Here is a 144,179-nt window from a genome sequence, read left to right on the forward strand (position 1 = left end):
CACATGTCATCATAATACTTTACCTCATCTAGTAATTTTTTTTTTTTTTTAGTAATAGGTTTTTCCTAACCCCTGTACCTGTGAATGTGACCTTATCTGGGGGAAATAAGGCATTCCTTTGCAGAAGTTAGCTTTGTTAATGAAGTCATACTGGGCTAGGGTGGGTTCTGGTCCTAATCCCTTCTTATAAAAAAGAAGGCCAGGCATGGAAGGAGAGCCACACACAGAGGGAAAAAAGTATTGAAGATCTGTCTACAAGCCAGTGAAGGTCAAGGATTGTCAGCAGCCAGTAGAAACTAAGGGAGAGAACTTTCTAAGAGCCCTCAGAAGGAATCAATATGGCTAAGAGGCAGAATTCTCCCCTCCAGAATGGTGAAAAAAATAAATTTCTGTTCTTTCAAGCCACTCACATTTTAATGGCAGCCCTGGAAAACTAAGATAATAGTTATAATGTGCATATATGGTTATAAGCCTGTTGGAGTAGAGACTAGAAAATTCATGTGGACTGGATGAAAAGCATGTTCTAGAGCTTGAATCATACATGTCTTTAACACAAAACTGACCTATGGTAAGTGTATAGCTAAATTCTCAGATAATTTTCAGGAAAGTAAGCAAATCTCCATGGAGCCCTGGTGGCGAAGTGGTTAAGCATTTGGCTGCTAACCAAAAAGTTGACAGTTTGAATCCACCAGGTGGTCCTTGGAAACCCTCTGGGGCAGTTCTACTCTGTCCTATAGGGTCGCTGAGTCGGAATTGACAATGGCAATGGGTTTTGGGTTCGGCAAATCTACTTAGGGGTGGAAACTAAAAAGCTACACTTTTGCATCACTTAGAATCCTAAGATTGTTTTTGCTTGCTGAGTATGGATTACACGCTCAGAAAGACAGAGAGAAATGAAGTATCTTAGGTTACTTTGCAGACATCACAATGATTCCATCTTAGATCGTGGAATTTTATATAAACTAAAAGTCATGAGAACCTGGACCCTATTGTGGATCTAGAGACTAGTGTGTCTTCTGTGATGGACCTGCTTTTGGAAATGGTTGGGTATATGGTTTATGAAAGATGAGCTCTGGGGCAGAAAAGCACTCTAAAGTCATACTAGGATGGTTTTTGTAAAGTGAAAATTCTGCTACCATTCATAAATTTGGGTGCTTATTGTAAACTTAATCTAAAGAAGAGTGCCCATACTTGTTAGATGACCTGAGATCCTGACATGAGGCAAAGTTTGCTGGTTGTTGGGTTTCTGTAAGACAGAATGTCCCACTTGAGAGATCCTATGTCCCTTGTCTCAGAGGCCATGCAGGGTAGATTGATTGACTCCTTGTCACCAAGGAAATCAAGCTTGGGTTGAGTAGCTGAAAGGAGTGGGCCTTTATGGTCTCCTTTAAATTTAAGAGATTATGATTCTTTTAAATGATCAGTGGAAAAAAAGTAAAAATTTTATTCAAAAATATGTTTATATTGTGAATGAGTAACACAGCAGTGAAATCAATGACTCAACAAAGCCAAAGCTTTAGGAACATGGTTTCCACATTTTCTTACTAATGAGCTAACTGGGCTACACAAAGCAAAACATTTGTCTACAGCTCAAGGGATTATTTCTCTCGTTCCTAAACAACAAGGCAATTACTAACCTCCAGATAACCTACATGGCTGTCAGCTGCTTCTCTAGGCTGTGATGGTGTCGCATACTGAGCTTTCTCTCCTCCCACACTTCATGCCCATTTGGGATCAACATTACTCATTTATGGAATAGCTAACTGGGTTGTACAGTGTAGCTTTTGACCACAGAACTGAGTTTTTCTTCTTGCACAAAATTAGTTGGCCATAAGGGTTCCAGGTCTCTATCTTTGTCTCATTAGCAACAAGTTTTAACTAAACAGCCCAAATGACCCGTGTTTGCAGCCACACTCTTCATCAAATGGGAAGAGGAAATCTGTCAGCAACATTCACCATTCACTAACATTTACATCATGGTGGCTAAAACTCAGGAGGCCATTTGTCTGAGGGGAACCTGCAGGAAAAGTTCTCAGGGCCCTTCTTATTTGGTGTCCCACATTTTTATGATATGCCTAAGACTACTGAATAAGAAACTGTATGGCACATCAAAGATACCCCACTGAAAGTCATTTAACTGACACAATGCTATAAAAGGTGAGGTACGATTCCAAAAATATTAACTGAAGGGAAAATAATAAAGATTGACCTTACGTGTAGGCTATTCAGACACAGGACAATTCATTTTTAGAAAATGTCCTGGGTAACCAAGAAAGCATTGAGCTGTGTGAGGCCTACTTGAGTGGGAGCAAAATTTGCTTCAATGTCATCGAAGGGAAGTAGCAATGGGATGAAATTCTCCTTCACTCGTTCATTCATTTGCTCACTCATTCACTGTTTCCTGAGAACATATGACCTACCGTAGACTGAGTTAAGTATGGGAAAGATGATGAGGAACAGGCTGAGTCACTGGTAAAGAGGCTGACCTGGTGGGCGGAGAATAAATACTTATGAGCTGAGTTTGCATTGTTTTTGTCTGCTTCATATTTTGTCTGTTACCTCAGGAATAGATGTGTGTGTGGAGGTTGTCAGTTCCTAGAAAAGCAGAGTTATACAGAAATGGGTAGACAAAACAATGTCTCCAGTATAATCCGACCGATTTAACATTTACAGTGGGACCTCCATCAAGCTTTCCCCTTCTTTAAAAATCTGTTTCACTATGAATGCACAGAGTCACTATACCAGAAAGAATTGGTCAGCTTTCAACCATTTTAAGAGGTAGTGTATGATCAGGAACCAATGGCACTGAAAGAAGAACTCCAAGCTACACTGAAGGCATTGGTGAAAATCAAGGCTCCAGGAATTGACGAAATACCAACTGAGATGTTTGAGATGCAAGAAATTTGTAAGACATCTACCTGGCCAACCTATTGAAAGAGATCCATATTTATGCCTATTCCCAAGAAAGATGATCCAACCGAATGTGGAAATTATCGAACAATATCATTAATACCACATGCAAAATTTTGCTGAAGATCATTCAAAAATGGCTATAGCAGTGTATTGACAGGGAACTGCTGGAAATTCAGGCTGGATTTAGAAGAGGTGGTGGAACCAGGGATATCATTGCTGATGGCAGGTGGATCCTGGCTGAAAACAGAATACCAGAAACATGTTTACCTGTTTTAATGACAATGCAAAGGCATTCAACTGTGTGGATCATAACAAATTATGGGTAATATTTCGAAGAATGGGAATTTCAGAGCACTTAATTGTGGTCATGAAGATCCTGTACATAGATCAAGAGGCAGTCCTTCAAAGAGAACAAGGGGATACTGTGTGGTTTAAAGTCAGGAAAGGTTTGCATCAGGGTTGTGTCATTTCACCATAACTATTCAATCTGTATGTTGAGCAAATAATCTGAGAAGCTGGGCTATATGAAGAATGGGGCATCAGGATTGGAGGAAGATTCATTAATAACCTGCGTTATGCAGATGTCACAACCTTGCTTGCTGAAAGTGAAGAGAACTTAAATCACTTACTGATAAAGATCGAAGGCCACAGCCTTCAGCTTGGATTACACCTCAACATAAAGAAAATAAAAATCCTCACAACTGGACCAATAAACAACATCATGATAAATGGAGAAAAGATTAAAGTTGTCAAGGATTTCATTTTAATTGGATCCACAGTCAACACTCATGGAAGCAGCAGTCAAGAACTCAACAGACTCATTGCATTGGAGAAATCTGCTGCAAAAGATCTCTTTAAAATGTTGAAAAGCAGAGTTGTCACCTTGAAAATTAAGGTGCACCTCACTCAAGCCATGATGTTTTCAATCACCTCATATGCATGTGAAAGCTGGACCATGTATAAGGAAGACCGAAGAAGAATTGACTCATTTGAATTGTGGTGTTGAAGAAGAACTTTGAATATGCCATGGTCTGCCAAAAGAATGAAGAAATCTGTCTTGGAAGGAGTAGGACCAGAATGCTCTTAGAAGCAAGGATGGAGAGACTATGTCTCACATACTTTGGACATGGTATCAGGAGCCATCAGTCCCTGGAGAAGAATGTCATGCTTGGTAAAGTAGAGAGTGAGTGAAAAAGAGGAAGACCTTGCATGAGATGGACACAGTGGCTGCAACAATGGGCTTAAGTATAACAATGATTGTGAGGGTGGCACAAGACTGGGCAGTGTTTCAGTCTGTTGCACATAGGGTAGCTTTGAGTCAGAATCATGTCTACCAGTTGCTGTTGAGTAGATGCTGATTTACGGCAACCGCATGTGTGTCAGAGTAGAACTGTGCTCCACAGGGTTTTTAATGGATGATTTTTTTAGAAAGAAGTTAGCAGAACTTTCTTCCCAGGCACCTCTGGGTGGACTCGAATTTCCAACCTTTCAGTTAGCAGCCAAATATGTTAACCATTTGTCATGGATTGAATTGTGTACCCGAAAAATGTGTCAACTTGGTTAGGCTATGATTTCCAGTGTTGTGTGGTTGTCCAGCATTTTGTGATTGATGTAATTTTCTTATGTGTTGTAAATCCTAATCTCTGCCTGTGGTTAATGAGACAAGATTGGGTTACGTTAAAGAGGATTAGGGTGGAATGTAATACCCTTATTCAGGTCTTATCCCAGATCCTATGTAAAGGGATTTTCCCTGGGGTGAGGCCTACATCACCTTTTGTCTTACAAGAGATAAAAGGAAAGAGAAGTGAGCTGAGAGTGAGGACCTCATACCACCAAGAAAGCAATGCCGGGATCAGAGTGTGTCCTTTGGATCTGAGATTCTTGTGCAGAGTTGCTCTTAGGCCACGGGAAGATTGATGACAAGTACCTTCCTCCAGAGTCCACAAAGACAGAAAGACTTCACCTGGAGCTGGCACCCTGAATTTGATTTGAACTTCCAGCCTACTAGACTGTGAGAGAATAAATTTCTGTTTGTTGAAGCCATCCACTTGTGGTGCTTCTGTTACAGCAGAACTAGATAACTAAGACACCATTTATACCACCTAGAGACTCCTTCACTTTGTATACTAGGAGGATAATTCTATTCATAAGTTACATAAGTTACTTAGCATGTTGTTGTTGTTAGGTGCCGTTGGGTCATTTCAGTCATAGCTACCGTATCTATGTACAACAGAACAAAGCACTGCCTGGTCCTGCACCAGCCGCACGATCATTGCTATGCTTGAGTATATCACTGCGGCCACTGTGTCAATCCATCTTACTGAGAAGTCTTCATTGACACTCTATCAAGCATGATGTCCTTCTCCAGGGATTGATCCCTCCAGATAAGATGTTCAAAGTAAGTGAGACTAAGTTTCGCCATCCTTGCTTCTAAAACAGATTTGTTCATTCATCTGGCAGTCAATGGTATATTCAATATTCTTTGCCAACACCACAATTCAAATGCATCAATTCTTCTTTTATCTTCCTTATTCATCGTTCACCTCTTGCATGCGTATAAAGTGATTGAAAATACCATGGCTTGGGTCAGGTGCATCTTAGTATTTAGCGTACAGTAAGCCAAAATTAGGAAAACCTGTAGAGTAGTGGTTAAGTGCTACGACTGCTAACCAAAAGGCTGGCAGTTTGAATCCACCAGGTGCTCCTTGGAAACTCTATGGGGCAGTTCCACTCTGTTCTATAGGTTCCCCGTGAGTTGGAATCGACTAGACAGTACTGTTTTTCTTTTTTTAAAGCCAGAATTAATGCTAATTACAGAAAAGTGGGCCTAAATATGCTGAAAGCATTTTAATGACCATGAACTTCCTCAAAATAGAAACACAAGGAAAGTATACCTCTCCATTACCCCCATTATTACTGGAGAAATGGATAACTGGTTTCATTAGAAACTTGAAATAATTAACAACATTATTGATAAAGCAGAATTACTTTGCTGATAAGAATTAAGTGGCTTAATTTAATGAATAATTTTCCTATACAGGAATGGCACCTCTAGTTCACTCTACAATTATGTTCATATGAATACACATATATTTATAACTTCTGATGTTCCAAAGGATATGAAAAAAATGTTTAAATAAATGGATCATTTCATTGGCATGTTTAAATATATTTCCATATAGTTGATTATTCAAATTATAAAATAAGGTATAAATGTTGTGGATAGGTGCCATTCAGCCAGCTCCCACTCATAGCAACCCTGTGTACAACAGATGAAAACACTTCCCAGTCCTGCACCATCCTCAAAACCGTTGCTATGTTTGAGCCCACCTTTGCAGCCATTGTGTCAGTTCATTTCCTTGAGGCTCTTTCTCTTTTTTGATGACACTCTATCTTATCAAGCAAGGTGTCTTTCTCCAGGAACTGGTCCCTCCTAATCACATAACCAAAGTTTGTGATACAAGTCTCACTGTCCTCACTTCCAAAGAGCACTCTGGCTATATTCTTCAAAGACAGACTCATTAGTTCTTCTGGCAGTCTGCGGTATATTCAATATTCTTTACCAACACAGTCATTCAAATGCATCATTTCTTCCCTCTTCTTTATTCATTGTCCAGCTTCACATGCATATGAAGTGATTGAAAATGTCATGGCTTGAGTCAGGCATACCTAAGTCATCAAAGTGACATCTTTGCTTTTCAACAACTAAAAGAGGTTTTTTGGAGGGGATTTGCCCAATGTAATGCATCATTTGATTTCTTGACTGCGGCTTTCTTGGGCATTGATTGTGGATCCAAGTAAAATGAAATCCTTGACAACTTCAATATTTTCTCCATTTATCACGATGCTGCTTATTGATCCAGTTGATAGGATTTTTGTTTTCTTTTTTTTGAGGTGTAATCCATACTGAAGGCTGTAGTCTTTGATCTTCACCAGTAAGTGCTTCAAATTCCTCTTGATTTCAATGAGCAAGGTTGTGTCATCTGCATATTGCGGGTGGTTAATGAGTCTTCTTCCAATCCTGATGTTGTATTCTTTTTCATAAAGTCTGGCTTCTGGGATTATTTGCTCAGCATACAGATGACGTAATTATGGTGAAAGGATACAACCCTGACTGATTTTAAACCATACAGTGTCCTCTTGTTCTGTTCACATGACTGTCTCTTGGTCTTTGTACAGGTTCCACATGACCACAATCAAGTGTTCTGGAATTCCCATTTTTTGCAATTTTGTCCATAATTTGTTATTATCTCACCACACAGTTAATGTCTTTGTGTAGTCAATAAAACACAGGTAAACATCTTTCTGGTATTCTCTGCTTTGCTTTCAGCCAAGATCCATCTAACGTCAGCAAAGATATCGCTAGTTCCACATCCTCTTCTGAACTCAGCATGAATTTCTGGCAGTTCCCTTTTCATGTATTTCTGAAACAGCTTTTGAATTATCTTAATCAAAATTTTACTTCAGCATGATTTTAATGATAGTGTTTGATAATTTCTACATTCTGTTGGATCACCTTTCTTTGGAATGGACACAAATATGGATCTCTTTCAATCTTTTGGCCAAGTAGCTATCTTACAAATTTCTTGGTATAGAAGAGTTAGCACCTCCGTTTATTGTAACATCTCAATTGATATTTTGTCAGTTCCCAGAGCCTTGTTTTTTGCCAATTCCTTCAGTGCAGCTTAGACTTGTTCCTTCAATATCATGGGTTCTTGATCATATGCTACCTCCTGAAACTGTTGAACACTGTCAACCAATTCTTTTTGGTACATTGACTCTATGTATTTCTCTTCTATCTTCCTTTGATGTCTTTCAATATTTTGCTCATAGAACTCTTCAGAATTGCTACTTGTGGCTTGAATTTTTTTTCCTTCAGTTCTTTCAGCTTGAGAAATGCCTAGTTTATTCTTCCCTTCTGGTTTTCTAATTCCTGTTCTTTGCATATTTCATTATAATACTTTACTTTGTCATCTCGAGCTTCCCTTTGAAATCTTCTGCTCGGCTCTTTTACTTCATTGTTTCTTCCATTTGCTGTAGCTTCTATAAGTTCAACAGTATGTTCCAGAGTCTTTTCTAACATTCATTTTGGGCTTTTTTTCCTTTCCGGTCTTTTTAATGTCTTTTGCTTTCTTCGTGTATGAAGAAAGACAGAAAATCTATAAATAGATTCCTTTAACTTTTATAATGAGAAAATTGATTGTACTTGTATCATGGCACACAAAAAAAAAAAGCTCATAAACTCAAGAACAAACTCCATTTAAGTAAATCTAACAGCAATTGTTCTGTACTGTACACAAGAATACATCAATAGTGCAGGCTCCCATTTTTACTGCTTCCCCAGGAAATGGCACCACCTGTCCCCAGGGACAAGCTGGACACCTGAGAGTCCTCCTTCAGAGGTCCTCATTCTCCCTCACCACTCAAGTCCATTAAATCCATGCCCCCTCTCCACCTTATTGTCACCACCACAGCTCAAGACAGCATCTCATTTAAGCAAGGGAACAGACTCTTAAATGTACTTCCTATTTCCATGATAATCCCAACCTCAGTGATCGCCAGGCTAGCAACATGCATCTGACCATTCCACCCTTGTAGTGTATATGACTCTTTGCTGCTTTCTCGTATTGTTTTTTGGATAAAATCCAGTTCCCTGCGGTGACCTGTCCTCCTCTGCAGTCTCATCTGTGATGTCCTTGTCCACTCCAGCCCACCCATAGCATTCTCCTCTTGCATTCTGAACACATTTTATCTCAAGTCTCTGTCTTGGCCTTCACTTTTCCTTCTGCTTGCACCACTCTTCCTCTTTCCTTGACAGCCTGAATCCTTCTCACCTTCGGCATGCAGCTTCAACGTAACTCCGTGGAGGAAATTTCCTTGAGCACTGGATCATTGTCATCATTGCATGCTGTTTATCTCATCCTCCACAGTCATCATGAGGAGCATTTATATCTTGGTTGGTTAGTTCATATGCGTGTTCTCTGTCTCTCTCACTAGAATCTAAGTTTCTTAAGGGCAGAGACTTCCTGTTTTACCTACTAGCAAATACTCAATTATTTGCACAATGACTGGAACTTGGTGGGCAATTAACAACTCTGCTAAAAGAATGATTAAGAAATGCAAAACAAGCACATAACTGCAATTTTTACATATGCAACGAAGAAAGAGTACATGATCTTATAAGAAGATGAAGCAAGTACCTTGTGCCCAAAAGCTTGAAGTCTGGTTGCTTATTTACATATGCTAAAAAAAAAAGCCCACTTTTCAACGTCAATACCGATAAAATTAAGTAACCACTAAGTGTTTAGCATTGTTGGGAATCCACAGGACAAAATAAGAATTGAATTCATATAAGGCACACTAGGTCACAGGCACCCACTCTGGTGTGGTTTCTCCAGATGTATAAATCTTTCTCATACATATATAAACCCATTCCTGGAAACTGTCCTTTTAGTTTTCTTGCATATTTTGACAATTTCTTGCTGTAGGGATGATCCAGCCTAGACAAACAGAAAATCTAATGATGTTCTAGACATATAAAGAAATAGCACTGGAACTAAGACGGCAATAATATTATTTTGCTAGACTATAATGCAATCATAGAGGTTCTTCATTGCCACATCGTTCAATTTTATTACCCCAAATCTAGAATCCCAGGTAATACTACCCCAGATGTTAGCCAGTCATGCTGTCTGAATTAAGTTGGCTCATAATATTCTGTTGTATGTAGAATAATGAGAACTGTAAAGATTAAGTGGAACGATTACAGAAGTGTAATAAATAAGCTAACATTAAGACAAAAATCAACTATTTTAATACAATTTGTACATTAGGAATAGAGAACAAAGAAGTATGTACTTGAGTCTTTTACTTTTCCTCTGTTAATCAAGTGTCATTTCGGGGATAATATCCACCCCTTGTACAGAAGACACCAGAAACATAAGAAAATATTTAAAAAACATTATTCTGAGTGAGCAAACTATGAAGCCTTAGATTTGTGGAGAGTAAAATATGTTTTATCCTTGAAAATTCAGCCTGTTTGAGGCTGGATGAGCCCCTGAAAGTATTGCCCTGAGATAATCTTTAAACTTTAAACCAAAACTATCACCTGAAGTCTTCTTTGAACCAAAAAGTAGTTTATCTTAATTAGTAAAGTATGTCTGCCTTGAGCATTGTGCTCTTTTAAAGAATTATCTATGTGAGATCAAATTGACAATGGCAGCTTGAAAGACTGAACGTAAAACTTAGGGGGCAGTGAGTTTAGGATGATTGTGGTGGAATAATTTGGAAAAGGATAGTGAGAATGGTAGCACAACTTGAAGAATATAATCAATATCACTAAATTATAGTGCAGAAAGTATTGAAATGGTGTCCCTTTGGCTGAGTATACTGTCATCAAAATAAAACAAAAATTAAAAAGCAGGAAATCAATTATATTTCACCATTACTAATGTGATTGAGAAATTCTTTACTCTTAAGCAAATGAAAGTATTTCAATAGAATAAAATTTTATTCATGCAACAAAAGTTTATTGATTACCTACAATGTGCTAGACATTTACCTAGATGCTGGGGATATAGCAGTGAATGTAAGCAACAGACACCTCTGCCTTTCTGGAGCTAATGTTGCAGTGGAAGAATTGAAAGAGCACACACTAATAGATGGTTCCGTTGCATTAAGAACTATACATTAATTAATTTATCCAATGCTCACAAGCACCCTTTTATTATCTCCAGCTTTTAGATGACAGAATGGGGCACATAGAGGTCAATCGCTCACATAAGATCATGGAGTGATTAAGGGGTAAAATACAGGTTCAACACTCTTCCTCCAAAGCTGATGCTCATTCATATAGTTAACCAATATTTACTGAGCTCCAACTATGTGCCAGACGGTGTATTAGACAATGAAGGTATGTCAGTGAATAAAAAAGACGATGATTCTGGACCTAATGGACCTTATGCCGTCATAGCCACAAAACTGCATTGTTTTCATCACGGTGAGATCAGCTGACTCAACTTAGGCATGTTCTTTGATTTACCCACAGAGATGGTGGGTACCTGTTATAGGGGTTAAGTGCAGTTTTTAAAATCAAAGTGCAATTAGCATATTGATATTATATAATGATCTCACTTTCAAGTTGTCCTTTACCTTAGTGACAAAATCCCTCTGATAATGTAGAATATTATACAAGAAAATCATAATGACCTCAAAGAATTCAGCCTTCTTAATGGCAAACTGGAATATTTATGATTTTAATAGCTCTGATTCCTTGGGGGATAGAGGTTGGTAAAATTAGGAAGCAGGGGTCAGCTTATTGAGTGTGGTAGGCAGAATAGTGTTCCCCTCACCCTCACCAAAGATGTCCATACATATAAATACGTCATGGTGCATGACAAAGAGGGTTAAAGTTGTAGATGGAATTAAAAGTCACTAATCATCTCATTTTGAGATGGTGAGAAGATGCTGGATTATCTGGGTAGGCCTGCTGTAATCACAAGGGTCCATATAAGTGAAAAAGGGAACAGAAGAGTCATAGAAGGAGATATGATGAAGGAAGCACAGATAGGTGTGAGGAGATTGCTGGATTTGAAGACGAAAGAGGCCACAAGTCACAGAGTGTAGGTGGCCTCTAGAGTCTGGAAAAGGCAAAGAAATGGGTTCCCCCATAGAGCTTCAAGAAAGAAACACAGTTGTCAATACAGGTAGTCCCTGACTTATGACATACTTGAGTTATGGCAAACTGCACTTATGACTGTTCTTTTTTTTTTTGTGATTTGTATATATGTATCTCTATATATTTTTTATCTATATATATTTATGCATGCATTAAAATATATCTGTATGTTTACATGTAATGTTTCCAACCCCCAAAGACAAATAAAGATTTGATTTATAGAGATTAAAAAAAAAGATACTGATGATAAAAGGCAATAATAGTGAAAAGGTAATAACAATGAAATAATAATGAATAATAATAATGTTGACTTATGTCAAAACTGACCTACGCCAGAGTCTTAGAACAGAACACCGTTGTAAATCGAGGACTACTTGTACCTTTATTTTAACCAAGTAAGACCCATTTCCATCTTCTGCGCTAACCATAATAGAGCTTTTTTTTGATCCACTAAGTTTGTAGTAATTTATTAGAACAGCAATAAGAAACTAATACAGTAGAGTAGATAGTTTCCACTCAAGATCATTGCACTAAGATGTCCTAGAAACCACTGATGGTTGCACCCTTCCTTGCATATTATTTCTGTATTTATTTGGTCATATTTTTTCCTCTTTAAGGGTTTAAGGCAATTGGCTTTGTTCTAACCTATCATGCTCCCTTTACCACTGTCTTAGGCTGGGTTCTCTAGAGAAGCAAGACCAGTGAAACATCTACATATGTAAGTAGACAGACAGAAAGAAAGAGAGATTTATATCAAGGAAATGGCTCGTGCAGTTGTAGAGGTTGGAAAATCCCAGGTCCGTGAGTTAGGCTGGAGGCATCTCCTGATTTACACAGCTTCAGGGGCTGGTGAACCCAAGATCAGCAGGTCAGAAAACAGGCCTCTGGCTCACAGGCTGCAGAGGCTGACATTCCCACAATTGGCAGGAAAGCTGCTAGCTCAAGTCCCAAGAACCAGAGGTCAGATGAACAGGAGCCAGCTGCAGGATACAGAGTGAGCAAAAGCCCAGGGCCTTGCCAGAAAGTCCACCCATATTGGATGCAGGAAACACCCCCAAGGAAACTCCCTTTCAACTGATTGAATACTCACAGTAGATCCCATCATGGAGGTGATCCCATTATACCAGATCTCATCATGGAGGTGATTACATCATTATGTGACTGCCAAACCACTGAGAATCTTGGCCCAGCCATCTGACACACAACCTTAACGATCACAGTTACTAAAAATAACTTGCTTTGATTTAGACTTTGCTATGGATCACCCTTGCTCTATAATTAGGTTCTGTCAAGCAATTGTTAGCATAAACAATTTAAAGAATCACTGGACATTTTCTTTGGAGCCAACAGTTAGATCACTCCGTGTGTTCGACTTTCCAATGCCTTCAGTAAATAATATGTCCTTAAACAGAATCCCAAGAGATAAAACCATTCCTGGGTGTAGAAACAATGGCTGGGGAGGCTCTTGGGGATAATAGTCCCACCCAGAGAAGCTGGACAACATTAGGTGACCATTGAAAATTTATCTATCTCTTTGGCTCACACTACGTAACTAGGGATAATAGTACAGTGTTGAGTTTCCTTCTGGTCAGGCAGTAGAGAATCTAAGTTGATGATATTACTTCATGCTGTACCTGGATTACCATTATAACCTTTCCTCCTTATAATACACTTTTTTTTTTTAATATCATATGAATGTTTCTGTACAGCTACTGCTCTATCAAATAATTCAAAAAAATGATTCAAAGACAGAACAGGATAAAATCAAGTTGTTGACACTTAAACTAAAAACAAGACTTCTGAAAACAGAATATCATCCTCAAGAAAAATTAATGCCAGTGATGAAGACCTGAACAATTCCTGATGGTCTCTTCTGCAGTTTAGCCTGAGAAATATCCAAAAAAGAGAGGCAAGAATACAAAAAAAAAAAAAGTTCTGGAGGTGGGGCCAAGATGGTGGAGTAGTCAGATGCTTCTGGCGAACCTTCTTACAAAAAGACCCATAACAAACAAGAGAAATGATTATACTTATGACAAACTAGGAGCCCTGAACATCAAAGGCAAGGTTAGGAAATGGATTCAGCAACAGGGGGAAGGAGAGACAGTTCAGAAGGGGAGGGGAGTTGCCAGACCTGAATCACCAGGAACCCACAGGCACCATTCCCGGGAGCAGCTGCAGCGGGCTGCTGGTAGTGTTTGCTCACAGTTTCCTCAGGGAGAAATAGCGAGCCACACAGCCTACTCACATGTCCAGAACCAGAGAAGAATGGGGGTATGGGCAAAAACTAAGTACTTGCATATATTTTACTGTGCTCCCAGCCCCCAAGCTGGCTTCAGTGGCTGCCCATTTTCCTGGGTCTGAGATAGGTATTGCTACTCACCCTGAGCCATTCTCCTGGCCTTGGAGAAGGAATTAATTCACAACTGGGGGACAAGATAATCTGCCAGCTCCACTAACCTGGGGAGCTCAGGACAGAAGTGGTTCCTGCCCAGGCATAAACTGTCCATGGACTTTGAATACCTTTCCCCCCTGCATGGACCTGGGTGGGCCTATTTCAAGAGAATAGGTCCTTGTTGCCAGACTGTAAATGTTTCAGCTGTGCAGTGGAGAGGTGAGTGTTTGATGTTTGACACTGCTTTGCCTGTTAAACAGGGTCCTCGTCTACCCACATCAGGGGCCTAAGGACTGGTGGCTCCTCTCAGGTCACCCAGGCACCTGCAACAGGGGTCCAAGGATAACTGGTACCTCCCAGTCTTTACAACAAAAAGTATTGGGTATCCATGATCCATCTGCAGAACCCACCAATCTGTGCACTCTAGGGAACAGGGATGTGTTTTCCTCACAGACACTCAGTGGATGGTTGTCAGCCCCCTGCCTTTTTCAGAGAATGACACCTGCTACTACCAGATACCAGTACCTACACCAATCACCCCTGCCCCTATAAGACTGTAGGACAGAGCCTGTAACACATACTTGATGACCAACTACCTGGACACCTGAGCTGGCTCCATACAACAAAAGTGAATGGACTCATAGGCTGATACACCTGATAACAGTTCTACCCATCCAGTGCCAGGATATTAGAGCTTCAAAGGCAAAAATAATCAATCTAGCTCACTCAGTCAACACATTTGGGCATATCAAAACAAAACAAAGCATGAAGCAATGATACAGTAAGCAAACATAAAATAAACTAAAACAATAAATTATAGATGGCTTAGAGACAACAGTCAATATCAAATCACATAAAGAAGCAGACCATGATCACTTCAACAAGCTCTCAAAATAAAGAATCAAGGGATCTTCTGGATGAGGGTGCCTTCCTGGAATTGCCACATGCAGAATACACAAGATTAATATACAGAACCCTTCAAGACATTGGGAACAAGATCAGGAAGGAGGTCAGGCAATACACAGAACAAGCCAAGGAACACACAGATAAATCAGTTGAAGAAATTTAAAAGGGTGCTTAAGAACATAATGAAAAATTTAATAAGCTGCAAGACTTCATATACAGCAATCAGAAATTCAGAAGATTAACAATAAAATTACAGAATTAGACAACTCAACAGAAAGTCAGAGGACCAGAATTGAGCAAGTGGAAGGCAGAATAGGTGAGGCTGAAGATGAAGCACTTGCCACCAAAATATTTGGCGAAAAAATCAGGTAAAGGAATTAAAAAAAAAAAAAAATGAAGGAACCCTAAGAATCATGTGGTACTCTATCAAGAGAAATAACCCACAAGTGATTGGAGTACCAGAACTGGGAGGGATTACAGAAAATAGAGAGAATTGTTGAAGATTTGTTGGCAGAAAACTTCCCTGATATCGTGAAGGATGAGAAGATATCTATCCAGGATGCTCATTGAACTCCACAAAAGGTAGATCTTAAAAGAAAGCTATAAACACATATCATAATCAAACTTGCCAAAACCAAAGATAAAGAGAGAATTTTAAGAGCAGTTAGGGGTAAATGAAAAGTCACCTATGAAGGAAAGTCAATAAGAATAACCTTGGACTACTCAGCAGAAACCGTACAGGAAAGAAGGCAATGGAATGACTTATACAAAGCCCTGAAGGAAAAAAATTACCAGCCAAGAACCGTATATCCAGCAAAACTGTATCTCAAATATGATGGCAAAACTAGGACGTTTCCAGATAAACAGAAGTTTAGGGAATTCATAGAAACCAAACCACAACTACAAGAAATACTAAAGGGAGTTCCCCAGTTAGAAAATTAATAACATTAGATATCAACCCAAGACTAGAAATCTGGACAGAGCAATCAGATGTCAACCCAGATAGGGAAATCATAAAAATAAATCAAGATTAAAAATGCTCAAAACAGGGAAACAGTGATGTCATTATGTAAAAGAAGACAACATTAAAACAATAAAGAGGAACTAAGAAACGTAGTCATAGATCTTTCATATGGCGAGAAAGGAAAGGTGATATAAAGAAATAAAAGTTAGGTTTAAACATAGAAAAATAGGGGTAAATATTAAGATAACCACAAAGGAGACTAACAATCCTACTCACCAAAATAAAATACAAGAAAAAGAGACTCAGCAAAAACAAAATCAACAACAATGAATAAGAGGAAGAGACAATATAGAAAGATAAATTACTCAGCACAAAAAATTAAGTGGGAAAAAGAAACCATCAACAATACACAGAAAAAGACATTGAAACGACAGCACTAAATTCATACCTATCCATAATGATGCTGAATGTAAATGGACTAAATGCACCAATAAAGAGATAGAGAGTGACAGAATGGATAAAAAAACATGATCTGTCTCTATGTTGCCTACAAAAGGCACACCTTAGACTTAGACACACAAACTAAAAGTCAAAGAATGGAAAAAAAAAATCAAGAAAACAACGATAAAAAAAGCAGGAATGGCAATATTAATTTTTGACAAAATAGACTTTAAAGTTAAATCCACCACAAAGGATAAAGAAGAACACTATGTAATGATTAAAGGGACAATATACCAGGAGGATATAACCATATTAAATATTTGTGCACCCAACAATGGGGCTGCAAGGTACATAAAACAAAATTTAACAGCATTGAAAAGTGGGAATAGATAGTGCCACAAATATAGTAAAAGACTTCAACACACCACTTTTGGTGAAGGACAGGACATCCAGAAAGAAGCTCATAAAGACATGGAAGATCCAAATGCCACAATCAACCAACTTGACCTCATAGACATATATAGAACACTCCACACAACAACAGCCAAGTATACGTTCTTTTCCAGTACACATGAAACATTCTCTAGAATAGGCACATATTAGGTCATAGAGCAAGCCTTAGCAGAATTCAAAACATCAAAATATTACAAAGAATCTTCTCTGACCATAAGGCCAAAAAAGTAGAAATCAATAGCAGAAAAAGCATGGAAAAGAAATCAAACACTTGGAAACTGAACAATACCCTGCTCAAAAATGACTGCACTATAGAAGACATCAAGGATGGAATAAAGAAATTCATAGAATCCAATGAGAATGAAAACACTTCCTATCAGAACCTTTGGGATACAGCAAAAGAAGTGCTCAGAGGTCAATTTATATCAGTAAATGCACACATACAAAAAGAAGGAGCCAAAATCAAAGAATTATCCCTACAACTTGAACAAATAGAGACCAACAAAAGAAACTCTCAGGCACCAGAAGAAAACAAAAAATAAAAATTAGAGCAGAATTAAAAGAAATAGAGAACAGAAAAACAATTGAAATAGTTAACAAGACCAAAAACTGTTTCTTTGAAAATACTAAGAAAGTTGATAAACCATTGGCCAAACTGACAAAAGAAAAACAGGAGGGCAAGCAAATAACCCAAATAAGAAATGAGATGGGCGGTATTACAACAGACCCAACTGAAATTAAAAGAATCATATCAGATTACTATGAAAAATTGTACTCTTAACAAATTTGAAAACCTAGAAGAAATGGATTAGTTTTTGGAAACACACTACCTACCAGAACTAACACAAACAGAGGTATAACAACTAAACGGACCCATAACAGAGATTGAAAAGGTAATCAAAAAACTCCTAATAAAAAAAATCCCTGGCCCAGACTATTTCACTGCAGAGTTCTACCAAACTTTCAAAGGAGATTTAACACCGCTACTACTAAATGTATTTCAGAGCATAGAAAAGGAAGGAATACTCCCAAACTCATTCTATGAAACCAAAACCAGGTAAAAAGAACACACAGACACACACACACACACACACACACACACAAAATTACAGACCTATACCCCTCATGAATTTAGATGTAAAAATCCTCAACAAAATTCTACCCAGTAGAATTCAACAACATATCAAAAAAATAATTCACCATGACCAAGTGGGATTCATACCAGGTACACAGGGATGGTTCAACGTTAGAAAAATACTTAATGTAATCCATCGTATAAATAAAAGACAAGAACCATATGATTTTATCAATTGATGCAGAAAAGGCATTTGACAAAGTTCAATGCCCATTCATGACAAAAACTCTAGCAAAATAGGAATAGAAGGAAAATTCCTCAACATAATAAAGGACATTTATACAAAGCCAACGGCCAACATCTTCCTAAATGGAGAGAGCCTGAACGATTCCCCTTGAAATCGGGAACCTGACAGCGATGCCCTTAATCACCACTCTTATTTAACATTGTGCTGGAGGTCCTAGCCAGAGCAGTTAGGCTAGATAAAGAAAAAAAGGGCATCCAGATTGTAAGGAAGAAGTAAAAGTATCTCTATTTGCAGATGACATGATCTTCTACACTGAAAACCCTAAAGAATGCTCCAGAAAACTACTGAAACTAATAGAAGAGTTCAGCAGAGCATCAGGATACAAGATAAACATACAAAAACCAGTTGGATTTTTCTACACAAACAAAAAGAATATCAAAGAGGAAACCACCAAATCAATACTATTTACCACAGCCCCCATGAAGATAAAATACTTAGGAATAAATCTTACCAAGAGACGTAAAAGACCTATACAGAGAAAACTACAAGACAGTACTGCAAGAAATCAAAAGAGACGTACATAAGTGGAAAAACATACCTTGCTCATGGATAGGAACACTTAACATTGTAAAAATGTCTATTCTACCAAAAGCGATCTATAGATTTAATGCAATTCAGATCCAAATTCCAATGACTTTTTTTAATCAGGTGGAGAAAGAAATCACCAACTTTATATGGAAGGGATAGAGGCCCTCGATAAGTAAAACATTGCTGAAAAAGAAGAAACAAAGTGAGAGGCCTCGCTCTACCTGATTTGGGAACCTATTATACCTCCACAGTAGTCGAAACAGCCTGGTTTTGGTATGACAACAGATACATAGACCAATGGAACAGAATTGAGAATCCAGACATAAATCCATCCACATATAAAAAGCAGCTGATATTTGACAAAGGCCCAAATTCAGTTAAATGAGGAAAGAACAATCTCTTTAACAAATGGTGCTGGCATAACTGGATATCCATCTGCCAAAAAATGAAACAAGACCCTTACCTCACACCATGCACAAAAATGAGCTCAAAACAGACCAAAGACCTAAATACAAAACCTAAAACAATAAAGATCATGGCAGAAAAAATAGAGGCAACATTAGGAGCTCTAAAACATGCCATAAACAGTATATAAAACATTACTAACAATGCCGAAGAGAAACTAGGTAACTGGGAGCTCCTAAAAATCAAACACCTATGCTCATTCAAAGACCGCATCAAAAGAGTAAGAAAGATTACCCACAGGTTGGGAAAGAGCTTTTAGCTGTGACATTTCCAATCAGCCCCCGATCTCTAAAATCTACATGATACTGCAAAATCTCAACTACAAAAAGGCAAATAACTCAATTAAAAATGGGTAAAAGATTTGAACAGTCACTTCACTAAAGAAGACATGCAGGTAGCTAACAGGTGCATGAGGAAATGCTCACGATCAGTAGCCATTAGAGAAATGTAAATCAAAACTACAATGAGATTTCATCTCACTCCAACAAGGCTAGCATTAATCCAAAAAGCCAAAAATAGTAAATGTTGGAGAGGTTGTGGAGAGACTGGAACACTTATACACTGCTGGTAGCAATGTAAAATGGTACAACCACTTTGGAAATCGAATTGGTGCTTCCTTAAAAAGCTAGAAATTGAACTACCGTACAATCCAACAATCCCACTCCTTGGAATATATCCTAGAGAAATAAGAGCCTTTACATGAACAGATATATGCACACCCATGTTCATTGCAGCACTGTTTACCATAGCAAAAAGATGGAAGCAACCAAGGTGCCCATCAACGGATGAATGGATAAACAAATTATGGTATATTCACACTATGGAATACTATGGATTAATGAAGAAAAATGATGAATCCGTGAAACATTTCATAACATGGAGGAATCTGGAAGGCATTATTCTGAGTGAAATTAGTTGGTTTCAAAAGGACAAATATTGTGTGAGATTACTATTACGAGAACTCAAAACTAGTTTGAACAGAGAGGAAAATATTCTTTGATGGTTACGAGAGTGGGGAGGGAGGGAGAGGGGTTTTCACTAATTACATAGTAGATAAGAACTTTTTTAGGTGAAGGAAAAGACAACACACAATATGGGAGTGGTCAGAGCAAATGGACTAACCCAAAAGCAAAGAAGCTTCCTGAATAAACCGAAAGGTTCAAAGGTCTGTGCAGCAGGGGCTGGGAAAGTCAATTGGCATAATAAAATCTATTAAGAAAACATTCTGCATCCCACTTTGGAGAGTGACATCTGGGGTCTTAAACACTAGCAATTGTCCATCTAAGATGTATCAATTGGTCTCAACCCACCTGGAACAAAGTAGAATGAAGAACACCAAACACATAAGGTAATTATGAGCCCAAGAGACAGAAAGGGCCACATAAACCAGAGACTACATCAGCCTGAAACCAAGAGAAATAGATGGTGCCTGGCTACAACCAATGACTGCCCTGACAGGGAACACAACAGAGAACCCCAGAGGGAGCAGGAGAGCCGTGGAACGCAGACCTCAAATTCTGATAAAAAGACCAGACTTAATGGTCTGATTGAGACTAAAGGACCCTGGAGGTAATGGTCCCTAGACCTTCTGTTAGCCCGAGGCAGGAACCATTCCCAAAGCCAACTCTTCAGACAAGAATTGGATTGGACTATGGAACAGAAAATGATACTGGTGAAGAGTGAGCTTCTTAGATTAAGTAGACACACGAGACTATGTGGGCAGCTCCTGTCTGAAGAGGAGATGAGAGGGCAGAGGTTCAGAAGCTGGCTGAATGGATGTGAAAATAGAGAGTGGAGGGAAGGAGTGTGCTGTCTCATTAGAGGGAGAGCAACTAGGAGTACATGGCAAGGTGTATAATATTTTTTGTTTGAGAGACTGACTTGATTTTGTAAACTTTCATTGGAAGCACATTAAAAATAAAAAAATAATAATTTTCTAAAAAAAGTTGTCAACACTATAAAATTCTTTAACTGTGTATTTTATAGACTTTAATTTTGAATTCTTGAAAAACGCATATAATTTTTTTTATATTTCCCAACTCGGCTTTGGAGATATTTAAGTTGTTTATTTATCCATTAAAAATTAAGAATTGAATTTATATCTCTCTTTTCAGTGAATGGGCGTGACCTGGGTTAGTCCCTTGAGGACACAGGGACTTAGGATGGAAGAGATTTGAACATGGGTTTAGTTTCCATCTCTCCATAGTGTAAACTTACTGAGCTGATTGTCATAAAAGATGTAGGAAGACATTTTTATAAATTAGGGCTTATTTTGTGTTATGTAAATAGTGGAACCACTGTCCATCTGTCATTGTGTTGAGCTGTGGTGGTTTGCATATTGCTGTGATGCTCAAAGTTTTGTTACTGGTATTTCAAATACAGCAGGGTCACACGTAGTGGACAGGTTTTAGACTAGCTTCCAGCTAAGACAAATTAGGAAGAAGGGCCTGGCAATTCACTTCTGAAAATCAGCCAATGAGAGCTATGGATCACAACAGAATATAGTGCTGGTAACAGTGCTGGGAGCTAAGTCCCTTTGGTTGGAAGGCACCCAAAATACACAAAGGCGGTAACAATGGACTTTAACATACTAACAATCCTGAAGATGGTACAGGACTGGGCAACATTTCATTCTGTTCTACATGGCATCACCATGAGTCTAAGCTGACTGGACTGAAACTACTAACAAGAACCTAATGGAAGAGAGATATTCAAGATGGCAGCCTAGTCAGATGCACCAGGCTGTCCCTCTACAGCAAAGACCCAAGAAACAAAGTGAAACAGATACATATGACAACCCTGGAACCCTGAGCATCAAATGAAAGGATATAGAATTAGATCAAACACCGACTGGAAAAAGAAACTGAATGACAGCAGCGAATGGGGAGAGATGCAAGGCAGAGGTGCCCTGCCAGACAGCCCAGCACAGCAGGGCTGTTTTGAGACAAAGCCAGCAGCGACCGCGGGTGAAGAGCACAGGAAGACATCTCAGAACTTCTGATAGGAGACAGAGAAACTGTGTGGACATACCCGCAGTAAAGCAATGTGAGCAGGACATGAACTGGAGCTAAAGGGGAGGGTATAGGAAGGAGGATGAGAGTTTCCTTCATGGATCCTAGTGTACACAGAGTAGGGAGGGAGCTAGAACCCAGAGATGGGGAGACTTTCCAGGGGCAGTACTTGACTGATAGAGCAGGTGGCCAACACGGAGGAGCAAAAGTTGAATCCCTTCTCTCCCTTTTTTTTTTTTTTTTGTTCTCTTTATTATTTTTTTCTTCTCTCTGATCCCCCTCTGTCCAGCCCCTCTGCCACCAGAGACACTGCCTGTGCAACCCCGGCTACCCAGCCCCACCCCAACCCCGCCCTACTCCCGCCCCCCTCCTTCTGGAACGTGCCTGCTCAACCCTGACCACCTGCCCTGCACCTCCCCCACTGTAGAGAGTAGTCGTGCTCACCCCCTAGGTGGTCCTCCCCTACGAGAGAGTGTCTGTGCACCCCTTGGTTGCCCACCTACCCCTCCTCCACCAGGGAGAGCGCCTGTGTGCCCCTCAGCTGACCACGGTGCCCACTTCATTGGAGGGAGCACCTCAGCCCCACAGATCCTCAGCTTGCTTTTTGCCAGTCGCAGTTAACTTGGTCAGCAAATGTGAGCATTCCCGTACCACCAACAGCAATCACTCAGTATCTCTCACCCCTCTCACGAGTACAGAGAATAGCAAGGAGAACTCGCCCTGCCCGAGGTTGGCATGTCTAGCTGGGGGCAGGAAGTGAACATGCCTGTGTCATCAATCAAGTGATCACCAAATCATGCCTGACGTGCCTACACTGATAAATCAAAATGAAACAAATTGTAAATAAATAAAACAAAACTTTAATGCCTCAGAGACAGCAGACAATATCAAATCATTTAAATAAACAGGACAAGATGGCTCAACCAGATGACCAAAGTAAAAGGGCAGGAAACCTTCCTGATGAAGAGGTTGCCATGGAACTGCCTGAAAAGGAATTCACAAGGCTTACATATAGGATCCTCGTTGGTCCCATCCCATCCCAAGGAAAGGAGAATGAAGAAAACCAAAGACACAAGGAAAATGTTAGTCCAAAGGACTAATGGACTGCATGAAAAACGGCCTTCACTAGCCTGAGTCCAGAAGAACTAGACGGTGTCCAGCTACCACCACCTGCTTCTCTGACAGCAATCACAACAGAGGGTCCTCGACAGAACGGGAAAAAAAATGTAGAACAAAATTCAAATTTGCAAAAAAAATACAGAGACTGGAGGAACCTCCAAGACTATGGCCTTGGACACCCTCCTAACTCAGAAGTGAAGCTACTTCTTTTAGCCAAAGATTAGATACCCGTTGACGTAGTGTCGATTCTGACTCATAGCGACCCTATAGGACAGAGTAGAACTGCCCCATAGAGTTTCCAAGGAGCACGTGGCAGATTTAAACTACAGACCTTTTGGTTAGCAGCGGTAGCGCTTAACCATCATGCCACCAGGGTTTCCCCCCTCCCCCAAAAAAGGTTAGATAGGCCTATAAAAAAAACAGTAACACACGTGAGGAACGTGCTTCTTAGCTCAATCAAGTACCCAACACCAAATGGGCAATACCTGCCCCAAAGCAAAGACGAGGAGGCAGGGAGGGACAGAAAAACTGGATGAATGGAAACGGGGAACCGGGGTGAAAACGGGGGAGTGTTGACATGTTGCGGGGATTGAAAACAATATCTTGAAAAAACTTGTGCATAAATTTTTGAATGAGAAGCTAATTTGCTCTGTAAACTTTCAGATAAAGCACACACACACACAAATAGAAGAACTTCATGGAAACATTAGAAAATTTCTGATTGTGTCCTTTTTATTTTCTGCTCATGCCCTATCTATCTACTGAGTTTCAATGTTACTTTGCTTCCGTACATCTAACAACAGTGACTGGTATAAAACAAAAACATTGGAGATGTGGAGATACTATTAAGAAATAAAAGATGAAATACTGTGTTAAAAATATGAGCAATGATTAAGCATTTGCAACTGCATGTAATTTTAAAAGACAAAGTATGATTTTTAACTGGAATGGATGTTTTACTTCCTTAAAATAGTACAACTCATTGAGTGATTTACTCAAGCTATTAAGAATTAGTTGTTTTTTTTTTTAGTGAAGAAAAAGGATTATAGAAATCCTATGATCTTCCAAATTGATCTGATTCTCCCAATAAATAGATTTTCCTCCATTATTCACTTCTGCTTATCTTTAGCATCATCTATACATTCTTCTGTGTAGCAAAAATGATTTCGTGAGTCCCAAATTATACAGTATTTCTATCCATGTGGAAAGCAAATAGCACAAAATAAGCAAACATAACTAAAAGTGGTAAACATTGTACAGCTTAAAGAAGGCAGCAACTCCTTCTTAAGGCAACCAACACCCCACAAACCAAATATGAAACAAAATAGTGAATGGTAATATTTTATGTCTTGTAGTTAATGAAAAGCATCATTAGCATCAAATTAAGTTTCTCTCAGGGAGGGCAGAAGTCCTGCCTTGAAGAGAAGATATTGAGTAGGGACCTGGGTGAGCAGAAGCATTTAGAGAAGAGTCAGGCCTTTAATTGGCCTCCACTGAGCACCAACCATATGCAAACCCATCCACTTGAGATCTTCATTTTCTCACCAGGGGATAGGGCATGCTGTTGGGAAGCCAGGGAGCAGGAGGTCGCTGGTTGAGGCTTTAAGGCAAATGGGCTCTGCCACCTCTGATTCTCTGAGCAGATGTCCCAGCTCCAGGGAACAGGGTGGGAGCTCTAATATGCATACAGGTGAGGCAGGAGGGAGGAGCTAAGACAAGTGTCAGGCTGAGCTGTGACTCCTTCCAGGGGAATAGCATTGGTGCGTCCTCGGTAAACAGCCGACCACTCCCTGTCTTACCTGAGAGAAGGGACTTGGTCAGGTGATATAGACTCTGTATTTGTGGACCAGCAGGTAAACAAACATGTGAGTTAATGGTTTTCAGCAGATAGGACATCATTGAGTGGACCAGTCCCTGGACCCCATGGAATTTCCCTGGCTGGGCTCATGTAGCCTGGTATTCCAGCTCTGTGCCACCAGGTCAACCAGATAATCCTGGCAGTATCTCCTTGCTCTCTACCCCCACCCTTGCTGTGCTCGTGATCTGACTTTAGGCGAGTCCCATTCTTAGAGAAAAACCATCCCTGTGCCCAGGGGAAGATGCTGTTATCAAAAAAACGTAGACGGTGTTCATTATTTGCATAACGTCTGGTAACCATGTTGTTGTTGTTACTTGTCATTGAATCAGCTCCTCCTCATGGTGACTATATGTACAGTGGAATGAAGTGTTGTCTGCTCCTGTGCCATCTTCATCATCGATGGTGTATTTGAGTCCACTGCTGGGGCTATCGTGTCAATCCGTGTCTTTGAGGGTTTCCCTGGTTTTCATTGTCCCTCTACTTTATCAAACATGATGTCCTTTTAGGCTATTAACCATAGCTCTTAAGAAATAGGAATTTTGTTTATTACCTGGAATATAAGAGATTTATCTTAAGTATGTAAAATATTACTGATAATTAATTGTTTGTTGTTAGTTGCCACCCAGTCATCTCTGACTCATGGTGACCTTATGTATCACAGAACAAAACATTGTCTGGCACTGTGCAAATGGTGCTAATTGCGTTATCACAAATGAGTATATTCAAAGACTTTAATATTGCCAACTCCCAATGTTAATGGTAAAAGGATCTAGGCTATAAATTTTGAAGATAACAAATACATACATATATATATATATATATTTGCAGAGCCGTAATGGTAGCTAAGCATCTATTTTTGTGCACACACTCAAGAAAGAAGAAACAAAAAGTAAAAAATGAAGAAAAGTGGGTATGAAGACAACAGAATGAGAAATTTGGTGCAAGAAAGAATAAGAATGGTGTCTCCTCAATGGGGGAAATGCCAGACTGAGAAATTTCCCCTTGAATCAAGCAATTAAAAGTATCCAGTTCTTGTTAGTTGCCATCTAGGCAGCTCCGACTCATGGCGACCCCAAGTACAACAGAAAAGAACATTGCCTGGTCCTGCACCATCTTGGTGTGCTTCAGTCTACTGTTGGAGCCATTCTGTATTTTGAATGCCCTCCAACCTAGGGGTTCATCTTCCAGAGCTATATTGAACAATGTTCTGCTGTGATCCATAAGGTCTTCAATGGGTAATTTTTGAAAGTAGATTGCCAGGCCTTTTTTCCAGTCTGTCTTAGTCTGTAAGCTTCCCTGAAGCTTGTCCGCCATGGGTGACTCTGCTGCTTTTTGAAATACCAGTGGCATAGCTTCCAGCATTGTAGCAATATGCAAGCCACCCCAGTACCACACACTGACAGATGGGTAGTGGAAAGTAGCCAGTGTACAGATTTATTTCAAAATGTTTATATCATTGTAATATAGCCTGCATTATACTAAATCTGCAAATACTTCTTCAGCTGAGAAGAGACCAAAGTAGGACTCTGCAAGTAATAGATGGAAAGTAGAAAACATTCCAGGCATGGACGTGGCCCTAGACTGCAACAGGTCACCCTGGCTGGGAGTCTCACCCTGGCCTCTTTTCCACAAGCAGCTATGTAATTTTGGCTCTGTAATCAGCTGGAAAACCCTCCCCTGAGCAGCCCTGACTAGTTACATCATATTGTGAAAACATGGGTGGTGCATTCTGAACTATTTTATATGCAATAAAATACTCCAAAATAAGAGTGGTATTTCCATCTCTGCATTGATTTTTCCAGGCATGTTTAAAAATTGTGTTCCCTGTTAACTTGTTTGCACAAATAGGCAAAGAAAATCCCCCAGATCACTCCATGTGGTTGAGGATTTATGAAACGTGCAGCCAGATAAATATTTCCTGCTTTAAAAAAAAAAAAAAAGGCAACTTATAAATTGCCATTACAATGCAATACGGTAGTTTAACTCAATTTAGCAACTAAGTCAATGTTGTGCCAAGCCATCAAGCGAGGCCTTATTAAAATCCCAGTGGCTCTGGAGTGTCTGAGGTGGGGAAGAAAGGTTAAACTGCATATCAAGTACTGAAGGGAGCCGAAAGGATGCAGAGCCCAATTAAATCTTCAGCATCGCGCGCCCTCATAAACACTTGCTACTCTATTCCCCCCGGGATGCGCTGGAGGCAGCTCAAGTGAGAACCCTGCAAGGCCCTTTCAGGCAGGCGCCTCGAGTGCACTGGGGTCTGGCCGAGCCCTCCTGGGTGAGGGGCGCCTCACTCCCTGTCTATTAATCATCATCTCGCTCCCAACACCTGGGACTGACTCCAACTCCCTCGGTTGCTATATCGACAATATTCCCTGTTGATTTCCTCATTTTCTCAGCCAGGACGAAACTGACCTCTTTAAAATTCTTTATAAACGTCAGTAATTGCCGCATCCAACTTCAATTCATTACTTTCCCGGGCCTCATGTATTTTGATGATATGAAAGTTGACCGCATTTACATGCAAATTGAAGTTTTATATTAATAAGGGCCAGTGAAAGGAGATCGCACTGTAATTCTCCATTATGACTTTTAAATACATTTGCCGATGTCTTGACTGGCATTAGCATGGTCAGACCATGAGGAAATCATGTTGGTCTGATTGCAATTTTGTTTTCCAATTGAAAGTACAATTTCATCAGGTTTCCCTGTCATTTCTAATAATGACTTAAGTTTGCTTGCTAAATTGGAGAATTTCTTCAGCCTTCGGACAGGCTGGGAAACAGGTGAGGCAGCAGCTGCTTCTTTGAGGAGTGCTTCATTACGGGCATGGGAGACCGTCAACCCCATCAGGCCCCTCGGTTGATGGGAGCGAAATTACCCAAGGCTGCGTGCAGAGGAGATTCATCATCTTAAGCACATTAACTTTTATCACGCAACTTTGAAACCCAACAGTGCATTCACTAACACACTTTTAAATACAATGATCAATGGATGCTTAGCCTTCTCAATTGCCAGTTTGGTGGTTTCCATCATATTCCACATATTTTATTCTATGGTGTTGCTACAAGTTAGAATCTGCTCCAGAGCACCTAACAACAACAATGACAACATTGAGAGGAGCTAATGTTTTTCTTCCTCTAAAGTGAATTATCTGTATAAATGGAACAATGTTATACTTCAATGTCATAAATAAAGCTGTAAGATCCAGGGCCCTGTCAAAAATAGATTTTCAATAGACATTTTTCTGACCTGAAAAAAAAAAAAAGAACCAAGCCCATTGCTATCAAGTTGATTCCAACTCACAGCCACCCTGTAAGAAAGAGTATAACTGACCCATAAGGTTTCCAAGGCATGAATCTTTACAGAAGCGGGCTGACACATCTTTCTTCAGCAGAGTGGCTGATGGGTTCAAAACGCCAACCTTTTTGATTAGCAGCAGAGCGTTTAACCAGGGCCCCTTGATAGAGTAGCAAACCAAAAAACCAAAAAAAAACCATTGGAATTAAGTCGATTCCGATTCATACTGACCCTATAGAACAGAGTAGAACTGCCCCACAGGATTTCCAAGGAGCAGCTGGTGGATTCGAACTGCTAACCTTTTAGTTAGCAGCTGTAGCTCTTAACCACTTAGCCACCGGGGCTCCTGATAGAGTAGTGGGAGAAGTTAAATAATGAGGATGTCTACTTAAATGAATGAATATGTAATAATCCCCTGTAACTTTGGATTAATTGTTTAACTTATCCATGACTCAGTTTAGGGTTTCTTAAATTGTGAGAGTGGGTTTTGGTCATCTCTAAACTTCCTTTCAGCTCCACTGACTTATGAACCTATGACGACACCAACATTTGTTTCTTGCAATGTGATGATTTTGGCACCCGATGATATTCTGGGTAAGAATTCACTTTTGTCCAACACAATGCCACTTGGCATCACAGATACGTCCTTCTCTATTAAACAGGCTTAGTACAAGTCGCTTGTTTTAGATAATACACTAACTTTATAGTCAACACATTCTTAATGCTTTCAGCTTTTATCTGAATTGTCTTATCTCTGAGTAGATAAGGCACTGAGAGCAGGTTAACTATGAGAAAGGCCAGTGAGTCTCTAACAGGCCTCTATTGTCTCTGCCCAGTGCATCTAACAAAGATTTGCCCAGAGAACCGTCAAAATTAACACCTTCCATTCCCAATTGCTCCCTTTTGTAGTCTACAGATAAGTGCTATGCATTTTATAAATAAGCCCAGTGTTCAAAGCGATCCAGTTACAAGCACAAACAATGGCTATCTACGTAGAGATAGATGTCTTGGCAGTTGGCTGGTTTCTGGTTTCAAACTTAGGTTAAGGCCAATATGTATGCTGCTGTTTATTTATTTTTTTAAATCTTAATGATTGCTGAAAGTTCCAAAGAAAATGGTAGGTTGTACCATGGCAAGGCACTTGATCTGGGAGAAGATGGCGCCTTGGAGGAAGGGAAAGTGGGCTTTGGACTTTCTTTGATGATTGATGTTCGATTGATGATAAATGTTGAATGGTTGAATGCAAAGAGTGGGTGGGTGATGCCCACTTTGCTGCTGTGACGGCAGGCATCTGTTGGTGCCACTGCTCAAACAGCTAACCCCTTTGAAAGTTTGATGAAAGCTTTGGATTCTCCTCTCAGAAGAACCTTCACACTCACATACCTGTTATATTTTGGATGCAATTCCAAGAGTATGATAAACAGAGTAATGGCCCAAGGGAAATGCCCACATCCTAATCCTTGCACCTGTGAATCTATTATGTTACATGGCTGAGGAGAATTAAGGTTTCAAATGGAATTAAGGTTGCTAATAGCTGACCTTAAGATACAAACAATATACTAGATTATCCAGGTTAGTCCAATGTAGTCACAAAAACCAAAAAACCCATTGCCATCCAGTTGATTTTTTATTCAGAGTGCCCATATAGGACAGAGTAGAGCTGCCCTATAGGGTTTCCAAGGAGCGCCTGGTGGATTCGAACTGCCAGTGTTTTGGTTAGCACCCATAGCTCTTAAGCGCTATCCCACTGCGGTTTCCAATGTAGTCACGAGGGTCCTTAAAAGTGAAAGAAGGAGGCAGAAGAGAGAGAAAGATGTGAAGATGGAAGCAACTTAACATGATGCAGTATGGAAGGACTAGAGCTGCCACTGATGGCTTTGAAGATGGAGGAGGGGGCCAGATGCCAAGGGTTGCAAGCAGCCTCTAGAAGCTGGAAAAGACAAGGAACAGATTCTCCCCTGGATCCTCCAGAAAAGAATACATCCCTGCCAACGCCTTAACTTTAGCCAAAGGAGGCCTGAGTTGAATTTCTAACCCATAGAACTATAAGATAATAATTTTGTCTTGTTTGAAACCACTAAGTTTATAGTAATTTGCTATAGCAGTAATAGCTAACCAATACAAGCTGCTTCAGAAGACTCTGCGAATCTCATTCAATAAACACTGTGTTAAGTCCTGAACAAAGTGTGGATGTGCTGACTCTTTATAAGCATAAGAGAGAGTGGGGTAAGCACGGTCAGTCATTGCCAAAAGCCACAAGAATCTTCGACAGAAGCCAGCACAGTGTGGCTATTGCAGATAGAATATAATTACTATTTTGGTGACATCGGTTATATTAATTACATCGTACAACTATCATTACTATCTGCCGAAAAGTTTTTCTTCACCATAAACAGATACCCAATGCTTCCTAAACAATGATACCCTTTTCCCCCTTCCTCTCACTCCTGGTAATCACTGATAAACTTTGATATCTATGACTTTGCCTAATCTAGATATTTCCTATAAATAGGATCATACAATATTTTGTCCTTTTGCAACTGAATTACTTCACCTAGCATAATGTGTTCAAGGTTCATTCATGTTGTAGCTTGGATCAGGACTTCATTTCTTTTTATGGCCTGGTGGTTAAGAGCTCAGCTGTTAAACGAAAGGTTGTATCTACCAGCTTCTCCTTGGAAACCCTATGGAGCAGTTATACTCTGTCCTATAGGGTTGCTATGAGTCGGAACTGACTGGACAGCAGTAGATATATACCACATTTTGTTTATCCATTCATCTGTTGATGAACACTTGTGTTGTTTCGCCTCTTTGGCTACCGTAAATAGTGCTGTTATGAATGCTGGTATACATGGGGCAGACAGGTTATTTTCACACCTAAACTGAAGCTGAGCTGGGTGCCAAAAGTAGGGCTACCTGTGTGGGGAAGCAAGCACCTGGGAAACAAACATGAATGACTCTTTAACTCACCTCAACCAGTAAATTGGAAGAAATGATCCCCTTGAATAGTGCAATTGAGTGGGGGACAAACACATCCCTGGGAACCTGTAATAAGAAGAGCTAACATGTAGTGGTGCCAGGCCCAGTTCTGAGAGATTTGAGTGTACCCTTCATTTCTCATAACCTTTGGAAGTATGCACAATCAAGTGAAAACAAAAACAAAATATCCCAGTGCCTTCCAGTCGATTCCGACTCATGGTAACTCCAGGTGTTACAAGAGTAGAACTGAGTTCCATAGGTTTTCCTTGGCAGTCATCTTTATGGAAGGAGATTACAAGGCCTCTCTTCCATGGTGCCACTGGGTGGGTTCCAACCTCCAACCTTTTGTTTAGTAGTTGGGTGCAAACCATTTAGCCACCCAGGGACCTTTCAGTCAAGTAAAGGCATTAAAATTTTATGTGCTTTATGCATCATACAGGGAACTGCAAGCAGGACTCTGAACTGGAGCATCCATATGGTTTAGAAATATTTTCACCGTGTTTTCTGTGTGCCTGTTGCCACTTATTCCACCCACCACATACACACACACACACACACACACACACACACATTTTAAATGTATTTCATGGGTGAAAGCACTGTACCCCTTGCTGTCCAGTTGATTCCGACTCATAGCGACCCTATAGAACAGAGTAGAACAGCCCCATAGTATTTCCAAGGCTGTAATCTTTGTGGAAGCAGACTCCCACATCTTTTCTCCCCTCTAAGTGGCTGGTAGGTTCGAACCCCTGATCTTTTGGTTAGCAGCCCAGCGCTTAACCACTGTGGCAGCAGGGCTCCTTATGTATTTATAGTAACTGGAGTCATTTTCAAACATTTTTATCTGATAGGTTCATTTCCTTCCTGGTTTGTATTTGTTTGTTTTGCTAATGAAACAAACAAACAAACAAACAACCCTACCATGTGTAGACAGATTTTAATGTATTCTAAGCTGATTTAAGTCTGAAATGTGCTGAACTGTCCTGGACTTTTTCTTTCCCAAGACTGGGGCCATAGGGGCACACGCCCAGCCTGTCGGCCGGAGCCCCCTGCACATCCCAGATGGAGATTACTGTTACTGTGTCTGCTTTCTCGGAAGCCGGGCCTAACCTCGCACAGCCAACAATGGCTTCAGTATCCGCATCGCCCCTCGAGAGTCAGCTGCTACATCAAAGGTCTGCAGTGCTCTGCCTTCCCTATAATATTTCAATTTAAACACCGCCTCGCTGCTGCAGGGCCACATCTCATTTACACCATGGCCTTTGTGGGAGGCAGACGGAGCCACGTGGAGAAGAAACATGTTACCACCGGGTCATAGCCGGCCAAGTAAAGGAAGGGAAGGAGACACACTGAGATATCCTCCAGGGGCAGGGCAGGGCTGCACCGGGAGGGGGACAGGGCCGGAGGTGGAGAGGAACCTCTGAATTGTCACACTGAGTCAGATGACATTATCACTGACACCTCTGTCTACACGACTTTGCTTCCAGCTGCAGTTTGTCCACTTTTCTCTGGGTGTTGCAGTCAAGGCAATTCCCCTGTGCTTCCAGAGCTGAGACTACCCTCTTTTATATAGATTTCCACATTTTCCTTTCTTATTTCTCCTCTTTTATACACCCCTAGAATGGGCCTTAGCCATGACTCAGACGGCTGTTCTCTGGCCCTGCCTTTAAATTGCATTCATTGGTTCGGACAGACCATCCGGCGAGGGAACAGGAATAACCTTTTGTTTGTTTTACTTGCTCTTCAGCCTCTGCAATTTACAGTTTAATAATTTTGTTTAAGAAGGAACAACTGTCATGAAGGTTTTTGCTGTTTACTATTAAAATGGGAAAAAGGAAACTTATTAAATCTTCAGCTAGAACAAGCCACTTCCTTTTCCTCTTTCTTTCTTTTTTTTTCTCCTGCCTTTCTTTTATTCCCTCTTCACTTTTCTTGCGTTCCCTCCCGCCTTCTGTTCCTCTAAATAATGTATGCAGAGTACCATCAAGATCTTGCACTATCGCTTTAGGAAAGATCTAGAAATCTGGCCCAAAGGGATCAAGTGTTGGCTTCCCTTCAGATAACGATCACGATGTCTCAAAATAGGTTTAAACATGGATAGCTGAAAATGAGTTTATAGATGTGTGGCTGTTGTTGTCGCGTGCCCTCAAGTTGGCTCCAACCCATGGTGACCTGATGCATGGCAGAAAGAAATGTTACCTAGGCCTTTGCCATCCTCACAATGGTTGGCATTTTCAAGCCCATTGTTGCAACAATTACGTAGTCCATCTCACGGTGGGTTTTTCTCATTTTCCCTGACTCTCTACCAAACAGGATTTTCTAGTGATTGGTCTTTGCTGATGATGTGTCCAAAGTAAGCAAGATAAAGCCTCACCATTCTCACTTCTAAGGAGCATTCTGGTCATGCTTTCTCCAAAACTGGTTTGTTAATTTTTCTGGCAGTCCATGGTCTACTCAATGTTCCTAACCAATACCACAATTGACATGAGTCAACTCTTCTTTGGTCTTCGTTTTTCATTGTCCAGCTTTCACTTTCATACAAGGTGATTGAAAAGATCATGGCTTGGGTCAGGCACATCTTAGTCATCAAAGCGACATCTCTTTTTTTTTTTTTTTTTTAACATTTTAAAGAGGTCTTTTGCAGCAGATTTTCCCTATGCATTATGCCATTTGATTTCATGACTGATGCTTCCATGATCATTGAGTATTGATCCAAGTAGAATGAAATGCTTAATTATCTCAGGATATATAGTCTAATTCTGAAAATCATGAATGGGGGGGAGAGACAGTCACTTGCAGCTCATCCTTCCAGCAAATAGGTACACATTTTACATATCTAGAAACCAACTTGGCATCATGTTCGCTGACCACTTTTTCACCCACAGGTGTATTACAGACTGGCTGTGGCTGCCCGTGTGCCCTTTCTGCAGGACACAGCATGTCCTGTGACCTCTACACTGCCTCGTGGGGCTGGAATGCAACTCTTCCCCTCACCAGAAGGGGATATGTGACCTGGAAGGGTCCGCTGATTCTCTGCACCTCAGGTTTTTCCTGCCAAACAGGAGTTCCTCTCGCCCAGGCTTGTGGTGAGGATAAAATGCGACAGTAGCGTGTGCGCTGCCTAGTCCCTGACCAGCCCACACCAACCAGTAACCAGTTTCTGCAGGGTCGGCTCTGGCTTTTGGCCCCCCCGTGTGCGTCAGAGCAGGACTGTGTTCCATGGAGTTTTCAATGGCTGGATTTTGGGAAGTAGTCGCTAGGCCTTTCTTCCAAGCACCTCTGGGTGGATTTGAACCACCAAACTTTTGGTTAGCAGCCCAGTGTGTTAACCATTTGCTCCACTCAGGGACTTCCAACCCATAATAACTACGGAATAAATCTATACATTGCTGTTTTGAATGCCTTGTGCTGACTCATTTCCATAAAATGGTCTATAGAAAGCTTTTTTGTGGTTAGTCCATAGCTTTGATTTATGGGATTGCTGGAGAAAATCTGGATACCATGTGTCTTCAGGCTGTGGCATTCACCTGCTGAACGGCTTGAGCTGGGCTCCCCACCACACAACACCCTGTTGGACTCCAGCATTCCTCTCTTCCCCATTCCGTTGACCCTGCAGTCCTCACACTGACGGTGGCTGACCCCTCCATGTTCCCGAGAAGATACAGGTATCAAGAACAGAGAGATCTGCTGCTGTAACCCCTTCTCTTCCCAGACTTGTTCTAACTCCATCTCCGGGTCTTCCATTCTTCCTTCTCTGGGATATTGGGAGAAAACTTTGAGAAACTCAACGGAGGTCATTGGGTTCATAAGCTTCATTCTTTCCTTCACATTAGGAATACATGATTCCGTGGTGTCTTTTCTCCAACCACTTTCGTCTACTTCTCCTATCTGAATTACTCTTTGCACCACCCCCTCCCATCCAACCTCCTTCCAGCAAGTGAGGGGACATCAACAGTGTCCTGCTGGAAGATGGTGATTTGGATTCCTCTTGGAATTTTCAAGAGGCTGGTGTGTTTGATGTTGAAAGCACACATCAAGGATAGCTTAGTTTTAGGAGCCTAAGCATTCTTGTGGAGTCCTTGGATGGTACAGTTATTCACTTGGCTGATAACAAAACGGTTGGAAGTTCAAGTCCACCTGGAAGTGCTTTGGAAGAAAGGCCTGCCAACTACTTCCAAAGAATTATCCATTGAACATCCTATGGAGCATAATTCTACTCTGATGCACAAGAGGTCACCATGAGTTGGAATCGACTCAAAGGCAACTATAGTTGTTTTTGTATTAAAAGTTCTTTCTCTTGGACCTGATGCATGCTTGAACTGTGTTACAGGTGCTGAGTCCAGAGAAGCCACCAAACAGCCCCCCACTTGAACCCTGTAGACAATTTTGGGTTATATTTATTCATACGCTCCGAGGGAAACACTTGGTTAAATAGAATCACCAGTTGACCCTGTCAATCCTGTTTGTTCTTATAAACACAACTTCAGGCCACGTGAACCTCAGCACACAGAGAAAGGGGACAGGGCAGTTCTTTAGATAATCCCTGCCAAAACAGAGACCCTGGTCATTCCTTGAGAGTCTTATTTTTTTCATGACCTGCATTATGTTTTTAGGAGCCCTGGTCGTACAGTGGTTAAGTGCTTGGCTGCTAATCTTCCTGAAGAAAGATGTTTCAGTTTGCTTCTGTAAAGACTAAAAAAAAAAGTTTCTATCAGTAAAAAGTGGGCTAGGCTCTATTATGAAAGTTGCCAAAGTGGAGGCTCCAGGGCTCTGGGCAGGTTTTGCTCTGAAGGACTCTCAGAGTACATCGGCTCTGAGTGACGTCACCGTGGAAATCTGGGTTTAGACCCGTCCACGGACAGTGCGCCACACAGCACTGCACCACGGCTCGCTTCTGACTGTTTCCTGTGATTGTTAGTTGTGTCCTGGCAGAGAGGTCGAGGTGATGATTTTTAAAAATGGATTTATCACACAGTAGAGAAAACATGAGTCTTTAATAGATAAAAGGATACAACCAAGGACATATAAAACTCTAGATTGTTAGAATGTGTTTTAGGTCCAATGCAGGCTCTATGAATGTACCAATTAGAATATTGTAAAGTTTTCTTTATGTTTCTTTTCGTTCAAACTCACCTTGGTCCCTCCTTCTCAAGACTGCTGACCCATGCATCACTTTTTTTAAAAAGGGGTGTTCTTGAATTTCTCAAGTGCAGCTTACATTTCCAACAAGCTGTGCCAGTGTGGTCCAGACACCTTAGTTCTTGTTTATGTTCTAAGGTCTTGGGTAATTGTCTTTATTATAAGGCTCATACAGAAATCCCTGAACATGAAATGTTTCATCTTTCATTTTTAATTATTCATGAAATGTGCAGAAGCATGCTCCAATGCACATTTGAGCAAAATTTGCTAATGCTCCTGAACAAATCATAAACACCTCACCAGGGTGTCTGGGATGCCATCCTCTAATAGGGGCTTTATTATACTGCGCTATTGCTCAACAAACAGCCAGCTCATGGACATGCTCCTGGCCCCCAGCCTCAGGGCAGCCTGGGCTGTGACATCTCTTCTGTCTCAACCAGAGGGGCAGCCTCGCAGACTCAGCGTTAATCTGATTCTTCTGTGATAAAGAAAGTACAGCACCTTTCCACTGTCAGTGCATGAATACAACTCTGCCTCTGCTACAACCCCAGATATCACCTGACTCGATCCTGAATCCATCTGAGCAGGGAGCAGAGGTAACCTGCTAGAGAGACCCCAAACCTTCCTCCATGGAAAGAAACGATCATCCTAAAGGTGGTGGTCTGGGGCACTTCTCTGGAATGGCGCTCCAGACTCTGTGAGATGTTCAGAGATTGAAAAGAAAGATATCAAGACACCAAGAGGGACATAAATGTGAACAAGTCACCTACACAAGGGGAGACGATATTACCAAGTATGTATATAGAAAGATGTTCCAACTTATTAACTAATAAAGAGGCATGCATTATAACACACTCATTCATTTATACTTGGCAGATATTTATTGGGCAGTAATTACTGTCATGTTCTGGTCTAGGTTCAGACGGTGCAGTGACAAATCAAAAGAGACAAGTCTCTGCCCTCATGTGGTGTGTACTCTAGTGGAGGTAGGTAGACAGACAGATACATGCTATGTTAGGTAAAGATAAGCCAGAAGGAGCAAGCAGCAAGAGGTACACAAAAAGCTTGGGGAGACTTTCTTTTTTTTGTATATATAATTTGTTTTGTTGTTGTTGCCGTTGTTCAACATATACACACTAGAACGTACACCGGTTCAACAATGACTACATGTACAATTCAGTGACATTGATTAGATTTTTTAAGTTGTGCTGATCAAAATATTCAGTAAAGGTCGCTGGGCACCATCCAGTTCTTCTGGTCTCATGGCAAAAAGAGCAGCTGTCTATAAAGGCAATTAGCCACACGCTCTGTTTCTTAGTCCTGTTCCTGACTCTCCTTTTTCCTCTGTTGCCCCAGGCGCAAGGAGTTCAATTGTTATACTATGAATGGCCACTTTCAAGCTTTTAAGACTCCAGGCACTATGCAATGAACTAGGAGGCAGAACAGAAATATTAAACACAATATTAGGCCAATTAACTGGTATGTCCCATGAAACCATGGACCTAAACCTCCAAACGAAAGGAGGATATCTATTTCATATAAGGAGGCCAGGCAAGGTTTCTGTGATAAGGAGGCATTTGGGCAGAGAGACCTGAAGTAGTGAGGGAGTGATTCACGTTAAATTCAGGCAGAAGGGAGAGCAAGTGCTCTAGAGCAGAGTCTGGATGGCAAGTTCAAGTTCAAGCACAAAAAGGAAGCAGTGTTGTGGGAGCAGAGTGGGGAGGGGGGCCCACAGACGATGGCCAGAGACAGAAAGCAGGATGACCTGGTCTGTATGGGAAATGATGAGAAACCTGTGACAGGATCATGCAGTGTGTGTTATTTGGGGCCTGGTTCCTTACATCCACAGTGATCTCTGTATGATCCATCCATGTTGTTGAAAGCAGTTGTGGTTCGTTCATTGTCATGGCTCTATTGTATTCCTTTGTGTGAGAATACTGAAATTTATTTATTCCTGGATTTTCAATATATATAATGAACTTTTGTTTGTTTGCAGTTTTGGCCTATTATGAATAATGCTGCTAGGATCATTCTTCTACCTGTGCTTTTTTTGCGGGTGTATTTTTCATTTTTGATCGATATAGGTCTAGGAGTGGAATGGCTTTATCATGGCGCATGCATACTCAGCCCTAGTAGATACTGACCATTAGTATGTGCGTGTTCTTTCTAGCTGTTCTGCACGCTCAACAACTTTTGATATTGTCAGTCCTTTTAAATCTGGTCATTCTGATGGCTGTAGTTATAACTTATTATGGTTTTATAAGCTGAAGTGCTTTTCCAAGAAATGGGTTGGTCAATTTGATATCCTCTTTCGTGAAGTGTCCTCTAAAGTCGCTTCATTAATTAGCTATTGGATTGCCTCTACTTTTGTAATATGCAGAGGTTCCTTATATATTCTGGGTACTAATCCTTTGGCAATTATTATTGTAGCAAATATTCTCATTCTCTCTATCTTTGCCTTTCTTCTCTGTCTCTTTCTTTTATTAGCTTTTTATTTCTAAACAGCTTGTTTTTATGAACAATTTTTTTTAGTATTAAGATAGTACATTTGCAGTTTATCAATCGTTTTCTTTATAGACAATGTATATGTGGGTGTGTGTGTGTGTGAGTACAAACAAATCTTTTTCTACACAAGTTTATGAATTTATTTTTCTGTATTATTTCCTAGAGATTTTTTATTTTTATTGTGCCTTAAGTAAAAGTTTACAAATCAAGTCAGTCTCTTATACAAAAATTTATATACACCATGCTATGTACTCCTAGTTGCTCTCCCCCTAACGAGACAGCACACTCCTTCTCTCCGCCCTGTATTCCCCATATCCATTCAGCCAGCTTCTGCCCCCCTCTGCCTTCTCATACCTGCTCCAGACAGGAGTTGCCCACATAGTCTCATGTGTCTACTTGAGCCCAGAAGCTCACTCCTCACCAGTATCATTTTCTATGTTATAGTCCAGCCCAATCCCTGTCTGAAGAATTGGTTTTGGGAATGGTCCCAGTCTTGGGCTAACAGAAGGTCTGGGGACCATGACCTCAGGGGCCCTTCTAGTCTCAGTCAGACCATTAAGTCTGGTCTTTTCATGAGAATTTGAGGTCTGCATCCCACTGTTCTTCTGCTCCATTAGGGATTCTCTGTTGTGTTCCCTGTCAGGGAAGTCATCTGTTGTAGCCGGGCATCATCTATTCTTCTGGTCTCAGGCCAAGGTAGTCTCTAATTTATGAGGCTCTTTCTGTCTCTTGGGGTCATAATTACCTTGTGTTTTTGGTGTTCTTCATTCTCCTTTGCTTCAGATGGGTTGAGACTAATTGATGCATCTTGGATGGTTGCTTACTAGGCTTTAGGTCCCCAGACGCCACAAACCAAAGTGGGATGCGGAATGTTTTCTTAATAGATTTTATTATTCCAATTGACCTAGATGTCTCCTGAAACTATGGTCCCCAAACCCCTGCGCCTGCTACTCTGGCCTTTCAAGCATTCAGTTTATTCAGGAAACTTCTTTGTTTTTGGTCTAGTCCAGTTTTGCTGACCTCTCCTGTATTTTGTGTTGTCTTTTCCTTCACCTAAAATAGTTCTTATCTACTATCTAATTAGTGAAAACCCCTCTCCCTTCCTCCCTCCCTCCCCACTCTCATGACCGTCAAAGAATATTTTCTTCTCTCTTTAAACTATTTTTTGAGTTCTTATAATAGTGGGCTCATACAATATTTGTCTGTTTGCAACTGACTAATTTCATTCAGCATAATGCCTTCCAGGTTCCTCCATGTTATGAAATGTTTCACAGACTCATCGTTGCTCTTTATCGATGCGTAGTATTCCATTGTATGAATATACCACAATTTGTTTACCCATTCATCCATCGGTGGGCACCTTGGTTGCTTCCATCTTTTTGCTATTGTAAACAGTGCTGCAATGAACATGGGCGTGCATGTATCTGTTCATGTAAAGGCTCTAATTTCTCTAGGATATAGTCCAAGGATTGGGATTACTAGATCATATAGTAGTTCTATTTCTAGCTTTTTAAGGAACCACCAAATTGATTTCAAAAGCGGTAGTACCATTTTACATTCCCACTAGCTGTGTGTAAGTATTCCAGTCTCTCCACAACCTCTCCAACATTCATTATTTTGTGTTGTTTGGATTAATGTCATCCTTGTTGGAGTGCGATGGAATCTCATTGTAGTCTTGATTTGCGTTTCTCTAAAGGCTAATGATTTGAGCATGGTTTTTTTCATGTATCTGTTAGCTGCCTGAATGTCTTCTTTGGTGAAGTGCCTATTCCTATCTTTGCCAGTTTTTTTAAATGGGGTTATTTGTCTTTTTGTTGTTGAGTTTTTACAGTATCATGTAGATTTTAGGGAAATGTCATAGCTAGAGACTTTTTCCCAGTCTGTAGGTAATCTTTTTACTCTTTTGGTGAAGTCTTTGTATGAGCATAAGTGTTTGATTTTTAGGAGCTCCCAGTTTTCTGGTTTCTCTTTTGGTGTTTGTGCATTGTTGGTAATGGTTTATATACTGTTTATGCCACATTTTAGGGCTCCTAACATTGTCCCTATTTTTTTCTTCCATGATCTTTATCGTTTTAGATTTTATATTTAGGTGTTTGATCCATTTTGAGTTAGTTTTTGTGCATGGTGTAAGGTATGTGTCTTGTTTCATTTTTTTGCAGATGGATATCCAATTATGCCAGCATCATCGTTAAAGAGGCTGCCTTTTCCCCATTTAACTGACTTTGGGCCTTTGTCAAATATCAACTGCTCATATGTGGATGGATTTATGTCTGGATTCTCAATTCTACTCCATTGGCCTATGTATCTGTTGTTGTACCAGTACCAGGTTGTTTTGACCACTGTGGCAGTATAATAGGTTGTAAAATCAGGTATCGTGCGGCTTCCCACTTTGTTCTTCTCTTTCAGTAATGTTTGCATATCTGGGGCCTCTTTCCCTTCCATATGAACTTGGCGATTTGTTTCTCCGTCTTGTTAAAAAACATTGTTGAAAGTTGGGCCATAATAGCATTGTATCTATAGATCACTTTGGGTAGAAGAGATATTTTTACAATATTCAGTCTTCCTATCCATGAACAAGGTATGTTTTTCCACTTATCTCGGTTTCTTTTGATTTACTGCAGTTGTATCTTGTAGTTTTCTTTGCATAGGTCTTTTACCTCTCTGTTTAGATTTATTTGTAAGTATTTTATCTTTTGGGGTTACTGTAAATGGTATTGATTTGGTGATTTCCTCTTCAATGTTCTCTTTGTTGGTATAGAGGAATCCAACTGATTTTTGTATGTTTATCTTATATCTGGATACTCTGCTGAACTCTTCTGTTAGTTTCAGTAGTTTTCTTGAGGATTCTTTATGGTTTTCTATGTATATGATCATGTCATCTGCAAATAGAGATACTTTTACTTCTTCCTTACCAATCCGGATGCCCTTTATTTCTTTATCTAGCCTGATTGCTCTGGCTTGGATCTCCAGCACAATGTTGAATAAGAGTGGTGATAAAGGACATCCTTGTCTGGTTCCCGTTCTCAAGGGGAATGCTTTTAGAGTCTCTCCATTTAGGCTAATGTTGGCTGTTGGCTTTGTATAAATGCCCTTTACTATGTTGAGGAATTTTCCTTCTATTCCTATTGTGCTGAGAGGTTTTTTCATTAATGGGTGCTGGACTTTGTCAAATACCTTTTCTGTATCAATTGGTGAGATCATTTGGTTCTTGCCTTTTGTTTTATTTATATGATGGATTATATTGATTAGTTTTCTAATTTTGAACCATCCCTACATACCCGATATGAATCCCATTTGGTCATGGTGAATTATTTTTTTTAATATGTTGTTGAATTCTATCAGCTAGAACTTTGTTGAGGATTTTTGCATCTAAGTTCATGAGGGATATAGGTCTGTAATTTTATTTTTTTGTGGTGTCTTATCCTGGTTTTGATATCATGGATATGCTGGCTTCATAGAATGAGTTTGGGAGTATTCCATCCTTTTCTGTGCCCTGAAATACCTTTAGTAGTAGTGGTGTTAACTCTTCTTTGAAAGTTTGGTAGGACTGTCCAGATAAGCCATCAGGGCCAGGGCTTTTTTGCGGGGGGGGGGAGGGGAAGTTTTTCAATTACCTTTTCAATCTCTTCTTTTGATATGGGTTTATTTAGTTGTTCTACCTCTGTTTGTGTTAGTTTAGGTAGGTAGCATGTTTCTAGAAATTCATCCATTTTTTTCTAGGTTTTTAAATTTGTTAGAGTATAATTTTTCATAGTAATCTGATACGATTCTTTTAATTTCTGTTGGGTCTGTTGTGTTTTCACCCGTTACGTTTCTTATTTGGGTTATCTGCTTCCTCTCCTGTTTTTCTTTTGTCAGTTTGGCCAGTGGTTTATTAATTTTGTGAATTTTTTCAAAGGACAAACTTTTGGTCTTATTAATTCTTTCAATCGTTTTTCTGTTCTCTATTTCATTTAATTCTGCTCTAATTTTTATTATTTATTTTCTTCTGGTGCCTGAGGGTTTCTTTTGTTGCTCTCTTTCTATTTGTTCAAGTTGTAGGGATAATTCTTTGATTTTGACCCTTTCTTCTTTTTGGATGTGTGCATTTATTGATGTAAATTGACCTCTAAGCACTGCTTTCACTGTGTCCCAAAGGTTCTGATAGGGAGTGTTTTCATTCTCATTGGATTCTATGAATTCCTTTATTCCATCCTTAATGTTTTCTATAACCCAGTCTTTTTTGAGTAGGGTATTGTTCAGTTCTCAAGCATTTGATTTCTTTTCCCTGCTTTTTCTTTTATTGATTTCTACTTTTTTGGCTTTATCGTCAGAGAAGATGCTTTGTAATATTTTGATGTTTTGGATTCTGCTAAGACTTGCTTTATGACCTAATATGTGGTCTATTCTAGAGAATGTTCCCTGTGCATTGGGAAAGAAAGTATATTTGGATGCTCTTGGGTGGAGTTTTCTGTAAATGTGTTTGAGGTCAAGTTGGTTGATTGTGACATTTAGATCTTCCGTGTCTTTACTGAGCTTCTTTCTGAATGCCTATCCTTCACTGAAAGTGGTATGTTGAAGTCTCCTAGTATAATTGTGGAGCTGTCTATCTCACTTTTCAACACTGTTAGAGTTTGTTTTATGCATCTTGCAGCCCTGTTGTTGGGTGCATAAATATTTAATATGGTTATACCCTCCAGGTAGATTGTCCCTTTAATCTTTATATAGTGTTCTTCCTTATCCTTTGTGATGGACTTGACTTTAAAGTCTATTTTGTCAGAGATTAATATTGCCACTTCTGTTTTTTTTTTGCTTGATATATTTTTTCCATCTAGTGAGTTTTAGCTTGTTTTTGACTTCAAGTCTAAGTAGTGCCTCTTGTAGGCAGTATACAGACAGATCATGTTTTTTATACATTTGGCCTTACTCCTGCCTCTTTATTGGTACATTTAGCCCATTTACATTCATTGTAATTGTGGATATAAAAAAAAAAAAATTTTTTTTTTTTTAATGTGTTTAGTGCTGTCATTTTGGTGTTTTTTTGTGTGTGTGTTGTTGATGGCTTCTTTATTCCACTTAATTTTTTGTGCTGAGTAGTTTATCTTTATACTTTGTCTTTTCCCCTTATTCGTTGTTGATTTTGTTTTTGCTGAATCTTTATGTTTTTCTTGTATTTTATTTTGATGTGTAGGATTATTAGTCTCCTTTTGTGGTGTATCTTAATATTTACCTCTATTTTTCTAAGTTTAAACCTAACTTTCATTTCTTTATATTGTCTTCACTTCCTCTCCATGTGAAAGATCTAGGACTACATTTTTAGTCCCTCCTTAGTGTTTTAATGTTGTCTTCTTTTGCATAATGACATCAGTGCTTCCCTATTTTGAGCATTTTTTTATCGTGATTTGTTTTTGTGCTTTACCTGTCTGGTTTGGTATCTGGTTGCTCTGACCTGTGTTCTAGACTTAGGTTGATAATCTGATATTATGGATTTTCTAACCGGAGAACTCCCTTTAGTATATCTTGTAGTTTTGGTTTGGTTTTTACAAATTCCCTAAACTCCTGTTTATCTCGAAATGTCCTAATTTCACCTTCATATTTGAGAGAAAGCTTTGCTGGATATATGATTCTTGGCTGGCAACTTTTTTTTCCTTGAATGCTTTGTATAAGTCATTCCATTGCCTTCTTGCCTGTGTGGTTTCTTCCGAGTAGTCCAAGCTTATTCTTGTTGACTCTCCTTCATAGGTGACTTTTTGTGTTTATCCCTAAAAAAAAGCCGCTCTTAAAATTCTCTCTTTATCTTTTGTTTTGGCAAGTTTGGTTATAATATGTCCTGGTGACTTGCTTTTGAGGCCTACCTTTTGTGAGGTTTGATGAGCATCTTGGATAGATAACTTCTTATCTTTCATGATATCAGGGAAGTTTTCTGCCAACAAATCTTCAACAATTCTGTGTTTTCTGTTATCTCTCTCTGTTCTGGTAGTCCAGTCAGTTGTAGGTTATTTCTCTTGATAGAATCCCACATGATTCTTAGGATTTCTTCATTTTTTGAAAATTCTTTTACCTGATTTTTCTTCAAATATATTGGTGCCAAGTGTTTTATCTTCAATCTCACTAATTCTGCCTTCCATTTCCTCAATTCTGCTTTCCTGACTTTCTGTTGAGTTGTGTAATTCTGTAATTTTATTGTTAATCTTAGGAATTTCTGATTGCTGTCCTACAGTCTTAGAGGAGCAGGGGTCATTGGTGTAGAAACAGGTATCTAGTTTCAGCAGGGGGTCACACTCTGAACAAGGCAGGGGACTGACAACCGTCCCCTGGGTGTCTGTGAGGAAAATGCATCCCTGTTCTCTAGAGTGCACAGGTGGATGAGTTCTGCAGCCGGACCATGGTCGCCCAATGCTTTTGATTGTAAAGACTGGGAGGCAGCACTTACACTTGGATCCCTGTCACGTGTGGCAGGTGGCTAGGTGACATGGGTGGAGTCACCAGTCCTCAGGCCTGTGATGTGGGTTTAATAGGCAAAGAGGTGTCAAACATCAAAATCCCACCTTTCACCGTACAGCTGAGACTGTTGAAGTCAGATCTCCAGCACATACACTGTTGCAGTCTGCCAGCAAGGGCCTAATCTCCTGAAATGGGCCCACACAGGTCCATGCAGGGGTGAACGGTATTCAAAGTCTGTGGACCGTTTGTGCCTGGACAGGAGCCACTTCTGCCCTGATCTCCCCAGTTTAGTGGTGCTGGCAGATTATCTTTTCTCCCAGTTGTTAATTTACTCCTTTTCCAAGGCCAGGAGAATGGCTCAGGGTGAGCAACAGAGCCTATCTCAGGCCCAGGGAAACTGGCAGCCACAGAAGCCAACTTGGGGGTTGGAGGCACAGTAAAATAACCACAAGTACTTTGCTTTTGCCAAGAGCACTGTTCTTCTCTGGTTCCAGAGGTGTGAGTAGACTGTGTGGCTTGCTGTCTCTTCTTGAGGAAACTGCATCCCAAATGCTACCGCCAGCCCCACAGCAGTCACTGTAGGGAATCCTGCCTCAGGGGTGTCAGTTCCCACAGAGTCAGGTCCAGGAACTCCTCGCCATTTCTGAACCATCTGTCCCTCCCCCTGCCACTCAGTCCAATTTCTTAACTTCGCCTTTGATGTTCAGGGCTCCTAGCTTGTCATATATATAATCATTTCAGTTGTTTTTTTTTTTTTTTTGTCTTTGTTGTAAGAGGGATCACTGGGAGTGTCTGAATACTCTGCTATCTTGGCTCCCTCTCCTCAACAGTTGCAATTTTAATTTGATTAAAAAAAATACACATGCATTAGATACATAGCTCACATCCAGTTGTCTCTGGACCTTATGTACATGGTCCTGTGTCATTCTCTTGATCACCAGCATGTTTGTTCAAGTCCATCATCGTGGCTATTGTGTCAGTCCATCTCACCAAGGGTCTGGCTCCCCTTCTCTATCCACCTACTTTACCACACATGATTTCCTCTCCCAGCAACTGATCCCTGCTGTTGATGCATCCGGAGCAAGGAAGCCAGAATTGTTCTGTTGTGAGTCATAAGGCTCTCATTGGCTAATTTTTGGAGATGGATCACCAGGTTTTTCTTCTTAGCCTGTCTTAGTCTGGAAGCTCTGCTGAAACCTGTCTACCATGGGTGACCCTGTTGATATTTGACGTATCGATGGCATAGCGTCCAGCAACATGCAAACTGCATCATGCAAACTGACAGAAGGGTAGTGGATATATGCATTACAAAGACTAAAAACAGATGTTTCAAATGTTAGTTATGCCTACTTCTGAGAGAATTTTCCACTTTTACAAGGTAATTAATATAATAATTTTATAGTTAAATAAATATTACAATGTTGTAAATTAAATTTAGAAATATATGTATTGTGACCCTTTAAAATTCTTACCTGTAAAAGATGCCCCTTCCACACACATATGTATATCAAAAACAAACCAAAACCAAACCCATTGTTGTCCAGTTGATTCCAACTCATAGCAACCCTACAGGGTTTCCAAGGAGCAGCTGGTGAATTTGAAGTGCCAATCTTTTGGTTACCAGCCAAACTCCTAACCACTGCGCCATGAGGCCTCTATATATATGAAGGAGATGGAGAATAGAATGTAAGTTAAAGGCGACAGAAGAAGACATATCAGTAGGTGAAACTGAACAACCATAGTCCTGGGAAAACCTTGCTGTAGACACACGAGCTACCCCACCCCCCTCACCTAAGGGCTGCTGTCCCAGGAAGACAGATGTCCAGCATCCTCCTTGAATGACCAGCTATCTGCTCTTTGACCTCCACTGTAAACTCCAGAAAGGGAGACTCAGATTGACTCAAGGGTGGGATCTTTTCTCTTGCAGGTATTTAAAAAGAAGGTACGTCAATTGCAGCTCCAAGGCCGAGTGTGAGGTTTGAGTTGTACTGCAGTCACTGACCTTGTTTGCTCCATCCGGGAGCCCCGTATCTATTGGTATTGATCCATCTCTATTAATAAAGCTGCAGGATCAACAGGATGTTGTGTGGCTCTGAGACCATGGCCATAGGTGTTAGGAAACAGCAAACACCCTGATTAAGGCCTGCCTCATTATGACGGAGCCCATGGCATGCTTGGAAACTCGGGGCACAGGCCGTGGCTCACTTCAACTGGGTAATTATTGAACTGACCCTTGCAATTTTCAAAGGAATATCACTTCCTTTCTAAGATCTGCCCTTTGCCTGCACCTCCTTGGGGCAATTTTCCAACCCCAAGGGAACACCCGTTGTAGAATTGGAGCGTAGGAACAACGCACACACTAGAGGCATGAAAGACGAGGCTGATTAGAGATTCAGAGTAGGCTTTAGTGCTTTTGGGAGAAGGGCAACAGGATCTGCAGTCCACCAGGGTCCTGGGCACTCCTGAGAGGTTCAATGAGACAGTAGAACAACAACAACAAAAAAAAACATACAACTGCAACATCAAATTATGGGTCAGCTAACCTAAAAAAATGATACCATATTCTGCAAGGCAGCTAAAAGTGACTGTGGCGAATCTGTTTGTGTATTTGAAGCAACACTACGCAAATGAAGAAATAAAAATGGCAGAAGAGCTGTACACTGTGAATATAGTAAACAAATTGCTTTGCAGAGATGCTAAGAGAGAGAGGTGGGGTTGACTGGCAAGGAGTGTTAGGTCTCAGCATATGTGAGAGGGATGGATGTGTCCCTGTTTATGTCTCAAATGGCAAAGCACTGAAAATGTTAACTTGCCCTTTTATCCCTAAGTTGTTTTGTTCTTTTACTTTGTGCTCAATAATACTGTTTCTCGAGCTACGGCCAAGTGAGACAATTCAGAAGGCTGAGATCTGAGCAGTTTATCTGGGGGAACCTGATAAAATGCAGATTCTGTGATTCTGCCCAGACCTAGGAATCAAAATCTCTGCTTAAGGGACCTGAGGCTTGAGATTTTTATCTTGTTTCCTGGGCAAGAATCACTGGTAAAAACAGCTCATATCACATGAAGGGAGACCCAACTGTGGAAAGTGATAGTAATTCTAATATTTGCAAAAGTTATTTAGCCAATTTAAAGAACTATTTAATTATCCAGTGGGTAATTAAATAGATACTGAAATCATCCTATTTCTCTGTCTGGATATATACACAGAAGTGGTGAAGCTAAACTGCAGATGCCCACTAGTATGTGTCTGATAATGAAATACACATAGCCTTATTTCATAAACACTCTAGCAGCTGCCCACATCTCGTCCGTACAATCTTTCCACACAGTTTTATTGGGAGGAAATCAATAAGGTTGTGTGTGTATAAGAAGTACCTAGTTTTGTGTTTGGCACCAGTAAAGGCTCAATAAATGTTTCAATAAGTTAGCTCTGGGGGAAATCTATGATGTGACCCCAAGAATATACACATTGCAATTAGACTTGTATCTACAAAATTCCATGAGACAGAGTGTGTGTATGTGTGTGTGTGTGCACAATCTTTGCACAGGATTGTTGTTGTTGTTGTTAGGTGCTGTCGAGTCAATTCCAACTCATAGCAACCCCATGTACAACAAAACAAAGAACTGCCCAGTCCTGTGCCACGCTCACAGTTGTTGTTATGCTTGAGCCCATTGTTACAGCCACTGTGTCAATCCATCTCATTGAAGGTCTTTTTCTTCTTCCGTGACCCTATACTTTACCAAGCATGACGTCCTTCTCCAGGACCTGATCCCTCCTGACAACATGTCCGAAGTATGTGAGATGAAGTTTCACTATCCTTCCTTATAAGGAGCATTCTGGTTGTACTTATTCCAAGACAGATTTGTTCGTTTTTTGTTTTGTTTTGTTTTGTTTGCATAGGATAGACGATCAGCATTAAAATGTCATTGTCATCATGGTCATCATTATGATTATAATTCTTTTCCATTTCCTTCCAATTTAAAATCTCCTTGTCTCTCTTTAGTCTGCTGCCGGGACCTTGTCTCTCATTAGTGTGTTGTCGGGACCTTCTCACTTGCTCCACCCAGACTCCCTTCTCTCTCTAGGCTAGTGAGTTCTGCATATGCTACACCAGCAGGTTCATGCACAATGCTAAGCTAAACCTAAATGCGTCTCTATGGCAACTGTCATAGTATTCACTTGCTCTTTCCATCTTGGTGTACAAGATGAAGATCAATCATTGCACTATAATTTCTGCCCTTACCTACCTTTTAACATATCCACGCACCCAGATCTTTGGCTTCAGATACCTATACCCTGACAGTATAGGAAACTAGTTGCCACTGTGAATGGCACAACCTCCACCATCAAAAGGAACACCCCCTCTTCTCTCTAAGCCCTCCCCAGTCTTCAAAGTCTTCCACAGCTTGATCTTCTCTCGAGGACAACCCAGTATCGAACCATCCTTGTTTCCTCCCTTCATTGGGCAATGATCCACACCACCAACTACCTATATTGCTCTCTCTATTCCTTTCCATGTCTGTCCCTTGCCTATGATGACAGGGCCTATCTTGGTCTTTTATATTTTCCATATCATCCGGCCAGAGCGTGACACAGGGTCAGTACTTCACATGCAAAAATGGTGAATGTTTATAAGGATTTATTCTGATTTTGGCGCCCAAACCCACACCAAACTTATAAGTTGGGTACTATTGTCATTCCCATTTTACAGATGAGGGAACCGAGGTACAGAGAAGTTAAGCAGTTTGCCTGAGGTCTCACAGTAATCGAGCAGTAAGACTCAGATCCCAACCCAGAGGTCTGACCCCAAAGCCTGGTACTTTAACCTACTTGTGTTCACAGACTCATTAATAAGCTTGAGTTTATTGACAGAACTCTAATCTGTGTGTATGTCAGGTGTGTATCTAAGCCTCTTCTTGTTTTGAGAAGAGTTCACAATGGGTCCAGCCTCAGGAGAGCATGAACTTGCAGGTTTCCCTGTAATAATGATCCACCGTGTCCTTGTAACCCACTGCACATCTCCACATGTCGGGCCCTGAAATCAAATGAAGCATCAGGATCAAATGTGGGGCCTGGATCTTATTAGCACGAGCATGCTTCTATGAGAAATGGTACCTGCCCTTTCACTGTTACCTGAAAATGAACTGGAAGTCCCAGAAACAGGTGTGAATAGCCATCCAAGGCTGTGGGTCATATGGACACAGTCTGACCCACCAATATGAACCAGCACCACCATCTTGTCCTGATGGGATCTGAGCCTGGATTGCAGGATCCCTGGCTATATCCTTGGCAACCAAACCAAACTGCTACTAATCCATGCATTTGAGACACTTGTGCTGTGTCCCCAGGCTCCTTCTTGTGAGAACTGGGAGTTTGAACCCCTCCTCACCCTTGCCCCCCAAATTTAAGGAACTAGCTTTGGAATGACCACACATTATATTTGATCATCTTCTGGGGACAGGTGGGGGATACCTGAGCTACCTTGGCCTGAGACTGCAGACCCAGAGGTTATTTAGAAGTTGGCGTGTGTGTGCTGGATTGTGTCAAATGGCAGATTATGTTTCAATTGTATAATGTCTTAGGCTGAGTTCTCTAAAGAAGCAAAACCAGGAATGCATATACATATATATACAGAGAGATTTACATCAAGGAAATGGCTCACACGATTGTAGAGGCTGGAATGTCCCAAGTCCACAGATCAGGATAGAGGCTTTTCCTGATCCACGTAGCCCCAGAGGCTGGCGAACCAAAGATGGGGAGGTCAGGGTGCGGGGCTGTTGCTCACAGACCGTGAAGACAGGTGAATCCCAAGATAGGCATGCAAGACCGCAAGTAAGCTGCTAGCTCAAGTCCCAAGGACCAGAGGTCAGACGAATAGGAGCCAACTGCAGGATCCAGCGTGAACAAAAGCCCAGGAGCTTTGCCAGAATGTCCACTTATATTCAACGCAAGCCACAAGCCCAAGGAAATTCCCTGTAAACTGATTGGCTAGTTGCAGTAGATCCCATCTTGGAGGTGATCACATTATGTCAAACCTCATCAAGGAAGTAATCACAATATCATATGACTGCCAAACCACTGAGAATCATGGCCCAGCCAAGCTGACACACAACCTTAACCATCACAGAGGAAGTTAAATTACCATCACAGCAAAAAAGTGGCCTAGATTCATAGTCCAGCTACACTGAAATGTGATTATTAAAAAATAATCTATAACTTTCTTTCATTCTCTCCTGTAGAGATGACTTAGAGATATTTCAATCAGTATCCCTTTGGCCCCATTTTAACTCAGTTTCAGCATAGACATTAAGCTATACCCCAGAGTGAAGTGCCTCACATACTTGCCTTTGTCTGTTCCATGAACTTGGGTTGCCTCCAACTGTATCCAAACCCCGCAGCAGTCTGACCTCAGCTTGGCTTTGTGAGTTCATCTTTAGCTATGCCCCTCACCAACCCTACGATTCGACCAAAATGAACTAGAAAATCATTAGCTGGTTTCTCAAAATGTCAGGCTGTACCCCTGCCTGGAAATCACGGACCTATCCTGCATCTACAATAGCTCTTTAAGGCTCAGCTCAACTGCCGCCATTTTACAAAAGCCTTCATTCCTCCCCAACTCACAGTGGAAAGCATCCTTTTTCTAACTCTCCATCACTTTTTGTTCACTGCTCTCACAACAAGAGGGAGCTGGGTGTCAAGAGCAAGGACTCCTGAGCCAGATATCTTGGGTTCCTGCCCCAGCTCTGCCACTTTCTAGCTGGAGTGATCTTGGGCAAGTTAACTCACCTCAGTTTTCTCAACATAACCAGTTTCTGTCAAGTGGATTCCATCTCACAGTATCCGCATGTCTGACAGGGTAGAACTGCGCTCCATAGGGTTTCAACAGCTGAAATTTTGGAAGGAGATCACCAGGCCTTTCTCCTGAAGTACCTCTGGGTGGGCTTGAACCTCCAGCATTTCCATTAGCAGCCAAGCACATTAACTGTTCGCACCACCCAGGGACCCCAGAGATAATAATAGTTCCTTCCTTACAAGGTTATTATGTGAGTTAGTACATCTAAAGCATTTAGAACAAACCCTGTTGTTGTTTTTGTTGTTAGGTGCCATCCAGTAGGTTCCGACTCATAGTGACTCTATGTACAAGAGAAGAAAACACTGCCCGGTCCTGTGACACCCTCACAATCATTGTCATGCTTGGGTCCATTGTTGTAGCCACTGTGTTAATCCATCTTGTTGAAGGTCTTTCTCTTTTTCACTGACCCTGTGCTTTGCCAAAGATGATGCCCTTCTCCAGGGACTGATCCCTCCTGACGATATGTCCAAAGTATGGGAGATGCAGACTCACCATCCTTGCTTCTAAGGAGCAGTCTGGTTGTATTTCTTCCAGGACAGATTTGTTCATTCTCTTGGCAGTCCATGGTATATTCAATATTCTTCTCCAACACCACAATTCAAAGGCGTCAATTCTTCCTTGGTCTTCCTTATTCATCCAGACCCTGGAAGTTTATAAATTCTAAACCCTATAACCGTGTTCATTGCTACAATGAAGCTGTTTTTTAGTCTGTTTCTTTGCTTTTTTTCCTCTTCCTGCACCTATACACGTGCACACACTTCCATAAACCCCGAGAGGTCAGAAGTTCTCTCCCACATAACACCGAAGTGCCTAGTGCAATGCCCATCATAGGGTGAATACTGACATGTGTAGAAACATCCATGATTTCTATGAGGACATAACGTTTCTACAAGAAATGGCCTGGTCGAAATTTAGACAGATAACATCTGAATGAAGTGGAGAGCTAAAACGATCCTCTGGATTGTGCTCAGCACCTCACCATCCATCAGCAAAAGCCTCTTTACTTCAATTACCTGGTTGTGTTGTTCTTTGCATACCAACCAAGAATTTGTGAGGCTGCAATAAACACAAAAATGTCTGTGGTAAAGCATGTAGGTATAAAATTGAAACAAGCTTATCCTTCTTAGCATTGTATTTGTTTCTCTAATGTAGGTAAGTGTTATGGCTAATAGTTAACTAGGCCGGCTCTAACAAGGATCATAAAATTTAACTACCTTTATAATGGAAACTCCTATATTGTGTTGAATTTGTTTTTTTTTTCAGCATTTTGGGGTTCTGCGTGTCAATTTTTCTTGGCATATACTAGGTAGTAAACTTCAGTAAAAATGTAAAGAACTGTTCTATTCAGGGAGGCGCGGGTGCTTGCTAGATCACTGAATTGCATTTATTTTACATTTTCAGAAAAGGACTCTGAAACTCTTAATTGCTATGAAGAGCTAGTCGGTATTGACTTTAAAAGCATAGCATGTTAAAAACAAATCAGGGAATAAAAGAATACAAAAGAACTGCAATAACCTTTTCTACTAAATAGACAAAAATTTTTTTACTTCCATATTCTTATTTTTTTTCCTAATGATATGTGATAAAACAAAAAACAAACAAAAAAATGTGTTTTGGTGTTTGATTGAAAGATTCTTGATGGTTAAAAAACAGGTTAAGACTATTAGCTTCTAATAGAACAGAAAGAAGCCCCATCTAGGGCTAGTTACCATCAAAGCCCTTTTGGGCAATTGTTTCTATCCTTACGTTACTTCCAAAATATTTGGCAAGATAAACTACTAAGCATCTTCACTTCTGATATTATGGAGTTTGTTTTTGAGTTTATAGTAATTATCTACCAAAAGTAACTTAGATCAGAGAGAGACAAAGAAAAATTTCATAGTAACTAATTCATTTTTCTATGCAACCGTCAGGATAGTAAGAGGGGCAGGCAAAATGCCAGCTACCAAGACCCTTTAGTAACCTACAGCAGAAACATATTTAAAACACGAAAGCAATTCACTTCCCCCATTCAAATGACAACCAGCGGTGCTGGTATCCAAAGGCAGACAAACACTGATTAAGTCTCCCCTGCCCAGAACTACGGCCGATGGACACCTAGCAGCCTGGCTAATAATTCCCCCTAACTGAATGTCGGCAATGGCCTCTTCTCCCAGACCAGAATTTTTTAACTTATTTTTTAAACCTGTTTCTAACTTGTTTGCCCTCGCTAATGAAAGAAAATCTGGTGTGTTTGAAAACCAAAAATAAATTGGACATATAAGTAGGAGAACTGCGCGAGAGAACTTGTGGGTGACTGAAAGCAAGCGGTCCCCTCCTTCTTTTTTTTGTTTCAATAGCTATTTTAAGTTGTGTGCTGAATAGGCGCAAGTTGGCTTGCAGCTAAGAATAGCCACTCGTCAGCCCCTGTGAAGCAGGGAAGGCTGGCAACCACGTGACTCAGGTCCGGCTTTTGCAGAGATTGATCCAAGGGAAGCACTGTCAGTTTTAAGACTCAACTTTCATTCGCCGCTGTCTGCAGTTAGCAGTAGAGAAAGTTTAATTCTGAACTGTGAGAAGATTCAATAAGTCACCACAAATCACCCCGACTAAAGCCCAAACTGGGTAATTTACACAGCACTTTGTGATCTTCAAACAGTTTGCAGTGCGCAATTATTCATGCCCCGACATGGGGCCTCGGAGTCCCAGCCGCCTGTTTGTTCTAAGGCCGAGGCTGAGGTGTTTGAAAACTGCAAGAGACGGCCAGGGGCCCAGAGATCACGGCTAATGTGACACCCCCAGGCCTAATCTTCTTAGAGCACTCGGATAAAATAAGTATCCATTACAGAATCAGCCTTCATCCCGCCCCCTGCTGCGCCCGGCCACTCTGATAGCCGGCTTGGAGACAATTGCCTGATTCTGGACTTAATCAGGTATTAGGAGCTAAGGAAGGGGGAGAAGCGGCTAATCTCCATATTTAGTCCATCTGTACTTTCGGACCTGACTTACCTGCCCCTGATAGATCAAAAGGAATTGGCAAAAATCAGATTAAGGCTGGAGAAAAGGGAGGGAGGCTCAAGCCAATGTTTTTTTTTCTTGCTGCCTTGGTTGCGTATACATTTATTACGACCATGCAGTCTAATCCCATGAGCTTTCGATGTATTGTGCTTGTCTTTTTTCTCCTTGCCCTCTTCGTTCAAACACAACGTGCAGCTAATGTGGAATATTGTATTCATTATAGAAATATGGATACGGGCATTGAGAGGGCTGGCGGGGTTGCCCACATTTAGAGAAGTTCAGCAGATTGGGTTGTGCAGTGTAACTCTTTGGCTGGCTCATCCACCCGGGGAAGAGGGCAGGCAGGGCATTTCCCAAGAGCAGGACACACGGAGACGCAATGTGGAGCCAGTGGAAAAGAAGATGCTAACACGGAATCTAGGCTGCAGTGGAATAAGCTAGCAGTGGGGCAGGTGACATTTGATGTCCCGGCACAGCTACCATGCGGCACTTCCCTGGGATAGAACATATGGGATTCACCCATTAAAGGAACTCTAGTTTCCTTCTCTAAAACGTGCTACCACTTTAGGTAAAAGTAGTTTATGTCTTCCCTCCTCGTATGTATGTTTATGTCAGCAAGACCATCTTGCCTCCGTGGCTTTCGATGTCACACCCACACACGGGCACTTACGACTCAAGACACATGGACAGATGGGTAAGGGAGGAGAGCAAAAGGGATCCACACTCTGGCTCCTGTTGGCAGTCACCTGCTGGTTGTAAACAGTGACATGTGGCCACCAGCCGTGTCCTTCAAGCTAGGAGAAACATGCGCAGAGCTAGGTTAAATGTGCAGGCAGGCAACTTTGAGTCAGTACCCACCTAATGATGAAGGTGGTGTGCACAGCTCAGCGATGCCCAGGCAGGGCTGGGGGACACTTGCTGGGGTGAGGGGAGGGCAGAGAAGTGAAGGCAACTTTGTCAAAGGAGCACTCTTCTGTTTTCCTGGAAGACTGACAAAATCACTTCTTTTTCGGCTTCTTACAAACCCCGAGTGGCGCCAGAAGAGAGCTGTGTGGCCGCTGGGTTTTGGCAGCCAGGCTCACCTCATTAGAGTGGATTAAGTCATGGTGCTGAGAAGGATAAAAGGTGAAAAGCAGAGTGTGGAGGATGGAGGCCACAGAAAGCGCCGAGTGTCATTTGTGTGTGGACGCCATTATTGACTGGCGCCCATGTGGTTCACACTTTTCAATTACCGTCTGCTAGAAAGGTGGCCCGTAATTGCAGAAGCTGATGCCTGAGCACAAGTGTCAGGGGAGCCTCCCCGGCCCTCATCACCTTCTCTTGATGCCCAGCTTGAGGATGTTCAAAGGCAAAGGGCCAGAGCCTGCTGATCTCCCCAAGGAAGAAGGGACGGGGAGCATGCCATTGAAAAAATTAATAACTAGGAAAAACACCGCCTTTGCAAGGCAATGCAGTTGGTGACCATTGTGCAAGCAGGCCTGGGTCTCCAGTGTTCTGTGCGGAATCACACTGGACATCACTGGTGACTGACCAGCTTTCGTTCTCCTGCACAGATTTTCAGTCCTGATGGAACAAGGGCAGGCTCCGGCCTCCCTTTGCATCCTCCCTGGCAGTGAGGCTTATCTGCAGGTGGGGCCTTGTCGACGGGACCCATCTGCCTTCCTCCAGGGTTCCCCTTCAAACTGGATGTGCTTTTCTTCCACCCAAATTATAGGAAATACAGAAAACCAACTCCAGCTGTAAATAATTTTCAGAGCAAGGGGTTAAGAAGTTCAAGAGGGTTTTAGCTTGTTGGGAGGATGGAACTGAGAGGTTAAATCCCCCTGAGGTGGGGAGGAAAGCAGAGGAACAAAAGAGAGCAGATGCAGGTTTGCAAGGAAAATGAGAAACTGGGGGCCACTCTCCTGGCCTGCCCGGGCTTCTGTTTGTCCAGCTCTAGAGAGGATTTTGTGCGTGTGTGCGTGTGTGTGTGTGTGTGTGTGTGTGCGTGTGCGTGTGTGGAGTGGGCATGAACCTCATACAAATTTCTTGGAAAGATTATTGAGAAAAAATACCCAAGTTTTCTGAGGTCCTGAATTGGTATGTGGTTTTCAAGGATTTCCTTTTGGGATTTGAGGACATAATTCCTGATGTTCTGACTCTATCCTCTGAGCTGCCAAGTCCAGCCAGGGTGAAGGGAAGAATGGCTATACAGCAACAGCCCTGCGTTGTTCAGGGTGCAATGCACACTCTTGTGAAGTTAAGTCTTTGCTGTGCAGTGTACCAGTGCATTTTGCAAAATCAGACATTTGGTATGGATTGAAGTCAATTTCCTTGATGCATAGCCCAAGCCGTTTGGCCTCCACAGACTAAGTAAAGGATTCTAACTTAGACTAGCCTGAGCAGTCCAGGCTTCCTCCTTAACTCTAAGCAAAGCTTAGCTCAGATGACAAGCCTTTCCCATGTTTATGCAGTGTGTGCCTTTGCATGTGTGTACGTGAGTGTGTGCATACATGTGCTGTTTGTGCACATGTGGCTTGTGTGATGCGTATGTGCACATGTGTGAGGTTGTGGGCATGTGCATGTGTGTGATGTGTGCCTGAGTGTGTGACGTGTGTACATGGGATGTATATGCATGAGAGTGTGTGTGCTGTGTGTGACATGTGTGTGAACATGTGATGTGTGCATGTGTGAGATGTGTGCACAAATGTGTATGTGTGTACATGGGATGCATGTGCGTGTGTGATGTGTGAATGAGTATGTGTGTGATGCGTGTGAATATGTGATGTGCACGTGTGTGATGCATGTGCACATGTGTGAGTGCACAAGCATGTAGGTCATGTGTACATGTGATGTATATGCATGTCTCATGTGTGCATGAGTGTGTATGTGTGTGACATGTATGCATGTGTGATGTATGTGCATGTACCTGTATGAATATGTAATGTGTGCATGAGTATGTGTGTGTCACGCATGTGTGCTGCATGCATGACTGTGTGCATGTGTGTATACCTGTGTGCACTTGTGTATGGTGTGTTTGTGTGTGAGTGTAATGCCAACAACCAACCTAACTCAGAGACAACAAACCTTTCAAAAACAATTGTGGAATGCTCAGCCTTTAACCAAACAAGCACTCAGTAAGTCCAGGCCCTTTCGCTCTGGGCACGTCTCCTCCGTGAGTTGTCACAGTCGGCTCTCTCAGGTGAATCCCAAAGCCCCAGCCTCAGACAGTGATCACAGTATCCCAGAAATGTTGCATGGAAAGAGAAACAGCCCCTTGACAGTCCAGTTAGAAAAGAAGCTCTGAGAAAAGAACACTGAAGAGTGAAGACAGCTGACTGGGGCCTGGCTGGCTGGGTAGAGTGGCTGGAATAGAAAGGAGGTGCTCCACGCCCAAAGCCTGGAGTTCTAGGAGACAAGGGACCCTGATGGGCAGCCATTTATCTTTCTCATGGCCTAATGGGGGAGGTGTGGATGCTCACACGTTGAACCTCTCCTCTGAATAAATGCCAGATAGCCTTAGGCAAGGTATATACTTTTGAACATCAAAATGGCACCGCCTCAGCGGCATAGTTTCTTCCCTCAGTTTCCTAGTGACAGAGTGGTGTTCAGCACGCCAGGCCTCCTTCTCATAACTGTCCAGGTCTTTAAACAGACGTCCATGGTGACGGGCTTCTAGTGAAATAATGGAGATGGACCCCACAAGACTTCAATATCATTTTTGTACCATCATCTTGATTCTTCAGCATGTCCTGTAACTTATGCCCAAGGACACCACTAATGATCCAACACCGGCAAGGCCTGAGGAGCCATTCACATTGTGGAGGTCACGCTGTTTTCTCTAAGAGAGAAGGAACTGGACTGGAGTCAGCTTTCACACTGGCTACACCCAAGAGTTACTGGCCTATGATTCCTCAACTCTTCCCTCCTGCTTAGTTCCCAAGGATAAGGATATTTAAGACATAGACGACCAAGAGCATGCACTGGTATGCAGGTTAAAGATAGTCAGAGACAGAGGTGACCAAGCTGTAATAACCGCTCCCATGAAGTATGCAGAGAAATAGCTCCCCGTCTGTTAATCAGACTGTGCCATTGGGGGGGACCTTTCTATGGATGTAAACAAATCAGGTGTAAACACAAACACCAATCGACTTTAGGCTTTTGCTTAACAGACATCAGTTTAAAAAGAGTTAATAATAATTTCAAAATTTAAAAAACTGCGTTATAATTAACAAATGCAAATATATGTTTTGTTGTTGGGGGCTGTCAAATCAATTTTGACTCAGAGCAGTCCTATGTGAGAGTAGAACTATCCCATATGGTTTTCTAGGCTATAATCTTTAGGGGAGCAGATAGCCAGGTCTTTTCTCCTGCAGAGCTGCTGGGTGGGTTGGAACCACCAACTTTTAGGTCAGCAGCCTAGGGTTTAATCATTGTGCTACCAGGGCTCCTGTAAATCTATGTAGTCTTCTATATATAACTGGAGCCCTGGTGGTGGAGTGGTTAAGAGCATGGCTGCTAACCAAGAGGTCTACAGTTCAAATCCACTAGCTACTCATTGGGAACCCTATGGGGCAGTTCTACTCTGTCCTATAGGGTTGCTATTAGTCGGAATCTTCTTGACAGCAAAGGGAAAATATATAACTAAGGAAAGATTATAAATCAAAGGAAGATACAATGTAACAATAGGAAATATAGAAATGTGTAGAAACATGCACATAGTCATATAATGAAATTGCATATTTATTAAATAAGCTCATTATTCCTTTTCAGGGAATTCAAAACACTCTGAGCCTCACATTTCCAGAACACATGATTGGAAACAGAGACAATGATAGCCGCTGTTTTGGATCATTAATTATTACCGTCTAAGGCCTGGCCATGCCAACCTCTTTGGCCACCCTGGCAGGAGAGCTGCCTGTCACGACAGGTGCTGTTTTAGAGATCCAAGGTGATTGCTACCATAGGCCAAGGTCCTGTCCAAGTAAATAAAAGCAAAGGTGCAATATGGACTCAGAGTTGTTTTTTTTAACATATATCATAGGTGCATTGTTGCTCTGATCGCAGAAAAGAGGTGTTAAGACTGATGCATTCCCATTTGTGATTGACTGAATCATTGGCAATGGTGGTGGGGAGCCCTAGTTTGGGGTTGGCTGCCTGGAGCATGAAGCTCTGTTGAGGTGGCCCAGTCGTCTGGCCAGGCTTGCTGCTGCAGTGGACATGAAGGGAGAACCCTCCACCTTCTGAGCACAGTAGGCAGGACCCTTATTTTCAAGGCTTTTCCTGAATGTTGCTGTTGTTGTGTGCTCTGAAGTCATTTCTGACTCATAGTGACCCTAGAAGACAGAGTAGAACTGCCCCCATAGTGTTTCCTAGGCTGTAATCTTTACGGACAGAGATCACCAGGTCTTTTCTCCCAGGGAGCAGGCTGATGGTTTCAAACTGTCGACCTTTTGGTTAGCAGCTGAGTGCTTAACTATTGCACCACTGAGACTCCTCTTCCTAAATAGAGTATTAAAATAACAAAACCCACATAGTGGGTCCTAATTTAGGTAACACTGAGAGCTAGCCAAATTATCTCAGTTCACACAACAGTTTTCTCCAAGGAGAGGGATGCTGCTGAGCAAAGTTATTTTTTATGTGAGTTTAGACATGCCTTAATTAAAAGCAACCACTATTTTTTGATAACCTGCTATGTCTGAGAGATAGGCAATTTCATCCTCATTTTATACACAGAAGGAAGCCAAGGTTCAGAATGTTGCATTAATTGACCCAGGGTGGTTAGTCATGGAGCTGAGATTTGAACCGTATGTGCAAAGTCCGTTCTCTTCCCAGGCAGTGTCCGGAAGGAGGGATCCTACCCATTTCCCAGGTTGTAACCTCCCAATCAAACAGTGGTGATGGCACGTAGAGAGTTACACCAGCTAGCTGCGAGGTTCCTGGGGGTTGCCCTCTGGACGTCGCTAGATGACAGCCAGGCATTCGCTGGTAGAGACGGCAGAGTGCACACAAGGGTTCTCCAGTTCTCCTTCTAGCTCCTCCCAGAATGCAATCATTCAGCAGTCGTCGGAGGGTTTTCAATCACCCCCTAACTATTCACCCGATTTGCTGATTTCTAAGAGCGCAGTTTCCCTGGCCTTTGAGCCGTCTTAGTGTCCATTAACACATCTGCAAAAAGGGGAAAAGAAGTGAAAAACCAGTTCTGCTCCCGAGTTACTAATTAGCCACTTACCTACAAAATCTGCTGGAAACGAGGGAAGAATACCAGCAGGTACCTGAGGATTTCAAGAGCCTGCTCTGGGGTACTGAAGTTAACCGCGGTGTGACTCCAGCCCCAAGGGCCAGCACCGGATAGATCGCTGGCTGTCTTGTTTCTTTAACGTCTGTGATCACAAGATTCCTTATTCATAAATCAAGGATAATAATAACGCACTAAGCATAGTGTTATTTTGAGGATTAAATGAGATAATGGGAGTGAAATAAGTGCTTAGCGCAAGCACCTGGCACCTAGAAAAATAAGTGGTTAAATCAGGCCTGTGAATAAAAGCAATAACAAGGCTAATAGTAATAACTGATCTACACCAACAGTAGTGTCCACCACCAGTTACCGTCCGGTAGATTCCAATTCACGGTGACCTCATGTGTGTCACCAGGATTGAGTAAGATGTTCCACAGGGGTTCCAACAGCTGATTTTTTTCAGAAGTAGGTTGCCAGGCCTTTCTTCTGAGGTGCCTCTGGGTGAACGTGAATCTCCAACCTTTCCATTAGCAGTGGTGCACTTTAATCATTTGAACCATCCAGGACACCAATAGTTTCCAACAGCAGAGTCAATAATGAGGAATCCATCAGTGGGTCATTTCACGACTTGCTACAGAGGAAACCAATGCAGGCCTGGCCAGTTTAATGGACTTAGTTGGGGGGCCACTGGCTGAATATCCTAGTCATGACAAGATGACCATTCTTAAAAATGACTTTTTTTTTAGCCCGTACTCTGGAGCAAATACGTTTGTCGTTTAATATTGTGAGAAAGTCTACAGGCCAGTTTGTTACTTGCTGTTTCAAATCTTGAACTCTAAGCTCTGCAGTGAAGTCCATTGGATCAACATCTTACATTCACCAAGACTTATTGGCCTTGGTATCCGGTGCCTCTGTGTTTATTGCATTCACATGAAACATGCATGCGATCATGCCTGCATCATATTGGACAGCACTTCTTTGTGTTCAGAAAAGTTCTAACAGCTTTGGAAATGCTGAAGGAGATGCCCTGGGAAAGAACCGGAACGTGGTCTTCATGGTAACCAACCAGTCGCTGTTGGGTTGTCTCCCCTCAGGCCCCCCACTGTGTGTCAGAGTAGAAATGTGCCCTATAGGGTTTTCAATGGCTGGCTTTTCAAAAGTAGATCGCCAGGCCTTTATTCTGAGGCATCTCTGGGTGGACTTGAATTTTTAACCTTCTGGTTAACAGCTGAGTGTCTTAACTGTTTGCATCTCCCAGGGACTCCCCAGGCTTTACGGTAGCAAAGCTCAACTCTTAGGTGACGTATTTGAACTGCAGCATCCATCTATCCTCCTTGGCTTCAATTACATACAACTTTCCAGACTGGTGGGGATAAGACTGTGGATACCACACATCCATCTTTAAAATACACAGATCCCCTCAATGATGTAAATGAATTGATTTTCTGAATTACACTGAAGACACTAGAGAGAATGATCGCAATTTCAGCTCTCCTACAGGAAGACTAAGAAGCCTCTTCAACAAGGCAAAGTTTGCTAGGTGGCAAAGCCTGTGTCAGTGCTAAAGGGCAAATCTCCAAGAAGGTCATAGACTCGAATGCATTAGCAAGGCTCCCATTCTGAGCTGTGGCCCCTGGCTTCCCCCTTCCTCTCCCGTGGCAGCGGCATATTAGATGACTCCCCCCTTCCAACTGCTAATGGTGCTGCTACTGTTTTATCGGCCAGTCGCCAGCGGGCTCTGGGGAGAGGTGCTATCTCCAATGGCCATGAAAATTGATATTGAACATGGAGGGGAAAATCTCACAAGCTGATAGCAATTAGCTAAAAAGGATTTGCGAGTCCGTGATTCATCACGCCAGGGGATCAAAGTCATTTGCAGACAGTGTTTCCAGAGTCCCCATGCCCTGCTCCCCAGCACTACCTCTGTTTATCTCTCACACTGAGGTGTGACATTTTCTGCTTTCAGAGTCCCTTTCTACAACAGAGGCGCTGCAGCCAGCAAGGCTGTTCCCTCAAAGCTGCTTCAGTGAGAAGGTGCTCGAGGTGAGGTCTGGATTCTGATTTGTGCTTTAGATATTCACGTAGGAAACAGAAGAACAGGTTAGGAGTTTATCATGTTTTTTTTTTTTTTTAAGGAAAGTAATTTGTGACTCCAAATCACTAAGAAAATTATATGTTAAGTTAATGAATGAAATGATAGTGCTGAGGTATCAGGTCTGCCTAGAGACTATTTTTGAAACAGAAACCTTAAGTTCAGGTAACTTGGTATGTTACCCTTTGTGGCAATTACACTAACAACAAGGATAGCGGCCCCGATGGCAAGGTCACTTGGATAGTTATTTACTTTTGTGGTGACAAGGCTCCCAGAGATTGTCCTCAGGGAAGTACCACTTTCCCATCTTTGCTATTGGTACCAGGAACTCTGCATCATTTATGTAAACTACTACTTAACACCTCCCCCCCAAAAAGAAAAAAATTCTCAACCTGCTGCATCCAGGACAAGAAGAGCTCTACTGATGGCTGTGCTCGGGCAGTCACTTGGGCAAGCCAATATGGGGGAGCCAGCGAGCCAGCCCATCCCCATACCCCTCTCTGCACCAGCCCGTGAACACCAGGCTCCAGAGGCTTGGCTGCACACCAGTCAGGAAGCACCAGCAGCACAACACCAACTCCCAGTGCTGGCTTATCTCACTGAGCAACACACAAGTCCTGGGTTAACGTGCACACATTTCATCTCTGATTGCTTTGCACAGTCAAACCGTGTTTCAGCAATCGTCTTATGGCCAGGAGGAAACTGTCTGCAAAGGGATATGGAAAGTTAGGGAAAGGAAGAAATGCAGACATATTGAAACACCTTGAGAAACCGAGGTACCCCTGCGGAAGAGCAAGCTGCAGATGGGTGCCATATTGAACAGCCACAGTTCCCAGGGTTGCAAGAGTCACTGTTTATGCTGGGTGGCAGGGAGGCTCTGAGCAGCATTATTCGCACATGGTAGGTGCCCATGGGATAATTGTGGGAGGAAGACCCCCAAGTTCCCATTGTTCAGAGATGTAAAGGTGAGGGGCCAGCGATGACCCATTTCTGTAGTACCTGTTTGGCCAAATTAGAAATGTTTCACTGAGTTAAGCAGAGAAGCGGGGGAGGGGTATGATAAAATGGAGTGCCTTTCTTCTAGGCTGTGCACAGGGATTCTTGGAATCCAAAAGAAAAGAAGAGATGTGGTAGATGGTACTCAACCCACAGTCGAACCCAACATGATTCAGAAGATGCTTCCCGTGCTTGTGTTCCTGGAGCCCCCAGCAAGTCTACTAATTGTACAGTCGATTGCATTCATTTTATGCTTAATGTAGTGATAACATTCTTTAGTTGCCAAGCAGTCACACTCATTCCTTTTGTAAGTATAAGAAATCACGTATTCCATGGAGACTCAGTTTCCCTTCCTGGCCTACGCACCTCTTGCCCAGCCACCCCTCACCTGTCAGTGGAGACTTGCATGTTGCTTTGATGCTAAACAAGTTTCAGTGGCGCTTCCCGACTAAGATGGACTAGGAAGAAAGGCCTGGCGACCTACTTCTGAAGATTAGCCAATGACAACCCTGTGGATCACAATTGTCTGACCCCCAACTGATCATGGGCATGGTGCAGGACCAGTCAACATTTCCTTCCATTGTGTCCGGGGTCATCATGAGTTGGAGGCCAACCTGATCGCAGCTAACAACAGAAATCAAAAGGATCATTTGGGGAAATGCCTCTTAATTTCAACATCTCTTACAGTTGCAATTTTGCACTGATGCGTTAAAACTAAAACCCATTGCTGACAAGTTGATTCTGACTCACAGAGACCCTATAGGACAGAGTAGAACTGCTCCATAGGGTTTCCAAGGAGTCCCCAGCACTAGAGTAGCTTTGAAATGGCCTTCCAGCATGCAGAGCCACTTCTCCTTCTTATTCTGTCTTGTCTGACCATTTCTTCTTCGGACTCATGTTGTACTTGCTCAAGACTCCCTGGTTTATTTGGACTCATGAGTCATTTCCTTTCTCTGGCCAAATATAAGCTGGGGAGCTCTCAACAAATGGGACTGTTATCTCAACAAATATGCTTCAATTAGAGCACCAAATAGTCATTGTGCGTGCCCAACACGGAGACTAAAAAATTTTATCCCACAGAGTACGGGGCTAGGGCCAGATTATATTACAGGCTTTTCATTAGAATTGGACCAAGTGTATAAATATGTCCCTTACACAATGTTCTAATTCATAACGCAAGCACTACTTATTACAACAACTGCTTTGCAAGCTGTGTTTAAAACTGCTGATGGCTCATATTCCTGGTGCGAGATGTGAAAACAGGTAAAAGGATCCATTACTGGGAACTGGATCTCATGACCTTGCATCTCAGCAATGTCAAAGAGTAAAATGAAGAAGAAATGTTTAAATACAGAAGAGCCTGCTCAGTTGCACATTTAGGGAGTGAGAGAGCTTGGCTCTGCCAAGAGCAGGCAGGAAATGTGACCGAGTAGATAGAATGGCATCCTGGTACTGTGGTGTCTTGGGCACTATTCCCAGTCCAATAATTTGACCTTGAGAAGGGCCACTCCCCACCTTCACCTCTTGAGTTGTCATTTTAAGAACCTAAAATAGCAGTGATATCAGTGGGTTGAGGTCTACAGAAACCCAAATACAGGGTGGAATCAGACAATTAAGGGAGGCAGAATGTATGGGGTCTACCTATACCCATCAATATGGAAGACAATAAATAAGAAAGCCCAACGCCTCCAATACATGTCCATGGATGGCATGGCCAGGTGGATTTCTGGGCTTCCTGGAGGATTGCCCAACTCCAAATGGTGCTACGAAGGTTCATACCCAACAGTGTGGGGTGAAATTGTTTTTTTGTGCCATCACATCAATTTTGACCCCAGGAGACAGAGTACAACATTCCCATAGGGATTTTTAGGCTGTAGTCTTTATGGGAGCAGATTTCAAGGTCATTTCTTTCTCAGAGCAGCTAGTAGGTTCAAATCTTGGACATTTTGGTTAGTAGTTGAGTGCTTAACCATTGCCTCACCAGGGCTTCTGGTATAAAATTACCACCAGCTCATCCACTAGGAGCCCTGGTGGCACCGTGGTTAAGAGTTTGGCTGCTAACCAAAAGGTCAGCAGTGCAAATCTACCAGCTACTCCTTGGAAACCCTATGGAGCAGATGTACTCTCTTCTTTAGGGTTGCTATGAGTTGGCATTGACTCGATGGTAAATGGTTTGTTTGCTTTTTAATTTTCATCACCAATCACCAAGCAGGGCCTTACAGGTGAGCTACCCTGTCCCAAAACTGTGAGGAGTTGTACCACCACTATCTGCTCTGAGGCATAGATGCTGTCAGGTATGTCAAACTTTAGATAACTTCAATGAAAACACAGTTCCAGAAGCCACAACAGTGATCAGCTGAATGTGTGGGGAGCTGTGGATGCCATGAAAAATCCAACTTACAGAATACAATAACAGTGTCTCAGAGTTTTAGGTGGTAGGAGGAGGAAAGAGGATGAAGCACAAGTGGCAACGAATACAGGAAGGTGGAAAGGGAAAAAGAAGATAGACCACACACTCCTGCAGAAGGGCCAGGCTGGGTAGTGGTCAGGGAGGGGCTGTCGAGACCCAGAGGGCAGGCCCCCTGGAGAGGGGCTCTTATACTCTGTGCCAAACACCTGCTGCTATGCAGGTGTGTGAACCCAGTGTGACCAGATGGCCCAATTTCCTGAGAAGAATCCACAAAGTTAGATTTTTGCATAAAATCTCCTGATGGTTAAATGTCAAGAATAAACTCTGATGTTAAAACACTTGTGACTGGCATTGGGCAAAGGACAATATTTACACCTGCAGGACATTCTGCTCTGCCCAAATGAAGGGGCCACGCTGACCAGATGATTGCTTATCTTCCATCCAGCGTAAAACAACAAAAGAGGTGACGTGATCCTGAAGCTTAAAATTTTGGAGGATGTAGGGTGATGGCCCTTCTTTTCCTTCCTCCCGCGTGCGCTGAATTCGAGTCAGAATGGATGCTTTTCCTCTGTAGGCATTTTCTGGGCTACAGAGCAAGCTTGGAAGTGGCAGCCACCATCCTTCTGTGAGACAGGTGGGTCCGCCACGTCGTTATCCCTGATCCTGGCCCCAGGTGGCAACGCAACGCCCTGTGTGTATCTCTGAGGTGTACCATGATGGTCGCACATTTCTCTCGGTCCTTCATCTCTGTTTCTGACTTCACAGCAATCTAATCCGAAAGAAACATTCCTGAAAGGTCTGTACTGAAACAGGGCTTCTGTGTGGAAAGAAAGCCATATACGTAGGAAGCAAGCCAGTCCAAGGAGCCCTGGTGGCACAATGGTAAAGTGTTCAGCTGTTAATGTAAAGGTTGAAAGTTCAAACCCACCCAGTGGCTCTACGGGAGAAAGACCTGGTAATCTGCTCCCATAAAAGATTACAGCCAAGAAAACCCTAAGGGTCAGTTCTACTCTGTCACATGGGGTAGCTATGGGTCAGAATTGACTAGACAGCACCCAACAACAACGTCAGTACTGGAGCCAAGCTGTCCATGACTTCATATTAGATGGGCCCTATTTTTAGTAATGGTATTTAGGCTCACCTCAAAAATATATTCCTTAGAGGAGCTTTGCATCTTCACTCACGAAAGAATCATAATTTGCATGGCCTCATCACTAGTGCTTGGGAGCAGGTGATCATAAATTAAAATGAATTGCAAATAAAATAGGAATAATATGTGATTTAGTGAGCTTTACTTCCTTACAGGATCCCTGGGTGGCACAAATGGTAAAACACTACTGTTAATGAAAGTTTGGAGGTTCAAGTCCATCCACAGGCAGCTGGGAAGAAAGGCCTGGTGATCTGCTTCTAAAAAATCAACCATTGCAAGTCTACTCTGACACACACGAGAGCATCATGGGTAGGAATCAACTCCAAGGAAACTGCTTCCTCCCCGCCCAAATCCAGGATAATCTTATCTTGAGACCCTTAATGTTGTTATATCCACAAAGATCCTTATTTCAAATAAAGTCATAGTCACAAATTCAGGGATTAGGACTGGTACATACATATTTTTATGTATTTTGGGGCTACCATCTACCTGTGAGAGATATTTTTAGAGCCATTTAAGAAAGTGGACTAAATTTGAGCAAACCATTTTATAGAGATTTAAGGGCAACTCAGGTAATTTATTCTCTTTGGGCTGCAGAACAATAAAGGAAGAAGAAGGCAGATGCATTTTTCACAAAAGTTTACATGATCCATTTATTTTTTGCCTAAAACTACTATGTGGGTTTTTCTAAGGCTTATATTTATTTTTGTGAGTAAGATGCACACTAATCATAAACATGATGTATACTGACAAGATTCACTGATTTTGCAGTGCCAATGTTCCTGGTGGTGCAGTGGTTAAGAGCTCACCTGCTAACCAAATGTCAGCAGTTCAAATCCACCAGCTGCTCCTTGGAAACCCTATGGGGCAGTTCTACTCTAATTCCTTTAATGACACTAGTATTTCTTTGATAACAACACAACAAAGACAATGCAAAAATTAATCTTTTAAAGAAAACGATAGATCAATATCCCTCATTGATATAAATGGAAAAAATTTTTAATAAAATATTAACAAATAGAATTCATCCATATGCACAAATGATTTTATGCCATAATCAAGTGAGGTGTATTCCAGGAATGCAATATTAAAAAAATCAGTCACTATTATCTACCATATTACTAGGCTAAAGAAGAAAAGTCTTATGATTATATGATGCTTTAAAGCATTTCACAAAATCCAACAATCATTTATGATTGAAAAAACCAAAATAAACAAAATGGAAACCTGTCATAAAGCTAGGTATAGAGGGCAACTGCCTCAACTTAATAAAGAACATCTGAAGATAACATCGCAGTTAATAGTGAAAGACAAAATAATTTCCCCTTAACATCAGGAACAATGTAGGTATGTTCAGTCTAATCACTCCTATTCATCGAGTACAGGAAGTTCTAGCCAGCAAAAGAAGGCAAGAAAAGGAAATAAAAAGTTCAGGAAAAAAAAAAAATCTATTAGTGGAAAATATGTTGGTCTACATGGAAAATTACTAGGGATCTACATACAAACTCCTACAGTTAATGTGATTTCAACAAGGCCATAGTGTACAAGATAAGTATATCAAAATCATTTCTGTTTCTATACACTAACACTGAACACAAGGATGCTGAAATTAAAAAATGCAATACCATTTACAATCCCTCAAAAAAATTAAGTAAATATGCATAAATCTAAAAAAAATCCTGTATATTGCTTGCTGAAAAACACAAAATTCTGATGAAAGAAATCAAAGAGATATAAATAAAAAGGAGATATGCCATGTTCATGGATTGTAAGACTCAATAAAGCAATGATGTTGATTCTCCCCGAATTGATTTGTGATTTAATGGAATTCCTATGAAAACTACAGCAAGATTTTTTTTATTTTTACTTTTGGTAGATACAGACAAGGTTTTTCTAAAATGCATATGAAAATCCAGGGAACTAGAAAATATCTAATTCTGGAAAAGAAAATTTAAGTATGAGGAATCATTCTAGCCACTTTCAGGACTTATTCTATAGTTAGAGTAACTAAGACTATATGGTAATTATGGCAGAACAGACACATAGATATATGAAACAGAAGACAGGAGGCAGAAATAGCTCCCATACAAGTATAGCCAACTGATTTTTCACAAAAACGAAGAAAAAATTAAATGGGGGAAGGATAGATTTTTCAACAAATGATGCTGAATCAATTGGATGCCCATGTCATTGTTGTTGTTAGGTGCCGTCCAGTTGGTTCCGACTCATAGTGACCCTGTGTACAAAGGAATGAAACACTGCCTGGCCCTGCACTATCCTCACAATTGTTGCTATGTTTGAGCCCATGGTTGCAGCCACTGCATCAGTCCATCTCCTTGAAGGTCTTCCTCTCTTTCACTGCTTTACTAAGCATGATGTCCTTCTCCAGGAGGTGGCTACAATTTTTTCAAGACAGATTTGTTTGTTCTTCTGGCAGTTCATGGAATATTCAATATTCTTCACCAACAGTATAACGTAAAGGCAACTATTCTTCTTCTGTCTTTCTTATTCATTGTCCAGCTTTCACATGCACGTGAGATGCTTGAAAATGCCATAGCTTGGGTCAGGTTCACCTTAGTCCTTAAAGTGGCATCTTTGCTTTTTAACACTTTAAAGAGGTCTTTTGGAGTAGATTTGGCCAATGCAATACATCCTTTGAGTTCTTGACTGCTGCTTCCATGGGCATTGATTATGGATCCAAGTAACATTAAATCCTTGACAACTTCAATCTTTTCTCTTTACCATGATGTTGCTTTATTGGTCCAGTGGGAGGATTCCTGTTTACTTTAGGTTGATCTTTGATCTTCATCAGTAAGTGCTTCAAGTCCTCTTTTCTTTCAGCAAACAAGTTTATGTTATCTGCATAATGCAGGTTGTTAATGAGTCTTCCTCCAATCCTGATGCCACATCCCTCTTCATAAAGTCCAGCTTCTTGGATTATTTGCTCAGCATACAGATTGAATAAGTATGGTGAAAGGATAGAAGCCTGATGCATACTTCTCTTGGCTTTAAACCATGCAGTATCCCCTTGTTCTGTTCAAATGATTGTCTCTTGATCTATGTACAGGTTCATCACGCACAGTTAAGTGTTCTGGGGTTCTCATTCTTTGCAATGTTATTCACAATTTGTTATGATGAGCCACACAATTGAATGCCTTTACATAGTCAATAAAACACAGGTAAACATCTGTGGATACCCATGGGTATCCACAATTTATGACTTAAGCCTCATATGTCTTATAAAAATTAACTCACAAGGGATCATAGATTTAAAAGTAAAGCATAAAAGTATAAAATTTTTGGAATGCAGCATAGGAGAAAACCTTCAGAACCTAGAGCTTGGTGGTTTGATGAAAAGCTCTTAGACATGTCCAAAAGCACAATCCTTAAAATAGAAGATAAAAAATTAGACTTCATAAAAATTAACAATTTCTGCTGGGTGAATGAACTTATAAAGGCATGAAAAGACAAGCTACAGACTGGGAGAAAATACTTGCAAAACACGTATCTGACACAGCCCTCATATCTGCAACACATAAAGAACTCTCAATATTCAACCATTTAAAAAAAAATCCAATTAGAAAATAGGCAAAAGACATGAAGAGACATTTTACTGAAGAGGATATACAGACGGAAAATAAGCATTAAAAAGATGTTCAATGTCTTTAACCTTAAAAAAAAGGGGGAGGGGAGATATAAATTAAGACCACAGTGAGATTTCACTACACACTTATTAGAAAAACCAAAAGAAAAAATAGTGACAATAACAAATGCGGGTAAAGATGTAGAGAAACAGGATCTCTCCTGTTACAGGTGGAAATGCAAAATGGTTTGGGAATGTCTTAAAAAAAAAAAAAAAAAAGACATGCATTACGTTTATAAGTGTATAAACACATGGCCCAGCATTTGCGTTCCTGGGAATTTAATCCTCAGAAATGAAAATGTATGCCCACAAAAATGTCTGCACATGATTGCTCAAAGTAGCTGTATATGTAATAATCCAAAACTGTAGACATCAAAATATCCTTCAGTAGATGAATGATTAAACCAACTGTGGTACCTCCATGGAATGACCCAGACCTATTGCCATCTTGTCGATTCTGACTCATAGCCACCTTATAGGACAGAGTACAACTGCCCCATAGGTTTCCAAGGTTGCAATCTTTATGGAAACAGACTGCCACAAATTTCTCCCACAGAGCATCTGGTGGGTCCGAACCGTTGATCTTGTGATTAGCAGCCAAGTGCTTTAACCACTGTGCCAATACTACTGGGCAATAAAAAGGAGCAAACTGTTGACATACGAGGTGACTTGGGTGGGTCTCAAGAGTATTATGCTGGGTAAAAAGAAAGAGAAAAAAGCGCATTTCAAAAGATAACATATAATGTTTCCATTTACACAACATTCTTCAAATGACATTATAGAGACATAAACAGGTTAGTGATTGCCTGAAGTTATAGATCATGAGAATGACGGGGGTGGGTGTGACTATAAAAGGGTCATTAGAGACATTTGTGGTGATGGAATAGTCCTGCATCTTGATTGTGGTCGTGGTTACAGCAGCCTGCACGAGACAAAATGTGTCAATGCCAAACTCCAGGTTTTGATATGTACCTATATAATGAGTAATCATTGCAGGGAAAAAAGGTGAAGGGTATAGGGAACCTCTCTGTACTATCTTTTCAACTTCTTGTAAATTTGTAACTATTTCAGAATAAACACATTTAAAAAGACAAAAAAAAAAACCCTATTGTGATCCCCAAAAGGAAAAGAATAGAAAGAAATGAAGCCATATACATCAAGAGGTACAGCTCAAAACACATAATGTTGAGCCATAAAACAAATGGCAGAGAATATGTGTGCGTGTGTACATGTGTAAGAAAAAGAGAGAGAGAGATTTTAAGACATGTAAAGTCATAATATTTAAAGTTTGTTGGCACAACATAAGTAGAAAAAACATCAAATCCTGTATGGGAGTGGTGAACACCATGTTCAGGTAGGGAGGGAAGGAGCAAAGTGAATGGGAAGAAGAAGTACAAGAAGAGACCCCCCAAAAACTTTAAGAATTTTACTTCTCTAAAAATCCTAAAGCAAATAGAGAAACATGAGAAGATTGGAAAAGTGGCTGGTACAAAGCACTGCTTACATTTCTCTATACTTTTCTGCCAGTTCAGGGTATTTTATAATCTACGCAGGGGGAGGGTAGTGTGAGTGGGCAGGTAAGGGCCTCTCCTAGAGAGCAGGTGAAGAACTGCATGTCCCACACCTGGGCTTGGACAGGCTGCCACAACCGCAGAGGCAAGGGGTGAAGGAATTGATGAGCCCAAGCTGCCTGATTTAACTGCATTTTGCTTTGAAATTGAGTGATAGATTTAGAGTGATTTCTGGTTCAATCAGAAGAGGCAAGTGTGGATATTGTGTGGGTTTAGTAAGAGAACAGAGGGCACCTTTCCCCCTGCATGCCTCAGCTCCTGGTGACAAGTTAAAAGGGAGACAGGGCTCTGACAGAGGACATGGGGTTCAGGGTTATTCTGGAGTTGATGGTGGCAATGTCTGGAAGGGCAGACAGTGGCCCGAAGAACCCCACCTGCATACCAAGGAGGTGCTTCTGCCTGGATGCTCGCCATGGAATAGATACTCACTGGGATGCACCACCCCCATAGTCCCTGTTTTCAGGGCATTTTTTTCCCCCCAGGCTCTCATTCCTGTGCTTGGATGTGGAGCATCTCAGATTCAAGGAGCTCCTTGAATTAAGCTTTCTACATGTTACTAAACCAAGGCCCAACTCATGATGCAGTTACAAAATCCTGTGCTTCCCCTGAGCTGATGGGAATTCACTGCACTCCCATCACCACACATCACGGTGGCTTGCCTCCACCCTACTCCTACACACCGTTTCTTAGGAATTGTATTTATTCATGTGAACAAAGATAATTTTTGTTTTTTGATCTTGGAATGTTAGCTGCAGACAGGACACAGACAGACCTGCTTTTCAACCTTCCTGTTTTCAATCCTCCAAGGTTAAGTGATTACACCAAGGTCAAAGAACAGGGGAGTAACAGAGCAGGGACTAGAATCCAGAGCTCCTGACCACAGAGCCCCAAAACTTTGGGACCTCTCCGGCAGGACCTCTGTCCCTCTCTCCATCTGCATTACAATATATGCAGAGCCCAACCCGACTCTAAAGAGCACATTCTACAGAAAAGTTTGGTGAAGAACTGGCATAATGTCTGAGAGCTGCCATAACAAAATTTCACAGAGGCTTAAATAACAAGCATCTATGGTCTCACAGTTCTGGAGGCCAGAAGCCCAAATCAGGGTATCAGCCATGTTAATTCCTTCTGAAGTCTTTGAGAGAGGAACTGTTGCCTGCCTCTCTCCAAGTTCTGGTGACTGGAGACAAACCTTGGGGTTCCTTTGCTGCTTATAAATGCACCTGCCTCTGTTGTCACAAAGAGTTGGTCTTCTCCCTGTGTGTGACTCTGTTTGCAAGTCTGTTGTCACCTTTTATAAGATATCACTCAAATGGGACAAGGATTAGAACTCACCCTACTCAGGTATGATCCCATTTAATTTAACTGATAACAACAACAAAAAATCCTTATCACCTAACGAGGTCATGTTCACAGGTACAGGGGTTAAGACTTCAACATATTCTTTTGGGGAACGCAAGTCTATCTATTATAAGAGCTTAATAAAAGAATGGAATTTTGTTATTATTTAACATTTAATTATTTAAAAGCAAAAATACATTTGTCTTAAGTAATTTATGGTTGCATATTATTTGATTTGATTGAAAAATAGTGTATGCTATACAATTGTTTGCAAATCAGTCACTGTGAAGCCATTCTGTAAAGACTTAGGAACCGAGTCCTCTGTCCGACGACTTTTGAGGAACTGAATCCTGATGACCACCAAGTGGATCCAGACTCAGTTTACTGTGAGATGACCACAGCCTGGCCTGATGCGGTAACTGCGGCCTGTGAGACCCTGAGCTGGAGGATACAGCTAGGCTGCACCAGGGTATTCACAGAAACACTGAGATAATAAAAGTGTGTTGCTTTAAGCTACTAAATTTTGGGGTCCTCCATCAATTTGTTGTACTGTGGTGGGTTGTGTGTTGCTATGGTGCTGGAAGCTATGCCACTGGTATTTCAAATACTGGTAGGGTCACCCGTGTGGACTAGTTCTAGCAAGCTTTCAAGCTAAGACAGGTTAGGAAGACAGGCTTCCATTGGCTAATTTTCTGGTGATCTGCTTCAGAAAACTAGCCAGTGAAAACCCTGTGGATCACAACAGAATATCGTCCAAGTTGTTTGCTTTGGACATGGCTTCAGGAGGGGTCAATCCCTAGAGGAAGACATCATGTTTGTTGAAGTGTAGGGTCAGTGAGGGTGAAGGAAACCCTCCGTGAGATGGATTGGAATAATAGCTATAATGATAGACTCGAACACACCAGTAATTTCGAGGATAATGGGCAACGTTTTGTTTTGTTGAACACAAGGTTGCGATGTGTCAGAGTCGACTTGATGGCAGCTAATGACAACAAAATTTGGGGGTAATCTATTACCCAGCAATATATAACTAAAATACAAACTTCCCCAAAGTGGTGTTTAAAAATAAAATTTAAGTACTTCTATGAAAATCTCTGTCTCTTACTAAGTCAAAACTTTCCTTGGCCATAATAATTTGTGAGACATGTTATCCAATTTGATGTAAAGACTTACCCACCAAGAACCGCCTCTCTATTCTCAGTATTAACGCAACTCCACTCTTTGAATGAAACACTCCAATTGATTATGAAGCGCAAAAACACCTGAAGGTGTAGGTTTCTAGGTGGCTTGGTCAAAAAATCACAGGAGCTGATTTTGTTTGTTGGGTGGCTTCCAGTTTGCCTGAGCCAGGCTATATAATTTTTAAGTATTTTATGTACACCCAGAGGCCCTTTTCTGAATTACAGAGTTTTTGCAAACACTGAAATAAATTCATAGAAATGCTGAAAAAAATTAAAGAAAACATTTCTACCTCCTGCAGTTCACTTGCAACTTGCTGCTGGGCTGAGCTTGACAAATATGCAAATACAGATCCAACTGCAACAACAGGGCAAATTTCACAGGGCTCAGAGTTTCTTATCAAAAGTTGTGCAGAGGATTCTGGGCAGCAGATGAAGCAGCTGGCGCTGACAACCTGACTTTGCTTCTGTAGCTATTATAAATTAGATGTAAATAAACAAGCTGATGGGACAGAAATTGGCTTGAGCTGTACGGCTGGGAGTCTAACTCTGTAAGAGAGAAGCAAAGCAATGGGATCAGTGACCAATTCGTATGCCCCCTGGCAATCCAGCAGTAGGGGAGGACCTGCTCACTGAGAAGTGAGAGTGCATCATAGCGCTCAGGTCTGGTCTGGGGCACCGGCTGGGAGTCAACCAGTATGACTTCAGAATTTAGAATGAGAAACATGATTCAAATTGTCCTTAGGGAACTTGAGACTGGTTCCCGGTTGCTAAGGAAGGGGTCAGAGTGGGAGAAGATCCTACTATCATGACAGCAAACCAAATACAGAAGCCACAGCATCAGAGCGGGAGGGGAGAGACTAGGAGGGCAAAGCTCCCACCTGGATTGCTATTCGAGTTTGTGTCCCCACAAAAGCAGATCCTGAGGCAAGGATTTGAGTGCCAGTAGGTTTTTTGGAGAATGGAGCCCAGGAAGCAGGAGTAGAGAAGTAAAGTAACTAGACAGGGAAGGGAAATAATCCAATATCAGATGCACTAATGAGCAGGTTGGAAACCCCGGTATCATAGTGGTTAAGAGTGAAGCCTACTAACCAAAAGTTTGGCAGTTCGAATCCACCAGGTGCTCCTTAGAAACTTTAAGAGGCAGTTCTACTCTGTCCTATAGGGTCAGAATTGACTCAAAGGCAACAGGTTTGGTTTTTAATGAGTAGGTGAACACTGCGTCCTTCTCCAGGGACTCATCCCTCCTGACATGTCCAAAGTATGTAAGACCCAGTCTTGCAATCCTTGCCTGTAAGGAGCATTCTGGTTGTACTTCTTCTGAGACAGATTTGTCTGTTCTTTTGTCAGTCCATGGTATATTCAATATTCTTCGCCAACACCACAATTCGAAGGCGCCAGTTCTTCTTCGGTCTTCCTTATTCATTGTCCAGCTTTCACACGCATATGATGCTATTGAAAATACCATGGCTTGGGTCAGGTACACCTTAGTCTTCAAGGTGACATCTTTGCTTCTCAAAACTTTAAAGCGGTCCTTTGCAGCAGATTAACCCGATGGAATGCGTCTTTTGATTTCTTGACTGCTGCTTCCATGGCTGTTGATTGTGGATCCAAGTAAAATGAAATCCTTGACAACTTCAACCTTTCCTCCGTTTATCATGCTGTTTCTCATTGGTCCTGTTGTGAGGATTTTTGTTTTCCTTATGTTGAGGTGCAATCCAAACTGAAGGCTGTGGTCTTTGATCTTCATTAGTAAGTGCTTCAAGTCCTCTTCACTTTCAGCAAGCAAGGTTGTGTCATGCATAACGCAGATTGTTAATGAGTCTTCCTCCAATCCTGATGCCCTGTTCTTCTTCATATAGTCCAGCTTCTCAGATTATTTGCTCAGCATACAGGTTGAACAGGTATGGTGAAAGAATACAACCCTGATGCACACCTTTCTTGACTTTAAACTCATCAGTATCCCCTTGTTCTGTCTGAACAACTGCCTCTTGATCTATGTAAAGGTTCCTCATAAGCACAATTAAGTGTTCTGGAATTCTCATTCTTCACAATGTTATCTATAGTTTGTTATGATCTACACAGTCGAATGCCTTTGCATAGTCAATAAAACACAGATAAACATCCTTCTGGTATTCTCTGCTTTCAGCTAGGTTCCATCTGACATCAGCAATGATATCCCTGGTTCCATGTCCTCTTCTGAAACCAGCCTGAATTTCTGGCAGTTCCCTGTCGATATACTGCTGCAGCCGTTTTTGAAAGATCTCCAGGAAAATTTTGCTTGTGTGAGATATTTATGATATTGTTCTATAATTCCCACATTCAGTTGGATCACCTTTTTGGGGAATAGGCATAAACATGGATCTCTTCCAATCAGTTGGCCAGGAAGCTGTCTTCCATATTTCTTGGCATAGATGAGTGAGCACCTCCAGTGCTGCATCTGTTTGTTGAAACATCTCAATTGATATTCCATCAATTCCTGGAGGCTTGTTTTTCACCAATGCCTTCAGAGCAGCTTGGACTTCTTCCTTCAATACCACCAGTTCCTAATCATATGCCACCTCTTGAAATGACTGAACATCGACTAATTCTTTTCGGTATAATGACTCTGTGTATTCCTTCCATCTTCTTTTGATGCTTCCTGCATCGTTTAATATTTTCCCCATGGAATCCTTCACTATTGCTTGAATTTTTTCTTCAATTCTTTCTGCTTGAGAAACGACGAGCGTGTTCTTCCCTTTTGGTTCTCCATCTCCAGCTCTTTGCACATGTCATTATAGTGCTTTACTTTGGCTTCTTAAGCCAACTTTTGAAATCTTCTGTTCAGTTCTTTTACTTCATCAATTCTTCCTTTTGCTTTAGATGCTTGACGTTCGAGAGCAAGTTTCAGAGCCTCCTCTGACATCCATCTTGGTCTTTTCTTTCTTTCCTGTCTTTTCAATGACTTCTTGCTTTCTTCATGGCTGATGTCCTTGATGTCATTCCACAACTCGTCTAGTCTTTGCTCACTAGTGTTCAATGCATCAAATCTATGCTTGAGATGGTCTCTAAATTCAGGTGGGATATACTCAAGGCCATATTTTGGCTCTTGTGGACTTTCTCTGATTTTCTTCAGTTTCAGCCTGAACTTGCATATGAGCAACTCATGGTCTGTTCCACAGTTGGCCCCTGGCATCATTCTGACTGTTGATATTGAGCTTTTCCATCTTCTCTTTCCACAGATGTAGTCAAGTTGTTCCATCTGGCTATGTCCATGTGTATAGTCGCCGTTTATGTTGGTGAAAGAAGGTATTTGCAATGAAGAAGTTGTTGGTAGTACAAAATTCTATCATTCGATCTCTGGCATTGTTTCTATCACCAAGGCCATATTTTCCAACTACTGATCCTTCTTCTTTGTTTCTGACTCTTGCATTCCAATCGCCAGTAATTATCAATGCATCTTGATTGCGTGTTCAATCAATTTCAGACTGCAGCAGCTGATAAAATCTTCTATTTCTTCATCTTTGGCTCTAGTGTTTGGTGCGTAAATTTGAATAGTAGTCGTATTAACTGGTCTTCCTTGTAGGCATATGGATATTATCCTATCACTGACAGTGTTATACTTCAGGATACATCTTGAAACATTCTTTTTGACGATAAATGCAACACCATTCCTCTTCAAGTTGTCATCCCCAGCATAGTAGACTGTGTGATTGTCCAATACAAAATGGCCAATACCAGTCCATTTCAGCTCGCTAATTCCTAGGATATTGATGTTTATGTGTTCAGTTTCATTTTTGACGATTTCCAATTTTCCTAGATTCATACTTCATACATTCCAGGCTCCGATCATTAATGGATGTTTGTAGCTGTTTCTTCTCATTTTGAGTCGTGCCACATCAGCAAATGAAGGTTGCGAAATCTTTTCTCCATCCACGTCATTAAGGTTGACTCTACTTTGAGGATACAGCTCTTCCCCAGTTATGTTTTGAGTGCCTTCCAACCTGGGAGGCTCATCTTCCAGCACTATATCAGACAATGTTCCGCTGGTATTCATAAATTTTCACTGGCTAATGCTTTTCAGAAGTAGACTGCCGGGTCCTTCTTCCTAGTCTGTCTTAGTCTGGAAGCTCAGCTGAAAACTGTCCTCCATGGGTGACCCTGCTGGTATCTGAATGCCGGTGGCATAGCTTCCAGCTTCACACCAACATGCAAGCCCCCACAGTACGACAAACTGACATACACGTGGGGGCCAGTACCTCTAACCTGCTCCATGTGTAAGCAGAGCATCCTCCCAGGCCAGAGAAATACCCTAGGCAGGGTCACTGGTACTTGAAGTCCAAAGACCCCAAGCTCTACAGAAATGGTAAGTGCTGAGGGAAAATTGATAGGGTACTGATGGCATCTCCTACAGTGGCTCATAACTCATTGTCATTGAGTTGATTCCAACTCGTAGGACCCTCAGGACAGAATAGAACTGCCCCAAAGTGTTTCCGAGGAGTGGCTGGTGGATTCAAACTGCCGACATTTTGGTTAACACCAAGCTCTTAACCACTGCACCACCAGGGCTCCACGGTGGCTCAAGGTAAAGTTTAACCAAGATTTTTTTTGTCATTAGGTGCTGTCAAGTCAGTTTCAACTCATAGCGACCCTATGCACAGCAGAACAAAACACTGCCCGGTCCTGCACCATCCTCACAATTGTTGCTACGTTTGAACCCATTGCTGCAGTCACTGTGTCAATCCATTTCTTAAGGCTTTTCCTCTTTTTTGCTGACTCTCTACCTTACCAAGCATGATGCCCTTCTCCAGGGGCTGATCACACCTGAAAACTTGTCCAAAGCACTTGAGAAGTAGTTTTGCCACACATGCTTCTAAGGAGCATTCTGGTTGTACTTCTTCCAAGACATATTTATTCATTCTTTTGGCGGTCCTTGGCATCAGTGATATTCTTCTCCAACGCCACAATTCAAAGGTGTCGTTTCTTCTTCTGTCTTCCTTATTCATTGTCCTGCTTTTGCAGGCACATGAGGCAGTTGAAAACACCATGACTTGGGTCAGCTGTACCTTAGCCCTGGGTGTCATCCTTGCTTTTCAACATTTTAAAGAGGTAGGAATAGTATTTCTTTTTATATCCCTCATTTTCCTGGAGATAAGAGTGGCCATACTATTGTTAATACAAACAGCATTTCAGGAAGGGAAACCAAACAGGAGGAATAATGGGATTGATGAAGTAAACCAGAAGTCACATGGTCATCTCCTCTGAAGAAGCATAGACCTCCAGAGGGGTTGTACCCCTGCGCCAGCACAATGCCTGCCATATATTAGGTACTCAATGCAAGTTTATTGAATAAATGAATGAGTGAATGAGGACCCTATCCCATGGTGTAGTAAAATGTCAATGAGGGATTTTTAGCTCCATGGGTGGGTACACAGGTGACAATTGGTTTAGAAAAGTGGAAAACAGTTTTGGAGTGAGAATTCCGGTAACTCATGTGGGGCATCCAGGGGGTTGCTGTCATTACTGTGAAGCATCAGCATATAGTGTTAGTGGCAGATATGGGTCTGTGTTTGCTCAGTGATTGGAAATCACACCATGCACGGTAGAACTGAGATAGACACTTATTATAATAAGGATAGCTGACCTACCTGGCAGGGCTGGTGAGAAGAGATGTTTAAGGCAAGGCTGGAAGGAAGAAAGGGACTGGACCAGGGGAATTTCAGACCATGCGGTGGGAAGAAATCTACCACACCAAGGGCATGGAGAAAATGCTGTAAGATAACAGTCCAGAGGACAGTCCAAGAGAAGCAGGGGGAGAATGAGACTGGAGAGGTCAGTAAGGCCCATATCCTGCAAGGTCATCTGCACAGTCGTAAGAAAATAGGAATTTGTCTTGAAAGTAATGGGAAGATGAAGGAGCAGAGAAGGGTAGGTCATTCTACAGTAATAAATTAACTTCCAAATCTCAGTGTCTTAACAATACAAGGGTTATTTTGGTCATGTTGGGTGCCCAACATGGGAGAGGGGACTTCTGCTCCACATAGTCACTCAGGAAACCAGTCTGATGGGAGTGCCCTGTGTTGTAGCTGCAACACCTGCAAAACACAACCTCTTCTTTCCTTGCTCTGAAGACAGAGAGCTTTGTGAATTACACACAGGATTTGTACTGACTCAGCCAAGATCTTTCACTTTTCATTAGCTAGAGCTAGTCCATATGCCCCACAAAACTGCTCAGGGCCTTGGAATCTTGGGAGTGAACGGAATGTCTGAGAGCACCCTGGGCCTGCCAGAACACAAAACAGAAACCACTGGCAGGCAATATCAAGCATAGTGAAGACTTCAGAAGTGGAGAACTACAATTCAGAACTGGCCTTTTGACATCATCTGTGGCTGGGGCCCTGTGTGCTTATCTTTTTTTTTTTTTTAAGAGATGATAGAAATGTGCATTTTTAGGAGAAGTTTTCCAAATTTTCAATGGTAGTTCATGTATTTTCAAAACATCATATAAGCCAAAGAGAACATATCTGCAGACAAAATTTCTCTCATGGACTACAGAGATCTCTACATTAAGGTTTTTCAAGGAAAGCCAAGAGGGGACCAGATTTTAATTTTAAAAAGATCACTTTGGGTACAGCAAGAGTGATCCATAAGGGCCCAAAAAGGATATGGAAGAATCAGGTGGGAGATGATGCCCACTTGGAAACAGTAATTGTGGGCCAACAGAAAATGTGACAGATTCAAGGGAAAATTAGGAGAGGAAAATGATTCAATTTGGTAACCTTGACTGTGGGGTGAGGAAAGGAAGGTATCCAGGAGGAATCCTAAGCTGTGACTTGTGCCACATCCTGAGATGGGGGTTGCATGTAGGACCTACAGCAAAGATCACAGGATCTACTTGATGTCTTAGTGTCCTAGGGCTGCTTAACAAAATACCTCAAAGTGGGTGACTTTAGAGAATAGACTTTTTCCTCACAGATCTGGAGGCTAGAAGTATAAATTCAGGGCATCAGGAGGGCTCTATGCTCTGTGGGTTCTAAGAGTAGACCCTTCCTTGCCTTTTTCAGCTTCTGTACCTAGGGGATTTCTTGGCACTCCTTGGCTTGTAGATGGATCTTTACATGGTGTTATGTTGTTAGGCGCCTTCGAGTCAGTTCCAACTCATAGCAACTCTATGTACAACAAAACAAAACACTGTCAACCATGCACCATCCTCACAATCATTGCCATGCTTGAGCCCACTGTTGCAGTCATTGTGTCAATCCATCTCATCTAGGGTCTTCCTCTTTTTCTATGATCCTCTGCTTAACCAAGCATGATGTCTTTCTTCAGGGACTGGTCCCTTCAGATAACATGGGCAAAGTATGTGAGACGAAGTCTTGCCATTGTGGCTTCTATGGAGCATCCTGGTTGTACTTCTTCCAAGACAGATTTGTTCTCTCTTCTGGCAGTCCGTGGTGTGCTCAGTATCATTCACCAACACTCTCATTCAAAGGCATCAATTCTTCTTCAGTCTTCCTTGTTCATTGTCCAGCTTTCACATGCATATGAGGGTATTGAAAACACCATGGCTTGGGTCAGGTGCACCCAAGGTGACATCTTTGTTTTTTAACATTTTATGGAGGTCTTTTGCAGCTGATTTGTCCACCGTAATACATCTTTTGACTTCTTGATTGCAGTTTCCATGGGTGCTGATCGTGTATCCCAGTAAATTGAAATTTTGACGTCAGTCTTTTCTCCATTTATCATGATGTTACTTATTGGTCCAGTTGTGAGGATTGTTGTTTTCTTTATGTTGAGGTGTAATCCATACTCAGGGCTGTGGTCTTTGATCTTCATCAGTAAGGGCTTCAAGTCCTCTTTGTTTTCAGCAAACAAAGTTTTGTCATCTACATGTGGAAATGGAGTTTTCCCCTTTTGTGTGACTCTCTCCTTATTTGTCCTCCCTTTTTATAAAACACCACTCAGAAGGGATTAAGGCTAGCACCCACCCTACTCTGGCATGGCTTAATTGATAATATCTTCAAAGAAAGACGCTTTTTGTTCAAACAATGTCACATTCACAGGAAGTTGGGGCTCGGACTTCAGCATATCCTCTTGGGGAATACAACTCAATCCATAACACTTGAGTGGTAATTTTAGTTGATTTTGAGTCTTCTAAGTAGAGATGCCAGGAAGCCATGGATGACATTTTTATGAACTCATTATAGATTCAAATTACCCCTACCACCTCACCCTGTGGATCCCAGCCATGAGGCAGGGCTGAGTCCCAGCCTGTGGTCTTTCGTCCATCATGCTGTGTCTGCATTTGGACCACATCTCACTCAGACCTCCCCACTGGTCCCAAGTACACCCTGCGTTCTAAATCTCTGGCCAAGGGATGAAGCCAATAGACCCTCTGATGGCAGAGTAGGACCTAGGAACTCTTGGAGAGCATGGAAATGTCCTCAAGTTTCTCTGTGTCAGGCTGCTTGGAGCTTATCCTGAAAACCTCTCTGGAAGCTCGTTGGGTTTTGCTAGATAGCAGAGTGAAGTTTAGACCACAGTAGGTGTCTAGGTCATCTAGTGCTGCTATAATAGAAATACCACAAGTGGACGGGTTTAACAAACAGAAGTTTATTTTCTCACAGCCTAGTAGGCTAGAAGTCTGAATTCAGGAGGTCAGCTCCAAGGGAAGGCTTTTTCTCTCTGCTGACTCTGAAGGAAGGTCTTTGTTATCAATCTTCCTCTGAACTAGGAGCTTCTCCATGCAGGAACCCTGGGTCCAAAGGATGCGCTCTGCTCCCAGCGTTGCTTTCTTGGTGATAAGAGCTCCCCCCAATCTCTGCTCACTTCCCTTACTTCTCTTGTGAGATAAAAGGTAGTACAGGCCACACCTCAGGGAAACTCCCTTTACATTGGATCAGGGATGTGACCTGAGCAAAGTGTTACATCCCATCCTAATCTTCTTCAGCATAATCTAATCTTGTCTCATTAACCACAGGCAGAGATTAGGCTTTACAACGCATAGGAAAATTATATAAATCACAAAATGGAGGACAACCACAATACTGTGAATTGTGGCCTAACCAAGTTGACACATATTTTGGGAGGACATAATTCAATTCATGACAGTAAGTTTAGGGAGAGAACTTTGAAGGGAATCTAAGAATTTCCTTCCACCCTGTCTTAGTTATCTAGCGCTGCTATAATAGAAATACCACAAGTGGATGGCTTTAACAAAGAGAAGTTTGTTTCTCACAATAAAGTAGGTTAGAAGTCAAATTCAGGGTGTCAGCTCCAGGGGAAGGCTTTCTCTCTCTCTCGGCCTTCTCATCAGTCTTTCCCTGGACTAGGAGCTTCTCCACACGGGGACCTAGGGTCCAAATGACACTCTCTGCTCCCGGCACAGCTTTCTTGGTGGTATGAAGTCTCCTTTCTCTCTGCTCACTTGTCTCTTTTGTATCTCAAGAGATTGCCTTAAGACAAAATCCACTCTTGCGGTTTGACTCCTGCCTCACTAACAACTGCCACCCATCATCCCTCATTAACATCACGGAGGCAGGATTTACAGCATATAGAAAAAACACACAATACCGAGAATCATAGCCCAGCCAAACTGATAACACATTTTTGGGGGGACATAATTCAACCAATGCACAACCTGGCAGCTCTTCCCAACTTCTCTGAAGTGTCTCTCCTCCCTTTACAATAGAACAGGTGCATTGCTCACCCCAAACACCTTCTCTTTCTCCTCCTTTTCTTTCCCCTCTTTAACTGAACCTCTGTCCTTTTTAGTTGATTATTTCTATATAGTTTTTGGTTTGCTCTAGAGATATGCTAATTACCTGGAAAGCAAACCCTGTACTTTGTAGTAAATCCTAGACCTATGCAAACACCCTAAACTCTAGGTTTCCAAAATCCTCACTGTTGTGCTAAAACACAGTCTATTTCATACCTCCCTGCTTTTGCTTGTATCCTTTTAGCTCAAGGACTGCCACATGGCATTCCCGCTATATTAATGAATGAAGTAGTTAATGCTGCAAGTTTCTACTGATGTTCAGGTAATTGTAGACCTGTTCTAGGTAGCACTAAAGGTGGAGGGGCTACACAGAGAAGCGAAAACACAGTCCTTAAGAGTCTCTTAGATGAGATGTCTTCTTAAACCATTTACTCAAGTTTTGTTTTTAATCGTGATAAAAATATGCACAACATATTTGCCAATTCAGAGTTTTTTATACATACAATTCAGTGACACTTATTACATTAATCTTGTGGTGCAACCATCATCTGTGTCCGTTGTCAAGTTTTCTGTCATCACTAACAGGTGCTCAATGCTTCCTAAACCTCCTGCCCCTGGTATTCACTAATGAACTTGGGTCTCTATACATTAGCCTATTCTGGATATTTCATACAAGTGGAATTATACAATATTTGTCCTTTTGTGACTGACTTATTTCACTCAGCATCATGTTTTCAAGGTTCATCCATGTTGTAGCATGTATCAGAGCTTCATTTCTCTTTATGGCTGAGTAATAATTTTTAAATCACTTCTTTCTTGTCTTTTGGACTCCATTGTAGTGACTTAAAATTTTCAGACATTTAGAAAAGTCTTTGCATTTTCTCTGAGCATTATTGATCTTTTGTTACCCAGGTCTCAGCTTTCCCTATCTGTACATTAAATGCCCCACCAGAGATGCAGCTCTGGAGCTTAGTATTGAAGCCCTGTTGTCTCTCTATGGACATCCCAGGAGAAGATAATAAATCATGCCTGCTGCTACAAAGAAATCAATATTTAAAAATTCATTTGGTCAGCTTTCCATGGGACTTTTAAATTCCATAGTGCCAAAGTGCTGATGATGTCATCAATAATATAAAATACTAATACAGGTCTTACTTAGGGAGGTTCCTCAGTCACCTGGAGCCCAAGGCAGGGGAGCAGACTTCAGCTACACCACAGTGGACACAATATAACACTTTTCATCATAATGAAGGAAGTCTACTCGCTGAAGACCAAATAAAAACCCTTAACACTTTTCATCATAATGAAGGAAGTCTACTCCCTGAAGACCAAATAAAAACCTTCCCTGTGCAAAGAGGCAATCAGTTTTTGAAGAAAGGGTTATAACATGCATAAATGTGTTTGAATGTTTAAACTGGGAAAGAGTATTCTCAAAGTCAATTTTGGGAGAGGCCAACTAAGACATATTGATCCCTCCTTTTCCTCTCCATCTAACCTGCCTTTGTCCCTGCTGCCATCCTCTTCCCTTTTTTCCAGATTCAGCCACTCAGCTGAATACCTGCTTCCTACCCTCCAGCTTCCAGGACTCTGCTTCTACTATGACCTTTCTTACTGCCTGTCATCTTGACTTGCTTCCTCTCTCAGCCATTTTTCCAAGTTTTCACACATCTCCTATCTTGGAATACTCTCTGTTCCATTTTTTTAAATTTATTTTTTTGTGCAAATATACACAACGAACGTACATCCATTCACAATTTCTACACGTGCAGTTCAATGACATTGGTTACATACTTCACAATGTGTCATCATTCTCACTATCTCTATCCATCTTGTCAGATCACTATTAATTTAGCTCTCTGACTCTTAAAGTTCTCACTATTCTTTGACTGTTATCAGTTGGAGCTGATATAGATAATTCTTTTTAAGAATGCAATACCCAAGGCAAAAATCATTTATTGAACTCAATCATTTTTAGTTTAATGATGGCTTCATGGGATAGTTTTGGTTCAAAGTTTAAAGATTCTTTCGGGACATGGATTCAGGGGTTTCCCCAGTCTCAATGGATTTAGTAAGTTTGGTTTCCATATGAATTTAAAATTCTTCCTTTTGATCAGGATCCGCCTATTGGGTTCTTGATCAAAATGTTCAGTAATGGTAGTGGGGCACCATCTATTTCTTTTGGTCTCATAGCAGAGGAGGTAGTAGTTCATGGAGGCAATTAGATCTTGAGTCCATTTCCTTCTCTGATTCCTGAATCTCCTTCTTCTGCTGTTCCAGGCATATAGAGGTTGATTCTCGTATCTTGGGTGGCCACTCACAAGCTTCTAAGATGCCAGGCACAACTCACCAAACCAGGAGGTAGAACAGAAACTCTTCAGAGGAGTTGACAGGATAGATCCACAAAGCCATGACCCTAAACCTTTGAACTAAGAAAAATAACTCCATGAAGCATTTGGTTTTATGTTAATATGAAGTATGAGAAGATGGAAGGAATACACAGAGGCATTATACCAAAAAGAATTGGTCTATGTTCAACAATTCCAAGAGGTGGCATATGATCAGGAACTGATGGTACCGAAGGAAGAAGTCCAAGCTGCATTGAAGGCATAGTTGAAAAGCAAAGCTCCAGAAAATGATGAATACCAACTTAGATGTTCCCACAAAAGGATGCAGCACTGCAAGTGCTCACTTGTCTATGCCAAGAAATTTAGAAGACAGCTACCTGGCCAAACAACTGGCCTATTGCCAAGAAAGGTGATCCAACCGAATGTGGAAATTATTGAACAATATCATTAATATCTCATGCAAGCAAAATTTTCTGAAGATCATTCAAAGGCGGCTGCAAGAGCATATCGACAGGGAACTGCCAGAAATTCAGGCTGGTTTCTGAAAAGGATGTGGAACCAGGGATATCATTGCTGATGTAAGATGGATCCTGGCTGAAAGCAGAGAAGATCAGAATGATGCTTACCTGTGCTTTATTGACTGTGCAAAAGCATTCAACTGTGTGGATCATAGCAAATTATGGATAATATTGTGAAGAATGGGAATTCTAGAACACTTAATGGTGCTTATGAGGAACAGTTGTTTGGATAGAATAAGGGAAAACTGCATGGTTTAAAGTCAGGAAAGGTGTGCGTCCCAGTTGTATCCTTTCACTATACCTATTCATTCCGGATGCTGAGCAAATAATCCAAGAAGCTGGACTATATAAAGAAGAAGAGAGCATCAGGATTGGAGGAAGACTCATTAACAACCTCCATTATGCAGATGACACAACGTTGCTTGCTGAAAGTGAAGAAGACCTGAAGAACTTACTGATGAAGATCAAAGACCACAGCCTTCAGTATGGATTATAGCTCAACCTAAAAAAAACAAAAATCCTCACAAATGGACAAATAAGCAGCATCATGATAAACAGAGAAAAGATCAAAGCTGTCAAGGATTTCATTTTACTTGAATCCATAATCAACACCCATGGAATCAACAGTGAAGAAATCAAAAGATGTATTGCCTTGCACAAATCTCCTGCAAAGGACTTCTTTAAAGTGTTGAAAAGCAAAGATGTCACCTTGAAGACTAAGGTGTGCCTGACCTAAGCCATGGTATTTTCAATTGCATCATATGCATGTGAAAGCTGGATAATGAATAAGAAAGACAGAAGAAGAATCGATGCCTTTGAATAGTGGTGTTGATGAGGAATATTGAACATACACCACGGACTGCCAAAAGAATGAACAAATCTGTCTTGGAAGAAGCACATCCAGAATGCTTTTAGAAGCAAGGGTGGAGAGACTGTACCTCACATATTTTGGACAGGTTGTCAGGAGAGATCAGCCCCTGGAGAAGGATATCATGCTTGGTAAAGTAGTGTCTGTGGGAAAGAAGAAGACCCTCAATGAGACGGATTGATACAGTGGCTGCAACAATGGCCTCAAGTGTAACAAAGACTGTGAGCATGGTGCAGGACCTGGCAGTGTTTCGTTCTGTGGTACATAGAGTTGCAATGAGTCAGAACCATCTAAGTGGCACCTAACAACAACAACATGAAGTATGAAGTAGTAGTAAGCAGCATGAAGGAGCCCTGGGGGGCACAGTGGTTAAGTGCTAAGCCACAAACTGAAAAGTTACCAGTTCGAACCCACCAGCTCCTCCTTGGAGAAAGATGCAGCAGTCTGCTTCTATAAAGATTTCAGGCTTGAAAATCTTATGAGGCAATTCTACTCTGTCCTATAGGGTCACTATGAGTTGGAATCAAACTCTATGGCAGTAGGTAGTATCGAAGGTACCACCTTGTTTTTTTTTTTTTTTTTTTCTTCGTCTCAAAAACACCTGTGAGTCTTTTGCTCTCGGTATTTTGGCTTATGCTTTCACCGTCCTGCTAAAATTACCTTCCAGAACACTGGTTTTCAAACTGAGGTGCTTCAGAACCCCATGCAAGGCTTGTTAAAATGCAGGTTGGTGTACTCCACCCCAGAGTTTCTCTTTTCATTCGTCAATTCTGTTGTGGGTTCTCCAGGAATTTGCAATTTTAGGGAGTTCTCAGGTGATTGGGATGCTGTTGGCCCGGGCATCCCACTTAGAGAACCACTGGCCCAACAGATCTTCTTAAGGATCAGGCCCAGATGCCTTTCCACATCCCTCTTTTTTGAGATATCTGCGTTGTTTGACGCTACTGACCGATTCCACTGAAACCAAAGCCCCACGTGGATTCCTTGAAACCACTCTCTGGTCTTCCCCTTTTTGTTTCCTCATTCTCACCCCCACTGCCTATTCATGGTCATACTCTCTAAATTCTATTTTCATTCTTGGTTCTTTTTTATTAATTCCCTTTGGAGACGGTGGTTCACTCTCACATTTGTTCTTTTAGGAAATAGCTCCTATTTTCATCATTAACCTAGGTCTCTGTCTCCATTTCCAGCATGAATATATTAGTCATTGCCCTTTCTAGCTGCAGTCTAATCAGTCACCAATCCATGACAACCCCGTGCTTAACAGAATGAAATGCTTGATTGTGGGTAAGACAGTTGTAATCTATAGAGTTTCATTGGCTGATTTTCAGAAACAGATCACCAGGCCTTTCTTCCTAGTCCATCATGGTCTGGACGCTCTGCTGAAATGTGTTTAGCATCATAGCAACATGTAAGCCTCCACTGACAGACGGTGGTGGCTGACTATGAGATGGCATTGGCTAGAAATGGAATCCAGCCTCCCACATGGAAAGCGAGAATTCTAACAAACAATTCATGCCCCATGAATGTACTAGTGGCTTTAATTAATCTTGTGTGATTGTTTTTATTAAGTCCATATGGTTATCCCACCACATATTCTAATTAATGTATTATAGCAATACCTCTCTTGTTTATTACTATCTTCCCATTTCCCCCATTAGTCGCTATATACGTAGAGAAATGTTTTTATACTGTGTTTATTCATTTATTCTTTTCCAGGAGACAGCATTCTAGGAGCTCTGACAATCCAAACCCCTTCTGCAATAATTGTGTCTGTAGCAAAGCTTATGCTTGAGACTGATAGCATGGCTAAGTGTTTGACAAATTCCACCCATCTTCCAATAAGACTCTATCCCGTTTTCCAATAAAGCTGATGAAACCTGATGGGAAAAAAAAAAAGAGGAATCAAAAGGGCCCCAGGCTAAGTGGAATCATATCTCGTGAAATTCCACATTCAGCATCATATATATTGGAATATTAAAAAATTCATATACAGTGAAATGATAGATACTTATGTCACTATTTTAAAAAGTTATGCTGATTAAGATGTCCCTTGCTCCTCACTAAAGGCATGCTTTCCTTTCCTTAATATATGAAGATGGTGTTATTGACCCACAAACTGGAGCAAGTCGTGCTCGGAGTGGTGATGAATTTCCCCTGAACCATCTGTATCTGCTCATCTGATCTGTGACTGTCGTTGGGCTTGCACAGAAAATAATCACGTAGCTTCGGATCTGAGAGGTACCACATAGATGAAGATATGTAGGAACTAAGTTGGGAAGTCATGTGTTCAGAGTGCCTGAGTGGCAGGTTCTGGACAAGGAGCCGAGTGTTTTACTCCCAACCAGAATTCTCCCCTGATGTTATCCTGTGTCCTCTACACTTTCGCTGGTCAGTTCATTTTGCCACTTACCCAAAAGTTGCAAGGGATGGGGCAAGCATTCAGTCTTGGGGTTGGAAGGTGCTTTGAGATTTGTGCAGAACCATTGCAAAGGACTAGCGTTATCCACCATGAAATGAGAGCTCTCTCCCTGCCCAGGGAGCCCATAATGCTCTGTCCTCCAAGCGATGAGGCGTGGTTCTTCTTTGCCCACAAAACTAAGTGCATAAAGATGCTGTCACACATTCACCATGACCCAAACTGTACAAACGTGTGTGTATATGCAAGGGGGTCCAGCCTCGAGTACCAATGAGCCCATAGTAAGATAGGAAAGGGTTCCATTCAATTGTCATTCTATTACACAGCAGTGGGAAGTGAGCAGTGAGGTAAAGAAAAGATAGAAACTGGGGAGCTCCTCCCCTTCCTAAGACGTCCCTAAACCACTGTGCAGGCTATTGTGTGGATTAGAGCCTGACTGTAGTGCTGGAATGATAGGGTAGAATCATCACAACAATAAGTCTACTTCTAGATGAGCATAGTCACCACTGCTCTAAAGAGTCCACTGGCCTACCTGCCAGCCACAGCAGGAACTCTCTCCTCTACCGCCTCCATGCTGCTCTCCATCCCTACTGGACACAGGCATCTCTGACCACCTACACTCCCATTACCGCCATGCAATCTATCATCTTCTCTCTCTTGGAGCCCACCAGCTTCCAACCAGTGGATGCCTTGTGCTGATTCTTGGCCCCTGCAGCCTATTCTCCTCCCAGAAGCGAGGACCATCCTCTGAAGGTGACCCCACACCATGCCATTCCTCTGTTTCCAGCCTAGCATTGGCTCTCTGCTTGGGTTTTTCTTCAGAGCACCTCTCCTGTTTGACACATAATGTGTGTGTTTATCCTCTCTCTCCTCTGCTAGAATGTATGCTCTATAAGGACAGGGGATCTGTCTGTCTTTCACTGCAGAATTCCCAGGGCACAATCTGATGGCATCCTCTAGTTAATCAAACCTACTCCCATCAAGTCAATTCTGACTCATAATGGCCATATAGGACAGAGTAGAACTGCCCGTAGGGTTTCCAAAGCTAGAGTCTTTTACGGAAGCAAATTGCCAGGTCTTTCTCCTGTGGAGCAACCTGTGGGTTTGAAACACTTCCCGTTTGGTTAGCAGCCAAGTGCTCAACCACTGCGCAACCAGGGCAACCTTTTCCAATGCCCTCTGCTTTGCAAGTTTCCTATCATCTGGATGCACTTGCCAATACAGCTCAGAACACCCCCTGCCTACCTTGAATGTCTGCCTTCCTCTCATTGTTTAGGTCTGGTCTCCACTGAAATGTCACCTCTTCTGAGAGGGCATCTTTGACTACATGTTGAGGTAGGTCTCTACTCTGTAATTAGAAATGTTTTATGTGGTTTATTTATTGTCCATGACATCCATTAGATTATAAACTTATTGAGAACAGGAGCCTGGTCTGAAAACAATATATATACTTTCTATTCCCCAATATCTATGGAGCATTACACATGGTTACAGCACAGGGTGAGTCCATTTTAATTGTTTGTGGACTGAGTGAAGTGAATGAAGATGGAGATGTGTGGGCAGATTGGTGTGCAGGATCTCAGAACCTCATCCCACGGAGGCGATTGAGGGACATATGGGGAATCTAGTCTGGAAAAAAGAAGACTTAGATGTTTTTACCTTCAGAAGTGGACTCCAAATTGCTCTTGGCATTTCAAGATGGTAGATGTCGGGGAAACTATAAGAAGACCAAGTTCAGGTGAACATGATAGAAAATTCTCTAATAATCACAGCAGCTGAAAATGGAACAGAGTGTCTTGAAAAACAAGTTTCTGGTCACCCAAGTGCTGAAGCTAACTGCTCTCCAGAGCCAGTCATACAGTGTTTACTCATTAATGATTCAGTGAAGAAATGAGTTGTTCCTGCCACCAGCACCCATATCCATTCCTCTGGTATCAGCACCTCCCTTCTATTTGGGGATCCCAACTTCCTTCCTTGGGACTCTGTGTGGAAGAGTCAGTCAGGACACCTTGGTCCCCCTGCTTAAGATCAGTTGCCTTCTCCCTGGATTCTGAATCCTGAGCAGAGGGGCAGTGGCCGGAGACAATTCATGGAGGGCAACTGAGACCAGGGAGCAGCCCACCTGATCCTTCTCTGTCTGAATCCGGTTCTTCAGGCTTCCACTCCATCTGAGAGCCTCCAGAGCCTGCTCAGGGGAGACCTGATGTGGGTCAGTGTGAGGTCTTCCTGCAAACGAAAGAAATCATCTCTGCTAAGACCTTTGGAATCCTGCGGCCCAATGATTTCCCAGACAACTGAACTATTTGTTCTTCTAAGGCTTCATTGGAACTATGTTTGTTCGGTGTTCCTGAGTAGTGCAAACATTTAATGTGCTCAGCTGCTAACCAAAAGTTAACCCAGAGGTGCTTTAGAAGAAAGGCCTGGTGATCTACTTCCAAAATATTCAGCCGTTGAAATCCCTTACGGAGTGCAGTTCTACGCTGACACACATTGGGTAAGCATGAGTCAGAGTTGACTAGATGACAGCTTGTATGTTTGTCTTCATTCTTTCACTAACCTGGGAGTTTTGCTTCTGGATCATCTTTTAGAACCTTGGGGTCATTATTCTGGCTATCAGTTCTCGCTGTGTAGAATTCATTCATTCATTCACTGAACATTCACTCCCACATGTGTCCACGCACCATACTAAGAACTAGAAATTTTTCAGTAGGTTTTAAAAAGGAGAGAGGTGTTCGCTGGCCTCAAAAGATGGACGCAATTGTAGACAGAAACTAGAGGATTGGACTGGATCTTAACTTAGGTCATTCTTGGAAACACTCATCATGTTGCACATTCCCACTGATTGCTGGCTTTAACGGTGGCTTCTTCCAAAGGGCAGTTGCATAAACAGCCCAGTTTTAGTAGAATGCCCAGATTTGGGTGTTATCAATTATTCTGAATGCATTTTGAATCTCATTTTGCACCTGAGAATAATACATTGAAAGAAAAATGTATACTTCCTAGAATACCTGTCTTTTGTTTGGGAAGATGAAAAAGCCCCAAATAAGTCAAATGTTTATTTCAAAATTTCTAAGTCCTTGAGAGTTAAGAGCTCAGCTGCCAACCAAAATGTCGGCAGTTCAAATCCACCAACTATTCCTTGGAAACGCTATGGGGTAGTTCTACTCTGTCCTATAGGGTTACTGTGTGTCAGAATTGACTTGACAACAACGGGCTCTTTTTTGGGGGGGAGGGTGAGTTTGTATATAGTAAGTTGAAGAATAATAATAATAACAACACCAACAAAATAACCTGACCCTGGGGAGGAATAATGTGAACTCTGTCCTAGGAAGCCTCAGGAAATGTCTACCACCATATCACTTTCTGCACTAAAGTAGATATTTTAAATTGTAATAGTGAAAACAGATGAAAATATTAATTTTCAGACTATTATTTTTTGTTTACCATAAGATAACTGGGGAGCTCGTTATGGATTCTGGGCTGAGAGTGAAACAGTAATGAAGATGTGAATTAAGGAGTTTGGACTTCTGCCTCCCGCAGTGTGAGCGCTGGACCAGCATCCCAATGAGAGCGCTCCTGGTAATTGGAACTTGCAGCACAAGCGACTCCAGCTTCAGAGCAAGTGTAGAGAGATTTCCAGATTTAAAAAAAAAAAAAAAGTCTTTGATGACAGCCTACAGCTAAAAGCTCACCCAAAAGTCACTAACCTCAGATCAAAAGACATGCTAGATGGAGAGGGAGGGAGACAATGAGATCAGGAGATGTAGCATGTGTCTTGTAATCGAGGCTCCACTTAAAGGAAATTTGGTAGTTGCTTAGGAGATGAAAGTTTTTTCCTAAAGAGCTTGAGAGGAATGCACCAACAAGTAGACATCCTGAATGCTGCCCCCTCCACCCCACCCCAAGTAGTTAATCCAAATGGCATTTGAGGATGCCCACAGGTAAAAGCAGGATTGGCCATCAAACCACACAAATGTGGGAGATTGAAATTTCTCATCCTACAGGTGATCAGAAGCCAGGCCCCAGTTGAGTTGCCTGTCCTATAAACAAATATCTCACCAAAGGATTGGTTGCAGAAAGAACACTTCAGTCTGGAGGCAGCTCAGTAATATGGCACAGACCATGACGAGTGGTCTATTTATCTCACTCTCAAAATGCCAAAGAGCCTTCCTTACTTCACAGGTAGCCTCCAAATACGTATCAGGCTGACTATTTTTAGCAGAGGAGCCCTGGTGGTAGAGTGATTAAGCGCTATGGCTGCTAAACAAAATGTCAGCTGTTTGAATCCACCAGCCACTCTTGGAAACCCTATGGGGCAGTTCTACTCTGTCCTCCTATAGGGTCACCATGAGTCAGAGTTGTTGTTGTTGCTGTTGTTAGGTGCCCTTGAGTCGGTTCCAACTCTTAATGACCCTATGTACAATAGAACAAAACACTCTCCAGTCCTGTTCTATCCTCACAATTGTTGCTATGCTTGAGCCCATTGTTGCAGCCACTGTGTCAGTCCATCTTGTTAAGGGTCTCTTGCTTTTTTCCTGACCCTCTACCATGCATGGTGTCCTCCTCCAGGGGCTGATCCCTCCTGATAACATGTCCAAAATCTGTGGGATGTAGTCTGGCCCTACTTTCTTCTAAGCAGCATTCTGATTGTACTTTTCCCAAGACAGATTTTTTTGTTCTTTTGGCAGTTCACGGTATATTCAATATTCTTCACAAATACCGTACTTCAAAGGTGTCAATTCTTTTTTGGTCTTCCTCATTCATTGTTCAGCTTTCCCATGCTTATGAAGTGATTGAAAACACTATGGCTTGGGTCAGGCACACCTTAGTTTTCAAGGTGACGTCTTTGCTTTTTAACACTTTAAAGAGATCTTTTGCAGCAGATTTACCCAATTCAATGCATCATTTAATTTCTTGAATGCTACTTCTATGGACATTGATTGTAGATCCAAGTAAAATGAAATCCTTGACAACTTCAATCTCCTCTCCATTTACCATGATGTAGCTTATTGGTCCTGTTGTGAGGATTTTTATTTTCTTTATGTTGAGGCATAATCCATACTGAAGGCTATGGTCTTTGATCTTCATCAGTAAGTGCTTCAAGACGTCTTCACTTTCAGCAAGGAAGGTTGTGTCATCTGCATAACGCAGGTTGTTAATGAGTTTTCTTCCAATCCTGGTGCCCTGTTCTTCATCATATAGTCCAGCTTCTCAGATTATTTGCTCAGCATACAGATTGAATAAATATGGTGAAAGAATGCAACTCTGATGCACACCTTTCCTGACTTTAAACCATGAAGTATCTCCTTGTTCTGTTGGAACAACTGCCTCTCATAAACAGAGTTGAATTCATTAATTATCTAATATCATTCGTGGTCATTAACCAGTTAAAATTAGTTGCCTTAGAGCTGATTCCAACTCATGGCAATCCTGTGTGTGTCAGAGTAGAACTGTGTTCCATAGGGTTTTCAGTGGCTGTTTTTTTTTTCAGAAGTAGATTGTTAGGTCTTTGTTCTGAGGCACTCCTTGGTGAACTTGAACCTTCAACCTTTTGGTTAGCAGCTGAGCACATTAACTATTTGCACCTCCCAGGGATTCTTGCTACTAAATATGCCCAGTCTAATTGGAGGCATGGCACTGGAGGTTACTGTTAAGATGCCCCCTGAAACGGTACTAACAACATGTCCACCCAGTGGAGATCCTGGGTTTAGAACTCCTGACCAAGAATATGTCCACCCAGTTGAGGTCCTGGGGTTGGAGCTTCTGTAGGGTAACCTCCCCTAATGGATCTGCAGGTGGATGTCTCCTGGACCCACCCAGAAAGGTTGGTGCATCTCAAGAAGCTGCAGCCAACTCAGGGTTTTCTACCATGAGTTTTTGACCTCACAGTTTACAGGTCAAAGGCTAGTGCTCAGCTCATACAGTCCAGAGAGAGGACATCCTGAATAGCAGGATGTGTATGTGCAGATACAGATGCCCCCACCCTTTCTGGTTCCCTGCAGGGCTAGCCCTTCAGTTCTATGCTTGGTAGCCTGGCCACTATGATCATACTTGTCCCTCACTTGGCTTTAATCTCCCAACATTGTCTTCTTAGAGACACTTACTGTGAGAAGAACATTACTGATGAGTGTTTGTAGAGGCTGGCAACTCCAAAGTCCAGGGGTCAGGTGTCAGGCTGAGGCTTCTCTTGACTCATGTAGCCACAGGGACTGACAAACCCAAGATTGGCAGGCGATATGGCAGGCAGCTGGCTAAGCCCCAAGAACTGGAGGTCAGATGATGACAAGCTGGATGTAGGCTCCAGAGTAAGCAAGTGAGCTTTCCCAGAACATCCATATATATATATATTGGTTGTAGCCTACACAGAGGATGACTACATTAGTATGTAACTGCCAATCTACATCATTACATAATTGCCAAACCACTGAGAATCATAGCCCACCCAAATTGACACAAACCTTAACTTTCACAGGACCTGGACTCAGAGCCAGCCCACCTTTTTGGTGGCTTCTGAGGTGCAGCGCTGATGATAATTAAACAAATAACAACAACAACAACAAATCTCTTACCTTATTTTCATAAGGTCTCTATTAAAAGTCTAATTCTACTTGGCATTACACTTTAAATCTAGAAAAATAATTCTAATTTTTTGGTCATAGACTTTTCTTTGTCAAAAACTTGATGTAAGTTCAAGACCCTTCCTGTCTTAGTTGCCTACTGCTTCTATAACAGAAATGACACAAGTGGGAGGCTTTTTGCTTTAAAGAACAGAAACTTATATTCTTGAAGTTCAGGAAGCTAGAAGTCCCAATTCAGGGTGTCCTTCTAGGAAATGGTACTTCTTTGTCTATTTCAATTTCTAGTACCTGCCAGTAATCTTCGTCTGTAGCCCTAGGTGTTGCTTGGTTCCTTGTGGTTTCTTGGCTTGTGAACGATCCTCACTTGGCCTTTGTGTTACCTCTGTGTTTGTGTCTCTGCATCTGTTCTGGTCTTTTTAAAACTCAGGACTGATTAGGTTTAAGATCCAACCTATACTGGAATGGCCTCATTAACATAACAAAAGGAAAATCCTGTTTCCAAACGGGATCGTAACTACAAGTATGAGTGTCAGGAATACAATACATATTTTGGGGAACACAATTCAATCCATAACATTCCCCAAAGAAAAATGTATTTAACCACAAAAATTTGCCTGAAATATCAAGAAGTGTATGGAGTCTTTGAAGCTGGTCTGTGCTAAGGACTCATATTTTAGGGGTTTCTGATATGAGTGAGACATATTATTATGGACTGAATTGTGTCCCCCCAAATTGTGTGTCCATTTGGCTAAGCCATGACTCCCAGTATTGTGTAAATGTCCCTCATTTTGTCATCTGATGTGATTTTCCTATGTGTTGTAAATCATACGTCTATGATATCAATGCGACAAGACCAGAACTAGTTATATTAATGAGGCAGGACTCAATCTATGACATTAGGTTGTATCTTGAGTCAATCTCTTTTGAGATATTAAAGAGAAGCAAGCAGAGAGGCAGAGGGACCTCATACCACCAAGAAAGTAGTTCCAGGAGCAGAGCGCATCCTTTGGACCTGAGGTCCCTGCACTAAGAAGCTCCTAGACCAGGGAAGATTGATGACAAGGGCCTTCCTCCAGAACCAACAGACAAAGAAAGCCTTTCTCTGGAGCTGGTGTCCTAAAGTTGAACTTCTATCCTACAAGGTTGGAGGGAATTAATTTCTGTTTGTTAAAGCTACTCACACTTGTGGTATTTCTGTTATAGGAGCACTAGATAACTAAGACACAAGTCAATACACAGATGCTGACAAAAGAATTTAAATATTCTCTCAGTGTATTCTGTAGATGAAATACTTTACATTTACGTGGAAAGTGGATGTTGTTCAGGCCACTTTTGAAGTGTGGGCAGAGTTCCATATCCAAGTCAAAATGATGAAATTCTTATTTTTAAGTTGTTGTTGTTAGTTGTCATCAAGTTGGTTCTGACACATGGCAATATCATGTGTGCAAAGTAGGACTACTCCTTGGAGTTTTCAAAGCTGTTACTTTTTGAAAGCAGATTGCAAGGCCTTTTTACTGAGATGTCTCTGAGTGGGTTCAAACAACCAGTCTTTCAGCTAGTAGTCAAGTGTTCAACAATTTGCACCACCCAGAGACCTTCAAGTCAGAATGAGATGAAGTAAATTATCCTAGACTTTCCATGTTAAAACTCAAAGGATGAAGGGTCATAGCTGTTTCTTTGACCAAGACAATGTCCTAATAAACCAAAAATCAAACCCATTGCTGTTGAGTTTTTTCTGACTCATAATGACCCTATAGGATTCCCAAGGCTGTAAATTTGTACAGAACCAGACTACCACATCTTTCTCCTGAGGAGCCGCCTGTAGTTTTGAATCGCCGACCTTTCAGTTACCAGTTGGTTGCTTTAACCACTGTGCCACCAGGGCTCCTTGAGAAGTAGAATCACAGGAACAGTGTTTCAGAAACTCTATTTGCAAGAGCTGTCCAGAAGGTTCAGAGTCACCTGAGGAGAGTTCACAATAAGGAAATGTGGAAAATTGGGCTGGAAGAAGTGGCCGAGAAAGTGAGTTTTTACTAGACATCTTTGTAGAAGCCTTCTAAAGGAAAGATCCCATAAATTTAAGGATCAGCATGAAAATGTCAACGTCGAGGCTTAAAATGTGGGAGAGCTAAGGGTGGCTGGATAGAGGAGCGATAAGTAATGTGCAAGAGGTGAAGACAAGTGAATAATTGAAGAAAGAAGTGTTCATGACTCATGTGTGTAAAAGTCCCTCAAGATGAGTCAAGCGGCCTCTTCATCCGAAAGAAGAAGAAGAGAGGGATGATGATATAGTCCAAAAGAGCTACACCCTTTCTCCACCAGGTTGTTTTTAACTTGGGGGCTTAGGTCACCAACTGCAACCCAGCCCTAGGAAAGTTCCAGTTGGTAGTGACTGTCTTCAGGAAAGACGGAGCCAACAAGGACAGGAAAAAGAGAAACACCAGTGGTGTATTCTGGGAGCTTATACCTCTACTGCAGAGTAAATCCACAGCCATATCAGGAGTGTGGGGTAAATTATCCCCTAAGCTTACAGATATTTGCAAGTTAATGTTGCGTGCCTCGACTGTATGAGCTGGTCAGGTTTCATGGTTGTAGGATTGTGAGGTTACAGAAACTACATGAACTAGATCATTCCTATGCACTGGTTTTTATTTATTTATGTTTATACTTTAGGTGGAAGTTTACAGAGCAAATTAGTTTCGCTTTAAACAATTAATACACATATTGTTTCGTGACATTGGTTGCCAACCCCGCAATGTGTCAACACTTTCCCCTTTTTGACCTCAGGTTCCCTATTTCCATTCATCCAGCTTTCCTCTTCACTCCTGCCTTCTCACCCTTGCCACTGAGCTGGTGCGCCCCTTTAGTCTTGGTTTCCTGTGGAAGTGATTTAAGGCTTGATGTTAAGACAGAATAAACTTGAGTGACGTAACACTGCAAGTTCTGTATCCTCTTTAAACCAAATCAGTTGCTGTCAAGTCAATGTTGACTCTAGGTGATCCCATGTGTGTCAGAGTAGAACTGTGCTCCATAGGGTTTTCTTTGGCTGATTTTTTGGAAGTAGATTGCCAGGCCTTTCTTCTGAGGTGATGGACTCAAACCTCCAATCTTTTGATTAACAGATGAGTGTGTTAACCTTTTGCACCACCCTGGGACTCTATCTTCCTCTTTATATCTCCCAAATGACTACTTCAAGAAGACATGGTAGGTATGAAGGAAAGGTGAGGAAAAAAATAGAGCAGGTGGTGAAAGATATATGGAAACTCTTTGTATAATCTTTGCAAATTTCTGGAAATTTAAAATTATTCCAAAGCATATTTTTGCTTAAAAAAAGAGGAAGGAAAGTGAAATTTTGGCACAAGCTGTGCCTGGCTTTCTTGATGGTCTCCTGGGGTTTCCTTACTGGTCATGGCCACTGCCCCACGCCTTCTGATGCTAACAACAGAATCTGATGCTCCTGGGGATAATGGCAAGGGAGTTAGAAAAGGCCAGCCTCCTTCCCTTAAAGTGGGCTCTCCCTGGGAGGCAATATGCACCCCAGTGCTCCCCATGGAATCAGGTGAAAGCCAGTCTCCAGCTGAGAGCACATCCTCCTTCCCTCACTCCCCTTCTCCTGAGAGCACTCCCAGGATAAATCACTAGGACAAGAATCCTTGTCTCAGGCTTGGCTTCTAGGGATCTCCACTAAGACAGTGTTCATTTCACATCTTTCATCCCTGCACACTTTAAGTGCCAAAGCTTGAGACACTGAGTGTGGACTCCACTCCGCTGGTTGAGAGCAGGTCTCCAAGGCTGGCATCCCTCCAGTCAAAATGGACAAGATAGAGGGTGGACTTCTTTCGTGTTTCAGATGGGAATGCCAACATTTATTTCCAGGTCCCTGAGAAACGGAAAGTCAACAGTAAGTCAAGAGTCCTTCAATGGGCCAGTAATGGTTTGACCTTTGCCCTTGCATTTCCTGTGCTCTTTTAAGAAAAGTGGCACACCTGGAGAAGTGGGATTACTTTTGAGGCAAGGTTGGTCCTTTTCAGTGTAACCAGTGGGGAATTCCCAAATTAAAGCCAGGCCCCTGAACTCTGGAGATACATATTTCAAAATCACAAAAAATACATAAACTAGAGTTTTGGTCATCTGATCTGCTTCCTGTTAATATAAGATTGCTTTCAACTCTATATGCTCTTGAGTTGTGTTCAATTCCATCCTAAAAAAGTCTTTCAGCTGGGTCCTACTTCCCTCAGGAGGTTTTTCTATGACCGAATGAGCCTCATGTAATGCCATCCCTTTTGTTTATTTATTTATTTATTTATTTTCATACATCTGTCTAGACTGCCTTTGACAATTTCATATCATTACTCCACATTTGTCTCAGGTAATTATTTTCCCCTCTTGATTCTAACTCAGTGGGTATTAACAAGTTGTGCCTAAAAAGGACTGGGTATACTATGCAAATATTTATCACAGTATCTCATGTATTTTTTTTTTTTTGGAGGGGGGAAACATTTTTTTTTTTTCAGTGTCCACCTAATTTAATTGGCTCACTCTTCATCAGCATCTCTCTCCCCCCCCGCTGACCAGTCCTTTTCATGCCTGATGATTTGTCTTCGGGGATGGTTCCTGTCCTGTGCCATCAGAAGGTCTGGGGAGCATTGTCTCTGGGATTCCTCTAGTCGCATTTATATCATTAGGTATGGTCTTTTTATGAGAATTTGGGGTCTGTATCCCATTGGCCTCCTGCTCCCTCAGGAGTTGTCTGTTGTGCTCCCTAGCAGGGCAGACATCGATTGTGGCCGGGCACCAACTAGTTCTTCTGGTCTCAGGATAATGTAGGTCTCTGGTTCATGTGGCCCTTTCTGTCTCTTGGGTTCTTAGTTGTCGTGTGGCCTTGGTGTTCTTCCTTTGCCGTTGCTCCCGGTGGGCTGAGACCAATTGATGTATCTTAGATGGCCGCTTGTTGGCATTTAGGACCCCAGGCGCCACAATTCAAAGTGGGATGCAGAATGTTTTCATAATAGAATTATTTTGCCCATTGACTTAGAAGTCTCCTCAAACCATGTTCCCCAGACCCCAGCCCCTGCTCCGCTAACCTTTGAAGCTTTCATTTTATCCTGGAAACCTCTTTGCTTTTAGTCCAGTCCAATTAGGCTGACCTTCCTTGTATTGTGCGTTGTCTTTCCCTTCACCCAAAGCAGTTCATATCTACTGACTGAACAATAAAAAACCCTCTCCCTCCCTCCCTCCCTCCCCCCTTTGTAACCACAAAAGTATGTGTTCTTCTCCGTTTTTTCTATTTCTCAAGATCTTAAAATAGTGGTCTTATACAATATTTGTCCTTTTGCCTCTGACTCATTTCGCTCAGCATAATGTCTTCCAGATTCCTCCATGTTATGAAACGTTTCAGAGATTCGTCACTGTTCTTTATCGATGCATAGTATTCCATTGTGTGGATATACCACAATTTATTTACCCATCCATCCATTGACGGACATCTTGGTTGCTTCCAGCTTTTTGCTATTGTAAACAGAGCTGCAATAAACATGGGTGTGCATACGTCTGTTTGTGTGAAGGCTCTTGTATCTCTAGGGTATATTCCGAGGAGTGGGATTTCTGGGTTGTATGGTAGTTCTATTTCTAACTGTTTAAGATAACGCCAGATGGATTTCCAAAGTGGTTGTACCATTTTACAATCCCACCAGCAGTGTATGAGAGTTCCCATCTCTCCGCAGCCTCTCCAACATTTATTATTTTGTGTTTTTTGGATTAATGCCAGTCTAGTTGGTGTGAGATGGAATCTCATCGTAGTTTTAATTTGCATTTCTCTAATGGCTAATGATCGGGAGCATTTTCTCATGTATCTGTTGGCTGCCTGAATATCTTCTTTAGTGAAATGTGTGTTCATATCCTTTGCCCACTTCTTGATTGGGTTGTTTGTCTTTTTGTGGTTGAGTTTTGACCGAATCATGTAGATTTTAGAGGTCAGGCGCTGGTCTGAGATGTCATAGCTGAATATTCTTTCCCAGTCTGTAGGTGGTCTTTTTACTCTTTTTTGGTGAAGTCTTTAGATGAGCATAGGTGTTTGATTTTTAGGAGCTCCCAGTTATCGGGTTTCTCTTCATCATTTTTGGTAATGTTTTGTATTCTGTTTATGCCTTGTATTAGGGCTCCTAGGGTTGTCCCTATTTTTTCTTCCATGATCTTTATGGTTTTAGTCTTTATGTTTAGGTCTTTGATCCACTTGGAGTTAGTTTTTGTGCATGGTGTGAGGTATGGGTCCTGTTTCATTCTTTTGCAAATGGATATCCAGTTATGCCAGCACCATTTGTTAAAAAGACTGTCATTTCCCCAATTGACTGAAACTGGTTCTTTGTCACATTATCAGCTACTCATACATGGATGGATTTATATCTGGGTTCTCAATTCTGTTCCATTGGTCTATGTGCCTGTTGTTGTACCAGTACCAGGCTGTTTTGACTACTGTGGCTGTATAATAGGTTCTGAAATCAGGTAGAGTGAGGCCTCCCACTTTCTTCTTCTTTTTCAGTAATGCTTTGCTTATCCAGGGGTTCTTTCCCTTCCATATGAAATTAGTGATTTGTTTCTCTATCCCCTTAAAATATGACATTGGTATTTGGATTGTAAGTGCGTTATATGTATAGATGGCTTTTGGTAGAATAGACATTTTTACTATGTTAAGTCTTCCTATCCATGAGCAGGGTATGTTCTTCCACTTAAGTATGTCCTTTTGAATTTCTTGTAGTAGAGCTTTGTAGTTTTCTTTGTATAGGTCTTTTACATCCTTGGTAAGATTTATTCCTAAGTATTTTATCTTCTTGGGGGCTACTGTGGATGGTATTGATTTGATTATTTCCTCTTCGGTGTTCTTTTTGTTGATGTAGAGGAATCCAAGTGATTTTTGTATGTTTATTTTATAATCTGAGACTCTTCCAAACTCTTCTATTAGTTTCAGTAGTTTTCTGGAGGATTCCTTAGGGTTTTCCATGTATACGATCATGTCATCTGCAAATAGTGATAGCTTTACTTCCTCCTTGCCAATCTGGATACCCTTTATTTCTTTGTCTAGCCTAATTGCCCTGGCTAGGACTTCAAGTACGATGTTGAATAAGAGTGGTGATAAAGGGCATCCTTGTCTGGTTCCCGTTCTCAAGGGAAATGCTTTCAGGTTCTCTCCATTTAGAGTGATATTGGCTGTTGGCTTTGCATAGATGCCCTTTATTATGTCGAGGAATTTTCCTTCAATTCCTATTTTGGTAAGAGTTTTTGTCATAAATCGGTGTTGAACTTTGTCAAATGCCTTTTCTGCATCTATTGATAAGATCATGTGGTTTTTATCTTTTGTTTTATTTATGTGATGGATTACATTAATGGTTTTTCTGATTTTAAACCAGCCTTGCATACCTGGTATAAATCCCACTTGATCAGGGTGAATTATTTTTTTGATGTGTTGTTGGATTCTATTGGCTAGAATTTTGTTGAGGATTTTTGCATCTATGTTCATGAGGGATATAGGTCTAAAATTTTCTTTTTTTGTAATGTCTTTACCTGGTTTTGGTATCAGGGAGATGGTAGCTTCATAGAATGAGTTGGGTAGTATTCCGTCTTTTTCTGTGCTTTGAAATACCTTCAGTAGTAGTGATGTTAAGTCTTCTCTGAAGGTTTGGTAGAACTCTGCAGTGAAGCCGTCTGGGCCAGGACTTTTTTTTGTTGGAAGTTTTTTGATTACCGTTTCAATCTCTTTTTTTGTTATGGGTCTATTTAGTTGTTCTACTTCTGAATGTGTTAGTTTAGGTAGGTAGTATTTTTCCAAGAATTCATCCATTTCTTCTAGGTTTTCAAATTTGTTAGAGTACAATTTTACATAGTAATCTGAAATGATTCTTTTAATTTCATTTGGCTCTGTTGCAATGTGGTCCTTCTCGTTTCTTATTCGGGTTATTTGTTTCCTTTCCTGTTTTTCTTTAGTCAGTCTGGCCAATGGCTTATCAATTTTGTTAATTTTTTCAAAAAACCAGCTTTTGGCTTTGTTAATTTTTTCAATTGTTTTTCTGTTCTCTAATTCATTTAGTTCAGCTCTAATTTTTATTATTTGTTTTCTTCTGGTGCCTGATGGGTTCTTTTGTTGCTCAGTTTCTATTTGTTCAAGTCGTAGGGACAGTTCTCTGATTTTGGCTCTTTCTTCTTTTTGTATGTGTGCATTTATCGATATAAATTGGCCTCTGAGCACTGCTTTTGCTGTGTCCCAGAGGTTTTGATAGGAAGTATTTTCATTCTCGTTGCTTTCTAAGAATTTCCTTATTCGCTCCTTGATGTCTTCTATAACCCAGTCTTTTTTCAGTAGGGTATTGTTCATTTTCCAAGTATTTGATTTCTTTTCCCTAGTTTTTCTGTTATCGATTTCTAGCTTCATTGCCTTGTGGTCTGAGAAGATGCTTTGTAATATTTCGATGTTTTGGATTCTACCAAGATTTGTTTTGTGACCTAATATGTGGTCTATTCTAGAGAATGTTCCATGTGCACTAGAAAAAAAAGTAAATTTTGCAGCAGTTGGGTGGAGAGTTCTGTATAAGTCTATGAGGTCAAGTTGGTTGATTGTTGTAAGTAGGTCTTCCATGTCTCTATTGAGCTTCTTACTGGATGTCCTGTCCTTCTCCGAAAGTAGTGTGTTGAAGTCTCCTACTATATATGTGGAGGTGTCTATCTCGCTTTTCAATTCTGTTAAAATTTGATTTATGTATCTTGAAGCCCTGTCATTGGGTGTGTAAATATTTAATATGGTTATATCTTCCTGATCGATTGTCCCTTTTATCATTATATAGTGTCCTTCTTTATCCTTTGTGGTGGATTTAAGTCTAAAGTCTATTTTGTCAGAAATTAATATTGCTACTCCTCTTCTTTTTTGCTTGTTATTTGCTTGATATATTTTTTTCCATCCTTTGAGTTTTAGTTTGTTTGTGTCTCTAAGTCTAAGGTGTGTCTCTTGTAGGCAGCATATAGACGGATCGTGTTTCTTTATCCAGTCCGTGACTCTCTGTCTCTTTATTGGTGCATTTAGTCCATTTACATTCAGCGTAATTATAGATAAATAAGTTTTTAGTGCTGTCATTTTGATGCCTTTTCATGTGTGTTGTTGGCCATTTCATTTTTCCATATACTTTTTTGTGCTGAGATGTTTTTCTTAGTAGATTGTGAGATCCTCATTTTCATAATGTCTAACTTTATGTTTGTTGAGTCGTTATGTTTTTCGTGAGTTATGGAATTGATATTCCTTTTTGTGGTTACCTTATTATTTACCACTATTTTTCTAAGTAAAAACCTAACTTGTATTGTTCTATATTGCCTTGTATCACTCTCCATCTGGCAGTTCAATGCCTCCTATATTTAGTCCCTCTTTTTGATTATTGTGATCGTTTATCTATTGATTTCCATGATTTCCTGTTATGTGTATTATTTTGTTTATTTATTTATTTTTTAGAATTAATCTTTGTTTGTTTTTGTGCTTTCCCTATTTGAGTTGCGTTGATATCAGGACGTTCTGTTTTGTGACCTTGTATTGTGCTGGTACCTGATATTATTGGTCATCAGGCCAAACAATCTCCTTAAGCATTTCTTGCAGTCTTGGTTTAGTTTTTGCAGGTTCTCTAAACTTGTGTTTATCTGTAAATATCTTAATTTCTCCTTCATATTTCAGAGAGAGTTTTGCTGGATATATGATCCTTGGTTGGCAGTTTTTCTCCTTCAGTGCTCTGTATACGTCGTCCCATTCCCTTCTTGCCTGCATGGTTTCTGCTGAGTAGTCTGAACTTATTCTTATTGATTCTCCCTTGAAGGAAACCTTTCTTTTCTCCCTGGCTGCTTTTAAAATTTTCTGTTTGTCTTTGGTTTTGGCAAGTTTGATGATAATATGTCTTGGTGTTTTTCTTTTTGGATCAATCTTAAATGGGGTTCGATGAGTGTCTTGGATAGATATCCTTTCGTCTTTCATGATATCAGGGAAGTTTTGTGTCAGGAGTTCTTCAACTATTTTCTCTGTGTTTTCTGTCCCCCCTCCCTGTTCTGGGACTCCAATCACTTGCAAGTTATCCTTCTTGATAGAGTCCCACGTGATTCTTAGGGTTTCTTCATTTTTTAAAATTCTTTTATCTGATTTTTTTTCAGCTATTTTGGAGTTGATTCCCTGATCCTCCAGAAGTCCCAGTCTACATTCTAATTGCTCGAGTCTGCTCCTCTGACTTTCTATTGCGTTGTCAAATTCTGTAATTTTATTGTTAATCTTTTGGATTTCTACATGCTGTCTCTCTGTGGATTCTTGCAACTTATTAATTTTTCCACTATGTTCTTGAATAACCTTTTTGAGTTCTTCAACAGTTTTATCAGTGTGTTCCTTGGCTTTTTCTGCAGTTATCCTAATTTCATTTCTGATATCTTTAAGCATTCTGTAAATTAGTTTTTTATATTCTGTATTTGATAATTCCAGGATTGTATCTTCATTTGGGAAAGATTTTGATTCTTTTGTTTGGGGGGTTGGAGAAGCTGTCATGGTCTGTTTCTTTATGTGGTTTGATATGGACTGTTGTCTCCGAGCCATCACTAGGAAACTAGATTTTCCAGGTAATCAGCTAAAAAAAATGCAGTCAGATCCCTATCTGAATTCTCCTTCTGGCTCAGGGTATTCGGATGTTAATGGAGCCGCCTGGGGAGGGTGGGGGAGGGATCAAAGAGCTGGGCGTGAAGCACCACAGAATATAGAGCTGATCCCTGCGTTCACGCTCCGCCCCCATCCACCAGAATCCCGGCAGGACGGCTCCCTGGCTGGGACGCTACTCTCCCCACTCCAAGATCAGTCACTTCCTCCCGGGAATTTCTCCCTCCGGTGCACCGCACTGCTCGCGCGAACTGAGTGGGCGTGGCCCTCACAAACAGCTGGGCCTGCCCCTGGGGGTCTATTCAGGGGAATGCGCTCACACCCTGCCTGCTCTCGCCAAGATCCCAGCAGGACGGCTCCCCGGCTGGGACGCTGCTCTACCCGCTCCAAGACCAGTCACTTCCGGGGATTTCTCCCTCCGGTGCGCCTCACCGCTGGCGCGAACTGGGTGGGCGTGGTCCTCACTAACGTCTGGTCGCCCCGCCCTGGGGTCGCTTTAGGGAAATATAGCTGATCCCCACGATTGTGCCTCACCCGCTTCCTGCCAAACTCCCGGTGGGACGTCTCCCCGGCTGGGATGCTGCTCTCCCCACTCCAAGATCAGTCACTGCCTCCCGGGTGCTTCTCCCACCGGCTGTGCCGCTACGCCGCCCCCGCCAACCAGCTAGACTCCCTCCCGGGATGGGTTCGGGGGAGGGTAGGGTTGGGCCCCTTGTCTGTGCCGTCTGCCCCCCTGGGCTCTGCCCCAGCCCGGGCTCCGAAGGTCACCTGCCTGGTACGCTGGCTCTTAGTTCTGAAAACGATCGCTGTCTGCCCATATTTGTTCGTTCTCCATCTCTAAGTCTGTGTTTGTTGTTCAGAGTTCGTAGATTGTTATATATGTGATCGATTCACTTGTTTTTCCGAGTCTTTGTTGCAAGAGGGATCCGCGGTAGCGTCCACCTAGTCCACCATCTTGGCCCCGCCTCTCTCATGTATTTTTGTTAGCACAAAAATTCAGGTAAGTAACAGGCTTGACTGCTAACTGACAGGCTGGTAGCTTGAGTCTACCTTGAGTCCTGGGAGGAAAGACCTGGCCATCTACTTCTGAAAAATCAGCTGTGCTGAAAACCCTATGCAGCACAGCTCCACATATGAGGTTGCCATGAGTTATAAGTGACTCGATGGCAACTGGTACTGGTTACAACCCAGGAAATGTATACCCACATACACTCACAATCTGCTTCCAGGCTTCCAGCAGGCGTCATCCCCAGGGATGTAGGGACCAAGAATTTCAGGTCTCAAATGTGTCCAGAACACAGAATCACTGGGAGTCACACACATCTGCCTGGGGTTAGTTACCCAGTGCTGTTGCCCTACCCATGAATACATGGATGCTCATTTTGGAAGGTTTCCTTTGTGACATAGCATGGTCTTGGAAAGATGGTACCTGCTGGTGCCTGTCACCCTCAGTAACTCCAGAGGACAGCTCTGTCGTGGTGGGTTCAACAGCTGGGCTCTACCAATCGCTTACTTTGTCCTGAGTCTTAGAACCACAAGCACGTGGCACAATAGCATCATAGACAGAGATCCTCAACTAAGGTAGCAGCAGGGGCTACCTCTTGACCCCGAATCCCTGCTGGAGAGCTGTCCCATTTCTACCACCTAACACCATTGAGCTGATGGGTACTTACCCTTTTCCAAGACTCCAGTTTCTTCAACCTTCCAATAAGTTCCATTTTGGTTAAAGTAGTTTTACTGCTTGCAGCTAAAGATTTCTCAGTTTTCTGAAAACCTTTCTTCCTAGGGGCTCATGGATCACCCTCAGCTTATCCATGGGTGGTACCTAGGCCAGGCCTGAAGATGACATGGGTGAAAATAGACAGTCCATTATCTAGATTCTGAAGATGCTCCAGGTACTGAAAAGGAAGGCTAGACACACTCACAGTGCCTGGCTCCACAGACACCCACACTTCATTTCAAGAAATGTTTGCAGAGCACCATTTATGCCATCAAGCGGTTCTCATCTGAGATAGTAAGAGATGATGTGAGCATATTCATTGAGTAGCAGAGGTGTTAGGGGGTAGAAGCAGTGTCAGTGGGGTATTGGAGTTGTGACTATTCAATAGTTAATGTGTCTTAGCTTTTGAGATCTTGGAAACAAATAGTCCCTGGCACTATCACGCTATGCCCTGAGCAGAAAGACCAGCCTTGCTCATTCATCTAGATGAGACCATTTAGTGAGTCAACTTTGGAGCGAACATGGACCATGCGCCAATGCGGGGTGATCATTGTGTTCACCTCAGCCCTTTATTTTGCCATGGTTGATGAAGTGAGCTTTCATCCATTTGCCATGTAGCAGAATAAAGGTGAATGCCGCTGCTGCTCTGGACCACTGTTAAAAATCCCTGGGTTCTCTTTGTGGTAATAGAGGTTGTGACCTCGGCTGCCTGAGCCAAGTGTTTTCTCTCCTTCAATAGAAGCTCCCTAGGTCATGTGTTCTGTGTTGGGGTACTTCATCTGCCCATGGCTGTGTTTCCTTAGCCATACCCTTTGGAGGATAATGTCTGCTTCCAGGGGACACTTGCAGGCAGCAATGGTAGTTTGAAGAGAGCCTTGAGAGGAGGCAAGGGGATCTCAGGTGGCTCATACTCACCTGTCAATGAAGAGTCTCTGTATTCCAGCACTGGGAGAGGTCCAGGGAATCACAGTTAACAGCAGCAATTGCTACTGCAAAAAGTGAAACAGTGAACAGTACACAGAACAGTCACATTTGTGGTTGCATATAGACGTATCTTAAAACAACATCTGGGCAGCCGCTTCCAAGAATCTACTTTTATTCTGCTAAGGAACAATTAGTGATCCATTTCACTGATTTAGAGTGTCATTAAAAAAAAGGAAGGTAATTTAGCTAATAATTTCTTTGGGGAAGATCAAGAGACAGTTAAGCATTTGTTACTGAGAAAACCATTAACGGTCCAGATCTTTGGCATTTGCTGAACTCCTACAGTTCAGATGTCCAAAGTCTCATTTACTCAGGTGATGTTGTTGTTAATTGTGGTTGAGGCGACTCCATGTACAACAGAATGAAACACTGCCCACTTCTGCTCCATCTTCATGATTGTTGGTGTGCTTAAGTCCATTGTTGTGGGCTATTGTGTCAATTCATCTCATGGAGGGTGTCCCTCATTTTTGCTGATCCTCTAGTTTTCCAGACACAGTGTCCTTTTCTAAGGATTGATCTTTTTTGATGAAGAGTCCAAAGCAAGCAAGCTGAAGTCCTGCCATCCTTGCTTCTAAGGAACATTCTGGCTGTACTTCCTCCAAGATGGTTTGTCCATTCTTCTGGCAGCTCATGATATAGTCAATATTCTTTGCCACACCACAGTTCACGGGGTTCAGGAGGGTCAGGAGCAGGTGCAAAGGCCTAGGTGCTTCTCCCCAGCACTGTGATTATCTTTATTTGTTTACTTGTCTGTGTGTCCCCAGAGCTAGTATACTCAGAGAGACCAGTGGGTCATTGTATGAACAGCATACAAGAGCTCCATGCCTGCACATGGCAGGAGCACAATTGTTACTTTTTTCCCATATACCATGAAGACAGGAGCATCACTGTGAGCTCTGTGGTGTGCAAAGGAAAGCACGAGGGATTTGACCAGGTGAGCCAGGTAACACGGGGTGGATTCCCAGGGGTGAACCTTGGGCTGCAGGCAACCTCCTGGAACATTCTATTCCTTGGGTCCTGGAGAGTGGTTCTCTTTTATCTACCTCCTAAAAGCCCTGCAAGTATTTGAAGGCAGGCACCAGGACCCTTAACTCTCCCATTGTCTAAAATCCTCACTGTTTCTCTGGGCTGGACTTGTCCAAAGATGTGTTGTTTCTACCTCTCCATGCTGCATGGAACACTGACCTCTCCTGCCTCTTTCATCTTCCGGGAGCATCCATGGAGTACCCACCTTTCTCAGCTCCTCTATCTGTCAATGTCATCCATGGAGCACCCACCTCTTCTGCCTCCTCTGTCTCCCAGGGCCATCCACGGAGTACTCACTTTTCTTGGCTCCACCATCTCCCAAGGGCATCCATGGAGCACCCACCTGTCCCAGCTCCTCCATCTTCCAGGGCAGTCATCACAGAGGTCACTTGCCAGTCTACTGTTGCTTCTAGGACACATGCTAATGTCCCCGGATGCCATACTAGAGTAAACAGATACGACCCGACAACCAAGGTCATGTTGGGGATCCTTGGTTCACAAGGGAGACTGCACAGTCCAGCTAGTTCACAACTTTTGACTGCCAGGGTGGAGGTGTAGAAGTGCAGTTGGCCACCATCTGGGTCACATAGGTTAATTTCAAAGGGATCTCTTGTCCCCAAAGAGCTGTCCTGTTTGCCTGGGCTTTCTTCCCTGAAGGTTACTTCTTCACCTATTTTTTTTTTTTTTTTTTTGAAAAAGCAAATCTGCTTTTTGGAAGGGTGAGCAATTACCTTAATATTTGACATCACTTTGTACACAAGGAGGAGTTTGTCCCAAAGAACTGGACTGAAGGATATGTTAGTTTCCTGTGGCTACTGTACTAATGACCACAGATATAGGGGCTTATAATAACCCAGATTTTATTATTTTATACTTCTGGAGGTCAGAAGTTTGAAGTGGGTTTCTCTGGGCTGAAGTCAAGGTGTCGTCAGGGCTAGTTCTTTCTGGAGGCTCTGGAAGTAAGTCTGTTCCCTTGCCTTTTCAAGGTTCTAGAGGCCGCCCATGTTCCTTGGTTCATGGTCTCTCCTCCATTAGCAATGTAGCATTTACCAGTCTTTCTTACTCTGAGTCGTGTTCTACCTTCCTCTTATATGTGATTACATTGGGCCCACTTGGATAGACCCAAATGATCTGTCCATCTCAAGATCACCTGATGAGCAACCTTACTTCCATCTGCAACCTTAATCTTCTGTTGCCATAAGTTTCAACACGGTCACAGGTTCTAGGGGTCAGGACATGGACAAGCTTAGGTTGCCGTTATTCTGTTACCACAAGCAGACAGTGGGGAAGGAGCCCCTGGAATCAACTAGGACAAAATGAGTGTTCAGGAAGAAAGTATCACAGTCTTGAGAACTTAACTGCAGCTGAAGTTGAGGCAGCCCCATTGAAGACTACTACTCTTTAAATCTAAGACATACTGCCTTTTCTTCTTTATCAACTTTCAAAGCAATCCCATAGATATTTTGGGCTTGTAAGCAGATTTATTAAGTGAATGAACCTATATTCTTCTGGAATAGCATAGACTTGATGGCAAGCGGTAAGCTGGGTTCTGGGATAAATTATATTTTGCCCTACAGATATGTCTCACTTGTGGCTGTCAGCAATCACCTTGCCCTATAGAATTTCGTTGTAGTTGTTAGCTGCCATCAAGTCAGTCCCTGATTCACGGTAACCCCATACACAAACGAACGATGTGCTGCTTGGTCCTCCATCATCCTCATGGCAGTTGCAGATCAGACCATTGGAATCCATAGGGTTTTCATTGGCTGAATTTGGAAGGAGATTGCTAGACTTCTCTTTCTTGTCCATCTAAGTCTGAAAGCTTTACTGAAACCTGTTCAGCAGCATAGCAACATGCAAGTCTTCACTGCCAGGTGAGTGGTGGCTACACATGAGATACTTTGGTTTAGAATTGAACCCAGGGTATACATAACACTAAGGGCAAATTAAATTGGCACCAGGTTTGTCACTTAATGATTCCAGGTTGATCATTAAGGTCTAAATGACACTGGAATGATGTCAATGCCCATTACCCTGAACTGATAGTGGTTGTTGTTTTGCCTTCTTGGCTTATCTATCATATCTGAGGATTGATAATCATAGCACCCAAACTATTCTGATTCCTTCCTGATCCTGTCCCCACTGCATCTTTAGGCTCCTAAAGCAGGCCTGCCTGGGAGTGCTCCCAGGAAGAGGAAGGCAGTCCTCTTGGGAATCAGCCCCCAAACAAAGCCCACACTTTGGCATGCGGCTGACCCCTCAGGTGACACCTACACCCATTATCAGAGTATCAGAGGCTCAGATCTGAAGTTCCCAGTGGACCAGCACTAGGGAGACCCGTCTGGCTGCTCGAAAGATTCATTCTCTGAAGCTTTCTTGCTCAGTGACTTTTTCCATTTTAGAGATCCAGCTGCCAGGTTTCACTCCAGAAGGGGCGGCCTTTCCATCCAGAATAAATGGAACACATCCTTCTCCAAAGGTTGCAAGTTTCCTACTTACCAGCAAATGTGCTTTCATGGGAGACTTTAGGGACTGTTTTAGGTAAATGGGGTCTATCTTCTGCTCATCACTCTGAAGCTAGTGAAATACATTTCTTACGAATTCCTGAGCAATGGATTTTTAAACAGCGTTTATTTATTTATTTATTTATTAAGTCAGAATAATCTCAGACAGATTTTTGTGTCTGTTCTTTAGTTGAACATGCATTTTTGTGGAGGTACCAAGTACTGACTTTTCATCAGGTAAATGTAATGTAAATGTAACATGAAAACATAACAAGCTGTTTACAAATATATCTGAAAACAATAGCAGTAAATAATGAGGTATAGTGAATGCTTTGGAAAGTGATTTTAATTTTCTTGAGGTTGCAAAATAACTCCTGGGTCAATTGTTAGCAAGTTTACATTTCATTAAACCCAACAAATACTTATTAAGTACCTATGTACCTGCATATCTAAATAAGACACTGTGCTAGATGGCGTAGTTAATATATATACATAGAATGCATAGAAGTAGATATCTCTATTTTATATATATGTTAGAAACAAGTATTATAATATGTAGACAGATGATAGCTACTAGTTGGGTGGATATGACACAGCCACTTACTTCAGAAGTGTGGAGTCTTATAGGAGACATCATACAGGACCAAGATAACTCCAGCACCAGGAAGAGTGGAGCCCTGCAAGTTCAGCAAACAATGTGGAGAGCAGATCAAGTCTGCTGGAAGTCACATTTGAGCTGGTCTCCAAGGCTAGCCATGGCCTCAAGAAACACACATGGGTGAACGGGATTTCAGATGGGACAAGAAGCATGCAGGAAGACCTAAAGGAGGAAAAAATCCCAGCTATTTTCAAGAAGAGGATAATGAAGTTGGCTTATTCTTGAAAAATCGTTGTTATTGTTGTTGTTAGGTGTTGTTGAATCAATTCCAATTCATAGCAACCATACACAAGAGAGTAGAACTGCCCTATAGGGTTTCCTGGGCTGTAAGCAAATCACCAGGTCTTTTTTCCCACAGCAGCTGGTGGTTTGAACCACTGACCTGTAGGTTAGCAGCTGAGAGCTTAACCATTGTGCCATCAGGGTTCCTGGTTTTGAAACACTTTTTATGTATCAAGGGTTGATACACCTATCATAGGTAATATTGCCATTTCACCATTTGTCACTTGCTATTTATTATATTTTTTAATTTATTATATAAATAGTGCTTCTGTATTTTAAAGTTGACCCTTTTCTGCAAATACACAATGTCACTGATAGGAAGATCACTGGTCTTTCTAAGCTCACTGCAACTTTCTTTTGTAACTTTTGTAAAGTGTTATTTTAACGTCAACATTTTAGCTTCGGGACCACTACCTTCCCGTGCCTGATGCTAGCGAAAACTGGCTTGCACACTGTTAAAGTTGAAAGATGCACGTCCTTAACTTCCCCCGGTGAGCATTGTTCAGTGTACAAGCCATATGCACATCTGGCAGCATCCTGGTGGTAAGGTAATCACCTCCAAAACACACAGGGCGGAGAAGCATCCTAAACTCTGCACCGTCTTATTTCCCTGGATCTACACTTCAGCCACTCCAGGCTACCGAGACGTGTCCTGGCCAAACCTTTGTAGTTTCCTCCTATAAACTAAGCATCAATGCAGTGGGAGATGACAGATTACTTCATATACCATGCAAGCAAGCCCAGACAATAGCTTTAGCCATGACTGATTGCCTTGCTGTAACCCACTTTATGTTAAATGCATTCTTGCTGTTCGATTCCAGCACTGTAATTTTGTTCTTCTGCATTGCTCGGCCCTCTGTGGACTAACCAGGTTCCTTCAGTAATGATTTCTTTTCTATTGTATTGTTTTCTGCATAATCAAGTTGGTAGGTGGGGGTTTGGGTGACACCGCCATCTGTCAAGTTCATTTGCTCTGAAAATGCAAGAAATAATGGCCTCTACAACTTGGGGCTATCCGTTATAAGAGAAGAATATCAGCTTTTACCCAACGCCATCTTCTCATCTCTTCAAATTATTTTTCTCCTTTCAATAAGATGCACATATGCCTCTTCCTACATGATAGGTTGTTTTTGTTGTGGGCTTCTTTATAGGAGAAAAAATAAACATTTTTTTCCCTATCACTTGTCCACCCTGTATTGCAATTTATGCAGGCAATCCAATTAAGGAGACACAGCTAACATCCAGACTAATGGGCCTGTCATGAGACTAAAGACGTTGCTGCCGCCTGCACCACTCAGAAGTTCCTTCCTGCCGGGGCTCCTCTGACAGGCTGGGCTGCTCATGGAAGCCTGTAGAACACAGAAGAGCTAGGAGACAGGGTGCCACCCAGGAGAGAAAGCACTGCTGTTCACTCCCTGTCTCAAAAATAAAAAGACCATCAACTCCTATTTTATAAAACGTACTACAGCCACACACGCATACCTACCTGGATAGAGAGAGAGGCAAAGTATGAAGCAGGAAGGCGCTTTTTGAGATACTAGCTTTTTTGCAATTTAAAGGAGGTTCCAATAATTTATAAAAAAAAAATTTGTAAGTTTATTTTCTAAAAAGGGATGATGTGGATAAGATTAAGAGAGCTGGTAATGAGAGAGAAAACTTCCCAGAGATAATTCATCCTTCTAAATTAAAACATCGTGCACAAAGGTTATTTTCAATAATAGGGACACCTTTCACATATTTTTAAAATATATTTTTATTATGATGAACATATACATAATGAAACACATGCCAATGCAACAATTTCTAAGTGTACATTCAGTGGCATCGATTACGTTCTTCAAGTTGCATCACCATTCTCATTATCCTTTTCTAAATTATTCCACCACCTTTCACATAAAGTCAATGCCCCCTGTCTTAGTCATCTAGTGCTGCTATAACAGAAATACCACAAGTGGATGGTTTTAACAAAGAGAAGTTTATTTCCTCACAGTAAAGTAGGCTAAAATTCCAAATTCAGGGCGTCAGCTCCAGGGGAAGGCCTTCTCTCTGTGTTGGCTCTGGAGGAAGATCTTTCTGGTCAATCTTCTCCTGGACTAGGAGCTTCTCTGCACAGGAACCCTGGGTCTAAAAGACACTCTTTGCTCCCGGTGTTTCTTTCTTGGTGGTATGAGGTCCCTTGTCTCTCTGCTTGCTTCTATTTTTTTATATCTCAAGAGATAGCCTAAAGACACAATCTAATCCTGTAGATTGAGTCCTGCCTCACTAACTCAACTGATGCCCATCCTCCCTCTTTAACACCATAGAGACAGGATTTACAACATATAGGAAAATCACACTACACCAGGAATCATGACCCAGCCAAATTGATACACACATTTTTGGGGGGACATAATTCAATCCATGACACCCCCTAAGTAAAAACTCCCCTTTTCTCGTTCCCTCCCACACCGAAAAAAAAATAACCTTTGGTTTATATATACTTGTTTATTTCATAAAAATGAGATCATACAGTGTCTGTCCTTTTGTGCCTGACTTAATTTCTCAGCATGTTTCAGTGTTCATCCATGTTGTGGTATGCATCGGGACTTCATTTCTCTTTACAGCTGAGTAAAATTCCATTGTATCACATTTTGTTTATCCATTCATCTGTTGATGGGCATTTTGATCGGTTCCACCTTTTCGCTATTGTAAAAGTACTGCAATGAATATTGGTGTACAGGTGTCTGTTTGCTTTTTCTGCCATCACGTTTTTGGATGTATACCTAGGATTGGGATTTCTGGATCATATGGTAGTTCTAGGAGCCCTGGTGGCATAGTGGTTAAGAGCTATGGCTGCTAGCCAGTAAGTCAGCAGTTCAAATCCATCAGCTGCTCCTTGGAAACCACATGCGGCAGTTCTACTCTATCCTATGGGGTCTCTATGAGTCGGAATCAAGTCAACAGCAAAGGTTTATGGTAGTTCTATGCTGAACTTTTTGAGGAACCACCAAATTGTTTTTCACAGTGGCTATAGACATATTTCATATTTTTTTCTAACCATTTTTGTGGCAATCCAAATATTCTCCAGAGATGAGCAGTTCTGAGAGAATCTGGAAGCTCTTCCCATGTCAATACCTAGTCTTGAATCTACGTACAAAGAAGCTCCCTTCCCCCGATGATGGAGGAGCCTGGTCCCTTCCTCAGTGTTGGGAAGTGGAGGGCTGAAATGCCCCTCTACCCAGTTTGAGGACTTTGGAGAAGGAATACCTCTTCTGTGCTCCAGTGTAGCTCCATACTGCATGGAGATGGCACCTTGGTGAGAGGCTTAGGAAGTGTGCTCAGAGGAACTCAGCTTCATGGATAAAATTGCCCCTGTTTACCTCCACAGAGGATCCTGTGAAGACGCGTCTTCACTGTGAGATTAAGAGCATTCTGGGTGCCCCAACATAGTAGGAGCAGGTTGTCTCAGAACGCTTCTTACATGAATCATTGCTGCTGAGAAGAGGAATGGCAGCTAAAAGGGAAGACATCTTGTCCTCATGACGGAGAGCACCTTCTCAGAGTTGAGGGTGGACTCTGAGGAAAAAGCTGGGTCCTCCCATGGCTTCTACAGTGAATGACATGTGAGAGTTCTGGCTTATTTGTGGAGTCAGATTGCCTCACTCTTCTGCAGTTGCCTAAGAGAAGGCATCCTGGCCAAGATGTCTGCTTCTAGGAGCCAGTGATAAGCCTATTTGTGTGTTTATTTTTAAAATACATCCTAGTTAAATCCAAACTTCAGCTTGAGGCAGTATTACTCAGAAGGTTTTTTGGCTAATATTCAAACCGTAAAGGAAACATGATATGTCTTTTTCCATGAAGTGGATTTCCTGAAGTGTTTTCCACACGCTTCAAGTAATACTTGCTAGATTTTAATAGTCTTAATCCTGTAATAATTGAGTTTCTAATTTCTATTTTTTTTTTCTCCTGAAATTTAACATGACTCATAAAGACTGGCTATTTTTAACATTACCATTTGGAAGGACAGGGAGGAAAACAACTAACAGGATTAAAGCAACTTCTAACTAATAGAGCCGTGATAGATGCTTTATCTTATGTCATTTAAGTCTCAAGATATGATACACACCATATACACTAGCTCCAATATGCATTATACTGGGATTATAATTTGACATTGAGGGAGTTTCCCAGATCATTTTTTAACTGGATTCTTTTTTGTTATTCGATTGCCCATAATTTGTACTTAGTCACTGGTCGTGCAAACAGTTAATGCCCTTGCTGCCAACTGAAATGTTGGAGGTTCAAGTCCGCTCACAGGCATCTCAGAAGAAAGGCCTGGAGATCTACTTCTGAAAAGCCAGTCATTGAAAACGCTATGGATCACAGCTCTGCTCTGACACACATGGGGTCACCATGAGTTGGAATATGCTTGACATCAACTGGTTTAATTTTTACTAAAGATGAACATTTTTATATGGAGTTGATTTACAATTAAGCAGGTCTTGACATTTTAAACTATTTAGGGATGAGTGTGACCTTATGAACAGACCTGAACATACATCGTTCAGTGGTGCCCAAGATGGATGGAGAGCTGTGATATGATAGGCAAATGTATAACAAACCCACTGCTGTTGAGTCGATTCCAAATAGTATTGATGCTATAGGACAGAGTAGAACTCCCCTATTGGGTTTTCAAGGATCAGATAGTAGATTTGAATTGATGACCTTTTGGTTAGCAACTGAACTCTTAACTATTGGACCACTAGGGTTGCCAAATACATATGAACCAAAGTTTATTAGTGGTCATCTGGGGTGGGAGGGAGGGGAAAGGGGGAGTCACTGCTTAGGGGCACTGAGTTTCTATTAATGGTGGTGCAATAATTAGGAAAAGGATGATGGTAACTGTTGCCCAATGTGATGAATGTAATCAACGTCCTTGAATTGCACGTGTAAAAATTGCTGAAGTGGCAAATATTTTGTTACATATAATTTTACCACAATAAGCAAAAAATCTTCAAAATTTATGGGTCAGGTGACCTCACCCAAGCATCTTTTTGGGCAAGCAGAGGAGCCCTTTGGAGGGGCGTGTGTTGCCATCTAGAATGTTCCTCACCTCACTCATGGCTCCACAAAGACATTACATTGGATTCCAATACATTCTTTTCATCTGAGAAACTCACTTGTTAAGAGTAAAATATTTACATAAAACGTGAAAGGAGGACATCAAGAACATCAGCTTCGACTTTTTCCAGGTGTCTTTCAACCCGAAGGCACGTCTCAGGTACTTTGCAAAGGGAAATACCAAAACCAAACAAAATAGAAGCTCTGAAATTGTGCATGGCCCACAATATTTTGGGAAGAAAAATTGGCTGGCACCAATGAAGTGGTGACTTTTAACATTACTAGAACCTTTCCTTCCAAGCCTGACAGAATTTATCAACTGTATCCATTTTTCAAACTGAATTATTAGCTATGTTTCCCCTTTTCTTGAGACTATGTGTTCTTGTGTCTCGATTTCCTATGTTCTGATGTGATTGACAAATATGAAAATCTGTTTAGGCAATAACACATTCATTAATGAACTTCACTTGCTCTTTATGATTTAGGGAAGGCTTCATGTAAATCATGATACACTGGGGAAAAATAAGATCATTTAAATATCTTGTCACCAAACTGTCTGTCCCTCTATCCCTTGTTGGCCTGCCCTGGATCCTTCTCCAGGCTTTGGGACACTTGTGGAAAAACACAGCTTAGATTCTAGGTATTAGTTAATTCCAGTAGCTGTCAAGTGCATTCCGACTCATGGCGACTCCTTGCGTGCAGAGTGGAACTACTCCGTATCCTTCTCAATGGCTGTGATCCTTCAGAAACAGATGGTTAGACCTGTCTTTCAAGGCTCCTCTGAGTGAGTTCAAATTGCCAAACTTTTGGTTAACAGCCACCCAGTTGTCATTGTTGTGTGCTGTCAAGTCAATTTGAACACAGCTGTCCTATGTAACAGAGTAGCCTGTCCCCATAAGGTTTCCTAGGCTGTAGTCTTTATGGGAGCAGATCAACAGGTCCTTTCTCCTTGCGAAGTGGCTGCTGGGTTTTTACCACTACACTTTCAGTTAGCAGTCAAGTACTTAACCATTGCACCATCAAGGCTCCTCCTTGCCACTCAGGTACTCCTATTAATGAAATACCTGGTACCATTTTGCTGCCATTCCCCCAAACTAATTTCTCCAACTCTCTCCCATCCAGTTTTTCCCTTGCTCCCAGAAATTTCACTTGTGCCTCTCATCATTTTCCTTTTTTTGTTCTCTCCCAAGAAACTCTGAGCTATGTTTAAAAGGAGATGTGAGATGTGCCCCTCTGTCTGTCCCCAGAGAGCCTAAATCCACTCATCTGGTTAACTCAGGGTCCCAGGGGGCACTGCACACCTCATTGAACATCTGCAGAACCTGAACTGGATCATAGCTCAGGGGCACCAGGCCACTCAGACACAGCACATTTGTTTGTCCTCTGCAAAGATTCTGGATGCTTCCACCAAAAAAACCAAAAACCAAACCCAGTGCCACTGAGACAAATCTGACTCATAGTGACCCTAGAGGATAGGGTAGAACTGCCCTATAGGGTTTCTAAGTTTGTAAATCTTTACAGAAGCAGACGGCAGTCTGCGTATCTTTCTGCCATGGAGTGGCTAGTGAGTTTGTACTGTCAAACTTTTGGTTAGCAGTTGAGTGCTAAACCACTGCTCCACCAGGGGTCCTCTTAGCCACCAATGGATGCCTGTTAATTAATTACCTGGCACCGTTTTGATGCCAACCCCCAAGGACTAATTTCTCCAAGTCTCTCCCAGCCTGTGTTTTCCTTGTTCCCAGGAATTTCCACTCTGCCTTTCTTCTTTTCTGTTTGCTTATTCACTCCCAAAAGACTCTGAACTGCTTCTGAAAGGAGGTGTGGGCTATGACAAGAGTCATAGTTCACTCATTTGGGTGACACAGAATCACAGGGGCACTGAACACCTCACTGACCATCTGTGGACCCTGAATCAGGTGGCAATTCAGGGCACCAGGCCACTCGGACACAAGGCACTCTTGCACACCCTTTGCAGAGGGTCCGGATGCTTTTACCAAAAAACAAACCTGTTGCCATTGAGTTGATTCTGACTCATAGCGACCCTATAGAACAGAGTAGAACTGCCCCATAGTGTTTCTAAGGAATGCCTGGTGGATTTGAATTGCTGACCTTTTGGTTAGCAGCCGAGCTCTTCACCACTGTGCCAACAGGATTTCTGTATGCTTCCATAGAGTCCCGCAAGAACAGCAGTTAAACGTGGGTCAGTTGGTTCTGAGAGGTGTGTGAACACTGTTCCAAAGGGACAAGCCATGGTCTCTGTCACCTTCAGCCACTAGAAAAGAAGATTGGAGAAACAGATACACAGAAGACAGTGAGCACACGAGCACATAGGCAGAGACTGAAGTGATGCAGCCACATGCCAAGGTATGTCTGGGGCTACCAAAAGCTGGAAGAGACAAGGGAAGATTCTCCCTTAGAGCCTTTGAAGGGAACCTGGATCTGCTGACACCTTGATTCAGACTTCTGGCCTCAGAACTGTTAAAAGATATATTTCAGTTGTTTTGACTCTCACTGTGTGGTAATTTATAATGGCAGCTCTAGGAAACGAATACACTATGATAATATGCAATAAAGTGGCACTCAGTGGCTCACTCTCCAGCTAATCTTTGGGATTATAAATGTGGAAAATCTGTAAAGTTCAGAATGTTTCATACTGGGGTCCACTCTCAGTCCTAAACATGGTATGATAATTTGTAGAACAGCACCTGAGTCTGGTCTTACCTTGAGAAACTCATTAGGTAGAAATTCTTAGGTCATGACTCTGCATTCTGCATCCAAGGGTCTTGTTTTCTCGGCCTGTATGTCTTGTTCTTTCAGAAATTGTTGACTGTCATCACTAGTGAGACCACACGGTTCTCTGAGCTCCCGCTTCATGCTGTGTCCCACGCTAAGCCCTTCGTACTTTGCTGTTGTGGTTCAAACAAACAAACAAAAACAATCCCATTGCCTTTGAGTGGACTCCAACTCATAACAACTCTATAGGACAGAGTAGACCTGCCCCATAGGGTTTACAAGACTGTAAATCTTTATGGGAGAAGACTGTCATGTTAACTGCCATTAAATTAGTCCTTGACACATGGTGATCCCATGCACAACAGGATTGGACCGCTGTGATCCGTAGGATTTTCACTGACTGATTTTTGGAAGTAGATAGGCAGCCCTTTCTTTCTAGTCCCTCTTAGTCTGGAGGTGCCTCTGTAACCTGCTCAGCATCATAGCAGCACACAAGCCCCCACTGACAGATGGGTGTTGGCTGTGCTGGGGGTGCCTGTATTGAGATGGGTGTCCCAGGCTCTCTATGAACCTTCCCACACTGTGTCCTTGTGCCCATGACCCTGAGTGTCTATTTACCTGCCACATGACAATCCGTGCAGGACTAAGACATCTACACAAAAATCTGAAACTCTAGGAAAGTGGAAATTTGCCAGAACAATAAGAGCATGTTGTGGGGGTGCCCTGTCTACTGAAACATGCCAAACCCCAAATCCCTTCCCCTGCGTTTGATGAGGGAGTGTCACCCTCCATGAGCCCTCCTTCCTCCCAAATCTAGGCCAGCCTGGCTGTCCCCTTCTGCCAGCAGAAACCTCAGGCTGCTGCTGCTCAGTAGCAAGCTTTGCAGCTGGAGGAAAACAGGAATAATTAAGCACTTGTTTCCTGCTCAGAAAGCTATCATTTATTTATAGCACTTGGCCAGGTTGGCCTTGATATCGTCTCAACGGTAACATTGGAGCGGATCCCTTTGTTTGACACATTAACAAGCCAGTTCACTTTGGGGCAGTGGAATTCTCCCCGGCCAAGCAGCTTTTCACACATTTGCTGTGATGTGGGGAGAAGAACCTGTGGGAAAGAAGAGCAAAGGGTGAGAAAATAAAAGTTACTCTAAAGGTTTTCCATACTCAAAAGACTAGATTATGCTTTAGATCTGAAGGAAAACAATGAAGCATAGATTTGCCTTTCGTAGCTGAAGATACTGGTTTTCAGTTAACTACTAAGAACTGGGGGATGTCACCCAGATTGCTTTGGGCAGCTTGTTCGCAAGTACGATCAACTTTATTTGTAAATGTGAAATCCCTGTCATTGATCTTGGTATGTTATAGGTGGAATTTCAGGGATCCTCAAAGCATGGTCTTCCTTCTCCCTGCCTCCTGGATTTACAGTTCCTTTTCCTGGATTTACACTTCCTTAAATCGGCAGACTTTCATTCACGAATCAGAGTGAAGGCTTGAACGTGAACCTGCGGCAGCTTGCGTGTTGCTGTGATCCTGGAAACTGTGTCACCGGTATTTTAAATACCAGGAGGGTCACCCATGATGGACAAGTTTCAGCAGAGTTTCCAGGCTAAGACAGATTAGGAAGAAAAGCCTGAAGATCTACTTCTGAAAACCAGCCAACAAAAACCCTGTGGATCACTGAATATTATCTGAGATATTAACTCACTTACTTTGGACATGTCATCGGGAGGGACTGAATACTTGTTGGTAAAGCAGAGGGCCAATAAAGCTGAGGGAAAAGTTTAACAAGATGGATTGACACAATGATCCCAATAATGGACTCAAACATACAACATTCGTGAATGTACTGCAAGACTGGGAAACCTTTCCTTCTGCTGAACATAGGTCACCATGAATTGGAGCCAACTTGACGGCAACTAAAACAGCAAGGAAAGGCCACCTTGACAACTGAACCTGAGGTGTGCTAAGGGTTCCCTCAGATTCCCTTGGGAGATTTCAGGACTGGTGGTGAGGGGAATTCTAAGGGATGGGAGGTAAAAACATTTAGAATCAGGAAAAAATTAGGCAGAAGAAGACATTGAAGGCTTCAGAGGAAACAGGTCTACTTGCAGTTCCAAACAGACCATCTCTGTGTACATTGGGCCCCCACCCAGTGCTCTGTTAAAACAAGGGGGACATGCCTCCTTCATTGCTTTGCAAGATGGGAAGGTGGCATCTGGCCTCTGATGTCTATAAGGGAACTTCTGAAGAGGGTATATATCAAAAGCAATGATTGCCACTAACTGTCCTCAGTGAAATGCCAAAATCTGATACTTTTAAGGGAGTAAATTTGAAGGCAAAACAGGACAAGATCGTTTTTTGTGATCCTTAGGAAATGATCCTGTTGTGGCAAAAAGTATCTTCCCCTAGAGCCTTCGGAGCGAGCGTGGCTCTGCAGACTTCCTAAATTTAGACCTCGGGCCTCTGGAATTGTGAGACAGCAAGTTCCTGTTGTTTAAAGCCCCCCACTTCGTGGTATTTTGTGATAGCAGCACTAGGAGCCTGAGACAAAGGAGACCCGAGCATCACACAGTGACCACACACCTGGCCTCTGACCCTTAAGGAGGAACTGCCACTAGAAACAGTCCCCTTTCCAGTTGAGCTAGGGATCACCAGAAGGGAGACAAATGGCTGTTCATTAGCACCCACAACAGAAAATTCTCTTGAATCTCACCTCACACTCTTCTTGGTGAGATGCCTGTGTTTGCAGGTGCTGTTCCTCTAACGGGGCAGATTGTGAAACTTCCCCAGAAAGCTGCGTGCCTGCTTTGGCGTGAAAGGCCTTCAGAGCTGGCGTCTTGATTGCATAGAGTGGCATCCTGCGTCAGCTCTCTGGAGTCTGCTGGATTGAAAACACGCTGCCTTTAATTCATCCATTTGAAACAGTTTCTCACGTGGACTTGCTAATGATTTTAGTAGCTGCTCCTTAGGGAGATGACAAAATATCTGAATGAGCTGCTAAAACCAGTGGGTTAAAAACACAGTGGACCTGTCAGGGAGGCTCAGTCATGTTTCTTATTTAACAAACCAGGGTTTCCTTTGCTTATCGTTGTTGTCTTTATTTATTTATTTTTACTTTTAGGGCCTTTTTCCGCTGTTATATTGTTATCAAAAAGATTTCCAATTAAACGCAAATAAGATCAAGGCCCTGGCCAGGCCTAGGCTGTACCGAGGTCCCCAGCAATGCCGGCCCAGCACTCGCAGCATCATTGATCTCGCCTGGTTAAATCACGTCAAATCAGCAACTTCATGGGGCTTTGGGGTAGGGGTGCATTCTAAGAATAATGTGGCCATTTATAAACCAAGGCACCTTCCATTGTTTTGTTTTGCTTTTTGTTTTTTCCACCCTCTTTTTAAAAACCTTAGCTTCATGGGGATTCTCCCTGGCTGCTGAAAGGAGGCCACCTCAGAAAGCAACACGGTCATCTATTTAGCAACAACTCAGCAACATTTTTAGCAGTTTAGGGCAGGTGAAATTCTGCATTATACTTATATAGCGTCTTCCTTGGAATAGCTTGCTAAACCTAATTTATCCTTGAGACATCTCCAGAAGCATAAGAAGGAGGGGGTGCAGTGGGTGTGGTGGGGGGTAGAGTGGCTTTACAGGGACAGAAGGGGACACCAAGTGGTTGAGGGGTCTCCCAACCTCAACACGTTGCAAAGTGAGGAATAAAGCCTACCTTCTGAGTTTTAGGTTAGTTGCTAGAATACACATGTTTAGCATTTGGGCAATGCTTTGCTCTGTTGTACTTAAGGTCACCATGAGTAGGAGCTGACTTGAAGACAACTAACAACAATGAACAATTCTGCATGAGAAACCATCCCAGTTACTTTTACAAGCATAGTGTGGAAACCAAGATGTGTTTACCTCCAAACATATATAGAAACCAAGATATGTCTACCTCCTCTGATGATGACGACTGGCTCTATCCCTGTGGTTAGCACACGATAAGGGCCTAATGAATATTTGTTGAACTCAACTCAACTTTGAGGGACTACAGTGTGTAGTACATAGAGAATATGCCATCTGTGCACTCTGCCGTACTTAAAAATAAATAAATAAACGAAACCTCTTTGAGTTGACTCAGACTCACGGCAAAACCATGTGTGTCAGAGCAGAAAGAATTGCTCTATAGGATTTTCAATGCTGATTTTTTCAAAAGCAGATCACCAGGCCTTTCTTCTGAGGCACCTTTGAGTGAACTCAAACCTCCAACCTTTTGGTTAACAGCCAAGGGCTTAACTGTTTGGACCACCCAGAGATCCTATGCCCTTCTAGGAGGGCTTATATTCAAGTCAGAAAAATGGGCCAAAAACCTTTAAATAGACATGCCAGAGTCTAAATAAGTGGAACAGCCAAAGAGCACAAGAGAGGCTCCAGCAGGGCGTGGCCTGGAGACAGAGATGGCCGGGGCTGCAGGAAGCTGGGTCTGGACCAGATGGTGAAGAACAGAAGGTGGTGCGAATGATTTAAAGAGACAGAGGCATTTAAGCAGAATGTGGTGGTTCCCCAAGAGGAAGCTGGTTTTGGCGCAATAGTGGATTTGTCTGATGACCTGAGGTAGAGAGATAGCTAAGTGTGGAAATCTGGTAGGAGATTGAAATTCCAGAACATGTGGTTTAGAGGCGTGTCTGATCTAGAAACATATCTATAGAGGAGATGGTGGGGTTTAGGTAAGTAGATGAATTCTAAAGGAAACCAGCAGGTAAAAAATGGCAACTATTAGGACTGAGTCTTAAAATCATTGCATTGGTAAAGAGGACAAAGAATGATGACTGCGTGTGATATGGTTGTAAATGTTGAAATGTACACACATTCACACATGCATACACGCCCATGACAAGCAACTAACCATTACAAACGATAAGAAATTAGAAAGGAAGCTAATTGTTAAGTAAATACTAAAATGAATTTTTTAGCAAGTAATAGCAATTACCAGTAACCATGGAATAAATTAATCTTTTTATAATAATAGCAACTAAAATTATAAAATATCTAAGAATACATTGATTATCATGAAACCTTGAAGCATTTTGCAGAAGGATATTTAAACCATATGAACAAATGAAAATGAAGGCCGTGGATAGTCACTTAGTTGGTTGTAGACTGGGCTATGGTAACAAAGAGATCTAAACACTAAGTGGCCTAAATAAAGAGGACTTCCATGTCCTTCTGGTCACACAGTCCAAAGGGCAACAATGCTTCATTGAATTATTCAGGGTCCTGATTCTTTCCCATGTGTCACCTACCATCTTGTAGGTTGTGGTTTCCTTCCCCACAGTTGAGGCTGGGCCACCCCTACACCTATGCCTGCCTGCAGAAGGGGAAAGAGGAAGTCAGGCCAAGCAGCTTCGGCTTTAAACTATTGCTTCTGGAATTGCCCTCCTCATGCTTGCTCGTATTCCATTAACCCACAGTGAGAAGCAAAGGATGCTGGGAAATGTGGTGTCCATCCTCAACCAGTGGGAGATTTCCATTACCAAGAGGAAAAAGGAAAGGATCCTTGGCTATGGCAATCTCTGCCATGACTAGCAAAATTTACTCTTGAAAGAGATCAATTTCCCCCAAAACATCCATGTGTTTAATGCAATCCTAAGTCCAATGCAATTTTTCTAGGAACCTGCCATAATGTTTCTAGAGATTACCTGAAAGAGTAAACTTCTAAGAGCAGCCAAGAAAATATTTTAAAAGGCAATGAAGAAAGATTTGCCTTATGATACCTATTGCTACCAAACATACCTAAAATGATGATACTGGCATAGGAATTGGCAGAAAAGGAACAAATTATTTGTAAAATATTCTGAAGTGGGTATCCTCTGCTGTGAAGGTGGTGGGTCTCAGCAGAACCCCACTGGGTTAAGCTTCCTGAAGCTGCAATCAGTGAGACAAAAGGAAAAGGAAGAGAAAGAGCACTGTGAACCCTGCATCATTTATGTAAATATCAGGAAAATAAAAACATAACTTTTCAGCAATTCAGAATATTTTTTCTTTGCCGTGAGCAAAGCACCTTTTCCTGTGTCATGGCAGAAGAAGAGAAGCTGAGGAAAAAGGGGTAGTGTGTTCCTGCTGTACATTTCCAAGTCTTCTTTTTCCCAACCTGATAAATCAAGTGCCAGTCAAGACAGGGAGGGCTGAAGATAAAGTAGGGTGTCAGACGTCTGCAAACACTCATTCATTTTTGCCAAGCTAAAGCCTGCTTTTAACCAACTTTCTTTATGTTTCAGGAAAAGAAAGAATGAGCTTATATAAGAGAAGAGAGGGTAGGGGATAGGAAAGGATTTACAACACATAGGAAAATCAAATCAGATGACAAAATGTTGGATGATCACACAATACTGTGAATCATAGTCTAGCCAAGTTGACAGGTATTTTGGGGGGCACAATTCAACCCATGACAGGGGCACAGTCCTCAAGACTTCCAAGTCTGCCCAAGACTTCAGATGCCAGCAGCAAGCTTGGAAGTCCTCAGGACTCCTCTCACTTCTGGCCTGCTGGCTGCCATGACTCCCTCTTTTTTAAGAATTGACTAGAACAACTCATAGAACTCAATACATTGCTATACTTACAATTATAGTTTTATTACAGCAAAAAGGGTACAAGCGAGGAGACACATAAGGTGAGGTCTGGAAGAATCTCCAAGAAGGAGCTTTCACAACCCAACAGACACACTACCCTCCCACATGCATAGCCGTCTATCATCAACCAGGAAGCCCATGGAATGTCCATGTCCAGAGAGTGTACTGGCTCTTCATTAACATAGGAATGATTGATAGATTCACACCTTCAACCCGATTCCCCATAGGTCAGGCTGATATCAACTGTGGGTCTTCTGGCCAGCCCCCACCCAAGAAGTACCTCATTAGCATAAACCCTAAGGTGTGTCCTCGGAGCCTTATCAAAAACACTTCAATTTGGGGGGAATTCCAAGGTTTTAGAGGCTCATCTCTCAGGAACCAAGAACAAAGACCAAATTCTTTGGGTAAAGTTAAATTCTTTAACCCATACTTTTCTCAAAAGACAACGTATGTATATTATATTCTCTGTGCACTACATTTCCTAGGTTGAACTTGGCAAATACTCCTTAAGCACTTATTGTGTGCTAAGCATGGGAATAGAGCCAGTCCTCCTCATCAGAGGAAGTACACACATCTTGATTTTCAATCTATACTTCCACTAGTGCCTAGAATGGTTTCTCTACACAAGATAAGTACTGGTGACCAATTATCAAGTGTTTATTTTTTTCTCCTAAATGGTACAGGAGTATAGTCTAGCTGTTGTTGTTATTGTTAGTTGCCATGGAGTCAATTTTGACTCATGTCGACTCCATGCGTGCAGAGTAGAACTGCCCCATAGTATTTTCACGGCTGTGACCTTTGTGAAGCAGATCACCAGGCCTTTCTCTGGAGGTGCCTTTGGGTGGATTCAGACCACCAACCTTTTGGCTAGTTGTTGAGCACGTAATGGTTTGCACCAACCACAAGTAGCCTGAAATCTAGAATGTAGATTTTATTCCTAACTATGTTACGTATTGATGTTGGGAAAGCCACTTGACCTCAGGTGTGGCCTGACCTGTAGACAAACCAGTGAGCCGGGCTCTGACTTTGCACACTGGTGAGTGAATGACTTACACAGAATGGTACCCTGATCATAACTTACTTCCAAACCCAAACAAAATCTACTGCTGTTGAGTCCATTCTGACTCATTGTGACCCTATACTACAGAGCAGAACTGTTTTTCAAGGGTTTCCAAGGCTGCAAATCTTTAAGGAAGCAGACTGCCACATCTTTCTCCCCTGGAGGAGCTAGTGGGTTTGAACTGCTGACCTTTCGGTTGGGAGCCAAGTGCTTAACCACTGTGCCACCAGGGTTCCTCCACTTATTTCAACCAGATGTAAAACAGATGAGACTTCTGGTTGGAAACCATTCCAAAGTAGCCTTCCTCTCATAACCACTCCTGGTCTCTCTCCCACCCTCACGCTTACGCCAGTACTTCAGAGTTCTGAGCCCTGTGTGAACAGAAAGAAAGACTCATCCCTTTGAAAAGTGAGGGGAAGAAGATCAGAGGAGGAAGAAGAGAATAAAGAAAGGAGAAGTGGAGGAAAAGGCCCGTGGGGCTTGTGTAAATGGAGCCAGACCCAGTCACGTGTATAAATGGTGCCAGAGCCAGTCATGCTGTGAGAGGACCCCTTGACACAGTCCCAATTTACTTCCTTCCAATCGCTGAGCACTCAAAAAAGAAGCAACTGCAGTTGGGTTTTTCATGCTTAGAAAGTTAACTGCAAAAAATAGAAACAAAGAAACTTACCATCCTCATTCTTCAGTGACTGAGAGTCCTAAAGTTTGTGAAGTAGGAAGTCTGGGAAACAGGCAGTCTAAGGCTGCCATGTCACTGGATGAGGCTGTTTTCTCAGTGTCCTCTGGCAGTCTTGTACCATGCCTAGAGAGGGGTGTTGAGATGCAGATGTGGGTTCCATTCACCTTTGATGCTGAGGAGGCTTGGGCCGTGCTGCTTGAGAAGCAGCCAGGTCCTAGGAGTGTTGAGCCTGGAGCAGAGACACTGGCAACAGGGTCTCCATCACCAAATACTATGAGGAGAGGGAGGTAAGTCTGAAATGGGTCCAGAGAAGTGAATAGAATTAGTAGCTGCAAACTACCAAAAGAAACCTCTGAGTTCAACAGAAGGAAGACATCTCTAATGATTGGTGTTGTCTAAAGACAAAACTCAGATCATGCTCTCCCCATCATTAGCTGGAGAGGCACCATGCAAGAATGCTTTAGGTGGGTGTCATCTCAAGCAAATATTGTGCTACTTTTCTCTGTTTTCCCACCCTCCAGGCACATTCTGTGCCTTCCTCTGCCTTGTTCTGTGCCATGGAATACTCACCCTTACGGATGTGCTTTTAAGACTCCACTGGCCCTTCGACTTCTGGTTTGTTTTGGCCATTGGGAAGTGGTAACAGGAGATCAGAGGGTGAAAGGAGGAAAGAATTGGGGTATTTGTTCCTTTTCTTTTGGCTCAGCCATCCTGGAATTGCCCTTCCATTCACAAGTAAACATTTAATAATCACTTAACCCTTTCTAACCTCTGCACCAATTAACAACAGTATCTCTTTAACTAGCAGAGTTGTCATGAGGTTTAAATGGCATAATGGATGTGAAAGTGCTTTGAAAAACAATCTCCTGTGTACGGAGAGTATATTAATAAGACTTAACCCTGATGGCATAGTGGTTAAGAGCTATGGCTGCTAACCAAAAGGTCAGAAGTTTGAATCTACCAGGTGCTCTTTGGAAACCCTGTGGGGCAGTTCTACTCCGTCCTATAGGGTCACTATGAGTCAAAATTGGTTTGATGACAATGGTTTTTGTTTTGTTTTGTTTTGTTTAAGCATTAAATGATGTGATCTTGACTTCCAGTGTAATAAAAATATGGGGAAATAAAGGATGCATATAGTGTGTAGTATGCTATGACTGGAAAGGTTCACAGAAGAGGTGAATCTGGATTCAACACAAGTGAGTTCATTCCCTGTCAGTGAAAACAAAGTGGAAGTATTAGAAGTAGGGCAATTCAGACAACAAAAATATTTCAACAAATACAAAACATTTAGTATTAATTTTAGACAAATTCTTTGCTCCCTTCCTGCTAAGACACAGACAGGGGCTAGACACATTCTTCCCATCCTCAATATTCGCCAATGGCACAGTGGTTAACAAAAAGGCTGGAAGTTTGAACCCACCAGCCTCTCCTTGGAAACCCTATGGGGCAGTTCTATTCTGTCCTCTAGGGTCACTAAGAGTTGGAATCAACTCAATGGCAACAGGTTTTTGTTTTTTTTTTTCTTCCTTACTGAAATAGGAGCAGCAAGATGGGGAGAAAAAGGATTTTAGAACTCCTTGTCACTCTCCCTGACTTTCCCTCAGAGAAGGCCTGCACTGGACATTCATGGACCCAAGCACTAGTACAATTAGAGGTCCATATACCAAAGGTCTCCATCACCATCTGTTGTACTTTGATGACTTGTGTGTTGTTATGATGCTGAAAGCTATACCACGTGTATTGCAAATACCAGCAGAGCTATCCATGGTGGACACATTTTAGCAGAGCTTCCAGATTAAGACAGACTAGGAAGACAGGTCTGGTGACCTACATCAGAATATCAGCCATTGAAAACCCTAAGGAGCACAACAGATTATCATCCAATATAGTGCTGCAAGATGAGCATCCTAGGTTAGGAGGCACACAGTAGCTACCAACAATGGTCTCAAACATGCCAATGATTGTTAAAATAACATAGGATTAGGGAACATTTCATTCTGTTAAGCATAGAGTTGCCATGAATCAGAGCCTACTCAACAGCAACTACCACAACATACCAAAATCTACACATTTAACACTTGAAAACAATACTAGCAAATCAACTAAATATGCTCTGTTCTTCTGCCTTCACAAGTATGACTTCGAAACAACAAAATTAAAAATTGGGGGTAGACCTATAGTTTTTCAAACTATGAAATGGCAAAATAGCAAAGATAAATTTTAATTCTTTATTTTCCTTCATGCCTGGCTGTTCTGCTTATGGGGGACATTGTTTGCATGAGTAAAAAATAAATTTCATAATTCATAAATTACATATGTATTTCACAATATTAATTTGTCTTGGTTTTATCTGAACAAATAAATGTTGTTGTTGTTAGGTGTCGTTGAGTCGGTTCCGACTCATAGTGACCCCATGCCCAACAGAACGAAACACTAGCCGGTCCTGAGCCATCCTTACAGTCATTGTTATGCTTGAGCTCATTGTTGCAGCCACTGTGTCAATCCACCTCATTGAGGATCTTCCTCATTTCTGCTGACCCTGTACTCTCTCAAGCATGATGTCCTTCTCCAGGGACTGATCCCTCCTGACAACACATCCAAAGTATGAAAGACGCAGTCTCACCATCCTTGCTTCTAAGGAGCATTCTGGTTGCACTTCTTCCAAGACAGATTTGTTCGTTCTTCTGGCAGTCCATGGTATTTTCAATATTCTTCACCAACACCACAATTCAAAGGCGTCAATTCTTCTTCAGTCTTCCTTATTCATTGTCCAGCTTTCACATGCATATGATGAGATTGGAAATACCATAGCTTGGGTGAGGAGCACCTTAGTCTTCAAGGTGACATCTTTGCTCTTCAACACTTTAAAGAGGTCCTTTGCAGCAGATTTACCTAATACAATGCTTCTTGATTTCTTGACTGCTGCTTCCATGGCTGTTGACTGGATCCAAGTAAAATGAAGTCCATGACAACTTCAATCTTTTCTCCATTTATCATGATGTTGCTCATTGGTCCAGTCGTGAGGATTTTTGTTTTCTTTATGTTGAGGTGCAGTCCATACTGAATGCTGTGGTCTTTGATCTTCATTAGTAAGCATATGATCAGGAACCGATGGTACTGAAGGAAGAAGTCCAAGCTGCTCTGAAGGCATTAGTGAAAAACAAGGCTCCAGGAATTGATGGAATATCAATTGAGATGTTTCAACAAACAGCTGCAGGGTTTGTTGAAACTCATTTATGCCAAGAAGTATGGAAAACAGCTTCCTGGCCAACTGGCTGGTAAAGATCCATATTTATGCTTATTCCCAAGAAAGTTGATCCAACTGAATGTGGAAATTATAGAACAATATCATTAATATCACACACAAGCAAAATTTTGCCGAAGATCATTCAAAAACAGCTTCAGCAGTATATCGACAGGGAACTGCCAGAAATTCAGGCTGGTTTCAGAAGAGGACGTGGAACCAGGGATATCATTGCTGATGTCAGATGGATCCTGGCTAAAAGCAGAGAATACCAGAAGGATGTTTACCTGTGTTTTATTGACTATGCAAAGGCATTCGACTGTGTGGATCATAACAAATTATGGATAATATTGTGAAGAATGGGAACTCCAGAACACTTAATTGTGCTCATGAAGAACCTTAACATAGATCAAGAGGCAGTTACTCGGACAGAACAAGGGGATACTGGTGGGTTTAAAGTCAGGAAAGGTGTGCGTCAGGGTTGTAATTTTTCATCACACCTATTCAATCTGTATGCTGAGCAAATAATCCGAGAAGCTGGATTATATGAAGAGATCAGGATTGGAGGAAGACTCTTTAACAACCTGCATTATGCAGATGACACAATCTTGCTTGCTGAAAGTGAAGTGGACTTGAAGAACAAATATAAACAGTGTTATAATTTTATAATCAAGGTTTTCACTTTTTTTTTGATTGTTAACTGTAAAGATTTAAAGTATTAATTTAACTCTTGTCAGCTACAAATAAAATTATTTGAAATTATTTTTATAAAAATATAAGTACAAGTTTTGAAAGAAAAAATTAATAACAATCATCTTACTTTGATTTTAAGGTGTTTTTCTTACTGCCGTGAATTGAATTCTATCCTCCAAAAAATATCTGGTAATTTGGCTGAGCCATGATTCTCAGCACTGTGTGATTGTCTACCATTTTGTCATCTGATGTGATTTTCCTATGTGTTGTAAATCCTATCTCTATGATGTTAATGAGATAGGATTAGTGGCAGTTGTTAATGAGGCAGGACTCAATCTACAAGATTAGGTTGTGTCTTAAACCAATCTCTTTTGAGATATAAAAGTGAGAATCCAGCAGAGAGACATGGGAACCTCATACCACCAAGAAACAAGAGCCAAGAGAATAGCTTGGACCCAAGATCCTTGAGCTGAGAGACTCCTTGACCAGGGAAAGATTGATGACAAGGACCTTTCTCCAGAGCTGATAGAGAAAGAAACCCTTCCCCTGGAGCTGGCACTCTGAATTCAGATTTCTAGCCTCCTAAACTTTTTTAAACTATGAGAGAATAAATTGGTGTTTGTTAAAGCCATCTACTTATGGTATTTCTGCTATAGTAGCACTTAATCATAAAGTTCCACTGCTGTTCAAATTTACGCACCAACCACTAGGGCCTAAGATGAAGAAATAGATGATTTTTATCAGCTGCTACAGTCTGAAATTAATCAAACATGCAATCAAGATGCATTGATAATTACTGGTGATTGGAATGAGAAAGTTGGAAACAAAGAAGGATCAGTAGTTGGAAAATATGGCCTTGGTGATAGAAACAGTGCTGGACATCGAATGATAGTTGCAAGACCAACGACTTGTTCATTGCAAATACCTTCTTTCACCATCATAAATGGTGACTATACACATGGACCTTGCCAGATGGAGCACACAAAAATCAAATTGACTACATCTGTGGAAAGAGACGATGGAAAAGCTCAACATCATCGGTCGGAAAAAGGCCAGGGGCCAAATGTGGAACAGACCATCAATTGCTCATATGCAAGCTCAAGCTGAAACTGAAGAAAATCAGAGCAAGTCCACGAGAGCCGAACTATGACCTTGAGTATATCCCACCTGAATTTAGAGACCACCTGAAGAATAGATTTGACTCTTTGAACACTAGTGACTGAAGACCAGACGAGTTGTGGAATGAAATCAAGGAAGTCATACATGAAGAAAGAGGTCATTGAAAAGTCAGGAGTGAAAGAAAAGACCAAGATGGTTATCAGAGGAGACCCTAAAACTTGCTCTCAAAAGTCGAGCAGCTAAAGCAAAAGGAAGAATTGATGAAGTAAAAGAGCTGAACAGAAGATTTCAAAGGGTGGCTCAAGAAGAACAAGTATTACAATGACATGTGCAAAGAGCTGGAGATGGAAAACCAAAAGGGAAGAACACGCTCGGCGTTTCTCAAGCTGAAAGAACTGAAGAAAAAATGAAAGAACTGAAGAAAAAACTCGAGCCTTGAGTTGCAATAGTGAAGGATCTATGGGGAAAATATTAAAAAACTACACAGGAAGCATCAAAAGAAGATGGAAGTAATGCACAGAGTCGTTATACCAAAAAGAATTAGTCGATGTTCAACCATTTCAAGAGGTTGCATATGATCAGGAACCGATGGTACTGAAGGAAGAAGTCCAAGCTGCTCTGAAGGCATTGGTGAAAAACAAGGCTCCAGGAATTGATGAGATATCAATTGAGATATTTCAACAAAAAGATGCAGCGTTGGAGGTGCTCACTCATCTATGCCAAGAAGTATGGAAGACAGCTTCCTGGCCAACTGGCTGTAGAAGATCTATATTTATGCCTATTCCCAAGAAAGTTGATCCAACTGAATGTGGAAATTATAGAACAATATCATTAATAACACACGCAAGCAAAATTTTGCTGAAAATCATTCAAAAATGGCTTCAGCAGTATATCGACAGGGAACTGCCAGAAATTCAAGCTTGTTTCAGAAGAGGACCTGGAACCAGGGATATCATTGCTGATGTCAGATGGATCCTGGCTGAAAGCAGAGAATACCAGAAGGGTGTTTACCTGTGTTTTATTGACTATGCAAAGGCATTCGACTCTGTGGATCATAACAAATTCTGGATAACATTGCGAAGAATGGGAATTCCAGAACTGTTAATTGTGCTCATGAGAAACCTTCACATAGATCAAGAGGCAGCTTTTCAGGCAGAACAAGGGGGTACTGATTGGTTTAAAATCAGGAAAGGTGTGCGTCAGGGTTGTATTCTTTCACCATACCTATTCAATCTGTATGCTGAGCAAATAATACGAGAAGCTGGACTATATGAAGAAGAACGGAGCATCAGGATTGGAGGAAGACTCATTAACAACCTGCATTATGCAGATGACACAACCTTGCTTGCTGAAAGTGAAAAGGACTTGAAGCACTTACTAACGAAGATCAAAGACCGCAGCCTTCAGTGTGGATTTCACCTCAATGTAAAGAAGACAAAAATCCTCACCACTGGGCCAATGAGCAACATCATGATAAATGGAGAAATATTGAAGTTGTCAAGGATTTCATTTTACTTGGATCCACAATCAACACCCATGGAAGCAGCAGTCAAGAACTCAAGAGACACATTGCATTGGGTAAATCTGCTGCAAAGGACCTCTTCAAAGTGTTGAAGAGCAAAGATGTCACCTTGAAGACTAAGGTGAGCCTGACCCAAGCCATGGTATTTTCAATCACATCGTATGCACGTGGAAGCTGGACAACGAATAAGGAAGACCGAAGAAGAGTTGACGTCTTTGAATTGTGGTGTTGGCGAAGAATATCGAATATACCATGGACTGCCAAAAGAACGAACAAATCTGTCTTAGAAGAAGTACAACCAGAATGCTCCTTAGAAGCAAGGATGGGGAAACTGCATTTTACATACTTTGGACATGTTGTCAGGAGGGATCCGTCCCTGGAGTAGGACATCATGGTTGGCAGAGTACAGGGTCAGCGGAAAAGAGGAAGACCCTCAACGAGGTGAACTGACACAGTGGCTGCAAAATGAGCTCAACCACAACAATGATTGCAAGGATGGCTCAGGACCGGGCAGTTTTTCGTTCTGTTGCGCGCAGGGCCACTTTGAGTCGGAGCTGACTCAACAGCGCCTAACAACAACAACAATAGCACGTAATAACTAAGACACTTATCCACGAAACCAAATATTAACCTTAAGAAAGCCTGACTCAAGCTGCAAAAATATTGACACATTTATTTCGCCAAAACTTGCTCTCACCGTTGTAAATGTGATTTGTTCATCTAGAAAAGAGTTGTTGTTAGTTGCCATAGAGCCAGTTCCAACTCTTAGCAACCTTATGTACAACAGAGCGAAACACTGCCCAGTCCAGTGTCATCCTCACAATCATTGTTATGCTTGAGCCCATTGTTGCAGCCACTATGTCAGTTTATCTCATTGAGGGTCTTCCTCTTTTTTGGCTGACCCTCTACTTTACCAAGCATGATGTCCTTCTCCAGGGACTGGTCCCTCCTGATAGCCTGTCCCAAGTACTTTTGAGAAGTCTCACAATCCTCTTTTCTAAGGTGCATTCTGGCTGGGCCACCACGGCTTGGGTTAGACACACTTTCGTCCTTAAAGTATTTGTTTTTAACATTTTAAAGAGGTCTTTTTCACATTTTATAGATCCTCTCAAAAAAAAGGTATTTGCAATGAATAAGTTTTCGGTCTTGCAAAATTCTATCACATGTTCTCTATCTTCATTTCTGTCAGCAAGGCCATATTTTGCAACTACTGATCCTTCATCTGTATTTCCAACTTTCCCATTCCAATCTCCAGTAATTATCAATGCATTTTGATTGCATGTTTGATCAATTTCAGACTGTAAAAACTGGTAAAAATCTTCAATTTCTTCACCTATGGCCTTCGAGGTTAGTCCATAAATTTGAATAATAGATTTATTAACTGGTCTTCCTTGTAGGCGTATGGTAATATCTTATTACTGACAGCATTATACTTCAGGATAGATCTTGAAATGTTGTTTTGGGTGATGAATGTAACTTCATTCCTTTTCAGTTTATTCCTGGAATTGTAGACCATATGATTGCCTGATTCAAAATGGCTATTACTGGCATTACCAGTCCATTTCAGCTCACTAACATGTAGGATATTGATCTTTATGTGTTCCATGTCATTTTTGACGTCTAATTTTCCTAGATTCATACTTTGTATATTACATCTTCTGATTATTAATGGCTGTTTGTAGCCATTTCTTATCATTTTGAGTAGTGCCACATCAGCAAATGAAGGTCCCTAAAATTTGAATCCATTCACATCATTAAGGTCAAGTCTACTTTGAGGAGGCAGCTCTTCCCCAGTCATATTTTGAGTGCCTTCCAACCTGAGAGGTTAGTCTTCTAGCACTGTATCAGAGCACTCTCCACGGCTATTCTTAAGATTTTCACTGGCCATTTTTTTTTTTTCAGAAGTAGGCCTCCAAGTCCTTCTTCCTTGTCTGTCTTAGTGTGGAAGCTTCACTGAAACCTGTCCACCAAGGATTACCCTGCTGATATTTGAAATACTGGTGGCACAGCTTCCAGAATCACAGCAACTAGCAAGCCACCAGCATAGGACAAATTGATGGACGTGTGGTGGAGCAAAGGGGAGTCAAAATTTAATGAAAAATATTGTGAGCTTCCTCAATTTAAATTTCAAGAGGTCTTATAGATACAAATGAATCAAGGGTCACATTTTGAGAAGACACCTTTTAATGCTAACTCAGTAATATCATTAAGTATCTGGTCACCATGGAAATCTGTTTTCATTAAAAAAAATTAAACTTCTGTAAAATCCCCAATCTTCAGTAGTGTCTCTTTCTTCTTTATTCCTTCATGCCAGGAGACTCAAATGTTCCTCCAATTTGCAAATTGTTTATTAACTTAAAAAAAAATCAAATATTGTATTATTATTTCGAGCTAGTTCTAAGTTTATCTTTAACAATTTTTAACTAGCATACTTTGAGCCACTTGTTTTAGAAATGAAATGATCCCCCTGCATGGATAGAGATGATTGCTCAAAATAAACCTTATGGTTCAATTTCTTTAAGTTTTGATTATTTTTTAACAAATTGTAAAGTTAAAAACTAAAATTATTCATCACATGTGTTCTCGTTATTTTTCTCCTAAGAGGTTAAAAATCATCTATCAAAAAGCTAAATATATATTATAATTCATGAATATCAACAATTTAAAACAAAATTGCTAAAGAAAGCTAATTTTTTTATTTAATGAAATATTATTTAAAAAATAAAGCGATATGCTTTTCTAGCATTCAACATCCATCTAGCTGTCAGTATAAGGAATCAGTATCACACTTCATACTTATCATATCCTACCTTCTTATACATAAATTTGAGAGCAATATGAATTATTTAATATCGTAGAATGTTCTTCTGGGGCCATGTGTAGCTGCTGAGAATACCAGAGTAATTTGTGAGAACTTCTTGAACCACAAAATGGAACATAAGACAGAAGAAATAAAAATAGAAGGATGATAGACATCATCGGAGAATAACAGTTAGTTATTCAACAATCTTTTGTGTTTATGCATCTGGCAGGAAAGATTGGATAACTGTTAAAAACCTAAATATGCAAAGGAACACCAGAAATTAGTGTAACAGAATTTACTTATCGTGAGTAGATATAATTCAAACTGGGCAGCAGCAACCCTAAGGTACTGGGAAGGTGCTCTAAAGAGGGGATAGCGAAAGGAGGTTGTATAGGTGGGGTCCAGGCAGGATAACTAGTAAGGGCCATTGTAATTCTTCAAAAGAACCCAATACCTATGGCAAAACGCTATCCTCTAAGCTGCTTTCTAGGCTATCGTTTGACTTGAAGGTTAACCCCAGGAAAAGCAATTCCTTTAAGGCTCAAATTCAGCAGAACACCTAAAGGCAAATGTCCTGGGTGGGTCACCCCAACTCCATGGACCCAGAAATCTGGGTTCCAGGAGAATTCAAATGGTTTCTTATAATTTAACCAGCTTTCCTTTCCTCTTCCCTAAGCAGGTCTGGCGTTCAGATGCCCCTGTCCACTGACACAGTGTCCATCTCTGGTGCTGGCAGTAGATCAAGGTCATAGGACAATAGATGTGGAGAACTTTTTCTCTGAGACCTGACAGGTGTTATTGACAAGAGCAGATGTTTAATGTTATTTTGTATAGGTCCAGGGAGTCTTCAGATCCTGAATTACAGAGGTGCTCATGTGTTCTTAATAAATGTACCCAGTGTTTGGCTGGGACATGAGGGGCTCTCTGAAGCACACAGCCTGGGCAAGGACTGCTCCTGCCCAGGTTAAAGGTCAGTACAGCCTAGGGAGATTACTGAAAGTAGGCACACCTGAGGTGTGTTATCCTTGGTGAGAGAGGAAGGGATGGTCCCCCAAAGCAGTAAATCCCAGGTGGCAGCAATGGCTAGCAGAGCCATGAGTGGTGAAGAAAGAAAAGGTGAAAAAATTTGTTGGCAATGCTGAGTGCTGCCTTCCACAGCAGATTTCCTACTGCTTTTCTGTGAGTAGGGCCCTAGTGGCACAGTGGTTAAGACCTCAGGCTGTTAATCAAAATGTAAGCAGTTTGAATCTACCAGCGTCTCCTTGGAAACTCTGTGGGGCAGTTCTATTCTGTCCTATAGGGTCATTATGAGTTGGAATTAACTCAGTGGCGGTGGGTTTCTGGTTATGGTGAGCAGCTAAGAAGAATTAATTAGCATGGAGGTCCCCAAGCTTAACTTGAACTCCTTTTGCATCAAAATAAATACTCAAGTAGCATAGAATTTGTACTGAAAGAGATTCTGCTTGAAGGCAACATACAGAGAAGAAAGAGGCCAGTCTAGGGTGTCAGAGACCAGGTGCAAGGACCACTTATGTCACTGAGTAGATGGGAAGGGTTTGGGATGCCTTGGTTTGGCTGATGTCCTTTTTTTTTAAATCTATAGAATGGGATAATAACTCATTGACTCACCCAGCATATATTTATTGGGCATCCACTGTGGACTCAGAGACTATGCATTGGTGTAGAAGGTAATAAAGGAGGAAGGCATTGCCGTCACCCTATGGAGTTTTGTTTTGTTTCTTTTTACTCTCATGAAATTATTGTGAGAAATAAATACAAAGTCAAAACAGTTGGACTCCCTATCATTATTTGTGACTTATATAATCATGCTATCTTGGAAGAAGTACAACCAGAATGCTCCTTGAAAGCAAGGAAGGCTAGGCTGTGTCTCACATACTTTGGATATGTTGTCAGGAGGGATCAGTCCCTGGAGAAGGACATTATGCTTGGTCAAGTAGAGGGTCAGCAAAAAAGAGGAAGACACTCAAGGAGATGGATTGACACAGTGGCAGCAACAATGGGCTCAAACATAGTAACAACTGTGAGGATGGTGCAGGACCGAGCAGTATTTCCTTCTGTTGTGCATAGGGTCACTATGAGTCAGAACCGACTCAATAGCACCTAACAACAATGACAACAAATATAAAATTGCAGGATGCATGGCTCGCTTTTCCCCAGCTTCAAAAGAAGTGGGAGCAACTTAGCCCATAAATAGCCACAGGTTTGTATTACCATTTTCTTCATCACAAATCAGCATTGATCACCTGCATCCGTGTATGGAGCACCAAGAGCTGTTGAACACACAGCTGTACTATGCTCTGGAGATGGATGTGAGATGCATCTTCAAGGGGCTGGCATGGCCAGGGCAAAGGAGGCACACATGCCAACAGAGCTTCCAAGGGCTGATCTTCAAAGAAGTGAAAGGCTGCCCTGCATGCCCCTGAAGGGGGGCAAC

This window comes from Elephas maximus, chromosome 2 (genome assembly GCF_024166365.1).
Source record: "Elephas maximus indicus isolate mEleMax1 chromosome 2, mEleMax1 primary haplotype, whole genome shotgun sequence".
Lineage (NCBI taxonomy): Eukaryota > Metazoa > Chordata > Mammalia > Proboscidea > Elephantidae > Elephas > Elephas maximus.